This window comes from Humulus lupulus, chromosome 9 (genome assembly GCF_963169125.1).
Source record: "Humulus lupulus chromosome 9, drHumLupu1.1, whole genome shotgun sequence".
In the NCBI taxonomy this organism is placed as follows: Eukaryota; Viridiplantae; Streptophyta; class Magnoliopsida; order Rosales; family Cannabaceae; genus Humulus; species Humulus lupulus.
In genome coordinates this window covers 19,961,650-20,105,828 of record NC_084801.1, presented here as the reverse complement: position 1 = coordinate 20,105,828, position 144,179 = coordinate 19,961,650, and the positions used below count along the sequence as shown (strand labels likewise).

The 144,179-nt window shown below is 40.3% G+C and overlaps 2 protein-coding genes and 1 pseudogene across 7 annotated transcripts; 1 reads left to right on the top strand and 2 right to left on the bottom strand.

Annotated features, from left to right (window-relative positions):
- Window positions 1–36,204: 36,204 nt before the first annotated feature.
- On the bottom strand, window positions 36,205–39,602 carry LOC133800531 (uncharacterized). The gene is made up of 4 exons (XM_062238525.1): window positions 39,447–39,602; window positions 37,538–37,671; window positions 36,880–37,034; window positions 36,205–36,522 (listed from the first exon to the last, which is right to left on the bottom strand). The coding sequence occupies exons 1-4, from the start codon at window positions 39,493–39,495 to the stop codon at window positions 36,435–36,437; spliced, it is 426 nt and encodes a 141-aa protein (XP_062094509.1). The 5' UTR covers window positions 39,496–39,602; the 3' UTR covers window positions 36,205–36,434.
- A 4,496-nt stretch (window positions 39,603–44,098) lies between these two features.
- On the top strand, window positions 44,099–64,759 carry LOC133801186 (protein ENDOPLASMIC RETICULUM-ARRESTED PEN3). Of its 6 annotated transcripts, none has more exons than XM_062239354.1 (3): window positions 44,099–45,571; window positions 46,027–46,085; window positions 64,488–64,759. In XM_062239354.1, the coding sequence occupies exon 1, from the start codon at window positions 44,146–44,148 to the stop codon at window positions 45,556–45,558; it is 1,413 nt and encodes a 470-aa protein (XP_062095338.1). In that variant the 5' UTR covers window positions 44,099–44,145; the 3' UTR covers window positions 45,559–45,571; window positions 46,027–46,085; window positions 64,488–64,759. The 6 variants fall into 6 exon arrangements, with proteins under 6 accessions (XP_062095338.1, XP_062095337.1, XP_062095333.1 ...); XM_062239353.1 differs by lacking the exon at window positions 64,488–64,759 and adding an exon at window positions 46,681–47,663; XM_062239349.1 differs by lacking the exon at window positions 64,488–64,759 and adding an exon at window positions 46,586–47,663.
- Window positions 47,748–123,934, bottom strand: LOC133801185 (cationic amino acid transporter 1-like; annotated as a pseudogene).
- Between the last annotated feature and the right edge of the window lie 20,245 nt (window positions 123,935–144,179).

Sequence of the window (144,179 nt, the reverse complement as noted above, 5' to 3'; positions counted from 1 at the left end):
CCGCCTCCAAACAGAGGCCAAACCCATCTCTGCCTGTGCTTAGCGCCGCGGCCCTAACTGCCCATCAGCAACCTTCACCTTCTTCTTCAAGCATGGGTCGCGGCACCCAAGAACAAGGCCGCGGCCCAACCACGAACCCAGTTGAAAATCTCATTTTCTTCCACGAACCCAGTTGAAAACCTCATTTTCTTCCACTTAAAACCTTCTAAAAACCTACCCAAACATCTCCAAATCCAAAAATCAAAGTTCCCAAACATCCCAATTATCCAAAACCATTAAAACCCAAGTCTCAAATCATCCAAAAACTCATCAAAACATAAAATCCAATTCAAGCTTAAAAACTTTAAAAACTTAGAACTTAAAACTTGGATTACCTTCGATTATGTCGTTTCCCAACTAAATCCTCCGGCTAATAAGCTTCTAATCTTCCCTAGAATCACTATACCTCAATCCTCGCTTGAATCCGAGTCCTAGAACTCAAGTTTCCATCGAAAATGTGATTGGAAGACGAAAATGGAACTTTGAAGGAGAGAGAACGTACTGAATGTTCTTTTTATTTCTTGACAGGTCACTTCAAGCTTATGTAACCTCAAACAAATCCTATTGCTCGGGGTCCCGAAAACGCCCCCGGGGGTAAAATAGTCAAAACTTCCAGAATTTCCCCCTGATCTCACTAACTCCTAATTTATCATCAAATATTTATTCCCATTACCCAATATCCCGGTAATGTGCTAAATACCCCTTGTCTCACTTCGAGTCAAGTAAAAATCACCTTGTGACTTTCCCACTAGCTTACCTCCTAGGATCGTCTCGTGCTGAGTAACCCTAGCATAGCCAAATAATAATGAAGCACCACACATATGCCACATATATGCCAAATATGCCCAAAATGGCCAAAATATGAAAATCACCCAATTAATCAAAAATGGGTTCACATGCATATTTAATACACCTAAACATGCATATAATCATTTAATAACATAATAAATCAATTATGGCCCTCCCAGCCTCCTAATCAAGGCCCTAAACCTTATTAGGGATTTTGGGGCATTACACGTAAAGCAGTCTGCAATCTCAGATTCCACCATGGAGGCTGGGTACATAGCTGTGTCAGAAGCAGCTAAGGAAATAGTATGGCTAAAGAAGTTCTATTCGGATCTTGGTGTTATTCCAGAAATGGATAAATCGCTTGTGTTGTTTTGTGACAATACATGAGCGATAGCCAACTCGAAAGAACCTCGAAGTCACAAGAGAAGTAAGCATATAGAAAGAAAGTATCACATTATTCGAGAATATGTGGCTAGGGGAGTTGTGAAGGTTATGAAGATTGCAACTGAAGACAATCTTGCGGATCCGTTTACAAAGACACTACCATAAGCTACATTTGATAAGCATATCAAGGAAATGAGATTAGTAGAATTAAGGCATTAGTTTCAATTAGTGCAAGTGGGAGTTTGTTGGGGTTTTATGCCCTAATTAAAACTCAAATTCATTGTAATCTCATTTATAATCAATAAAAGAATAGAAATCATTTTTTTGACTTGGTCAACCACTTTGCTCACATGTTTTATTTTCATGATTATTTGTTTAATATAAACTTCTATTAAATCCCGAGCATATAGCTAATCGTATTTATAGTGACGTAATCACAGTGGAATATAAATATGATTATATGTTCAAAATAAATTAGTCCTAAGATTAGTTAGGGCACATGATTTACACTAACTTGCCAATCTACGATATGATCTACTTACACATTGTCGTGTTATGTTCTTTCCAGAACATTAGCAAAGTAGATAAAATCGGATGTATTTGTTACATCGGACTGGACCGATATTGACAGTTGATAAGATAAGTAAACATACCATTATTATCTATTCTAGTCATATCATATAGTTGACCATAGGTCAATTCAATCTCAATTCTGAGTGGTTAGTATTCTAATTGATTGTATTCTTTGAGTTCTTTGACTTGTTCATTACCAGCTTACCCTACTGACTAGCCCACACTTACATCTTGGGAACTCGGTAGTATAATTGAGTGGGAGTGTTAATCATAGATATGAACATCTATAACTTCCGATGAAGAAGTGAAACGATGGTTTCCTTTTAGTTTGGTTCAAGGTGTTAAATGATAGAGATCTCATTTCAATAATTAAATTAGTTTACTGAAATATCATTTACAAGGAACTAAGTGTTTTAAGAATAAAATACAATGAGGGGTAAAGCGGTATTTTAGTCTTATCTCATTGTAGACCATCTATAGAGGATTGAGTGACAATTATGGTTGTAACAATGGGTAATTAATAGCGTATCTATATTTGTTATGGAACGTTCTATGAATTCAAGAGTGCAATTCCGAGTCTATAGTGGAGTCAAGAGGAATTAATAAGTTAGTAAATTTATTTGTTATATTTATGATAACTTATTGGAGCTTGATTTCATAGGCCCATGTGTTGACCCAAACTCTTAAGTCTCTTTGTTTTGATGATTAACAAATATTTGATTATTATTTGTTACTAATGATTTGTTGATTTTGTAGCAAAAACCAAAGTGAATTAGCACTTCAAAGTCAAACTTATGACCAAGGGCAAAATGGTCATTTTACCAAATTTTCCGGAAATGACCCGAAATGGACTTCAAGACTCAAGAAACTCAAGATAAAAGTTTAATTTCATTTCTTAGTCTTGTAAAGTGATTGCAAGTATACTTTAAGTCATAAGTATAAAATTTGGCTCACTCACGTACTAAAAAATGGTGATTTTTTAAAATGAGAAATAAATATCCTAAATTCACTTTTAAGAAAATACATCCCGATACGGTCGCAACGCAATTGGAATTTTTGAAATCGGATAAACGAGCTAAAAGTTATAAAGAATTGAAAAACGGGAAAATAGGCATAATTTGGGTTTTGCTCTCTGTTTGCCATCCGGAATTCCGGATTGGCAACCGGAATTCCGGTTGCTTCCAGACCGGAATTCCGGTTCCCCATCCGGACTTCCGGTTCGCGGCAGACATCTTCGAAAATTAACCCCTAACGGCTATAAACGGCTAGTTTTTTCCCAAACTCTATATAAACTCGTTTTTCACTCAAAGTTAGAGGTTGGCTGAGCATTTATTACATATACCAAACCAAATCCATTGATTTCAAAGCGCTTTCAAAGTTTAACTCATCCAAACACATTTTCACACACTTGAGCCAAAATTTGTATTTATTTCTTCTAAGTGTGCTTGCTAATCACTCTAGGTTTCTCATTGTATTATCATACTTCTAGAGTGATTTTTGCTTGTAATATCAAACACATTCCCATATTGAGATTGAGGTGAGGTTGGCACCGGTTTTGAAAACAACCCGGTTAGAGTGAGATTGGCACTTCAACAATCTGAAAAAGAGGTTGATAGTCCTTGGTGGTGGAAAACTATTGTAAGAGGTTTGGAAATACCTTGGTGAAAAATTCCCGGCTGTAAGGGTTAGTCAAGCCCGCTAACTTGGCTCGATAGTTGAACTCAAAGCTAGGTCCATAGCTTTGAAGACCAAGGATGTAGGTGGCTTAGTTCTACCGAACCTTGTAAAATTTGAGAGTTTGCAATTTCTTAACCTTCAACTCTTTACATTACAAGTTTGATTATTTGCTATATCTATTTGATTGCCATATTATTTGCTTTTACTTGATAAATTTGATTTATTGCATAATTTGGCATATTAAGTTTTAAATTTCCGAAATTAGTTTAAATTTCCAATTCACCCCCCCTCTTGGAAACATATCTTGGGTTAACAATTGGTATCAGAGCCATGTTTCATTTATTTGATTAGATTTCACAATCTAGAGCATGGCGTTTCCAAGTAATTCACAAAATAACATGTTAGAAGGTTTAAGCACAACTAGAACACCATTCTTCAATGGAGTAGACTTTCCCTATTGGAAAATTAGGATGGAAACTTATCTTCAATCTATTGATTATGATTTGTGGCATATAGTGTCTAATGGTCCTTACATTCCTAAACATGTCATTAATGATAAAGAAGTTATTAAGACATATGAGGCATATGACGAAGAAGATAAGAAAATGCTTTCTAAGAATGCTAAAGCTAAATATGCACTTATATGTGGATTGGATAGAGATGTGTTCAAAAATATTGAACAATCCTCTACCGCTCATGATATGTGGAAAATGCTTGAAGTCACTCATCAAGGAACAAATGCTATGAAGGAAACTAAAATTCAAATTTATTCTACTCAATATGAGAACTTTAAGATGAAAGCGGATGAAACTATTGCTAACATGTATACTCGTTTCACTACTATCACTAATGGTTTGAATTCTCTTGGCAAGGTACTTTCACAAAAGGAGATGGTGACCAAGATTTTGAGAAGTCTCACCAAAGCCTATCAAGGCAAAGTGATTGTCATTCAAGAAGCCAAGGATCCCTCAACACTTCCCTTGGAAGAACTAATTGGTTCACTCATGAACCATGAAATTTTCATGAGTGCACAAGATGAAGAGGAAGTTGAGAAGAAAAAGAAGACTATTGCATTCAAGTCTTCCTCCTCCCATGCCATTAGTGAAGATGATGAGGATAGCCTATGTAGTGACATGGAGGACTTGGCACTCTTCTCAAAGAAATACAAAAAGTTCATGAAATTCAAGAAGAACTTTGGGAAGAAGCCACAAAGAGGAAGTGATTCAAAAGAAAAAGAAAGAAAGAGCAAAGATGATCCACCAATTTGCTTCGAATGCAAGAAGCCCGGTCACATGAAAATGGATTGCCCAATGAGGAAGAAGAATAAATACAAAGGAAGGGCAATGTTGGCGGATTGGCTCAATAGTGATGAGGAGGACTCTGACAATGAGGAGAAGAATGAAGTAGCAAACATGTGCATGATGGCACTTGATGATGGGGTAAGCATTTCTAACCAAAGTGATTGTGATAGTGAAAATGATGATGATAACTTAGAAATGTCATATGATGAGTTGTCAAATTCATTTAAGGAACTATTTGATGATTTTGGAAAATTGCTTGCTAAAAACCAAACCCTTAGAGAAAAGACCAACATGCTATTAAAGAAAATTGAGATTTTGAAATTAAATGAAAAGAAACTTTTGGCTAAATCTCAATGTGCTACTTGTTCCTCATATAAGAAAGAAATTGTTGAGTTGCATGCTAATGTAAAAAGCCTTAAGAATGACATATATACTTTTACAAAAGGTAAAGAAGGCTATGAACTTATGCTAGGGAGCCAATCTTGTGGTTTTGGAAAAAGCGGTATTGGATATGATCCTAGTAGGAAACAAAATTTTTTGAGAAATTTCTTTGTAAAACCAACTAGCCTACCACACTTTACATGCACATATTGTAACCAAGATGGTCATACTATTTCATATTGTCATGTAAAGAGATATGCATATCTAGGCAAGACCAAATGGGTACCAAAGGGTTCCAAAACTAACAAGAAAGGACCCAAAGTTGTTTGGGTACCAAAGGCCAACAAATGATTTTATTTTTGTAGGAATCAACAAGGAAGAGCAAAAGCTTGTGGTTCTTGGATAGTGGTTGTTCCAAGCATATGACCGGTGACCCATCAATATTTTCGAGTTTTAAGAGCAAGGAAAGTGGCTTTGTCACTTTTGGAGACAATTCAAAAGGAAAAATCTTGGGCATTGGTGATATCGGTAACACATATTCTCCATGTATTAAAAATGTGCTTCTTGTTGATAACCTTAAACATAATTTACTTAGTATTAGTCAACTATGTGATAAAGATTTTCGTGTTGTTTTTGAATCCTCAAAATGCTCCATTGAAAATGCTTCAATCAATGAAGTTATTTTTGTTGGAGAAAGGAAGGATAATGTTTATGCTATTGATGTTGATTCCTTTGATAGCAAAAATAAATTTTAACCGTTATGAATGATAATTCTTGGTTGTGGCATAGAAGATTAGGACATGCTAGTATGGATTCTATTTCAAAGTTGGTTAGAAAAGATCTTGTTGTTGGTTTGCCATCTGTTCCTTTTGTTAAAGATTTACTTTGTGATGCATGCCAATTTGGAAAACAAATTAAAACATCTTTTCATTCCAAGAAAGAGATTTCAACCTCTAGACCTTTGCAATTACTTCATATTGATTTATTTGGTCCTTCAAGAATTGCTAGTCTAGGTGGTAAATACTATGCATTTGTGATTGTTGATGATTTTTCTAGATTTACATGGGTTATATTTTTGAAACTCAAAAATGATGTTTTGGAAAATCTAGTTAAATTTTGTAAGAGTGTGCAAAATGAAAAAGGGTATTCAATCACCTCCATTAGGAGTGATCATGGTGGAGAGTTTGACAATGATGCCTTAGAATTGTTTTGTGATGAACATGGTTTTAACCATAACTTTTCGGCTCCAAGAACTCCACAACAAAATGGAGTTGTTGAAAGGAAGAATAGAACAATTCAAGAAATGGCTAGGTCAATGCTCAATGAAATCTCATTACCTAAATATTTTTGGGTCGAGGCCGTTAATACTTCTTGTTATATTTTGAACCGTGTTTTCATTAGGCCTAACATGAATAAAACCCCTTATGAGCTTTGGAAAGGGAGAAAACCCAACATTGGATATTTTAGAGTTTTTGGATGTAAATGCTATATTTTGAACACCAAGGACAACCTTGGAAAATTTGATGCAAAATCCGATGTTGGAATTTTTATAGGTTATTCAACACATAGTAAAGCTTATAGAATTTATAACAAAAGAACTAATGTTGTTGAAGAATCTATTCATGTTGCATTTGATGAGTCTAACCCTCCTACAAGCAAAAGTGTAGATGATGATGTTGTAGGTTTGGGAGAAGAGGTTCAAAAGCTTGACATTGGAGAATCATCTAACGCTCCATCACAAACTCCCAAAGAGGAACTACCCGAGGAAAAGGTAAATGAAATCAAAGGTATGGATTCTAACCTCCCTCATGAGTGGAAGTTCAAAAGTGCTCATCCTATAGACCAAATTCTAGGTGATCCTTCACAAGGAGTCACAACTAGAAGCTCCCTTAGAAACTTGTGTAATTTCATTGCTTTTATTTCTCAAATTGAACCAAAGAATTTTAAAGAGGCCGAGTTCGATGAATCTTGGCTTCTAGCTATGCAAGAAGAAATAAATCAATTTATTAGAAATGATGTTTGGGAGTTAGTTCCAAGACCGTCACACCAATCGGTGATTGGAACAAAATGGGTCTATAGAAATAAGGTAGATGAGCATGGGGTCATTGTGCGTAACAAGGCTAGATTAGTGGCCCAAGGTTACAATCAAGAAGAAGGAATTGATTATGAGGAGACCTTTGCCCCGGTAGCAAGACTTGAGTCCATAAGAATGTTATTAGCTTTTGCATGCCACAAGAATTTTGTCATGTATCAAATGGATGTTAAAAGCGCTTTCTTAAATGGATATATTATGGAAGAGGTTTATGTCTCTCAACCCCCCGGTTTTCAAGATCACAAACACCCTAACCATGTTTATAAATTAAAGAAAGCATTATATGGTTTAAAGCAAGCTCCTAGAGCTTGGTATGATCGTTTAAGCACTTTTCTTATCTCAAATGGTTTTTCAATGGGAAAAGCGGATAATACACTTTTTATTAAAAGAAAATCAAAAGACATTATTATAGTACAAATCTATGTTGATGATATTATTTTTGGTGCTACTAATGATGCTCTTTGTGAAGAATTTTCAAAGTGTATGCATAGTGAATTTGAGATGAGCATGATGGGAGAGCTCAACTTTTTCCTTGGACTTCAAATAAAGCAACAAAAGAATGGAATATTCATAAGTCAATCCAAGTACATCAAGGATCTACTTCAAAAGTTTGACTTGGCCAATGCAAAGTCCATGAAAACCCCTATGAGCACCTCCATAAAGATGGACAAGGATGAAAGTGGTAAGGATGTTGACATCACCAAGTATCGAAGTATGATTGGTTCATTATTATATTTAACCGCTAGTAGACCCGATATTTTGTTTAGTGTTGGTCTATGTGCTAGGTACCACTCATGTCCCAAGGAATCCCACTTAAGTGCCGTTAAGAGAATCTTTAGATACTTGATAGGCACAATGAATCTAGGACTTTGGTATCCCAAGAACTCAAACTTTGAAATCATTAGTTACTTGGATGCAGACTTTGCCGGTTGTAAGTCGGATAGGAAAAGTACTAGTGGAACATGTCACTTTCTAGGAAACTCTTTAGTGTCATGGTTTAGCAAGAAACAAAACTCGGTAGCCCTATCCACAACCAAAGCCGAATACATTGCCGCCGGTAGTTTTTGTGCTCAAATACTTTGGATGAAACAAACTCTTAAGGATTTTGATGTTGATTTTGAATGTACACCCATAAAGTGTGACAATACTAGTGCCATTAACCTCTCTAAGAATCCAATCTTGCATTCTAGAGCCAAACATATTGATATAAGGCACCACTTCCTTAGAGACCATATCCAAAGAGGTGACATTATGCTAGACTTTGTGAGCACCAATTTCCAACTAGCGGATATTTTCACCAAGCCTCTTAGTGATGAGAGATTTAGTTTTATTAGAAGAGAGCTAGGAATGACCAACATAAATGAAATTTAAGGTTTACTAGCTACTTGAATATCATATCTCTCCTTACTTACTTATGCATGTATACTTTCACTATAATATGATTCTAATGCATAAATAAGCAAAGTCTTTTAATACTTGACCTATTAGATATATATCTTTGAGAATAACGAATTATAGGTCATGGTATGAATTTTTGGTGAACTTTGAACTCATTTTTGATTGTGTGAATATATGAATTTTTGCATACGTGTTTATTCTATGTGTTTATGTGTTTGAACATGTCTAAATAAGTCTATCTAGTATGCCTATAGGGTTTCTATGCTTGAATTACTCTTTGAACAATTTTTAGGTATGCTAAGTATTGAAAATTTGTTAGTTTTTGCCTAAATGAGTGTTTTTCGCCAAACTTACTCAATTTTCAACATTTTTCGAATCCGTCAGTTTGAGCACCTCAAATTTAACACATTTGAACTATAGAAAAAAGAATTTTTCGATTTGGTTGCATAAAACTCATTTTTGGTAGATTTCCACTTTTCAAGGCCTTTTAAGGCATTTTTCGAAAAATCTACCCAAAATTCTCAATTTTCAATATTTTTCGATTCCGTCACTTCACACACCTCATATTTAATATTCTTGAACTGCTGGAAAAAGAATTTTTCAATTTGGTTGAACAGATTTCATTTTTGGTAAGTTTTTGGCTTTCTTGAACTTTTTTTTAAAACTTACCGTAAATCGTCATTTTTCAACATTTTTCAGATTTTCTTGTTTGAGCATATTCATTTTCTCATATTTTAGGTGTTAGAAAAAGTTTGGGGTCAATTGGGTTAAAAACGAATATTTTTGGCACATTTTCGAAAAGGGGGCTGGGCTGGTGCACCAACCGGAATTCCGGTTGGCTGTGCACAGACCAACCGGAATTCCGGTTGGCGCCTGACAGCTCCACTTAAGTTTTTTTTTTTTTTGGCCTTTTAAAATGCATTTTTTTCCCATAAAAACCCTACCCACGAGTTTCATTCCCCCATTCTGACTCTACACCCTAAAATACAAGCCTCCACTCTCTTCACTCTCAAAAATCAATCTCTCAAACCCTCACTTCATCCTCCATTTTTCTACAAAACTCTCCTTCTCTTCTTGTTTCCACTTCAATGGCTTCATCATCCAACCCAAGGAAGAGCAAGAGGGTTCTCAATGCTGAACAAATCAGGGAGAAAAGGGCTAAAGGCAAAAATGAACCTACTCTTTTCTACAACCAAGAGGACTTCAATCGTTTCCATGATGCTTTCTCCTCTAGGCCTATTATCAAAGGTAAATTTTGTGCCCTTCCAAGCCTAGCTTGTGTCAAATTCAGCTATCATTTTGAAATGTTAGGGTGGAAATCCTTTATCAATATTAAGACACCCATGTACCCTAGGTTGGTTAGAGCTTTCTATGCTTGCATCAAACCTAGCCATGCACCCCTAGGAGTTAGAGGCACTCTTAGAGATGTCCCCTTTGAACTTGATGTAGAATCTCTAAATAACTTGCTAGGAGCACCCAATGAGGGACTTTTGCTAGAACCAAAAACCACTCTTAAGAATGATGAACTTTTTGCTATGAATGAGTGTTCTAGAGTCCTTTGTGGAGAAGGCCCAATTTTCATAAAACCAAAGTTTCACAATCTTACTTTAGAAGCCAAAATTCTCCAACTATTTATCATCAATAACCTTGCTCCTAGAAGTGGTCATAAGGATGAGGTGAACAACATAGATATACTCATTTTATACCTTATCCTAACCAAAAAGGCAAGAATCAACCTAGGCCATCTTATTCTTCGTTTTATTGTTGATGTGTATAAACCGAACATGGTTAAGTCCCTCCCATTTGGCTTTCTCCTTAGCTACATCCTACCTCTCTTAGGAGTTCCCATCTCGGATGAGAAGAAGGTTGAACCTACCGAAGGAGATAAGCTAGGTTCTAAAACCTTCACAAGCTTGGGGCATGCCCTTATCAACAATATGTGGGTTTTCACTCCCAAGAGAGGCCAAAGAAAGCAAGCGGACCTTGAAGTAGGAGAAGACGAAGAGGAAGAGGAGAGCTTTGGGTTACCCGCTAGTGAAAGTGAAGAAGAGGAGCAAGCCAATGAAGAAGAAGAAGCTCAAATGCCTCAAGCATCTCAATTCAACCTTGAGGAGGCCTTTGCTCGTCTTCACACCGACATGAACACTCAATTTACCAACTTGCGGAGTGACATGGAACAAGGCTTCCAAAATGTTCGTAACGAAATGGAGGAGATGAAGGCCTACATGAGGCGTTTTGGGGGGTCACCATCTTAGGCATTTGCATTTTTTTTTGTTGTTTTGCACTATTTCATGTTTTACTTTTTCTTGTGTACTTGTGTGTTTGCATAGATTTATGCCTTATGTATGAATGCTTAACATGTTTAATCTATGTTTGATTGTGTTTTATTTTGTGAATTCCTTTGCCACCCTTTTTGATGAATCAAAAGGGGGAGAACTAATTGAGATTATTTTAACCTTGGCAAAAACCTCAATTTTTGGACTAATGTTTATTTCACTATGAGCAATAAATTGAGGGGGAGTTTACAAAATCATGCAAGGTAAAAATCAAAGGTAAAGTTTCAATTAATTTAAACCCTTGCACACATTAAGGGGGAGCTAATCTAATATTCATATTTAAAAATATCTTCTTTCCCTTTTAAAATAATCAAATATTTGATATCATCAAAAAGGGGGAGATTGTTGACCCAAACTCTTAAGTCTCCTTGTTTTGATGATTAACAAATATTTGATTATTATTTGTTACTAATGATTTGTTGATTTTGTAGCAAAAACCAAAGTGAATTAGCACTTCAAAGTCAAACTTATGACCAAGGGCAAAATGGTCATTTTACCAAATTTTCAGAAAATGACCCGAAATGGACTTCAAGACTCAAGAAACTCAAGATAAAAGTTTAATTTCATTTCTTAGTCTTGTAAAGTGATTGCAAGTATACTTTAAGTCATAAGTATAAAATTTGGCTCACTCACGTACTAAAAAATGGTGATTTTTTAAAATGAGAAATAAATATCCTAAATTCACTTTTAAGAAAATACATCCCGATACGGTCGCAACGCAATTGGAATTTTTGAAATCGGATAAACGAGCTAAAAGTTATAAAGAATTGAAAAACGGGAAAATAGGCATAATTTGGGTTTTGCTCTCTGTTTGCCATCCGGAATTCCGGATTGGCAACCGGAATTCCGGTTGCTTCCAGACCGGAATTCCGGTTCCCCATCCGGACTTCCGGTTCGCGGCAGACATCTTCGAAAATTAACCCCTAACGGCTATAAACGGCTAGTTTTTTCCCAAACTCTATATAAACTCGTTTTTCACTCAAAGTTAGAGGTTGGCTGAGCATTTATTACATATACCAAACCAAATCCATTGATTTCAAAGCGCTTTCAAAGTTTAACTCATCCAAACACATTTTCACACACTTGAGCCAAAATTTGTATTTATTTCTTCTAAGTGTGCTTGCTAATCACTCTAGGTTTCTCATTGTATTATCATACTTCTAGAGTGATTTTTGCTTGTAATATCAAACACATTCCCATATTGAGATTGAGGTGAGGTTGGCACCGGTTTTTTAAACAACCCGGTTAGAGTGAGATTGGCACTTCAACAATCCGAAAAAGAGGTTGATAGTCCTTGGTGGTGGAAAACTATTGTAAGAGGTTTGGAAATACCTTGGTGAAAAATTCCCGGCTGTAAGGGTTAGTCAAGCCCACTAACTTGGCTCGATAGTTGAACTCAAAGCTAGGTCCATAGCTTTGAAGACCAAGGACGTAGGTGGCTTAGTTCTACCGAACCTTGTAAAATTCGAGAGTTTGCAATTTCTTAACCTTCAACTCTTTACATTACAAGTTTGATTATTTGCTATATCTATTTGATTGCCATATTATTTGCTTTTACTTGATAAATTTGATTTATTGCATAATTTGGCATATTAAGTTTTAAATTTCCGAAATTAGTTTAAATTTCCAATTCACCCCCCCCCCCCCCCTCTTGGAAACATATCTTGGGTTAACACCATGGTCCCCATTGTACCTCGGATAAAGTCATCTAGATAGTCTCAATTAATTGAATTAATTATCAATTAGAATTATCAAAGTTGACCAGGTCAATTTTGGATAGTTTCACAGAGTTATGTAATCACAGAGTTATGTAATCTTGAGAAGAAAATAGAAATTATGACAGATTTATTAATTAAGATAAATTGGTATCTAAATTAATAAATAAGTTTAAATCAAGGTTCAAATTATAAATAATTAATTTGATAAAGGATTTAAATGATTACTTAATTAATTAAATCAATAGAAAATAATACATGCCTTGATTTTAAGTCCAATGGGCTTATAATCAAATGAGAAATTTTACAGGCCTAAAGCCCATGATAATTTTGACCTAGGGCTTCAAATTGGCTATTATTTTATTGATTTTTCAATTAAATTAAATGGCCTAATTGAGTCTATAAAAGGAGTGCTTAGTAATAAGTTCTAATAAGTTTGACAAGTCATAAATAAGATTTTCTGATAGGTTTTAGATTCTCTCTAAACACAAGTCCTTTTCTAAGCCTCTTTGTTATTTTCTCTTCTTCTCTCTGTATCTATCTCATGTGTTGAGAATTGCCCACACTAGTCTAGGTGATTCTAAGGATACATTGGAAGACTGTGAAGAAATTAGAAGAACGGTTCAGTTTCTTGATAATACTTTGCGACAGAAAGGATACAAGAGTTAAAGAAACTGAAGGAGGACTCTTTCATTCTGTTGCGTATACTGTAAGTATTCTTATCTTTGTTTCTCTTTGAATTCAATTTTAGAAACATGTTCTAGGTTATCTCATATTAATTTGTTTAATATTAGATCTACATGAAAATAAATAAAGATCCTGTATAAAGTTTTTCCCAAGAGTGACCCCATGGTCACTCATTCGCTAAGGGTGCGGAACCCACATTAGTGACTTACACATTAGTCACTCATATGTTTAGGGCTATATGCTCTGGATGATTATCATAATCATCATCTGAAATTATATACATGCATCAATGAGTTTTCTTGCTGAGCCTTGGCTCACGGGTGCTATGTGGTACAGGTAAAGGGAAAGAAAAGCTCACCTAGCCTTGAGTGGAGAGCTTAGGTGGCGATGTGTACATATGCGGCTGCTTGACCACCCCCGCCAAGGAGTTTCTCGGAGGAACTAGGGGTTAACCCTATTTTTGCCGCTTAGGTCGTCATGTTGAAATTTTTACACTGTAATGACCATTTTGAGTTGTAAATAACTTGTAGACGTTTTTATGGGCCCATGAACAGTTTTATGTTTTAAATAAAATATATCATTTCCTTTTGATCGAGTTTTTTCACCTTAGCTTATTAATAACACCTAGATGCACGTTTATAACCAAATGGCTCGATTAGCAAGTTAAGCACGGTTCAAAGCTCACAGTAATAGTCTTTGAGTAACTAGGGCATTACAACTTGGTATCAGAGCGTGCCAAGGTTTAGGGTTCCTGTAGACTGGCTAGGCATGTACACTAACCACTGAAGACAAGCTCGACTCATGGATTGGTAACTATTTATGTAGTTATATATTTAACTGCTTAAATAAAGTATAAATGCTTTACCCGTCTACATGAGATACCTTGATAAGGCTGGGTCTTGACTACTGCATCATCAGCAAGAACATGCTTATTAGTATTGATATTGCCAGAACATGCTTACTAGTATTGTTCATTGTGGATTATCAATTGATACATGTTAAATGATATATGCTATGATCATGTATCCATCTGTATATTTGTATAACTGTGGAATATGGGTGATTATCTGCTTGTTCTTGGACCGCGAGGCGGCAAGAGGTTTAGTTATCACTGCCTAACTGGTCGTATTGACTATTGCAACAAGGTTTAAGTTGTAAGAATGATTCCAAGACAAACAGATTCATCAGCTGGCCAGGAAGATCAAGGCCAGAATAACAGGTAGGGTCAAGAGAATGACCAGGGTTAGATTCCACAGCTAGCTCCTGATAACTGGCAACAGTTGTTTAATGACCTGCAGGCCAGAGTTTTGAGGCAGGAAGAAGAAATCTGCCTCCTGAGACAACAGCAGGTCCCTACAGGAACCAGTGTACCTAAGGCACCACCTGTAGTGGTGCCAACAGTTGAGCAGTTGCCTAAGACTTGAAGCAAATGGGAGCCTCTTTATGAAAGGTTCAAGAAACAGCAACCTCCAGTATTTGAGGGCAGTGCAGATCCTGCTAAAGCTGAGCAGTGGATGAGCATGATTACCACCATCCTTGATTTCATGAAGGGGTCTGGTAATGAGAGGGTGGCCTGTGCCACGTACATGTTTCGGGAGGATGCCCGAATTTGGTGGGAGGTTATATCCCAGACTAGAAACATCAATGCCCTGAGTTGGGAAGAGTTTAAGACTCTGTTTAATGAGAAGTACTATAATGATGCCATCGGGGCTGCAAAAGCTGAGGACTTTATCAGATTACTTCAGGGGAGTTTATCAGTGAAAAAGTTTGCCATAGAGCTAGTGCCCACTGATGGGACTAGAAGGGAGAGGTTTCTCTAGGGGCTACAACCTAGATTAACTCGGGATGTTCATATCACCACTGTTGCAGGAGTTACTACTGATGCACAGGTGGTTGAGAAGGCACTCACAACTGAGAGCGTAGAGAACAAGATCTGGCGGGACAGTGCAACCAAAAGAGAGTTTAGGAGGATAGGTCCTCTATTTGTGGGTTCTGGCAGGGGTGGAGGCCCCAATGATTAGAAGAGGAAGGTTCCTGACACCTTCCCAGTTCCAGGTCCTGATAGGCGACCCCGTGGTATTGCAATGGGTCGTCAGGGTGGTAGTGAGACCTAGAAGACTTATCCTAAGTGCCCTAGGTGCAAGAGGCACCATTTGGGAGAGTGTAGGGCAAAGACCTGCTTCTTATGTGGAGCAGTGGGTCATCTCAAGAAAGATTTCCCTAAAGCAAGAAAGGAAGAACCCAGAAAATAGGACAACTCGGCCCCAACTCGAGTGTTCGCATTGACACAAGCAGAAGCTGAGGCTTCACCCTCAGTAGTTACAGGTCAGCTTCTTAGTGCTAGAACCCCTTATACTATTTTGATTGATTCTGGTGCTACACATTCTTTTGTTGCTAGTAGAATTATTGATAGACTGTGTAGACCATGTGATTATTATGTTGTGGGGTTCGGAACCTTACTACACACTGGGGAGTTGGTAGTATCCAGGAGATGGGTCAGATCTTTGCCAGTGACAGTGGAGGGCAGAGAATTGTCAGTGTATTTGATAGAGTTAGTTATGAGTGACTTTGACATGATTCTGGGTATTGATTGGTTAGTGAAGTATGGGGCAACCATAGATTACAGAAGGAATATGGTCACCTTTGAGCCTGAAGATGAGGATCCTTTTGTGTTTGTTGGTACTGTGCATGGACCCCGCATACCTATGATTTCTATTTTGAGAGCTAGAGATCTATTGCAAGGAGGTTGCATAGGATTCTTAGCCAGTGTGGTGGATACCACTCAGCTCATGCTAGTGAGACCATACTAGTCTATGAGTTTCTGGATGTGTTTCCAGAATATTTACCAGGGTTGCCACCACACAGAGAGATTGAGTTCGTGATAGAACTGACACCAGGGATGGAGCCAGTGTCTAGAGCACCTTACAGAATGGCCCCATGTAATGACCTCCTTTCTTAACATATATATATATATATTGTAAAAAAAACAATTTTAACCTGAATACGACAATACTGAAATTCTGAATTTACAAAAAAGTTATTAAACAATACATAAATTAATGTTCATAACTTCAAACCATACAATACCCACAAACTAAATAAAAACTTTATCTTGCATACAAATCTTAATACTTTTATAAATAATTTTTCGTGGCGTTACTACACCTTAACGTAGAATTAGAGATCTATCCAACCGATAAATTTAAAAGCTTTATGTAAATTACAACGTTTATGAAATACTTTTAAAGCTTTATGTAAATTATAAAGTTCACAAAGTACTTTTTATGAAATATAAATATAAAATCAAGTTTCTTGTTTATTTATAAAATAGCATAGCAGAACTCCACTTCCTTCAAGTCAGCCCCATATGTACAGTCATGTTGGCTCCACGTATACTCATCAACAATTTATATTTGGGGCATCTTACCTACAATACAAAACATTATCTGATGAGCTAAGGCTCAGTAAGTAGAATAACTACCTCATATGCATTAAAATAAACGTGCAACATGTTATGTGTTGACTGTGTTTTTAGCCAACGACGTGAGAACGTCAAAAATGATAAACCTTCAAGAGAATTTAAACGACACAGACAGTTTTATCAAGAAAAGTAAATAGCACACAATATTTTTATAGTGGTTCAGCCCCGATCAGTTGGTAATAGCCTAATCCACTTAGAGTTGTGATTATAGATCTGTACTCAAGATCAGATGGACTGAGCCAACTGAGTTTCTTCAGTACAGATTGCAAAAATACAAGAATTCTTTCAAATACCAGCACTTTCTCTCTCTAGAATACTCAGACCCAAATTTTCCCAAAAAGTCTAAAAAGAAGAAGACCCTCTCTAATCCCATAAGCCCTCTATTTATAGGCTTAGGGTCATACATCTGATATCCCCTAGAATCGGGATATTTTATTATATTTATTACATTTAAATTACAAAAAACATTCAAAATGTAACAAAACCCCCCATTTGTGGGAAGAATGAGAGATTCCCGCGTATCTTGTTGAAGCTGTTTCTGGGAATCTTGACTTAGTCCTCCTCTAGCTAGTTGATCCACCTCACCTCCACTCTGATCGATCATACACATGCTGGTTGGACATACACTTGCTGGTAGGACATGCAAGTGCTGGACATGCACTTCTCTCCTCTAACATGACACTCTCCTCTAGCATGCCATTTCTTTATTTGGACAACCATGCACTGGTTGGACATATGCATAAAGACCAAATTCTTGGGCTCTCCTCGTACCACATCCTTGGGGTCTCCTAGGACCACTCTCTTGGGGTCTCCTAGGACCACTCTCTTGGGTTCTCCTCGGACCAAAGTCCCTTGGGCTCTCCTTGGACCACATCCTTGGGGTCTCCTAGGACCACTCTCTTGGGGTCTCCTAGGACCACTCTCTTGGGTTCTCCTCCTCGAACCAAGGTCCGACCTCACCTTGGCCTTTCATCGGACCAAGGTCCGACCGGGCACTTGGACTGCTCCTCGGATGTACTTGGCTTGGACGTGACACTCTCAAGCAGTCAAAACTCTTCATCAGTCTACCGGGTCACTTTATCACAACTCTCAGGAGTCAATGTATTTATTGACTATTTAATGTGTCTTTTACGGACCATGTACTGCCATTTGTCACCTCTATTGCCACGTCATCAATCTCCATTTTTGGGGATAACATTATGTATTTTCTTTCTTTCACTTTCCTTTCTTTTGGGCCCTAGAGGATACTGCTGCCGGCATTACATAGGGAATCTTATTCCCACCTGAACATAAACATAATAATAGGGAATTTCTTCCTCTTAAACATTCATTATATAGGGAAGTACATCTCCCTCCTTACATTTTTGGGACTTAGGTCTCCCAAGCAGCACCTCTACTTTAACGCTTCCAATAACTTGTTTGTGAACATTAAGCGTGCTTATGCATAATAAATATAACATTCTTGAAAATAACTTATGCATAAGAACAATATGGCAGATTAACATATAAAGCATATAAATGCACATAAGACACATAAAAGACTTGTATTGTAGATGAGGATTCTACTTACCTTGCGTCTTGATAAAACAACTGAAATTGTTAGCTTCCTGATAAAAACACAAACTATTAACTTACATAAAATCTACATGATGTAATTTTAGTTTATAATTGTTGTTATTCTATTTTTCTTTTCTTCTTATTTTATTGTTTATTTTATGTCCAGGCATATGGTCATACTATAATTGTCCATGGCAAGATCCCGGTCTAAAAGTCGTGGTCGTGGTCATGGTCATACGGAAATGTCCAGGTCATAGTATTAGTCCATGATAATAGGGAATAAGGTCATATAATATAAGTCCAAATAGTCCAAAGTGTGACCATAGCCTATATAAGTTTAGTATTATAACGATACATAAAAAATAGTTTATATTTCAATTTTTGGCATTGTAAATTATGATGACATGGTAAAATAATCTATATATAAATTTTAGCATTTTAATGGCATAGTAAAGTAATCTATATAACTTTTGGCATTATAATGGCATGGTAACATAATCCATATATAAATTTTGGCATTATAGTAAAATAATCCATATATAAATTTTGGCATTATAGTAAAATAATCTATATATAACTTTTGGCATTATAACGACATAGTAAATTAATCTATATATAAATTTTGGCATTATAACGGCATAGTAAAATAATCTATATATAACTTTTGGCATTATAACGGCATAGTAAAATAATCTATATATATGTTTTGGCATTATAACGACATAGTAAAATAATCTGTGTATATATAATAACTAAATAATTGAAATGAAAGGCTCGGGAAAGAGCTTACCTAAAAGGTTTTCGTAGGCTAGCGTTACGGACAGAACTTCGCCTAGATCTTCAAGGTTTAGAACTTTAGAAGGGTGTTAAGAAGATTTTTGGGTAGAGTAAGAGAAAGAAAATGAGGTTTTGTGATTCAAGATGAGTTTTGGAAGGGCTATTTATAGGAAAATTTTGGGTTACTATGCTAATAAAATATTTAAAATATCAAGCATAGTGGAATAATAAAATATTCAAAATATAAGCATGGTGGTTTGCTAAAGTTATCATTGTATCACTACTGCATCATCATGTGGGAACCATGGGGTGGACCCCGCTGTGGGACCCATGCGGACCCCATTGTGGGACCCACTATGAATAGTACCCGGTGAAAAGTAAAAAATGAAAATTTCTCAATCTTCTTATATTACTTAGTCTAGCATTTTTGACTCACAAACTTTTCTGAAAAAGTTTCTCTAACATCCATAAATTAATTATTCTCATGTGTTAGTTACTTCAACAACTTAGAATTGTTAAAATCCCACAATAGAAATACAATTATATCCCCAACGGTCAAGTTATTGTTTCCAACGGTCGGATCACTATTCACCAACGGTCATAACGGCTAGTTTTTGTCCTATAAATACTTGTTCTTTCAACCATTTAGTTGCAAACTTCTTCATCTCTTAACCTTCTAGATAACATTCATCATCAAATCATGAATTTCTCTTTATTTTTCATAACTTTAGTGATTGTTTGCTTGCATTTAGCATCATTCTATGGGTATTATACTAATGAAATGCCCATGAATATTATAGTTGCGTATTCATTAGTTATTCTTCCACTTTACTTAATAGCTCTAGCCTTCGATTAACATTGTAATGCACTCAAAAGTATGAATAAAAATATATTCTCTTATTTTTCATAATTTTTATAATGCATTTGTAGAAAGAAGTGGGAGTTACACCCCAGTTGAGTTAAAAGAATTGAAAGTAGAGTTGCAAGAGCTGTTGGATTTGGGTTTTATCAGACCTAGTTTCTCACCTTGGGGTGCGCCAATTTTGTTGTGAAGAAGAAGGATGGTTCTCTGAGGATGTGTATTGATTACAGAGAACTGAATAAGTTAACAATTAAGAATAAGTATCCTTTGCCAAGGATAGATGATAAGTTGGATCAGTTGTAAGGTAAAATGGTATTCTCAAAGATAAACCTTCGTTCTTGTTATCATCAGTTGAGGGTCAAGGAGGGAGGCATACCAAAGACTGCTTTTTGCACTAGGTATGGGCATTATGAGTTCTTAGTCATGTCTTTTGGATTGACTAATGCCCCAGCTACTTTTATGGATTTAATGAACAGAGTGTTCAAGGATTATCTAGACCAGTTTGCGATCGTCTTCATCGATGATATTCTGGTTTATTCTCAGTCAGAGTCAGAACATGAAAATCATTTGAGAATGGTTCTACAGAAACTGAGGGAACATAAATTGTTTGCAAAGTTCAAGAAGTGTGAGTTCTGGTTATCTCAGGTATCTTTCCTTGGGCACATTGTCAGTAAGGAGGGAATTAAGGTAGATCCAGCCAAGATTGAGGCAGTCAGAGATTGGCCAAGGCCAAATAATGCTTCAGAGGTGAGGAGTTTCCTTGGATTGGCAGGTTATTACAGACGTTTCGTGGAAGGTTTCTCTAAGATTGCCACTTCATTGACTGAGCTGACACGCAAGAATCAGAAGTTTGTGTGGTCAGACAGGTGTGAGAACAACTTCCAGGAACTAAAGCAGAGGTTGATTACAGCTCCAGTTTTGAGTCTTCCAACAAATCAAAAGAAGTTTGTGATTTACTGTGATGCCTCACATAAAGGTTTGGGTTGTGTCCTGATGCAGTCAGGGAAGGTGATCGCTTATGCCTCACGTCAGCTGAAGGAGTATGAACAGAGATATCCAACTCATGATTTAGAGTTGGCGGCTGTGGTCTTTGCTTTAAAGGTATGGAGGCATTACCTTTATGGGGAGAAGTGTGAGATCTACACTGACCACAAGAGCCTGAAGTACTTCTTCACACAAAAAGACTTGAATATGAGACAAAGGCGTTGGCTGGAGTTAGTAAAAGATTATGACTGTGAGATTTTGTATCATCCAGGAAAGGCCAACGTGGTAGTTGATGCTTTAAGCCAGAAGGGTCCGGGACAGATTTATAGTGCAAGGCTGATAGCCAGAGAATTAGCAGATGATATGACCAGAGATGGTATAGAGTTGCTGATGGGCCAGTTGGCCAACATTACGCTACATTCTACACTGTTGGAAAGAATCAAGGAGGGTCAGTTGGGTGATCCACAGCTGATTAAGATCAGAGAGGATGTTTTGGCTGGAGTATCCAGAGATTATACAGTGTCTGATTTGGGCTTGTTGAAGTACAAGGGTCAGATATGTGTTCCGTTAAACACTGCTATGAGATGAGAGATTCTGGATGAATCTCATACTACTCCTTACTCTTTGCATCTAGGCACCACGAAGATGTATCAGGATGTGAGATCGTTGTATTGGTGGCTGTGAATGAAGAAGGATGTAGTGGAATATGTGGCTAAGTGCTTGACATGTCAACAGGTCAAGGCTGAGCATCAGAGGCTGGCAGGGCTATTGCAGCCTCTGGATATCCTAGAGTGGAAATGGGAGGACATCACGATGGATTTCATGGTGGGGTTACCCAGGAATGTTGGTCAACATGATTCTATTTGGGTTATTGTCGATCACTACACCAAGTCAGCTCACTTCTTACCAGTGAGGACTACATATACCATTGACCAGTACGCATATCTCTATGAGAGAGAGATCATGCGCCTCCATGGAGCATCAAGGTCAATCATGTTAGATCGGGACCCCACTTTTACTTCCAAGTTCTAGGGGAGTTTATAGAAGGCCATGGGAACACAGTTGAAGTTTAGTACTGCTTATCATCCTCAGACAGATGGACAATCTGAGAGGACGATTCAAATATTATAAGACATGCTGCGAGCATGTGTGCTAGACTTTGTTGGATCCTGGAGTAAAGTATCTACCTTTGATAGAGTTTTCCTACAACAATAGTTATCAATCGACCATTGGGGTTGCACCTTATGAAATGTTGTATGGTAGGAAGTGCAGATCTCCCATTCATTGGGATAAAACATGAGAAAGGAGATACTTGGGTCCTGAAGCAGTTCAGAGGACCGGTGAGGCCATTGAGAAGATTAGAGCTCGGATGCTCGCTTCTCAGAGTAGGCAGAAAAGTTATGCAGATCCCAAACGCAGGAATGTGGAGTTCCAAGTGGGAGACTATGTTTTCCTTAGGGTCTCGCCATGGAAAAGGGGTGAGAAGATTTGGGAAGAAGGGCAAGCTGAGCCCTAGATTTGTAGGTCCATTTGAAATCCTGGAGAGGATTGGTCAGGTGGCTTACAGGTTGGCCTTACCACCGCCATTGTCAGCCGTGCATAATGTGTTTCATGTTTCTGCTCTTCGGAGGTATGTATCTGATGTGACTCATGTCTTGAGTTCTGAAGATCTGGAGCTTGAGGCAGATCTCTCCTATGAGGAACAGCCTGTCCAGATACTTATCAGAAAGGACAAGGTCCTCAGGAATAAGACGATACCTTTGGTTAAGGTATTGTGGAGGAACATCAAGGTCGAGGAAGCGACCTCGGAGCTGGAGTCAGATATGCAAAATCAGTGTCCCGAGCTGTTCAGGTAAATTTCGAGGACGAAATTTCTGTAAGGAGGGATAGTTGTAATGCCCCAAAATCCCTAATGAGGTTTAATGGTCAGATTGGTAGGTCAGGAAGGCCATAATTGATTTATTATGCCATTAAATGATTATGTGCATGTTTATGTGAATTATATTATAATATGATGTTAAATGCATGCATGTGGGTCCACATTTCATGATAGGGGCATTTTGGTAATTTGGCCCGTTGAGGCATAATTGTATATTTTCATGCATGTTGGTGAATTATTGATGAGGCCACATTATAATGTGGATTTGTTCGAGTCATTCGGCATGAGATGATCTTTGAGTGCAAGTTAGCAGTTTGGTCGTAACGGGGTTGATTTCGGGGCTCGGGGTGAGTCTCGAGGTAATTTGGTGATTAGAACATTGCGGGAAATAAAGGGTAATGGGATATGATATATTGGTATTTGAGAATATTGGGAATAACGGGAATTGGAGAGTGTTAATTATGATTAACGAAATAGGCAAGAAATGATGGTTTTACCCTTGGAAACCTTTAAAAGACTTTAAATAACCTAGGGGCAATATAGTCTTTTCACCCTAAGGATTATATCAACCATTGAAGGCTGTAGAAACCTTCCAAAACAGAGCATTCAACTTTCTCTCTCATACACCATTTTCTCCTCATTTTCTCTTTGGATTTTTGAGCTTCTTTTGATGATTCAAGCTAGGGAAGTGGACCTTGAGGGCTTAGGGTTGTGTTCCACCATTGAATAGGGTTCTAAACTGAGGTTGAGGTAAGGTTCTAGCCATTAAAACTCTGGTTCTTGCCCTTTTTTCATTTTTCTTTTCAGCTGGATTTTTGAGTTGGATAATGGGAATTGATGGGAGTTTTTGGCAAGGGTTGCTTGGGTTATGATTCCTAGGACTTGTGTATATGGTTTTTGAGTTCAATTGGGAGTTTTAATGAGGTTTGGAAGCTTGTTTTTCAAGTTGGAAATGGAAGAATCGAAGGAGGGAAAAACCAGGGCAGTTCTGCCTGGTCCTAGCGCTACAGCGCCCAAAGGAATGCGCTACAGCGCTAACCAAGGCAAAACTCCCCTGCTTGTAGCGCTAGGGCGCTAGGGGGGCAGCGTTGTAGCGCTACCTTGCTTTTCCAGATCCTGTTTTGGGCACTTTTGAGGGTTTTTGGCTCGGGGTTTCAATTCCTAAGGCTCAGGATCGAATCTACTCACTGTTTAGGTACAATTTCGGGTCCCGGGAGTGAGGTTTAGGTCAAGAACCTTTTATGGTTGATTTTCATTAATGGATGTTATATTTGGTTATGACTAGGTGACTACTAAGGAATCAAAGGACCGATCGTTCTCAAGGGTCGTTGTTGTATTATTTCTCGCTCGAACCAGAGGTAAGAAAACTGCTCCCCATATGTGACATGCATGGTTATTCATGAGGCATGTTGAGTGTTTAAATGTGGACATTGATTGCATTTCGAATGCTTAGTAAAACTTGCTTACTTGTGAATGGCACTGACTCATTAGTCAGAATTGGCAATGGTGTCGGTATTAACTGTGAAGTTGTGACTCATTAGTCAAGTTCGGCAGTAGTACTGAGCACTGGTCGTATGGTATTGACTTATGAGTCAAGAATGGTATAGTGTGTTTAGCACAAGCCAAAAAGATTAGATCTAATCGACATAAGCATTGAATGACTCATCATGAGCATTAATGCTTGACCGACCTCAAGTTCGATGAAAACTAAAAGTGCTTGTCTGGTCTAATGGCTAGTCATTCATAGCCAGGGGCCAGAAGGCCTAGGTGACTGCATCGTCACATGGCTAAGGGTGCGGAACCCACATTAGTGACTTACACATCAGTCACTCATCTGTTTAGGGCTATAATCTCTGGTTGATTATCATAATCATCATCTGAAATTATATACATGCAGTAATGAGTTTTCTTGTTGAGCATTGGCTCACGGGTGTTATGTGGTGCAGGTAAAGGGAAAGAAAAGATCACCCAGCTTTGAGTGGAGAGCTTAGGTGACGATGTGTACATATGTGGCCGCTTGACCACCACGGCCAAGGAGTTTATCGGAGGAACTAGAGGTTAACCCTATTTTTGCCGCTTAGATCGGTAAGTTGAAATTTTTACACTGTAATGACCATTTTGAGTTGTTAATAACTTGTAAACATTTTTATGGGCCCATGAATAGTTTTATGTTTTAAATAAAATATATCCTTTCCTTTTGATCGAGTTTTTCACCTTAGCCTATTAATAAAACCTAGATGCACGTTTATAACCAAATGACTCAATTAGCGCGTTAAGCACGGTTCAAAGCTCACAGTAACGGTCTTGGAGTAACTAGGGCGTTACAAGGATGGTAGGGGATATCCTCTAATAACTGTCTCTTATTTAGGTAGCTCAACAGATAGTAAAACGCATCTCCACCATGAGCCCGGGAGGGGTTGCTCTTGAGGCAGAAGAGGTATAGAATCTCCCATGCCGAAGGCCCGTCCCACTTCATCTCGTGGTACAAGAATCTAGTAGTATCCAAGACCCTATACGAGTTAGTTTGGAGTTGGAACAGGGCGATGCTAGCATAGTTTGTGAAGCTCCATAAATAATCCCTAAGGGGAAGTAAGGCCCCAACTCTCATATGCTCACAACTCCAGGCCGCGAGCTTAACTTTCCTCTGAGGGTCGTCTTCGCAAAGGGCGAAGCAGCTTCTCTCGTCGGAGTTGGCAGGCCGACACACCAGCTTTTCGATTAGCTTTAACCCATGGCAAGGTAATAACTCTGAAATCTACCGTGTCGAGGTGATGGAACTTTGGTAATATTCGGCCTCAAAGAAGTAGCTCTCTGAATCTGGAATGGAGAGAGATTTGGGGGCTGTGGACGGTAGATTTGATGAACCCTCCATGAGGCTGAATGTGAGTGCGTCGGGGAAGTAGGCTATGGTGACTTTAAGCTCAGGATCTAGTAGAATTGGCCAGATTTTGGGATCCGGATCAGGATACACTGCAACTTGAAGCTTCCTTCTTTTCCTCTCTTCGACCTGTCGATCTGACGTCGAAAATGGGCTCGGATGTCCTCTCGTTCAAGTTGTTCCTTGTGCTTGCGGATTAGCCGTTGGTTTCGCGTGAATGACAATTTAGGTCGAGGAGATAGTGGGTGGTAAGGAATGGCAAGCTCAGGCTCCCACCGATTCTTTGAAGACTGCGACATCTAACAAGAAAGAAAAAGGTGAGGGCCCATTATTAAAAAAAAAAAAAAGTGGAAAAGATTAAGATCTTAATAGCTCGAGTTTGCAAGCTTGAGATAACGAGATCGCCTTAATCGAGCCTGAAGGCTCAAAATGGCGAGATTAACTCAAATTCCAACATCGAACTATTATAAAGTTTGGGGCATCGAGAGTGTACCCACGCAAGAGCGGGGCAGTTACTGTCAGTTTAAGAGTATCCCGAATTTCTAGGAAAAAGTAGGCAGTTACCCCAAAAAGGAGATATTATCGGAATACATGTGTTAAAACCCTAATTCATAACCTTTTTTTTCTTAAGCTACATGAAACATATATCCTAATACCCCATAACCTAAAAGGTTCCATTTTTATCCGTTTTACTGAAAGTTTCTGCCTAAAACATGTTTATGATCCATACCAGCCTATACAGACTAGAAGTTATATTTTGCAAAGAAGGTTTCAAAAGTGAGGCAATAACTAGAAAGGTTTTATCACGTATAGAGGAAACGTAAACAAAAAAAATACATAATGATCGGAAAGGTTAGACAAACTTGTTCACGGGAACGAGGAGATTGTCGATTGGAGAAGGGGAAACAGGAATGATCCCATGGAGCCGAAGGTAGTGGTATTGCTTTGCTTCTTCGGTTTGGAGAACATGCAAATAGAAAAGCTCTAGTTTATGTTTCTTTTTTTGAACGTTGAAATGCAAAAGTGAATAATGTGGGGAAGAAGAAAAGGTATATATAGGAGAGGAGAATTGTAAACGGCAAATGATTATGAGCCCTTGATCTGAGCTAAAAGGTGTTCTAAGGAACCACGCTTGACTCCACAAAGTTGGCTGCAAAAAGGTAATAGGAAAGGACGTACGATGGTAAAAGGGCACTCAACTACTCTCAGTAAGAAATCTCTTAGTGACATGTGTCCACACTCGAGTGTGGTAGGTGGGCACGTTTTCTGAAAGTGAAGTTCAAAAGTTTCTTTATCAGAGGATTTGAACCAACACTTTTGAGGGGAAAAAATGTTACACCCAAATTTCGAGAATAAATAAATAGCCTCGAAATGTAGGCTCGAAAAGAGTGAGCTCGAAAATAACAAATGTTAGCAGTACCCTTATACGAATTTTCAAGCGATTCCAGATTTGTTATTAGCACTCGAGTACGAGTGGCATTGTTCGAGCTTGAGTTGCAGGCTCAAAGACACCAACCTTCTCCGAGGGACGAGTTTGAAAAAATCATTGGATGAGGAGGAGGCTATAACTGGAACGATGAGCTCGATGCCAAGCTGATCTCGAAAGCGCGTCAGTGCAACGATCAAGCTCGGTGACTCATTTGGCATGCAGAAAGACTGTTAGGAAATTCCTGTTTCATTGGGATTTGTTTTTATCATATATTAAATCCCTATTATCATGAGATATTTTGTAATTAACCCATTTATTGTATTTATTTGATTGATTGTATCTTCCCTGAATTAGAGGAAGATATTCTCATGACCAGGTCTATAAATAGCCTAGAGTAATTCATTTGTGGAGATGAAAATTGTACTAGAGAATACTTTGCCAAATTTCTTTCCTTCAAAGCTTTCAGAGAGTAGTGAGAATAATAGTAACTCGTGGATTAGGCAGATTTTAACTACTGAACCACGTAAAAAACCTTTGAATCCTTCTACTTTTTCTGTATTTTTGTTTAGTGCTCTTCATATTTAAGTTGACAAAAAATGACGTCAACAAAGACCTATAGAGATCGTGTTATCTTAATTGAAAATCGATTAAGTTCCAAGATGTGTTTTTTTTAAGGAATTATGCCAATAATTCGTATTTAATAAATATGAAAATAATTATAATTATATTAATAATTATAAATAGCATGAAAATGGTTAATGAACTTTTAAGTCTCTTTTTAAAGGCTAAATGATTGTTTATGAGCGATCTATGGTTATGAAATAATTGATGTGATTTCATAGAAGGTCATTATTTAATAAAAATGAACTTTTATTATGATTTGTTATGGATTTTTGAAAGAATAAGCAAATGGTTTCTAAACGAATTAATTAAAGTTTTATGAGCATTATACTGTTTTATTTATAATTGCTTAAAGTTAGGAAGCACGGTATAGGTGCTATTATGGAATAATAATTAAAAGTACAACTTAATATTTTTATTAACAAATTAATTTTGGGAATTGGAGGTTTTATTCCTATTTAAATATTTCACCAAGGATAATGATTTTATTAATATAATATGCATAACAATGTGAGAATTCTTATAGAGAAGAAATTGTATTATAATTACTATGACTCAACTTATGGTAATTGTTTATGGATTATGAGGAACTATTTACGAATAAGTATTTCGTTTATGGTTGTTTATGTAACGACCCAAAATCACTAATAAATCTTAAGGACATTGATTAGCGTGCCGGGAGGGAATATTTATAATTTTGGTCCGTTGAGGGCATAAATGTGATTATATGTGATAAATTGTTGAGACCACATTATTATGTGGATATATTTGCAGCATATGACTCGAGACGGTCCTAGTGAGCGGATTGGAAAAATAGTCATAGTGAGGTTCAATACCCGGCTCGGGAAGGGCCTAGGGGTATTTTTGAGGATTTAGAGAATAATTTGGGAATTATTGGACATTGAATAAATAATTGGTAATTAATTGGATGACGAGATTAGTAGGTAAATAATAGGAACATTTGAGAATTAGCGGGAACCGGGGGAAATTACCATTTTACTCCTAGGGAAAACTTGAGGATTAGTTAATTTAGAAGGGCAATAGGGTCTTTTGCCTAGAAACTAAGGGATATACTCAGTAAACACTTAGAACTAAAATAGAAAGAAGTAGAAACATCTCAAAACTCTCCTCTTTCTCTCTCACGATTTTACTCTTTCTCTCATTCTCTTAATGTGCTTTGAAGCTAAGGGAAAAATAGAAGGAAAGCTAGGGGGTTCAAGCTGGGAATTTAAACTGGAAAACAGAGGAGAAATCAAGGATTAGGTTGGGTTTGGATTGGTTCAAGCTGAGGGGAAGCTAAGTTAAATACAATCAAGGTTACTAAGGAGTTGGGATCATCAATTCAGGTAAAACTCATGTTCCTCACCTTTGAATTCTAGTTATTTGGATGATGAATTGCTACTGAGTTGGGGTATAGACCTTAGTATGAATTGTTGTGATTTTGTGTTTGAATTGGGTGATTAGAAGCCTTAATTTCTTAGCTAACTTGATTGTGGATGAGTAGGTTTGTTAGGTGAAATTATGGGGAAAGTTGGTTGGGAGAAGCATAAGAAAAACCCAGAATTTCTGGGCTCGAAGGGGCGCGCCGCAGCGCGTGTGCCCTATAGGCCCTGAGATGCTCTCTGAGATGGGGGCACACCGCGACCAGGAGAGGCAAGTCGCGGGCCGCCTCCCCTTTGGCTTGGGTACTTGCTCTCTGACTTGGGGGGCAAGTCGTGACCCACTAAGACAAGTCGCGACCCGCTTGGGGATTTTAGCCTTAGAATTATTTCTAGTATTGGTAAGGCTCACGACTGAGGATCGTGCTCGGGACCATTCCATTATATTTGTTCGGAATTAAAGGTAAGAAAAATGCACCCTTGTGTGGCTATGTTGGGACTGAGATTCCCTGTATTTGAGTACATATGCTGTATAACTCTGATAATGCCATGTGAGCATGAAATGAACGACCTAAGAGTGCCGGGGGCTGATAATTTGTGCACAGGACGCGGCTCGGCCACTATGAGCTGGGGTTGGCTAGATAAACATTGGAGTCGACCTAAGCGAGCCAGAGTCAGTGGGTTAAACATAGGGTGCGGCCTAAGGGCATCGACCCTGAGTATTGTGTATTGATTGAGATAAACTGTTGAATATAAATGTTTATTGTTGTTAGCTTGAGGCTATGGCTTGTTAAATATCTGGTTAACTGTTTTGTGAATTAATTTATTATCATCATTGATTATGTTATGTTGTTATGGTTTTCTTGCTGGGCCTTAGCTCACGGGTGCTACGTGGTGCATGTAAATGCAAGGGTAAGCTGGATCAACCATGAGTTGGAGAGCTCTGGGGGCGAGGTGTACATTGTCAGCTGCTCGTCCACCACTGCCGAGGGAAATTACAAGAACAGAAGCCTAAAACTTGTATTTTTCCATTAGAGTTGCCACTGATTATATATAACTTTTGGGAGTTTGTAAACTGTCTTTTAAACCCTGTTTTTGGGACCCCATGTACCAAACATCTATTTTAATGAAAATTAACCATTTATGATCAAAATCTTTTAACCCTAACCTGACTATGACTTTAGGATCACATTTTTATTCAAAAGACTTGATTAGCAAGTCTTGCACTATTTAAAATACACAGTGTAATGGTCTTAGTTATCCATTGCGTTACAGTTTATATTATATTATCGCTAGGGAAGATATGCATGTTTGATTTTCTTTTATTATCATTATTATTATTATGAATAATAATATTAATAATAATGAATTATTTAGTAATAATAATGAGAATGATTAAGTAATAATAATTTAATTATTATTAAGTGGTTATGATTTTTTTTAAGAGGGGAATTAATGGAACAATATTTAATATCATTGTTTTTATACGATTATTATTATGAGTTTTATGGAATAACAAATTTGTTATTAAGTTCCGACCTTCAGGTTTCAGTAATTATTAAGATGATAATTGTTAGGATTAGTTAAAATACAAAGTCCAAGGGTTCTTACACAAGCTATGTGTAAATCATTAAAAGGTTTCACATAGTGAAGATGTGAAATTTGAGTTTCTATAGTAGGCATTTAAAAATTGTGTTTTTGGGTCCAAAGTGATACAGAGATATCTAAGGATACCCAAAAAGTTTGGGATCATTTGGAGGTGTTTAAGGTCAATTTTGAGAGTTTTGACCTGCCTAGCTGGCGTTGCGTCTCCACCTTGAAGGTGTTGCATCGCTTGTTGGTAGGCGACACATCGTTTGACATGTTCGTACAAACACATGTTTTAAACTCCAAATGATATGTTTAAAAGTTCTAATCCTGTTGGTTGGACTTAATGACAGTGCCTACACTATAAAAGGGTTCTATTAAAGTTTTGATAGTCTTGATCACTCTTGGGTGGAGTGCTTGCTCTAAAGAAGAGTGAGCTCTCACTCCTGGGTGGAATGTCTGCTCTTAGCAAAGGTGGAGCTCTCACTCCTAAGTGGAGTGTCTGCTCTTAGCAAAGGTCGAGCTCTAACTCATAGGTAAAGTGTATGGTCTTGTTGAGGAAGTAGAGCTTTCACTCCTAGGTGGAGTGTCAGCTCTGTCTATAGCACATGAATAGGTGTAGTGCTTTAAAAAAACTAAAATTTTGTACACAAACTAAGTAAAATTATAGAGGTGATATGCCCCCAAGTTTTTGGTGTTAGATGAACAACATAAAACTTATAATTTTTTAATAATATGTGTGTGCAAGTGCTTTATTATGCTGAATGATAACAAACTAAGCCTTCTAACGACTTTATTCAAAAGAACTGAAAGCTAATAACTAAATACAAATTAAAAATACTAGCAACACAGAGATTTACATTTATGTTCATGGCTTGTTGACAAACTCATTTAAGTATCCTTGATGGAAGAGGCCTTCAACTACATCCTTCAAATCATGACACTTGCTCATTTTGTGGTCGATGTCTTTGTGAAACTCACAATAGTTTTGAGGGTCACGTCTCATTTGATTACTCTTCGTGGGGTTTGGCTTACCGAACAAGTTTAAGTCTTCAGAGGCTACATAAATGTAGTCGATGGGAGCATTCAATTCAGTGTAGTTACTATAACAAGCTAAGGGGACATGATTCTTCTTTGGTTCTTTAGCATGCTGCTATTTTGGACACTTTGATGAATCTCCTCATTATTTCTCTTATTGTCTCTCTTAGCTTCAGTGTTGTTTGTTCGACGAATAGTTTCACATCTATGGTCCCAATTGCAGTTACTGAGCTTTTGATTTGCTAGTATTTCTCTGCCATCTTGTAGAGTGACCAAGGGTTCTACATTCTTCACCTTGTAGCTCTTTCCAAAAATCTGATTGAAAAAGGACATCTTCGATAATTAAAACACATAGTGATTCCTTTGAAGCATATGTGACTTTTGCACGTTCTTGGGAGAATTGGTCTAGGTAAGATGTCAGTGTTTCTCCTGGTCTATGTCTTATGTTACCCAAGTGGTTGATCAAAACAGGGAATTCCCTTGTGGATTGCTATTGTCAGAGAAACATGGATGTGAATTGCTCAATGACATTATAGACTTAGGAGGAAGATGTATAAACCACATTTTTCAGCTCCAGCGAGAATAACTACTAAACAACGATACTTGGCAAGATTATTAACTTTTTGCAAGTCCATTAAGTCATTAAACATGCCTAAATGCTTTTTAGGGTTAGAATTCCCTTCATATGAGTCCACACATGGCATCTTGAAGTGTGAAGGGAGGTATGCTTCCCTTATTGTATGATCAAAGGCCGAGTCCTTATAGCCCACGATGAGTTCATCTTCTCTTGCTGCGAGTTTATACTAAAAGTTATTCTCAGGTCATCTAGTGGAATGTCTTTCTGATAGTCTTTCAAGGTGTGCTCAGTGGAACATCTTTTCTCATTTAAATGATTTCTCAGGCCACCTCCTTGTGTAGCAGATGGGGCATTATGCTTAGGCCGAAAAGTATCCTGGGACCTCTCATGTTGGTGAGTGTCATGAGACTTCTCAGGTCAAAGTTTGTCACAGGATCTCTGTGACAGTCAGAATCCTGTGATCCGTAAGGGGAAAGACCGTGTAAGCTGTGCAATCCCACACCGCCTGGGGAAGGTCAAGTGTGATGATTCTAAGACTGTGTAGGTATGGGACTACACAGTTGAAGAGGGCTTAAATGGATTGATGGGTACTACCTATATCAGGAAGGTGCATCTTCTTTTCAGTAGCCCATCTCTTGAGAACTCCAAAGTTAAGCATGCTTGGCCTGGAGTAATCTAGGGATGGGTAACCTCCTGGGAAGTTTTCCCAGGAAGTGTGCGAGTGAGGACAAAACACGCTGGAAAGACTTGTGTTGGTTTGTAGGGCCAGTCGTCATTCCAGAAAGCAACCATAGTGATGTGGGGCGTCATAATCTCCCTATTGTGATTATGGCTTATGAACACAGCAATAATATTGTAATTCAAGAGAATTAATCATAATATACCAATATACACAATGGACAAATAACACAACTTAAGTAAGGGAAGATATGACCTTTATTGAGAGAAACCCTGCTGGTTACATAAAATCATAAAGTTATGATTTATGTGATCAAATAATGGAGATAAACATAAAGGCTTGACACAATAGAATTGTTGTCCAAAAATCTCTATTCCTAGCCTCCCATAAAAGATTATTTGAAGCTACTACAATGGTGGAATGAGTCTTGGAATAATAAAAATGTTGTTCCTGTATAGATAAATAAAAATGATGTTGTAAAATTATACAATCTCAAGATAAAAACAAGACAATTAGCAGATTTCAAACATTCAAGTAACTCAATATACACAACAAAGTAATCGGTTATAGGCACAAATTATCAAACACTTGAAAAACTAGAATAGAAAAGAAACGAAAAGAGAAGAAAAACAAACATAAGAGATTATCCTGGTTCAGAACAAAGATCAATGTGATATTTGTTCCTAATCCAGCTAGGAAACTTTATCACGATTTTTTTATTTATTTGAGAGAAAACTAGTACACTCTAACAATTGAATGAAGATCACACTTGGTTAGTGCTAAAAAATATCATTTATTAGTTTTAAAGTTTAAAATAAATTAAGTTTTAATTAATATTTTCATGGATTTATTGCAATATATTTTATATTTGAAAATATTAATTTTAATTTAATATGTGTTTAATTTTTAAGAAATAAAATGTATTTTGACACAAAGAAAAAGAAAGAAGAACAAAAGAATATATAATTGAAGACAGATTGAAAAAATGGCATTTTTGACAAGATCAAGCCCAAAATCAGGCCCAAATCAAAGCCAAGCCATGCTGAAGCATCTGCAGCCGACACGTGTCTCCAACTGTCTTTTCCTTTTGCAGCTGATGCGTGGAGCCAAGCCGAACAGCCCCCTGCCAAGCCGACACGCGTCCCCACTAGCAGCCTCTGCTTGACACACACCTGTCGCCTGCCATGCGGGGCCCACGATCCCTGCAGCCACTTGATGCGCCTGCCATGCCTGACGCACACGGGTCCCACGTCTGCAGCATCTGCTAGCCACTTCCCAAGCTCCTCTCACAGGCCGACACGTGGCCTCCTTGTCCCCCACTCTACCGGCAGCCATTTTTCTAAAGCCAATTAACGCATGCCACGTGTCCCACTTGTCCCATTTTGCAGAAGCCACTTTCTCCACTTACTAATGTACGAAAAATACCAACTTTTGAAAAAAAATTCTCTTTAAATAGATAATCAAAACCAGTGTAAATGCACCAAATTTTGGAGAGAAAAAAATACATTTTGTTTTGTTGCTTTTCTTATTTCTAGTTTAGTTTTACTTGTTTTAGGTGACAAAATTGAGTAACTTATTTTATAAATATTGGTGAGGTTAGAGTGTAGTTTTTGTACTTCTCATTCCTAATATTAATATTGATTCTTCTTATTCTTCATCTCCGTATTTCATTAATTATTTTGTTTCTCATCTTCTAATTTCTTTTCTAAAATTATTTAGAATATTTTACATAAGTTCAGCCATGCTTTTCTTATGTATCTTAGATTGTTAATTTATTTTAGTATATTTATTATATTGTATGTCTTTTACTACATTCTGCTAGTGGTATTTTGTCGTTCTTAGATATATAATATGATATGCTATGCAATTAGGAGTTAGATTCAATTTAATTTAGATTAATTAATTTGTGTTTTTAACACATACATTTTCTAGTTGCAATTAATGGTATAGAATTGCAACTGTATTTTGAATTAATATCAATGTTAGAATATGATTTACAACACTGCATCTCTACCTTGTCATACTCTTTATCTGATCAATTTCTTTAATCTATCATTTTAATTTCACAAAATCCATCTCTTCAATTCTACTTTATTTTTATCTTTAACTTTACTAATCTCCTTTTTAGTTGTGTTTGCCTGTCTCTATGGATATAACATAACTCGTTTACTACTGCGACCGCAAGGTGAATTATTTGGCGATATCAACACTCTTAGAAATTACAAGAGTTTTCCTTAGCGAAAACTCACTCTCACCCGAGCAGTACACTTTCATACATAGGTGTAGCTCAATACAACATCCCAAATCCCATTCTTTCTAGGTACTTTACTCTCAAGAATATAAGATCTTTCTCACTCACTCTCTCTTTCTCAAACTTGCTCTCATCTAAACTTCGTGTTCCTGAATGAGCTTGACTGAAGCTATATATATGTGTAGGCTTGATCAGAAGAGCTCACTTAATGATGTGGAGACTTGGTCTATATTTGGTCATAACAGAATTAACCACCTTCCAACAACCAGACAAGTTGGTTAAGTTAGTTGGGATTTTCAGAAATCAAACCAACAATTCCATCTTATTTCTTCAAATCACAACTAAGGATTACCAAGCTCCTTTTAATCGAGATAGAGTTCCCTTTGTTAGCATCAATTACTAATGTTGAATTAGTTTAAATAGTCTAAACTTACTTACTGATAAAACCTGGGTACCAACATCTGCAGGATTGTCTTCAGTCCTTATTTTATTCAGCTTAACCACTTCTTCTTCTTCAATTTTCTCTCTAATCTAGTATAGTTTAATGTATATGTTTTCTCTTTTCATGATACGCTGGGTTTTTGCACAAATAAATAGAAGATTGGTTGTCTGAATATATTTTAGCTTTTCCTCTCAACAGTTTCAACTCTTGTAGGATACCTTGTAACCAAATGGCTTCTTTGAACGCTTCAGCAATGGCGATGAACTCTGCCTCAGTGGTTGATAAAGCTACTACAGATTGCACCTTCCAACAGTCAGACAAGTTGGTTAAGTTAGTTGAGATTTGTAGAAATCAAACCAACAATTGCATTGAGAAAAGTACAATTGCAACACATAATATATACATCCCTCGTTAAATGAAGCAATAAGAACAAAATTGATTTTATGATAAATTGTAACATGTACAATAGAGAGAGAAAAAAAGATGTATACATTCTATCTGTCTAATATATTATATAGAGTTGATCAGGAAACTAAAATGCATGAAATCATAAACTCAGTTGCAATCTCGTCTTCATGACTCATATCAAAGGCTTTGTCTCCTCTGTTGAAATCTTTGCACAAAGACGACCACAAGCAAAACTAGTAGCTTATCTTCCCACGACCACCACACGTACTACACGACCGAGCAGAGGAGCATTTTGTACAGTAGCTCCATTTCTTTGGAAGCCTGAAGGAAAGTGAGAGTTACAATCTCAGTGAGAGTAGTTTATCAAGAAGGAAATAGTAAGTTAAGAGTTTGAAAAGAAAAGGAGAGCGACTCAAGGCCCCGTTTGGTTGGGGAGAAGCAATAAATATATTTTTTTTTTTCATTCCTCTATTTAGTTGCAAATACTATCATTGTTATTTCAATTGAATGACCTTTTTATTATTTTGGTGGAATGACTATTCCAATGTATAATATAAAATACTTTTTTTTATCAATTTGTTTTACATATATTTAATCTTCTTCCATTCTCATTCTCATTTTTCTATTTTTATTACTCCCGACCAAGTGTACCAAAAGGAAAAGAGCAGAAAAACCTACGCTGCAGTATATCGAGTGGCTGCATTTTTAGCTGTCAGTCTTGCCTTCTCTGCACTCTTGTCTGATAGTTTCTTAAGCACAAATCCTTCACCTTTGCATTCAGAACATATACCAGAACCATCACAATCTTCACAGGTTTTCAGAGGCACTTGAACCTTATCAAGAAAAAAAAAATTAGAATTGGGAATTGTATTGGTAGCTCCAACAGTGAAAGAGTCATAGAACACCAGACAGATACATCTTATTGATATTGTTTCCCTTAGAAATGAAAGAGAAATACTTGACAAAAGGGAAGGGAATAGGTTTTCTAAAGTTCCTACAGTAAATAAAATAAGCATAACCAAAACTCTAACAAAATGTTTATTAATATTCTATGATTAGAAGAGGCGAAAAGGAATAAAAAATTGAGCAATCTCTTCCTAGTATATAAGTAAACACGTGAATTTCAAGCATAAAAATGAATGTATGGTAAAGAGAAACACTACTATTGTTTTCATACCCTTTAAAACTCATCAAAATTATCATCCTCTATCAATAAAATAGGGGTGTTAACCATGTCATCTTGCATGTATTTAACATTACTATTTCTATTTTCTCTGCAATCTAGGGATTAGTTGACAAGAAATTTAACTTTTATTTTTAAAATTGAATTACAAACCTCAGCTGTCTTGGCTGCTTTGTTTCTCTGAACAAGAAGGGTAGCTGCTGCACCGAAGACCGTTGCAGCAATTGCCACAGAAGCCGCTGTTTCAGGGAGAGCTGACGTTTTGATGGATACTATTTTCCATTGTTCTTGTGATTTTGTATCAACGGAAGAGAAAAATCAGATTCAATCAATTCAAGGTGACAAACTCATAAATAATATCAACTTGTCTAGATAAGCACTCACCAAGCAAATGACGTAGCTCATATATATATATAATGATATGCATGTAAATAATATGAATATAAGAAATTTAATCGATTAAGTAAGCTCTCTTTGTTTGTAGGTATCTGACAAGGTTGATTCCCTGATCTACTAAGACTATAGTTGCTATATCACTTAAAAAACAGACTCATTCTGCAGTCTGGGTATGCTAGTACATTGCAAAATGTTATTTGTATTCCACTAAAACAAAAACGAAGAATAGCAATAATGATACCATAGCTGAAAATATAACCGGTGCATTAATAGTTCATTTTGATGAGTAAAACTATTTGGTAGGAAAACTAACATGAAAGAAAATGACAACAAAATAATCAAAGTTTAAAGATGAATTGAAATGCAGAACTCCCTATTCGAGTAAATTTGTCAGACATGTCAAGTAAATAATTTATCAACAAAACCACGAAGCAAACATTGATAAGTAATACAGAGATCTATATGGTTACTCTCTACTTGTGAGCCTACAAGCTTTATCATCAGTATATTCTGGCTTTATTGATTTGACTGTGATCTTCATCCATACAAAACAACATCAATATTTCCAAGACTAAGAACAGGTTGGAGTTCAATTACTCATACATGATAAGGTGAAAGAGAATGTACTTATAATGTGAAATTGGGTTCTTCCAAAAAAATTTCTAATGAAGACCAGACAATCTGATAAGAAATTCAGCCTATAATATCTTTTTCATGTAATAATATATCTGAACAATTTTGGAAGAACCATTTCTCAGCCAATTATAAGAAAACTTAAAAACCTTGGTTCAATCTTGTACTATATTTGTACATCAATAATTCAGTGACCACATTGAGACTTTCCATTAGAAAATTGCGGTAATTATGCTCAGCGACATTTTGTGACAATTCTTAACTAGCCTTGACAAAAAATCCCCAAAGATCACTGTATACTTATGTCCAGAAAACAAGTTAAAAGAATTCCCAACTTTCTATCTTTACAGTTGCCCAAACATTGGAATCCTAGTTTTCACAATCACATGTTCCTTGGTATTCTTAAACCACAAAACTCTAGTTGAGCCAGAAACATAAGCTAAATAGTAAATTATAACAATAATAATAAACCAAACTCGAAATATTTGGGGTACAGCCACATACAAGGCAAACATTTATGCCAAGTTCCACCTAAAACACAGTTGCTCCACTCCTCATCGTTACTATTCTTCACCTCCTTTAATGATATTACCTCTTAACAAAAACCTTGTAGCCACAATAGCAATGTCACTCATGTAAGAGAATTACTCTCTCCCCTCCAACTTAAGTTTACTATCCATTTATGAGTTTCTCCATGTAAGGCAACCAATCCTTTTTTGGCCTTAAATATGAGAACCCATTACAACAGAACCCTTCCTCCCCATAAAAGACTACCATGAATAGCCATTGTGAAATCACTCTATCACAAGAACCCACCTACTAAATTCCCCTCAAATGGTCAAATATAAAACCCAAATAACAGTTCAACCTTTAATGGACACTATGTAGTCATGGCTGCCTCGTTTTATGTCTTTCATATTCTTAACTATAAGAAATTCCTATCAAGTATCTGCCAGAATATAACTACATGCATATTTCAGAGTCTGAATATAAAGATAATAATTTAAAAAAAAGAAAGAAAGATATAACTTACTCTTAGAAAAGGCAGAAAATGAAGATGGATAGTGGAGAGCGAGCTTCATTATTTACAATGTATTTGTCTAAATAACAAAGGAGGACAGTTTCTCGGTATTGTTCACACTATTCAGTAGTTATCGCAATTGTCTTATCCTATAGCTACGAAACTTGCGGTTTGATTGGTTGGTAAATTTAACGGTATCTCAAATAAAATTTGCCCTTCAGTTTCTTCGAATTCGTATTTACACAAAACTAATTTAATCTATTCTCGAATATTGAACTGACAAAAAATAAAAACAAAATAATGAAATTATTTATTAAAAAAATACTCTTACATATAACCAACGACGTCGCTTTGACCGTACCTGCTCAATCAAACACCTTGTTCTTCCACACCAGCTCCCTCTCACATTGCAACTCAACCCTCTTAGCATTTTACATATATGTAAATGGAGAGCTCCATCTACGTCTCAAGAAAGAACCATTACACTTATACCTGAATACCTGAATCACACACTATATATATACATAGTAAAAGTAACTTAATTTTAAATTTTAAAGTTATAAATATTATTATAATTTTAATAAAAATTAGTTAGATTTTTTTTTAATATATATATATATTTATATATGGGCAATTCTTTAGTCCCTCGTTTGTTTTGGAGGGACTAAATAGATTTTTATCCATTAGATTTAACTATAAAGATTGTCGGCCATCAGATTAATTTATTTTGTAAAAATTTGTTAAAATACTATACTACCCTTAAAAATTTGTAACTGGTTAGAATTTTTTTTCGCTGGAGTCTATTACTCTTTACCAATCAATTGCTTAAAAAAAAAAGCAATCATTCGTCTCTCTTCTTCCCTCACGTCCATCATCTGTGCATGCATTTCCTTCTCACTTCAAAAGACCATATTTGTCTTCCCATCTCAATCTTTGTCGGCATGACTGCTGTAACCTCAAGAATGCAACTCTAACTCAGTAGACCCAGTCGATTTTCTACTCCACCCAACTGCCAAGTCGACTCTAACTCTGAATCTCCCTTTCCTATTATATCTATTATTTGTTTGTGTATTTTTGGTTGGGCATTAGATATATGTTGATTCTTCTTTTTGATATACTCTATGAATCAGTCATTTCTACTGATTGTAAAATATCTCCATCTCTTTCATTCTCCTGGGTTGGCGGCGACAAGACATAGAGCACAGACACGAGGCTAGAAATGGTGGCTCAACTTCTCCATTACGGTGGGTCGAGTTCTTCGCTACCGGTGGCTAACAGAACTCTTTGCACGTGATGGTGGCCTTGGGCTAGTTCAAAATAAGGTTTTGTGTGCATTTTTATAATTTGTTTTTATGAATGATGTTTAAATTTTTTGGGAATAAATGAAACATCTCCAGGAAAAAACTTAAAATCTTATAAAACAACTACAAAATATATATCAGTTTTGCTTACGTGGTTATTGTTGCGTCTCACTCAACATAACATATAAATCACTTGGCGGAAGCACAATGCTTACGTTACCAAAATCGTAAATATCTCTCAAATTCATATTAAGTTTACGATCAAGTCCTCAACTGTACATATTTTTGGACAAGGAATTACTTTTTTACCCCTACTTTTCATACCCACATCACTAGCAACTGTCCAACCGGTTCACACAACCGGTCATTGCAAGTCAAAAGCAAATGTGAAAAAGAGACAAACTCCTATAAAAATTTGACACTCGGCAAAAAAAATGGGCCCCAAACTGAAGGACTCAGTCCTGTGAGGGACTAAAGAATTCGCCTATATATATATAATAGAATGAATTATAATTCTAAAGTATATATAAATATTTATATCAATAATTTTTACATATATGAATTTTAAACGCAATGTTGACAATAGATACATATTTACATGACTATATAATATATATATATAAAATACAATAATATTTTAAAAGAAATTAATAATAGAAATAAAATAAGAATAAAAAAAGACATAGTGTACGTAGAGAGTAATATACATGCATAAACTATTTTTAGTTTCTAATGTACCTCACAATGTCTTTTGGTGAATTTGATGAAGAAAAAAAACTCTAATCACTTAATAAAAAATAAACTTTCATACCAATTTATAAGATAAAAAAATGATGTATGTCTTTATTATTTTTAAATAAATATGATTTAACTATTTAAATTATCATATAATATCTTAAAAATATCAATTTTCAATTAATTAATTAATTAATTTTTGTTTAAGTTTATATTTGTTCTAATTTTTTAATTTACAAGTGACAACAAAAAGTTATATATCATATGTTTAATATAATATTAAGTTTAAGTTTAATTAAATTTTATTTAAGTTATAAAATATATGGTTTTATTATTTTTAAATAATCATTATCATAAAATATCTCAAAAATATCTTATTTTAATTTGTTTAATTATTTATTTATTTAATTTTAAGTCATGTTTACAATATACTGTTAAATATAATAATATTTCGTTAATGTTAACTGAAAAAAAAAACTGTTAAAACAAAAAATTTCCGTTATCTACACACTTATTATATAGAAGATATATATACTAGGTAAAAATAAGCCTCCTTAGTTTTATTTATAAAATTTATTAATTATTTTTATTAAATTTGTATCATTGTTATATAAATTTCAAATAAATAATCAATATTATATATAAAAGAATAACATAAATATATTAAATAAAAAATTAAACCAAAATATTATTTATAATTTTTAAAATGTATATAACATGATAATTTTTTTAAACGATTATTTTTTTAATAAAAATAAAAATTATGCATTATATATTATTATTATAATAATATTTTATAATATTTAAATTTATATTAATATTAGTATTAAATATCTAATATGAAATATCATTATTATAATAATATTTTATAATATTTGAATTCATATTAATATAATTAATAAAAGAATTAGGATTATATATTATTATCATAATAATATTTTATAACATTTAACTTTATATTAATATAATTATTAAATATCTAGTTTTGTATTATATATTATTATAATAATGATATTTTATAACATTTGAATTTGAATTTTTATTAATATAATTATTATATATGCAGTCTTGTGATATTTTATAATATTTGTATTTATATTAATATAATTAATAAATATTTATTTTTAGTTAGTTTTAAATATATATTCCATTAAATATTTAGAATATTTCGTTAAAGTTAACAAAACAAACCATCAAAACCAATAATTTCCTTTATCTACATACTTTTTATATAGAATATATATACCTGATAGAAGCAACGTGCAATGTACGTTTATTTAATTTTAAAATTGTAAACATGCTTATGCAAATATGAATGTATTTTTATTATATTTTTTAATTACCATATAAATTTTAAATAAATAAAAAATAACATAAAAATAAATAAAATATGTTTAATATAATGTATGACATAAATATATTGAAAAAATTAAGGCAAAATATTATCTATAATTCTAATAAAAATCCGTTCATTTAACAAAAAAAAGAATGAATTATAGTTCTATAATATATGTTGATATTTATATTAATAATTTTTATATATATGACATTTAAATACAACATTGACATAAATATATATTTACATGATTACATGACATATGTATATAAATTACAATAATATTTAAAAATAAATTAATAATAGAAATAAAATAAGAATAGAAAAAGTCATAATGTAGAGTAATATGCATGCATCAACTATTTTGATTAATTAATTAATTTTTATTTAAGTTTATGTTTATTATAGTTTTTGAATTTGACAGTAACAATAATATATTATATATTATATGTTTAATATAATATTAATATTATACATGGATTTTAAAATTAAGTTTGTTGCTAGTTGGTAATAGATTATATTATATTATATGTTTAATATGATATTATTCTAATACGTGAAGTTTAAATTTAAATTTAATTAAGTTTTATTTAAGTTATAAAGCGTATGACTTTATTATTTTTAAATAATTATCATTGTAAAATATCTCAAAAATATCATATTTTTATTTGTTTATTTATTTAATTATATTTAAGTTGAAGCCAATGTTTAAAAAGTATTCTATTTTAATTTATTTATTTATTAAATTTTATTTAAGTTTAATTCATGTTTACAATTTACTTTAAATATACAAAATATTCTATTAAAATTAAAAAAAAACTATTAAAATTAAAAATTTCTGTTATTTTTTAATTTTTTACATAGAAAAGAATTTTGCCATGAATGCTAAGTTCAGTGAATATTAAAGTAAATTATTACCCTTTTCTTACATTTCAATAATACTAAAAATAACAAGATAAGACAATAAGACAAAATTTCAAGAAACGACATTAATTTATAAAACGACATCACTATAAAAAACGACACCCAATGAGAAATCATCTTTTTGAGAAAACGACACTATTCGGAAAACGACGTAATTTATTAAAAACGACATCAACAGTCAAAAACGACAAATTCACAATAAAACAACATAATTTTAGAGAAAACGACATTCTTTGTAATATACAGTAAACGGTGCATGTTAAGAAAATTATAAAAAAAAGCAAGGGTCAAGATTAAGTCAAAGAGAACACGTGTAAGACAGAGATTGAGCAGCACTGAAAGCATATAAACTATTAAACAGTGTTTTGAATTTTAGACTGACTGGTCACTCTCTTTCCGCCATCAATAGAACTTAATGGACGACCCAACTTTCCACTCTCCCAACGACCGTATCAAGCTCAACGTCGGCGGCAAGCTCTTCGAGACCACCGTTTCTACGCTCCGCTCCGGCGAACCCGACTCTCTCTTATCTGTCCTTTCCAGCCGTCCAACTCCTGACCCCAATCCACTTTTCATCGACCGCGATCCGGAGATCTTCTCCGTCCTACTCTCCCTTCTCCGATCGAATCGTCTCCCTTCTACGGCTCGCCGCTTCTCCAAGCAGGAACTCGCCGATGAAGCTCTCTATTACGGAATCGAGTCGCAGCTCAAGTCTGCCATGTCTCCCCGTCCCTTTGACGGAATCGATGCTTCCATCGTTGCCACCGTGCGTCCCGCCTCCGAGGGCTTCGCATCAGCCTTCACCACCGGAGCCGGCGACGGATCGGTTTGGATTGCTCATGGCGGCCAAATTTCGAGCTACGATTGGAATCTGATCCATACGGCAACGATTCGAACACATTTGGAACACGTGACCTCGATTGCCCGAGTTTACTCGGAACTCGCCGCTTTAGGGTCCGAGACCGCCGCGGGACTCCATTTCTACAATTTTTCCGGGGGCCGAAATGTCGGTTCCGTCCACTGGAGGGACCCGTCCGATCCGCGTATCTTCAAAGCGCGCGTGAGTGCAATCACCAACTCGCCAAGCTCAGTTTTCGCTTCGTTCCATTGTCCACATAAAGAGAATTCAATCCTCGTGATCGATAAGTCAACGCTTCAAATACAGTCCGAGCTTGGCCGGCAGTCCGGTAGCTCCGCAAAAAATTTGGTTCCCGGAAAGCTGACGTGGCTTCCGGAAACTGGTGTGGTCTTTGCAAGCTCTGTAACTTGTGGAGCGTTTGGGTTTTCTGGATACATTAGATTGTGGGACCCGAGGTCGGGGGACGTGGTTTGGGAGACGAATGAGCCAGGCTCGGGGCGAAGCGGGAGGTTCGGTGACCCATTTGCCGATGTGGGGGTCGACGTGGAGGATTCAAAATTGTTCAAGGTTTGCTCCAAATCGGGAGATTTGGCTATGGCGGACTTGCGTAGCTTAAAAGAGGATCCATGGATATACTTGCAAGACAACAACCCAAGCTTGAGGACTACTAGCGCACGTGGTAACATTGTGCTACACTGTTATAATAAACAAGTATTTGTTGGAAGAGATGGTGGTTTGGAGGTTTGGTCCAAAGTTCCCAATAGTAAAAATGCAGCCCTGGAAAAAGAAAGTGGGGTTTGTGAAGGATTGTATAGAAGGAACTATGTGGATAAAGAGGAGGATTCTGAGAGAGGGGTCATTGAGAAAATTGAAGGTGGAGGTCAAAGATTGTTTGTTTGCAGACAAGATGCTGAAGGCATTGAAGTGTGGGAAAGCTCAGATTCTTCCACTGTTGTGTCACTTCTTTGAGCTTTTTTATTTGGTACGATTCCTGAAAATACCTTTTTTTTGCTTCAAGTTGTTGTAGCTGTTTACTTTGACACCTTTTGGTATCAAGTGTATTAATGGATACGCTCAAAACTAAATATAAGCAAAAGGAGCACACCTTTTTCTACACGTTTCCTTCATTTATGATTTTATCTTACTGCAGAATAATGAAGTCACTTTGATGCATATTTGAACTTTTGCTTAAATGGGCAAGACCGTAAATGGAGAAGAGATTGGAAATCAAATGTTAAAATCGAGACTAGAAATGCATTATTTTTATTAGAAAAATTTAGAGTTGCTGTCCTAGTTTTCTGTTATACATGATTTGTTTTCTTTATAATTTGTTACTTTTTAGGAAAATTGATGTTTTGTTTTCCTTTTTTCAGTTTGCATGGATTTCATATCTAATTTTCTTCCTTTTAATTGAATTTGGTATTCATTTTGTTGCAGGTTATAATTATTCTTTGGAAGTGGAAGACAGGCTTGAGCTTGGATCCTTGAAGTTTGAGGTATTGCTATTGTACATTTACTTTGTTGGTTATGCTATTTCTTCAATTCATGCAGTGTGTTTGGCGATCATGATAAAGTACATTGCATTAAAAGCCAATATAGTCAATATAATCAGACCTTTACAACTTTGACCTTCGTATACCATTTGCTGCATATTATGCTAGTCAGAAATGAATGCACTTATAAAAAATTTAATTTTTTGAAGTCCTTTCCCTGCCATGAAAAAAATAATGTACACTCTGAGAAGTAAAAGCAATATCTGCTATAGTGATCAATATTATTGTTCATCCCACTAGGCTGCATTTGTGCCTGGCTTTCACTCACTGGAGAAATGTTTTGTAGATGCTAAATGGAAGCAGTATTTGAACACAAGTTGACCATATTTACTAATAAAGTTGTATGCTGATCTTAGGTAGTAATTGTAACTAAATTTTTAGGAAAGAATTGAATGAACGGTGATTAAAATTCTGAATGGAACTGGTGTTGGCTCTCACTGCAGCATTTTCAGAATGTTTTTGAGTTAAGCTCTAGCTTGAATTTTGGTCAGCCAGTGGCCCAGCTTCCATTGCACAATCTGACCCAGATTTTCTTCAGCCTCCTTGTCTACATCATATAAAGCCTGTAGTGCCACAAAGAAATAGTAAACAAGCAAAAAGAACTCTCCAAGCTGATTCTCAAGAATGAATCTCCTTCGTGGGAACTCATTGTGAACATATTGATAGCTGTGGAAGCCAATGGCAACCAAGGAAGCCATAAAAGGCAATCAAGAAAGTAAAGGCACACCCCAGATCTTTGGCTTCCTTAACAGTTAATTTCCAGCCTTACCTAGACCGTCAACATATCTGATCCAACTGTCGTTGGTTACTGTTAAGGAGATTGGTGATCCTAGACTGTCAGCAGAACCAATTGATGATCATATGATGAGTACCACAAATGCTGTCAGTTTGTTCCTATCAGAATCTGATATCTCGCCATGGCGTAATCACCTCACTATCAGTGCAATTGCCATGAGGGAAAATTATATACTGAGGTGTCATGTGTGAGTTCATGCAATGTGGATGAAGTAAGAAGCTTGTCTGATGAGACTAGCCAACAGATCAGTAATAACAATGTACTTAGCCAATTCAATCCATCCCCATTGCTACAGTGAATGGAGCATAGCAGGAAAATGTGGCTGCTAGTAGGCAGTACGCAACTATAGTGATCTTCATGGGCGCCAATCCAATTGGAATATCCTACCCTGTGCGGTGTTCTTCACCTCCTCTCCATCATGGCAGCCTATCAAATTGGGACAATGTAGGAGAAGAAGAGCAGAAGAAGTGAAGCTTCAAGATGCCTGCAACCGTGAATGGTGTAAAGGATGTCATATTTGCAAGATTAGCCTTGGTTAGTCTTGCTACTATTGCTGCATGACGAGTTTGACTTGTAATGTAAATATCTTCAATTATTTTAAGTTTTATAAATATATATTGGCAAGCAAGTTGATAGCTAACTAACTATTTACACACGTACAAGTTAGAGCTATCCCAACACATTTAACTGTTTATACATTAATTTATTACAGATCTTTCACCATATATATTTTTTTCTATATATATTTATTAGTTTTTATTTAAGATATTTTAAAAGAACAAAAAAAATATTTTAAGAAAATATTAGTCAAACACTTCTTGTGTTGTTTTTCAACACAAAGAATAATAACAAACATGCCCTAAACTTGTGTTGTATGATATTCACAGAGGAATCACAACTTGAGAAATAAACTCCACAATCTTAAAATACATAAATAACAGCTTTAGAAAAAAAAAAGTATATACATAAAAACAGACTTAAACTAATTTCTAGCAACAACACCTCCATTACTTAAATCACCACCGTAGCCCCCAAATTCAGCACTCATTCCATTCTTCCAATTTGATCAACTGGGTCCCATCCTCTCTCCCATATTCTCATATTCCTTAGCACTATCATAAGATGCATGTAATCCAAACACGAAATAGTACACCAGAGTAGCCCCAGTCCAAATGGCAAACCTCACAAACGAGGATCTATCTATAGATCCAAGAAGGAAGATATTGATGGCTATTGCAGCAGAAGGTAACCAAGGCACCAATGGGACACCCCATAATTTTGGGGTACGGGCTTCAGGAACAAAAACCCAAAGTACCCAAGTACCCAGAAACCATAAGGGTACAAAAATCACATACCCAACCCAACCCTCGCTGTTGGCCCAGTAAACAGAGGTAGCTGTTGAAGAGCCTAGAATAACCACCAAGCAGAGGACAACGGTGCTTCGGTTGACTTTACTCGTCACCCCACTAACATAGTACCGCCTTATGATGAGGGCCACAGATACAAGTATGAAAATGAAGAGTGTTGAGATTGAGAGGAGTTCGGTGAGAATATTTAAGTTGGTGAATAAGGCTACTACGGCAGTGGCAACTAGCATGACTATAGTGGCATTGATAGGAGTCCCAGTCCTCTTGTTGACTCGAGCTAGCCATGGAGGAATCATATGGGTCCGAGCTATGTGTGTCACATAACGAGCCTGGCTCACTCCCCCGACCAACAATACACTCGTCATACCCTTCAAGGCCCCAGCGGCTACTAGGTACTTTGCCCAACCCATTCCAACATCCTCAAACACAACATAAAAGGATGCATCCTTGTCTATTTGGTTGTATGGCTGCATGAGGCAAATAGTTACGGCTAACAAACAGTACAACATAGTCGCGACCATCATTGACCCGATTAGCCCGATTGGGATGTCACGGCCGGGGTGGTGGGTCTCCTCAGCTATGGTTGCGATGGAATCGAACCCGAAGTAGGCGAAGAAGACCACCGCTGAGGCTTTGAAGATACCGCGGGCGCCAAAGGGCGCAAATGGCGTATAGTTTGCAGTGTTGGACTTGGTGAGGCCAGCGATGATGATGAATACAATGACCACAATGTGAATGATCGAAGCGACGTAGTTTAGTCGAGATGAGCCCTTGATGCTAAGCACCGCCATGACACATATGATAGCGACGACGAAAACGGCAATGGGGTCGAGGTGGCTGTAGTCCTCGGAGAGGCCGTGGACTTTGATGCGGAAGTCATTGGCATTGTGGTTGCATAGACTGGCAAAGTAGGAGGTCCATGATCGAGCGACTGCGGCTGCACCGATAATATTTTCGAGAATGATGTTGCTTGCTGCTATGAAGGCTACGAAGTCCCCGAGTTCCACTCTTAGATAGGCAAATGAACCACCTGTTAAAATTTAAATAGTAATATATATTTATATCATTAAGTTGGTGTGTGGTAGCTTTTGATACCAACTTAGCTGGTATTTAATATCAAAAAGTACCTTGTTGTAACAAAAATAATAACCGAAGGTACTATTATCAATTTAAATTAGCCTGGAAGAAATATATATGCAACATTGAGATTTGATTTGTAATTTGAACTGTACAATTTGATTGATAAATTAGAATAGCTAGATAACTATTAGTAGCTTTAATTTTTATAGTATAGTATATCTAGAGCTAGCTGATATAACATTTATTGGTATGGTTTAGACTTTACATATAAAACTAGGCAGGCAACTTAAATATTTTATAATAATATATCTTGAGTCTCCTAGATTATTAATACTGATTTTAATGTTTAATAATAAAGATACTTAGAAATATGAAATTTTTATACTTTGCATAGGTGTATATATATATATATATATAGATTAAGCCGAACTTTTTATTAAGGTGGGGCAAGGATATTATATTTCAAATTTTCACATAAAGGACAAATGTGTATTCTATTTTTTTTTTCTTTTTTCTTTTTTCTTTTTTGAGCTGGGGTAGCTGCCCTTGCTTGCCTTCAAGTGGGTTCACCCTTGCCTGCAAAATTTAGATAATGGTTTGGTTGACATGTTTGATGGATTAGCCTTTTTTCTTGATAGCTTCTTTTAGCTGCATTACTGTAAAAATAAAAGAAGGAAAAAATGTCTATTTCTCTTATTACTTGAGCCATAAATATATGAACATATATAGATGAATACAACCTTAACTTTCCGTAATAATCTCCCTTCATCAAGGAGAACCATCATCATTAAGGAAAGTATGACATTGTTAGGGGAGAGTAAACTTACACCACCTCTTATTCAGATATATTCACGGTGAAACTTACAATGTAGAGATCCAAAAAATTAAGGGCAAAAACAAGTGCAAACTAGAAAAAGAAATCCAATCTATGAAGAGAAGAAGAACACCACTTTGGAACTTTAACGTTGAGGGAGAAAATATCGTAAGACTCATACACGAGGAGTGTCGCTGTCCAAATTCTCTATTTCCTAGCCCACCATTGATGATTGAGGTTTTTCCTAAGAAGAAAGATAATTGAGATTAAATAAGCCTTTGAAATTCTCAAGACAAGTACTTTCTTGAAGGATTTGTTTGGAGAAAACTTACGCTCTTTGAGAGCGAGAGAGAGAGAGAGAGAGAGTTGAAAAATGTGAATAAGGCTTAACAACTTTAAATGAGATCTGTTTTATTGTAGACATTGTCATTAGGACTAACCAATAGGATAACACAATTTAAATACACATTTTTGGAGCCAAAACACATTAATTTCTCAGTGGCAGGTGACCTATTGCCACCTAGTAGGCGACATTTCGCTTGTAGCCATTAATTGTTTAACGACTATAGGTGACATGTTGCCATATCTCTGCCTAAGGTTTCCAAAATTGCCCTTAAACACCTCCAAATGATTCCAAATTTTCAGGGGATGCTTACATACCTCTGTTGACCCAGATTTTGGCCAACTGATACGGAGTCAGAATATGCTTGATGTGAATGAATGTGTTGAAAAGAATCGAATGACAAAAAGTAATAAGAACACGATATTTTATAGTGGTTCGGCCCTAGGATCTTGTAATGACCTACGTCCACTTAGATTATTATTGATACGAGAATCAAATGAGTGATCAAAGAACTAGGGTTCAATGAGTTTCACTAACATCTGAAGAGCAATACAATATTTCAAGTAGAATTACTCTATCATCCAATAATTCGAAAGCCAAAAGTCCCCTTCCTTGAGCTATCTTTCTCTATTTATAGGCTCAAGGGGGATTACACAAGATTGTTACAGATATTCTCTCATGAATAATCGGATACTCAGGAGATTGTGTGAGTTAAATTCGGGATTTACAAAGATCTTTATAGTAATATTACATTGTATGCGGAACCATCAACCAGACTGGTCGCAGGTAAGACTGGGCTGCTTATTGCTTCTAATACGTCTCCTGGTCGATACACTAGCAGAGCTCTTCTAGGTGTCAGCCACGTGTCCAGGGATTACTTGCTACGTCATCAATTCCAATTTTTTGGATAACATTTTCCCCCCAAGTTTATTTATTATGAGCAATAAATAAACTTTTGAGTGAACGACCCTTCGGTAACCCCGCCATACTTGTCAGAACTCTTCGTGTGTTTTTGGAAAAAGCAACCTACTCCTGTCTAATCATGAATTTTCGGTTCCCCAGTAATAATTCGACGGCTATTCTGCTTCCCCATACTTCGAAAAAGGGAAACTGATGATTACACCTTTTTTATGCCTCAGACAAACTTATATAACATCTCCAAACTTCCCTTTTTCTTTTTATGCACGCCATTGCCTTCTCAAGAAACCCTAAAAACCAGAGCTTCAATCTTCTCCCGGAGACTGTTCTTCTGCATTTTCAAGACTCAGTCCGAGAGTTTCTTGATTTCCGAAGACTCTTTTCCAATCTCCACGAACATTTTCTTGGTAAGTTTTTGAATCCTTATGCTTCAAATTTCCATAATGCATGCTTCTGTATGTTACCTGTTTGAGTTCATCTGCTTCTGGTTTGAGATGCTTGTGAGTAGAATGTCTTGTAGGCGAAAAAGGTTACGAGTTAGTTTAATAGTCGGGATCATGCTTTTAGGACGTAAAGTCGAAGTAAAAATTCGATCTTTAGGCTAGTTGGAAAATAGGTTTTTCCCGCCCTAAGGGGAGTTGAAAAAAATTTTTTGAAATTTTTTTTACTTTCACTCTTTGATCCATTTCTCAAACTGTTCGTGTAGAAAGATTTAGCTTTTCGTTAGAATGCTGTTGTATAAAAGCTTGACTTTTATACTCGACCAACGCTATTCTAAAGAGCCTTCAAAAATTCTCTATCCTCACCTCCCCATTCTTCTGTTTGCAGACCTTGATGCCAGATTTGTGGGGAGGTGAACGACCCATCGACGACGACCTCCTCGCCGAGCTGCTCGAAGGCGAAGAACAACCGACTGACCGAATCCACAAGATTCCTTTTTCTCGATCCTCGTCCAGACCTCATCCTTCTCCTCCTCAAATGGCTCGTTCCAAATCTGTGGGCAAGAAAAGACCTGAATCCGACGATAGTCCAAACCATCCTGCCCAGCCTGATTCACAGGCTAGGGTTCCTTCGACCAGTGGCCGAAACAATCCTGCTCCTGACCCTAACATCCAAACTAGAGCCCGCCCTTGCCATTAGAATCTGCCTGATGTCGAGTGGTATATCTCCCCGACCAGCCTTGTGACTCCCAGGATGCTTGCCAACTATCTCAGGAAGTATCCCCTCACAGGGGTCAACCTCAAAATTCCTTCTGCAGACCAAAGGGCTAACCTCCCCGGAGGTGTATACGGTGCTTGGTCTCGGTATCACATAGAGGCGGGGGCTAGCCTCCCTCTACATCCTTTTTATCAGGGGGTGGCCAATTATTTTGATGTCGCCCCCTTCCAGATTACTCCAAATGGATATAGAATGCTGGCCGCACTCTATATTCTGTACAAACTTAAAAATTGGCCAGAGCCTACCCCCCATGAGGTCAATTATCTCTTTGACCTTAAGTCCAACCCGCAACAGTATGGGACGGGCTTCTTCCATCTTTGTCACCAGGAGATAAACCGAACGTTCCTGAGTGCCACCACGCACATATCCAACGTGGGGCAGTATAGCAAGGAGTACTTCCTTACGCCGGACCTGACCAGCAACAACCTGGCCTTCGCTCGAGGAGGTAAGTGCTATTTTACTGGTCGATACTTTTCAATCATCGAAATTTCCTTCATCTTTCTTAAAGTATACTTTGTTTTTCAGGCCCATGGTTACGTCCGACCCCAATACCAGACGTGGTGTTGAGGTCCAATGCATTGGCCAGGATGACAGACGCAGAAAAAAGCGTAAAGTCCCTGGTTACTGATAAAAACTTGAGGCTGTTTGGCCTCCTGGCTCCTCGCCATGAAACAAGAGGATCCGTGGTAGCCGATGCCACTGCCGAGGGGGTTCCTGAGCAGAAACCTCCTGCGTCTCCTCCACGAAGGAGGCCGATGGGGGTTACAATCAGGGAGCCCACGAGCAATCCTTCCACAGAAAGGCCTTCTGCTCCCCAAGGCAAGGGGAAGCAAAAGGCCAAAGAGCCGGTTGTGGACTTGGGGGAATCCTCTGATGAGAACGGTAAAGTTTTTTTGCTTTTAAATAGCTTGCCAATTCCCTGTCACTTGTTTGACGGGGAGGGCAACTTTACATATACTCCAAATCTAGGGCCAGACTTCTTCATGCCAGATAATGAGTGTATGACTAATAGAGTCAATAGTATAGCGACCAGTAGTTGTAGCTCGGGTATTAACTTTGTGACCTTCTTTTCTGTTTGATAAAGAGTCTTCATCTGCCTTTATCTTTACCCTTTGCATGTTTTTACTTGTGTGCAGATATGGACACTCCCAACGTCTTCGACTTATACCAGGCTAAGGAGGAAGAGGAGGTTCCTCAGCTCAGGCGAAAGTCATCGAGGAGACACAACGGCGAAACAAGCCAGGGACCTGCCAAAAAGAGTCGAACAGAAGCTTCCAAGGACGTGCCAACTAGGCAAACTTCTGCTCATCCTCCAGCTCCTGCTGAGAAGGAGACTCCTCCTGCCCCGACTCCTCCTGCTCCGACAAACCCTCCGGCTGCGCCCAGCAGGGAACAAAACAAGCGGGAAGAAACTCTTGGGGCCAAACTCTCGAGCCGCGCCTTACGAGCAGCCAAAGACCGCCTTGCGCACATTGTGAAGAACGACCGCATCAAAGATGAAATGGTTGAGGCAGAGAGTATGGGGGTCGACCAAATTCTGAACAGGACCCTAAATGAAATAGCCAGCGTAAGTGTCTCTTATCTCTTTGGCCTTAGACTTTTTTATTCTTTGCAACATGTTCTAACTTTATCTTCTGTCCTCATGCTTTGTTGTCTGCAACTGCTGCTCGTACCCGCACCCAAGCCACCATCGAACAGGCTCGGGCAAAGGCTATCGAGAGGTACCAGGTGAAAGCAGCCGAAGAACTTTCGGCTGCAGAGGCCAGACACGCAAAGGAGTTGGAGGCGATCGTTTAGCAGAGGGATGCCGTGGTGACGAAGCTATCGGAGGCTGAAGCTTCGAAGGCAGCTATAAGGAAACAGAGGGAGGAGTACCAGGAGTCCAGCCGAGTCCAATTTCGAGAATGCAAGAGACTGGGCGAGGAGCTCAAGTCCAAGAACGAGGCCATCGCCACTCTTGAGAGCCAAGTGGAGCAGCTGAAACTTGACAACTCCAAGTATATGGAAAGGTATAAGAAGACGACGCTGCGGTGTTTTTACAACTTTTGGAAACACAATCAGGGCGCCGACTTCAGCTATCTTTCAGAAGATGTTAGGACTGCTGAGCTGGCTCGCTGCACTGCTCAACTGGCTGAAGAGGAGGCCAGAGCAAGGATCCCTGCTTCCCCAAGCATTTCTGGTGCAGAGGAAGAAGGAGTCGTTGAGGACGTGACCAATCAGAATGCTAATAAAGACCCTCCTGCTCCCAATGCCTCTTGAGCTTTATTATTTTTTCTTTCTTTTGATTACATGACCCACGGGTCGTGATGTAAAGACAATACCTTTTTTGAATTTGTTGCATGGGCAGCAAACTTTTCCTTTTATTTGAACAGTTACATCCAAGCAGTGATGCTTGCGGTGTAAAAGATTGCATCATGATGCTATAATATTTTCATTTATTATAACATTTGTCCGTATGACCGAACTTAGCATAGTACTTTGGCTTGATTTAACAAAATATAAATTTTGAAAAATACTCTAAGTACCTTAGCATGCTTTCACTCATTTTGTTCATGTGTTTACATACCTCATGGTACGCTTTGCTATCGATGTGCCTTATATGCCCCCCAAGTGATCGAGGAGCTTTAGGTCCTTGGTCACTTGCCTTGACCATGACCTGTTCGAACATTTCTGCTCGGGTGAAAAAGTAATACTTGTAATACAACAAAACAACACACGTAATGAACAAATACTTGTAAATATAAATTTACAAAGGTTGGCAAGAATGACTGGCTGCGCACAGTCCCTTATAATCTCGTATTAAATATGGACTAAACATGTCTTTACGAGTGATTCTAAAATAGAATCTTACATATACGAGCGATTAGCCATACAACGTGGCTAACCCTCTTTGCAAAACTTGTAAAGAGTAAAATTTTATACAAGCCAGTCCTTTAAAAAGGACTGTTCATTGATAATACTTGCGCAGGTGTTCTCCATTCCAATAACGTGGAACAAGAACTCCGTTTAGGCGTGCAAGTTTGTAGGTGCCCGGATGAAGGACTTCTTCGATCTGGTAAGGTCCTTCCCAATTAGGTCCGAGTACTCCAGCAGTGGGGTCGCGGGTATTTAAGAAAACTCGTCGTAACACCAAGTCACCGACGTTGAATTTTCTTTCTTTAACTTTGGAGTTAAAGTACCGGGCGACTTTTTGCTGGTACGCAGCAACTCGGAACTGGGCCTTCTCCCATACCTCGTCAATTGAGTCTAGGGACTCCATCATTAGTTGGCCGTTCTGGTCCTGGTCGTACATTATACGTCGATGTGAGGGGGGATCTAACTCGACAGGTAACATGGCCTCATATCCGTAAGCTAGGGAAAATAAGGTATGTCCGGTCGCTGTTCGGTGAGATGTTCTATACGACCACAAGACTTCAGGCAGCTGCTCCGGCCATGCTCCTTTAGCATCTTCAAGCCTCTTCTTCAGGGTATCTTTAAGAGTTTTATTCACGGCTTCGACTTGTCCGTTTGCTTGGGGATGCGCAACTGAAGAAAAGCTTTTAATAACTCCATGCCTTTCGCAGAAGTCGGTGAATAAGTCGCTGTCAAATTGGGTTCCGTTGTCTGAAACGATCTTCCTGGGCAAGCCATAGCGGCAAACAATGTTCTTGATGACAAAGTCAAGAACTTTCTTGGTCGTTATGGTGGCGAGGGGTTCAGCTTCGGCCCATTTAGTGAAGTAATCAACTGCTACGACTGCGTACTTTACTCCGCCTTTTCCTGTTGGTAGAGATCCAATTAAATCTATGCCCCAAACAGCAAAAGGCCACGGACTCTGCATTTGTTTCAATTCGGTTGAAGCTGCTCGTGGAATTTTGGAGAACCTTTGACACTTATCTCATCTTCGTACAAACTCCATCGAATCCTCGTTCATAGTTGGCCAGAAGTAGCCTTGCCTCAGAATCTTCTTTGCCAAACTCTGCCCCCCAGCGTGATCCCCGCAGAAGCCTTCATGCACCTCTTTCAGGAGTTCCTTAGCTTTTTCTGGTGTAACGCATCTGAGTAATGGCATTGAATATCCTCTTCGGTACATAATACCATCGACCAGTATGTATCTAGCGGCTCGCCTTTGTAGAGTTCTGGCTTTGTTTCTATCGGCTGGTAGCACACCGTTCGTCAGATACTCCAAGTAAAGTGCCATCCACGTATCCTCCATTCGAATCTCCATATTGGTCTCAACAGCTTGTATGCTTGGTTCACTCAGTCTTTCTACTGGCACAATGTTCAAGGTGTCAGCATCTTTTGCGCTCGCGAGTTTTGCTAAGGCGTCTGCGTTTGAATTTTGATCCCGCGGAATTTGCTGAAGGGTGTATTCCGTGAACTGGGCTAGCAGGTCTTTTGTTTTATTCAAGTAGGCCACCATGTTTAAGCCTCGCGCTTGATATTCTCCTAGAACTTGATTCACCACCAGCTGTGAATCACTGTAAATATCAAGCGTCTTTATGCTCATGTCTTTCGCCATTCTCAATCCAGCGAGGAGTGCTTCGTATTCGGCTTCATTATTTGATGCGGTGAAGTCAAACCTAATGGCGCAGTGAAATCGATGCCCTTCCAAGGTTATTAATATCACTCCCGCTCCTGCGTGGGATTCGTTGGATGACCCATCCGTGAATAACTTCCACGAAGGAGCTTTCTCTTGAGGCTCAGGCGCACTAGGCTGTTTGCACTGCTCGCTGTCTGGGAGTTCGGTGAACTCTGCAATAAGATCGGCCAAGACTTGTCCCTTGACTGCTGCTCGCGGTGAATAGGTTATATCGAACTGCCCTAGTTCGACTGCCCATTTTAATAATCGTCCAGCCGCTTCTGGGTTTTGGAGGACTTGCCGAAGGGGCTGGTCAGTTAAAACTGTGATAGGATGGGCTTGAAAGTAGGGGCGTAACTTTCTAGAGGCCAGGATTAAGCAATATGCTAACCTTTCAATTGGTGGATATCTCAGTTCTGCTCCGATCAGCCTTTTGCTTACATAGTAGACCGCTTTCTGTACGCCTTCTTCTTCTCGTACTAGCACCGCGCTCGCAGCAACTTCTGTAATTGCCAGGTAAATAAACAAAGTTTCTCCTTCTATTGGTTTTGATAAGATGGGAGGCTGTGCCATATGAGCTTTCAAGGCATGGAATGCTTGCTCGCAGTCTCCTGTCCATTCAAACTTCTTATTTCCCCTAAGTAGATTGAAACAAGGGATGCACTTGTCTGTTGACTTCGAAATAAATCTACTTAGGGCTGCGATCCTCCCGGTTAAACTTTGTACATCTTTGATCCTTTCTGGCGACTTCATGTTGACCAGGGCATTTATCTTGTCGGGGTTGGCCTCGATTCCTCTTGAATTTACAATGAACCCCAAGAATTTCCCCGATCCGACTCTGAAGGAACATTTGAGGGGATTTAACTTCATCTGGTAATTATTCAATACATCGAAGCACTCTTGTAAATCCTTCACATGTCCTTCTTCTTTCTTAGACTTTACCAGCATGTTGTCTAAGTATACCTCCATGTTTACTCCGATAAGCTCCTTAAACATTTGGTTGACTAGCCGTTGGTAAGTCGCACCTGCGTTTTTCAGTCCGAAGGGCATTACTTTGTAACAGTATAAGCCCGTATCGGTCCGAAAGCTAGTGTGATCCTCGTCGGGGGGATGCATGCTAATCTGGTTGTATCCCGAATATGCATCCATGAACGAGAGGATCTCGTGCCCTGCAGTTGCATCGACCAGCTGGTCGATTCTTGGGAGTGGGAAGCAGTCTTTTGGGCAGGCTTTATTGAGGTCTGTAAAATCCACGCAGGTTCGCCATTTGCTGTTAGGCTTGGGAACCAGCACTGGATTGGAGACCCACGATGGATAAAATGCCACCCTGATGAACCCATTCTCCTTTAATCTTTCAACTTCTTCTTTTAAGGCTCGCGATCTATCCTTATCGAGCAGCCTTCTCTTTTGTTGCACGGGTGGAAAAGTCTTATCTATATTCAGGACATGGCTGATAACTGCAGGATCTATCCCAGCCATGTCTTTGTGTGACCAGGCAAAAACCTCCTGGTTCTTCCGCAAAAATTCCACCAGTGCGTGCTTCGTGGTGGGCTCTAGGTTCTTCCTGACCTTTACGACTCTGGTCAGGTCTTTTTCGTCGAGTTGGACCTCTTCCAGGTCCTCGACGGGTCCAACGTTTTCTTCAAAATCCCCAAAGCGAGGATCTAAGTCTCTATCCTCACTTTGGGCAACACCCTATTTGGTGACTTCGTCACCGGATTGGGTTTGTGTATCAACCGCCATCTGCAACCTATCTGAGGTAGTGCTCTTTGGCGTTCCTTTTGTCGCCTTCATTACTGAGGTGTTATAGCACTCTCTGGCTTCCCTCTGGTTTCCCAACACGCGTCCTACTCCTGCGTCCGTTGGGAACTTCATGGCTAAGTGCCACATAGAGATGACGACCCGTAGATCAACTAGTATAGGCCTTCCAATGACGGCATTGTACACCGAAGGACAATCGACCACTACGAAAGTGGCGAGTAATGTCCTTGTAGCAGGCATTGTACTTGTCGTCACTGGTAGTCTGATCAATCCGGAGAGGGCGAGTCCTTCTCCAGAGAAGCTGTATATCGTTTGGTTGCAGGGCTCCAGGTCCTTAACGGATAGCTTCATGCGTTCCAGCGAAGACTTATACAGGATATTCACCGAACTTCCTGTATCGACTAGCACTCTTTTCACCATCATGTTGGCCATTTGGATGTCCACGACCAGCGGATCGGAATGTGGGAACCGGACGTGTTGGGCATCGCCATCAGAGAAGGTTATTTCACCTTTGTCTGACCGAGCCTTTTTTGGTGCATGGTCCTCAACAGTCATAATCTCGATGTCCTGGTCGTGGCGCAAGATCCGAGCATATCGTTCCTTGGCCTTTCCGCTATTTATCGTGAGGTGCGGGCCTCCACAGATGGTTAAGAGTGTGCCAGTCACGGGGACAGGCTGTAAGGGTGGCGAGCGTTGGCGCGTGGGGGCCTGCTCGTTGCTACCCGGAGCTTCTCGTTGTGAATTTCCCGAGGCCCGTACGTATCTCCTCAAGTGTCCTTGTCTAATAAGGAACTCGATTTCGTCTTTCAGCTGGTTGCATTCATTGGTGTCATGTCCGTAGTTGTTATGGTAACGACAGAACTTGGTAGTGTCCCTCTTCGAAATATCCTTTCGAATGGGGCCAGGTTTTTTATAAGGCACACTAGAGCTTGTGGCCTGATAAACCTCTCCCTGAGACTCAACGAGGGCAGTGTAGTTAGTGAACTGAGGTTCATAACGGTTACCCTTCACTCGTTTATTGTCGGAGGTGGAAGGCTCGTTATACGGCCGTTTTCCACCATTCTTGCCATTGTCGTTGCCGTTCCCGTTGCCTTTGCCGTTGCTGTTAGGTTTAGACCCATTGGCGGATTTGGCGGGCTCGGCTGCTTTCTTATCCTTTCCAGAAGGCTTTCCATCGTCGGCAATGGCATCTTCGAGCTTGATGTAACGATCAGCCCGGTCCAAGAATTCCTGGGTTATTTTCACTCCTTCCTTTCGGAGGCTTTTCCAGAGGGGGGATCAACGCCTAACTCCTGCGGTTATGGCCATCATTTTGCCTTCGTCCCCAACTATTTTTGCTCCAGCTGCTGCTCGCATAAAGCGCTGGATGTAGTCCTTCACTGATTCTCCATCCTGCTGGCGAATTTCCACCAGCTGGTTTGCTTCGGTCGGATGCACACGACCTGCATAGAACTGTCTGTAGAACTCCCTTACGAACATCTCCCAAGAAACTATGCTTGCGGGAGGGAACTTAAAAAACCACTCCTGCGCGGCTTCAGAAAGTGTTGCAGGGAAGATCCTGCACCGAGCGTCTTCAGACACTTTCTGAATGTCCATTTGTATTTCAAACTTATTGACATGAGACACTGGGTCTCCGTACCCGTCAAAGTTTGGAAGTGTAGGCATTTTGAACTTGCTTGGAGTTTCTGCATTAACAATCCTTTGCACGAAAGGAGTGCCTTTCCTCCTATCGTGGTCGATATAAGATGTCCTTCCCCCGACCAGCTGTTGCACTGCCTGGTTGAGGGCATCTATCTGGGCCTGTACAGCGGCAGGAATCACTGTAGCCCCTGTTGTTGGGGGGACGTTCTCGCCATGTCGCTCGCGGCAATCGTTGAGCACGTCTCACAAATCCTCGTCTCTTCTCCACTGCTCGCTACCCCCGAGCCGGTTGAAGACATTATTTTGCCTGGGCTGCCCCCCAACATCCCGTCTATTGGGTTGGTCATCTTGAGGTACCTGGCTCCCGCCTCTACCTCTTTCTTCATTCCTTCGGCCAGCGTTTCCCTTGCCTGAGTCGGCCTCATTATATCCATGGCCATCTCTGAACCTCGATTGGCTATGGTGGGATTGACTGTTCCCTCGATTTCCATCCTTGGCTGAAGCGTCCCGAGCGTTAGAGGGCGGCCTGCGCTGGTCGTTGTGTCCCCGTGCATTATCATGCCGTGGGGGACCCCGGACCGCAGAGCCTGACTCTGAGTTCCTCCTGTTGCCAGGAGGATACTGACCCCTGTTCGGTAGGTTTGGCCCATCGCCCCTGCGGCGTCTAGGACTGCGAGGCTGATGCTCGGTCCTATTCTACCTATGCTGAGGGGGATTGCCACGACCAGCTTGGGAAGGAGGCTATGCCTCAGGGTCCAGCGGGACATCGTCATGAGGTACCTGAGGCTGCTCGGGTCTTTGCGGACTCGAGGGCTGGATTGGCGGGCTAGGATTAGGACCCCTCTGGGGTGGCCCTTCGACAGGTTGGTTAGGCTGCGAGACAGGCGCGGCCTGATTCCTAGCCAGTTGCAAGGCTGCCTCGAGGGCTGCCATGGCTTCACTCTGGCGGCGGTCCATCTCCGCCTGCCTTTCGCTTAACTCCGTGCGCTGCCGTTCAATCTCCTGCTGCTGCTGTGCCATAACCTCGGCAGCTGTCTCTTGACTGGCTCTCAGATTAGCCAGCTCTTCTTGCAGCGCTCCCAGAGTACTCTTCAGCGTCGCATCATCCATTTCTTCCTCCTCAAAATCTAAATGTGGCTCATCCTCAGCCACGCTTGCAGGAGGAGGAGGAGGTGGCGGGTTTGACAGTGCAGCGGCAGCCGCCTGTACAGTTTTCCTTGCAGTTTTCACCATTGAATTTCTCAACAATGATAAATCAAGCTCTCAATGAAAGCACCAGAATGTTGACCCAAATTTTGGCCAACTGACACGGATTCAGAATATGCTTGATGTGAATGAATGTGTTGAAAAGAATCGAATGACAAAAAGTAAAAAGAACACGATATTTTATAGTGGTTCGGCCCCAGGATCTGGTAATGACCTACGTCCACTTAGATTATTATTGATATGAGAATCAAAGGAGTGATCAAAGAACTAGGGTTCAATGAGTTTCACTAACCTCTGAAGAGCAATACAATATTTCAAGTAGAATTACTCTATCATCCAATAATTTGAAAGCCAAAAGTCCCCTTCCTTGAGCTATCTTTCTCTATTTATAGGCTCAAGGGGGATTACACAAGATTGTTACAGATATTCTCTCCTGAATAATCGGATACTCAGGAGATTGTGTGAGTTAAATTCGGGATTTACAAAGATCTTTATAGTAATATTACATTGTATGCGGAACCATCAACCAGACTGGTCGCAGGTAAGACTGGGCTGCTTACTGCTTCTAATACGTCTCCTGGTCGATACACTAGCAGAGCTCTTCCAGGTGTCAGCCACGTGTCCAGGGATTACTTGCTACGTCATCAATTCCAATTTTTTGGATAACAACCTCATTGTATCACTTTAGACAAAAAAATGTTAATTATAAATTCCTACAACAAAAACTTATATTTTCATTTCAACTTAAGTGAAACCATTAAGTGTTTTATACCACCTTATGTAAGATTACTAAATCATTATATTTAACCAATCTCAATAGGCAAGTTGATGCATAAATATTAATCATGCCCAACTTGCTTACAAAGAAATCAAAGTTTTGCCTAAGTACCCCTTTGGTGAAGATATCTGTAACTTATTGAGTAGATGGAACAAATGGTACACAAATAACTCAACTTCTAAGCTTCTCTTTTATGAAGTGTCTACCAACTTCCACGTGCTTTGTTAGATCTTGTTGGAAAGGGAGGCCTAGATCCATTAGAGCTGAGCAATGGACGGGCGTGATTAGTTCCATCCTCGACAGTATGAGGGTGGTGGGTCACGAAAGGGTGATAAGTGCTACGTATGTGTTACGGGAAAATGTCCGAACTTGGTGGGAAGTGGTATCCCAGACATGAGATACAACTGTAATGAATTGGGAGAAATTCAGGCAGTTGTTTAAAGAAAGATATTATTGTGACGCAGTTAAGATTTCTAAGACAAATGAATTTCTGAACCTGGTTCAGGGAAATACAACAGTAACAGAATATGCTAACAAATTTGATGGGTTGGCCAAGTTTGCTTTTGATATAGTACCCACGGATAAGGCTTGGAATGAGCGATTTATCCAGAGATTGAATCCGAGATAACTCAGGGCGTTAGAATCGCCCCAGTACATGAGATCTCTACCTACGCTTAGGTGGTAGGGAGGGTCCTTGTTGTTGAGGGCACAAGAAATGTGATTTGGAGGGAGAGTACCGGACAGCGCGGAGCTCAGGCAGTGATACCTCCGTTTATTGGATTAGGCAATGGCAGAGGCCCTAGTGATAGCAGAAAGGAAAAATTATCAATATATTCGATACCTCTAGATGAGAAAGGGGTTTCGAAGTGCTTAGATAGGCCATTAGGGCGAGGATGAGGGTTGGAAACTCTACCCGAAATGCACTTGGTTTAGGAGGCTCCATTTGGGAGAATGTCGAGCAAAGACATGTTTCTTATGTGGGGCTCGGGGGACGATTTCAGCACCCGGTGTGGGGGAATTGGAGGTCCCGAGAGCACGGGGTTGGTCCCAGGGTTCTATTATGGAATCAAATATTAATGAGAATGTTATTTTTGGGTTATGACTAGGTTATCGCTAGGGCTCGGGAGAGGATCGTTCTCAGGGGTCATGCTTGCTTGCTTATTTGCTTGTGCTTGGACCAAAGGTACAAAAACTGCACCCGATGCGTGAGATGCATGATTGGGGCTTGGCCCAACTATTAATGTAATATGATTGGGGCTTGGCCCAACTGTTGATGTAATATGATTGGGGCTTGGCCCATTTGTTAAATGTAAATGTGATTAGGGCTCGGGCTCAACTAATGAGAATGATTATAATTATGCCTGTGTATATCTGTTTTAGTTTAATGTAATGCATTGTATCTGTGTGTATGATGAATGTATTGTGTGGATGTTTGTTCTGACTAGGAAGCTCGGTTTATAAGCCAAGAAACTGTCTGTTGCATCTGATTAAAGCTCGACCTGCTAGTCGAGGGTATATTTGGTTAAAAAGGGGCTCGACTTATAAGTCGAGGGTTTCCAAGGCTCGACTTATAAGTCGAGGATCTGTAAGGCTTGTCTTATAAGCCGTGGTCTGCATTATGCATGTTGAGCGCAGGCCGTTATGGCTAGGCCACCCTGGGAGTGCATTATGCACTTGACTGGCTCGGAATGAACGAGAGTGCAAAATGCACTTGTGTGACCCTATGGTCACTTACTTGTAGATTGTGTATGATTGGTTCTAGTTATTACTGTTGAGCATGGTGTTATGTTATGTGGACTACCTGAATTTGTTAATATGCTTTCTTGCTGAGTCTTTTGGCTCACGTGTGCTTTGTGATGCAGGTAAGGGTAAGGAGAAGCTTGGCCAGCCATGAGTTGGAGAGCCTTAGAGGTAAGGCGTACATATGCAGTTCGCTCAACCGCCACGACCGAGATATTGCAGGGGAACTAGGGTTGGACCCTGTTTTGCCGCTTAGGCCGACTTATTTTGTAATCCCTGAGTTGTAACAAACTTTAAACTTGTATTTTAGGATTGTTTACCGAGATTTTCGGAAACTACACTAATAGATATTAACTATGAACAAAGATATAGAATATTGGAGATTAACACAGGATTTTTACGTGGTTGGGGCGTTAACGAGCCTTAGTCCACGAGTCAGTCGTATTAGAGCTTGGAAAGTCCTTTACAATGAAGTTTTTCTCTATATTTTGACAGAGTCACTGTTTGTCAGTTGAACAGAGATCCTTTTTTCCAGTGTTCCACTGCCAGTATTTATAGGCTCATGGGAACACTGGGTTTGGGCTGGGTATGACCCGGGCCCATCAGAGGTATGGATACTCTTGACCTCTCTGGTGGAAACCCAATACACGAGATAAAATATACATAAATTCAAGACCCATTAAGGCCAAATGAGGTGGCCCAAGAACTATATTTCGCCCGACAAAACGGTGCTTTTGGACTGGACATTTCGAGTTACGAGGCAGATTCAGGGGACAAGACCAGTTAGAGTACTTGGCAGTGCAAGTCTGAAACAGCGGCGTGCAATCCCGAGGTGGCCTTTTCTGCAGGTGAAAAGTAAGGACAACCTCCACGCGGAGTAGGGCGGCTTCAGGGTCCTGGACTCTTTTCCCACTAATCGGGGACGTCACAATCTGGGTTCGTTTATCCTTGTCCCTCTTCATTTACCACAGGCCCGGACCGCACTAGGCTCCGGGACAAGCTATGTATACTCCAACGGGAGGGAATCCGAGCTCTGTTCGTCTCCCGGACTATCGTCCCGGATACCATACCGGACCCCCATCTGGGCCCAGCCTTGCAATGGGCCGCGCTTCCTTGGATACTCCTGTATCAAGAGGCCCTGGCTCGGGCCCACGTCTGAATGCCCGGACCAGGGGCCTGGACGTCGTCCCGGGCCCACGCAGAAAAAGGGGATAACATTTACCCCCCAAGCCTTCGCCTAGGCCCGCCAGGAGGAGGCTTGCCTTGCTCCCGGACGCTCCCACGGGCTGCCTTCCCAGTTCCTACTTAGAGTCGTGGGTCTGTGACGCTGGCCGTATGCTGAGCCCGGACCGTTTACCAGTGTCCGGGCACGTTTACCTTAGTCTCGCTTCGTGGCAAGGGTACACGTGTCACCAGGTGATTGCTGCACGGATCTTGAAGGGACGCCTAGCCATCTCAAGGGTCGCTAGGCCTAGGCTAGTGTGTCAGCACAGGTCACGAAGCGTCCCATCCGCACGGGGGTCCATCATTAACACCTTTGGGCTGAGGTGGACCGTAGGATGGGGTGACCTTTGGCATCCGCCCCTCCTGGGCCGTTAGATTTGGGATGGCGAGGATTGTCTTGAGAGGGCTCATAAATACCCCTGCACGATTCTGGACTGTCCGATGGGGAGACACCTGTCCGTTGGATCAGGGGCTAGGATTTGGGGCCTTTATAAATACTTCGCAGACGCTCACTTGACACCTTTACACTCTCGAGCCATCTTAAGAATTGATCAGTTTCGCCTGAGCTTTGCCCGAGCATCGCATGTCCGATATTGCCGACGACATCCACTATCGTCTGCTAGCTCTACGCCTTCGCCTATTTCCAATGCCCCCAGCATCAGTCCATCCACCTGAGAGCATGCCCGGGGAGTTCCCTATCGATGAGCTGTTGAACCGGCTTCACCACTTCAAAAATGAAGTTCTGCCGTCCTTATCGTCAGACAACCACCATCCTCTCAGGCCAACAACTCACCGTAAGTCCTTCTGACCTTCTTGATGAATATATGGGCTTGGGCTGTTCTTTTAATTCGCTTTATTAGGCTGCTAGAATATGAATACATTTTGGAGTCATTAGGAAGGCCGCCTAGTTCGGGCAGCTCCGTATCCGGAGGCTTCCTGGACAGATGGCGGGGCCTTAGTTCTTCAGTTCCTGATCGGGGTCCCGAGGTTCCTTGGTGATCCCGGACCCGATCCGCAGGGGCTCCAAGCAGTCCTTAGGAGACCCCCCGTACCTCAACCAACTTTCTTGGGTTTAGGTACTGACTGCTTGGCTTTCTTTCTGTGTTCCCAGATCAACTATGACAACGGGCGTCACGCTCCACTCCGAGGAAGAAGTCAACAGGGCTCGTGTCGTCATAGCTAGGTCCCGGACACCCAAGGTTAACAGGTGGGAAATGGACGTGGCGCCCAACCTGTTCCGGAACTACCGGATGATGTACCTCCTGGAGCAGCGTCTGGGCATAGAATCCACTCCCGGACTCTTCTACAACCGCATGGCCAGGATCGAGGAACGGGCGCACACGTTCGTAGAGGGGTTCGGGGCCTGGAGCGCTGGCCACATCAGTGCGGGAGCCACGCTCCCGCTTCATGAGTATTTTGTGTATTTCCTGACGTTCGTGGGGATCGCGTCATTCCAGCTCCTGCCGCAAGCGTACCGACTACTCGCAGGATGGCGGGTGTTTTGTATCGCGAAGGAGATCGCAGAGCCAACTCCCGTGGAGGTCTTGTATTTCTACAAGCTGGAGCCGCAAGTCAACGTTAAGGACAAAACCCAGGACGACTTCTACAGACTAAAACCGCGGAGTAGCTACCCCACCCCTACTAGCTCCTGGAAGCATCCCCCGGACGTCCATCACTACTGGTTCATGACGTCCGGGTTCCTCGTGGAGAAGAACCCCACACTGCTGCTGGACTTCCAGTGAGTGGGTAAGTACCTTCCTAGTCCTCTTCCTTTTTCTTGGTTTCACTCTTTTTCGTCGTTTCTCATCGTGTCTTCCGGGTGGCAGGGCCTTTCTCTCAAACTCCCCTCACCAAGTTCATTATGGAGAGGAGGAAGCTTTACTCCGAGCTGAGCGCGGACGAATTGGACGTAGGTGGCTACGTCAACACGGACAACCTCCGATTGGTCGGGATGCTCACGGCCACCCAAACCATCGTCATCCCAAACCTTCGGGGCATCGCCTGCGAGAAGAACGTCGTCATTCGGGAACAATTTTCTCTGGAACACATCGCAGAGGTGGAGAAGAAGGCGCGGGCCGACGCGGCCAGGCGAAGAAAGGACCAGGCCCAGGCGGAGGCGGCCACCTCGGAGGAGCTGGAGGAGCTCTTTAAGGACGCCCTACCGAACACGGGGACTCTCGGGGCTAGTGTATCGGGGCGAGGTAACTCCCCTCTAATCTTAAGTTATGCTCCCCACATCGAGGACTTAGCTAGGGATAGGCTAGTACTCCGAGGCCCCGCGTTCGGGGCTGACGGGGAGACGAGACCCTCGTCTCCCGTCCCCATAGGCTCGGAGGCCCTCATGTTCCTATCCGGGTTCCTTTAGTACGGGAATTTCTTGAACTCGGACGATATGGGGGATCAGATCCATTCCTTCGCTTTAGAGGAGTTGAGTCGCGCCCAGGGAATAGATGAGGGTTCGTCCTGGGCCATTATTAGTCTTGAAGTAGTTTCTTTTGGTTTGCCGTACTAATTCCCTTTTTTGTGCTTTTGCAGGAGACTCCGGCATGTCTACTCCCGCCAGTGAGATGAGGCAGCGCCTCAAGGATAGGGCGGCTAGGAAGGCAAAAGAGGCGATGGGCCCAGAGCCCAGCCTCAACAAGGAGGTGTCCGGGATGGAGCTTCGTCCTGGTGGGGGAGCCCTTGCCGCAGTCCCCGTTCAAGCGGCGGAGCAGGCTGTAGTCTCCGCCCCCGCCCAACACCCGGTAATTGACTTGGAGGTGGGTGCAGCGGCCAGCCGAAGCTCTGGGAAAAGGGGCCTGGACGCTGGTACCGAAGAAGCCGACACTGGGAAGAGGCCTCGGACGAGGCGGGGTGGTTTGGCTGACGAGTCGCACGGTGAGAGTCGGCTCGCCGCGAAGGAGGTCCTCGCCCTGCCCATTCTCCCCATTCGTCCGACTCTTCTCGATGAGGGGGAGTTGGCTTTGCGGGACGAGCAGTCCCGGCTGATCAACCGGACCTGGGAAAATGGCCGAGGCTGGAGGGACGAAACATACAGGGCCCTGACGATCCCCGGTCAAGCAGAGTTTTCGGATCACCCGGCCGCGTTCAGCGCTCCTCAGCCGATCGTGGATCGGCCAGTCGCAGAAACGGGTTTCCGCCCTAAACTCGGACAGGACACGGCCCCCCTGGCGGCTGACCTGCTGGAGCAGGTGGGGAACACCATGGCCAACCTCCAGCTCAAGAGGTACGCCACGATAGCCAACTCGGACGTGCTGTTCATCTCCCAGGCACTCCCTTATCAGGCCACTGCGGTAAGTTCTATATTTTATTTTCCCCTTCTTACTTGATGAGGATTTTTACTAACTTTTCTTTTCTCCAGGTTGATCTGCTGTCCCACCGGAGTGCGGACCTGGTGGCCGAATTGGCCATGAAGATGGAGACGGCCGAGCTGGAGCTAGAGGCGGCCGTGAATCAGAGGGAGGACGCCAAGGTGGCCCTTGGCCGGGAGATGGCCCGTGCCCAGGCGGAGCGTGAGGAGTTCGACCGCACCAAGGCCGGACTGGAGGAGGCTCTGTCCCGGAAAACGAAGGAGGCCGACGAGCGGGCAACACTTTTGGAAGCGGCCGCAGCTCAGTCCGTCATGGACAAGGAGGAGATTTAGACCCTGAAGGACCGGGTCCGCGAACTGGGCGATTCTCTTCTTGAGGAGAAGGCGGCGCACGAAGCATCCTGCCACGACAAGGAGGAGGCAGAGGGCATGCTGGAGGTCACCTTCGAGGAGGCCATCTACATGGCCTGGTGCAAGGACAAGAGTATGAACCTCCTTGTCTTCCCCGATCCAGAGTCAAAGCGGGCCGAGTTTGAGGCCAAGGAGAAGGAGGACGCAGATCTCCGGGCGGATGGAGTCTAGGCCCGAATCCTGACCCTTTGTTCGGACGCGTACGCGTTCAAAACACTTGTTTTCTCTGATTTTTTTATATAAGTTCCTTGTCGTTATTCCGAGTAGAAATTTCACCTTATTGCCGCGCCTAACTGATTCTGAGGGTTTGGTCCAGGTTCCAACGGCCAGGGCTAGACCCACTGACTTAACTTGCAGAGTTTTCAGATCTAACTGCCAAGTTTTTAATCCTGGCCCCCAAGGCCAGGGGCAACGGGGCTAAGTTTAACTTGGAACCTTGTTCTCCTTTTATCAACTTTAGGCCATGGCTTTGCCCTGGGGCAAAACGGATGCTTCTTTTGCCCGGACTTCACTCGTCCGGAGCGAGACGAGCCTTGGGCTCGGTCCTCTTTATTTTTATATCCCCGGGCGTCGTTCGTCCGGGGTGGGACCGGCCTTGGGTTAGGTCCTCTTTATATTTTTATCCCTGGACATCGCTTGTTCGGGGCAGGACCGGCCTTGAGCTCGGTCCTCTTTATTTTATACCCCCCGAACATTACTCGTCCGGGGTGGGACCGGCCTTGGGCTCGGTCCTCTTTATTTTTATACCCCCGGACATCGTTCATCCGGGGTGGGACCGGCCTTGGACTCGGTCCTCTTTATATTTATACCCCCGGACATCGTTCGTCCGGGGTGGGACCGGCCTTGGGCTCGATCTTCTTTATTTTATACCCCCGGACATCGCTCGTCCGAGGTGGGACCGGCCTTGGGCTCGGTCCTCTTTATTTTATACCCCCGGACATCACTCGTCCGGGGTGGGACCGGCCTTGGACTCGGTCCTCTTTATATTTTATCCCCCCAGACATCGTTCGTTCGGGGTGGGACCGGCCTTGGGCTCGGTCCTCTTTATATTTTATCCCCGGACATCGCTCGTCCGGGGCGGGACCGACCTTGAGCTCGATCCTCTTTATTTTTATATCCCCAGGTGTCGTTCGTCCAAGGTGGGACCGGCCTTGGGCTCGGTCCTCTTTATATTTTATCCCCGAACATCGCTCGTCCGGGGCGGGACCGGCCTTGAGCTCGGTCCTCTTTATATTTTATCCCCGGACATCGCTCGTCCGGGGCGGGACCGGCCTTGGGCTCGGTTTTCTTTATATTTTATCCCTGGACATCGCTTGTCCGGGGCAGGACCGGCCTTGAGCTCGGTCCTCTTTATTTTATACCCCCGGAGATCGCTCGTCCGGGGTGGGACCGGCCTTGGGCTCGGTCCTCTTTATATTTATACCCCCGGACATCGTTCGTCCGGGGTGGGACCGGCCTTGGGCTCGGTCCTCTTTATATTTTATCCCCGGACATCGCTCGTCCGGGGTGGGACCGGCCTTGAGCTCGATCCTCTTACGAACCGGGGCTAGCCTGAGCTTGCGCCCCGCCGGGTAATCGCTTATACCCGGGATACCCCCCGCAAGTGAGCGGAGACTGGTCTGGGGTCACTTGAGAAAGATTAATCATTGTTTTACAATATTCCTTTATGACGTTTTGTACACGCCATTTTCATTGTTTCAAAACGGGTCGCCCTGAGGCGTACATTGTTTACAACGAAAATATTAAACTGGGAACCGCTCTCCTGACTACTGATAGTATTTACGGAGATGTTCTGCATTCCAGGCTCGCGAGACTTCTGAGCCATCGAGCCGCCTTAAGCGGTATGTCCCGGGGCACACTTCGTGCTGGACCTCATACGACCCCTCCCAATTCGGGCCCAAAACTCCCACTCCCGGATCTTGAGTAGCCGGGAAGACTCTTCGCAAGACTAAATCGCCGGCTCCAAATTTTTGGCTCTTGACTTTCGAGTTGAAGTGTCGCGCGACCTTGCCTTGGTACATCTTCAGCTGTACCTGCGATTCCTCTTGGATCTCCTTGATGAGGTCTAGTGATTCTTGGAGTAAGGCATGGTTCTGGGCGGGGTCATACGTGTCTCGCCGGTGAGACGGGATGGTCGTTTCGATGGGGATGACAGCTTCACATCCATAGACCATGGAGTAGGGGGTGTGGCCGGTTGATGTCCTCTCGGTCGTCCGGTAAGCCCATAGTACGCGGGGCAGTTCCTCGAGCCATTTTCTCTTACAGGCTTGGAGTTTTTTCTTCAGCGTCCCCTTTAGGATTTTGTTCACGGCTTCTGCCTGCCCATTTGCTTGGGGCCTGGCGACTGCGGAGAAGCTCTTGAAGATACCGTGTCTTTTGCAAAAATCCGTGAAGTGGGCGCTGTCGAATTGCTTCCCGTTGTCAGACACAATTTTGTGGGGGAGGCCGTATCGACGCACTATGTTATTGACGACGAAATCTAAGGCCTTCTTGGAGGTGATTGTGTTCATGGGTTCCGCCTCAACCCACTTTGTATGGTAGTCCACGGCCACGATGGCATATTTGACCCCTCCCTTCCCGGTCGGGAGGGCTCCGACGAGATCGATCCCCCACATCGCGAAGGGCCAGGGGCTAGTCATCAAGGTTATTTCTGTTGGAGGGGCCCGTGGGACTTTCGCGTACCTCTGGCACTGTTCGCACTTGCGGACGTAATCGATGCAATCTTTCTTCATGGTCGGCCAGAAGTACCCTTGGCGGAGGATCTTCTTGGATAAACTGGGCCCGGCCGTGTGATCTCCGCAAAAGCCTTCGTGCACTTCATATATGATGGTGCTCAGCTCAGTTCCGGACACACACCTGAGATAAGGCATGGACAGGCCCCGGTGATAGAGTCTTCCGTCCATCATGACATATCGGTGGACTTGGTACTGGAGCTTCCTAGCTGCGGCCCTGTCGGCTGGAACCTCCCTGGCTGTCAGGTAACAGATAAGTGGTCCCATACAAGACATGGAGTGATCGACTGTGTGGACCGTGGGGGCACTGATGCTCGGGACGGGGAGACGGTTGACGGGGACTAGCCCGGCCAGCTCCGCCTTGGCATCGGTGGCCAGCTTCGCTAGTGTGTCCGCGAAGACGTTTTGCTCTTGGGGGATCTGGCGGATGGAGTGCTTTGTGAACGCCTGTAGCATCTCTCTCGTTTGGGTCACATAGGCCGCCATCCTCTCTCCTTTAGTTTGATATTCCCCCGAGATTTTCCTGACAACTAGCTGGGAATCACTGTAGATTTCCAGGTTCGCTGCCCCTACCTCCCGGGCCAAATGCAGCCCGGCTAGGACAACTTCATGCTTCGCTTCGTTGTTCGACGCCTTAAACTTGAAACGAAGAGCATTTTGTAACTGGTGCCCCTGCGGTGATACCAAGATGATCCTGGCCCCGGCCCCGTTCTCATTCGAGGCTCTGTCCACGAAGACCTTCCATACGGGTGCCGCGGGGGCCTCGGGAACATCGTCTTCTTGCGACACCCCGGAACACTCAACGATGAAATCGGCTCGGGCTTGCCCCTTGATAGACACTCTAGGGACGTAGGATATATCGAACTGACTTAGCTCCATGGCCCACTTCAGGAGTCTTCCAGATGATTCGGGCTTCTGTAACACTTGCCGCAGGGGATGGTTGGTCAGGACCTTTATGGCGTGGGCCTGAAAGTAAGGCCGAAGTTTTCGGGACGCCATTAGCAGACAGAATGTCAGATTTTCGATTAATGGATACCGAGACTCAGCGTCGAGCAATCGCTTGCTTACGTAGTATGCCGGGAGCTGTGCCCTTTCCTCTTCTCGTACTAACGCGGCACTGATCGCGTGCTCGGTCATGACCAGGTATATATACAGAGGCTCCCCGTCTACTGATTTTTCCAGGATCGAAGCTTGGGCCAAGTGTTCTTTTAGCTTACGAAAGGCCTCTTTGCATTCCACTGACCATTCGAAATGCTGGCTTCCCTGAAGGACGTTGAAGAACGGGATGCACTTGTCCGTGGCTTTGGAAACGAAGCGGCTTAAGGCGGCTATTCGCCCCGTCAGGCTTTGTACGTCCTTATGCTTCCGGGGGGAGGCCATATCAATTAGTGCCTTGGTCTTATCTGGATTGGCCTCTATTCCCCAGAAACTTACTATGAAGCCCAGGAACTTCCCGGAGGCCACGCCAAAAGTGCATTTTTTAGGATTCAGCTTCATCCCGTACTTCCGGATGACTGCGAAGGCCTCCGCCAGGTCATTCGAATGGTTCCGGGATGTCTTGGACTTGACCAGCATGTCATCGATGTATACTTCCATGTTTCTCCCTAACTGGGCCTGGAACATTCGATTGACGAGCCTTTGGTAAGTTGCTCCGACATTCTTCAGTCCGAAGGGCATGACTATGTAGCAGTAAATTCCCTTGTCGGTTTGGAAACTGGTGTGCTCCTGATCTGCCACATGCATTGAGATCTGATTGTAGCCAGAATAAACGTCCATGAAGCTCAAGATCTCGTATCCGGACGTAGCATCCACCATTTGGTCGATCCGGGGCAGCGGGAAACAGTCCTTTGGACAGGCTTTGTTGAGGTTCATGAAGTCGATGCACATTCTCCATGTCCCGTTCGGTTTTGGCACCAAGATGGGATTGGCCAGCCACATGGGGTACACAGCCTCGCGTATGAAGTTGATGGAAGACAGCTTCTCAACCTCCAGCTTAAGGGCCTCGGCCCTCTCCGTCCTCAAAGGCCTGCGTTTCTGGTGGACCGAGGTCGCGTTCGGGTCAATACTTAACGCGTGGCAGATGATGTTGCGGTTGATTCCGGTCATGTCTGAGTGAGACCAGGCCAGGATATCCTGGTTTCCCTTAACTTGGGCGTTGATGGCAGCCCAAACGTCTGCCGGTAGACTTTTCCCGATTTGGATGATCCGGGTTGGATCGGTGTCGTTGATGCACACTTCTTCTATTTCGTCCATTGGTTCTAGGGCGCGATCGTCCCCTATCCTCGGGTCCAGGTCATCTTCTTCTCGGACCATCCTCTCAGCAGATGGAAACGGCTCGACGAGGCCCCCAACGGGTTCCTCACATACCATATATATGGGCCGAGCCGACACGTGGTAGCACTTCCGGGCGCTCTTCTGGTCTCCCCGGACGGTCCCTACCCCACCGTTGTCGGATGGGAACTTCATGCAAAGATGGCGGATGGAGGTGATGGCCCTGAACTCGACTAATGCGGGCCGGCCAAAGATGATGTTGTAAGTGGTGGGGCAGTCCACCACTACAAAGGTGCAGAACTTGAATGAGTGCTGCAATTCACTCCCCAGCATAACGGGTAGCTGGATCTTTCCCACGGGGAGAAGCGCGTCTCCGTTGAAGCCATAAATTTGGGTCGGGCATGATGCCAGGTCCGCTTCTGTCAAACCAATGGCGGTGAAAGCGGGTTTGAACAACAGGTTGACGGAGCTCCCGTCATCCACCAACACGCGGGACACCAACTTGTTGACGATTTGAGCATCTTTAACTAGCGGGTCATGGTGCGGAAAATGGACATTGCGGGCGTCGTCGTCCGTGAAGGTGATGGGGAGGTTCATTAACTTAGGGCACTGAGCAGGGGCCTGGATGAGGGCGCATACCTCCTGATCGTGGTCTAGCTCACTTAGGTAGCGCTTTTGGTCGTTTCTAGACGGTCCTCCCAGGTGAGGTCCTCCCGAGATGGTGGCCACGTGTCCGTCAACTCGAGGGGGTGCCGCCCCAGAGGGGTAAGGCATTCCAGGGCCGGGAACCTGTGTGACGGGGGCCCCCTGAGGGGTCTGCGCCGTGGGTCCCTGTGCATACCCTCCCTGAGGCGGGAAATCCTGGGGCGGGCGTTCCCGGGACCGTGGGTTGTCCGGGGCCTGCTGACAGGCCCGGGACTCCCACAGGCATCCTAACTCACTGGTGGAGGTGCCCCAGCTTGATGAGATTTTCGATCTCATCCTTGAGTTGTCGGCATTCTTCGGTGGTGTGGCCCACATCCTTATGATAAGCGCACCTTTTGCTGGTGTCCCTCGGATTCCTTCCCCCTTTGAACATGGGGCCAGGCTTCCGGTAGTGAACTGCCCTCTCTGTGGCTAGGTAGATGTTCTCCCTGGTATCCACCAGGTTGGTGTATTCCAAATATTGGGGCTCGTAGCCCCTCTTTCCCTTCTTGATCGGTTCGGGTCGGTTCTGACCTTTGCCAGATCGCTTACCCTGGGAGGGGTTCACGCTCGCCTCAGTCACTCCTGTCTGTGACTGCTGGGCCCCGACAGGGGCGACGTTGTGACCTGCCGGCGCGAATCCATACCCGGAGAAGTGGGTGGATTGGGCCGGGACATACCCTGAAGTGGCAGGGCCATACACTGTAGGAGTGTAGCTGATCCCAAGCGCAACAGCCGATCCCGGGGCAATAGGGGGCACGGTGTAGGACTGCGACGGGAACTGCCCTCCATATCCCGGGAACGCCTGAGGGATGGGCTGCGAAGCCGGAGGCCACCCGAAAGCTTGGATCTGAGCTTCTTCCCAGTTGATGAATCCTTGGGCCCTCCTGATGAACTCTTCCAGGGTAGCGGCCTTGCTACGCTACATGTCATCCCAGAGGGGGGACCCAGCCCGGATCCCGGACTGGAGTGCCACCAGGCGCTGTCTGTCGTCCACTTTTGTCTTCGAGGCTTCCTTAGTGAATTGCTGGATATAGGCCCTTAGTGTCTCCGTGGGGAGTTGTTTGACATTGGCGAGGGCGTTGATCTGCATGTTCATCCTCATGGAGGCCACGAATTGTTTGCGGAACGCTGACTGTAGCCCGGACCAGGATTGGATGGATCCTGGCTTAAGTCTCTTCCACCACTCTTCAGCGGGACCGCCCAAAGTGATCGAGAAGCAGAGACACTTGTCGTTATCACTGACATGGGCCACTGTCATGAGCCGGTTGTATCGAGACAGATGGTCCCTGGGGTCGGTGTTCCCAGTATAGGCGGTGAGGCTCGGCATCTTGAACCCCTTGGGGAGTACAGCGTCCAGGATGTGCCTCGCGCAGGGCTCTTTATCCTCCTCATTGGAGTCAGTGTCCGCACCTTCCTGCTTGTGGGCTAAGCGATCCGTGACCTTTTTCAAAGCGGCCAGCTGCTCCATGAGCTGCCTAGCCGTGCCGTCTTCCAGGGGGACTCTTTCGTTCCTTCTGTCGTTGATGTTGTTTTTGAGGTCGCCATCTCGGGGGAGAATCTTTTCCTTACGGGCCCGCTCTTTCCGAGTGTTTAGTCTGTCGTGTAAGTCTATCCGGGACGTATCGTCCCCTGAACTGAGAGCGTGATGCTCCTCGCTGCGAGGCCGCTCCCGACGATTCTTGTTAACTGAGGCACTTGGGTGCAAAGATCTTTCCTGCCCGTCTCGCCCTGGGGCGTGCCGGGGCTGTGCGTGTCGCAGCCGCGTCCCCTGCGGATCGATCGGGGTGGCCTCATCCTGGGATGGGGCGCACCCTTTCTTTCCTAGGGAGCGGCCGGGAACGGGTCCCAGCCTTTGTGATGGGGGTGGTCTTTTCTCGGGTCTTTCCACCGGCCTTCTTTTTCTCCCTGTCCGGGTTTCCTGGAGCTGGCTCAGGAAACGTCTCCGGGGGAGGGGCCGGGCTTGCTCCTTCGGGGACCCCGGCTCACGCTTGTGGAGCGGGCTGCGGCGCTCCTGGAAGTGGGCCAGTCGCGGGATTGGCTGTCGGACCCTGCGCGGCTATGAATGCCTGTAGGGCTTGGAGGGACTCGTGCATCCGTCGATGCGCCTCCGCTTGCTCAGCAATCCTGGCCTCCTGGTCTAGGACTTGCTGCCTCAGTCTAGTCACTTCCAGATCCTGTTGGTTGGGCTCTCCTTCGGGGACCTCGGGATCTGCAGATTCGTCGTGGTACTCCCCCTCATTTTCCTCTTCGTAATACTCCTCATTCTCTTCTTCGTACTCTGTCCCACCTTCTTAGTCTTGTGATTCCTCATGGTGAGATGTTTGAGGAGGCGCGTTCTCGGGCGGATCCTGAGGGAGATGCTATGAAGGTCGCGAGTCTCCGTTGCCCTGCTCTAAATTGCTAGGGTCGAAGGTGGTGTGTCGTGTGTTCACCATTGTAGTAAAGGCTTGACGTTAGCACTAGCTTTCTTCAGCTCTCAAGGAAAGCACCAAATTGTTTACCGAGATTTTCGGAAACTACACTAATAGATATTAACTATGAACAAAGATATAGAATATTGGAGATTAACACAGGATTTTTACGTGGTTGGGGCGTTAACGAGCCTTAGTCCACGAGTCAGTCGTATTAGAGCTTGGAAAGTCCTTTACAATGGAGTTTTTCTCTATATTTTGACAGAGTCACTATTTGTCAGTTGAACAGAGATCCTTTTTTCCAGTGTTCCACCGCCAATATTTATAGGCTCATGGGAACACTGGGTTCAGGCCGGGTATGACCCGAGCCCATCAGAGGTATGGATACTCTTGACCTCTCTGGTGGAAGCCCAATACACAACATAAAATATACATAAATTCAAGACCCATTAAGGCCCAATGAGGTGGCCCAAGAACTATATTTCGCCCGAAAAAACGGTGCTTTTGGACTTGACATTTCGATTTACGAGGAAGATTCAGGGGACAAGACCAGTTAGAGTACTATGCAGTGCAGGTCTGAAACAGCGGCGTGCAATCCTGAGGTGGCCTTTTCCGCAGGTGAAAAGTAGGGACAACCTCCACGCGGAGTAGGGCGGCTTCAGGGTCCTGGAATCTTTTCCCACTAATCAGGGACGTCACAATCCGGGTTCGTTTACCCTTGTCCCTCTTCATTTACCACAGGCCCGGACCGCACTAGGCTCTGGGACCAGCTACGTATACTCCAACGGGAGGGAATCTAAGCTCTGTTCGTCTCCCGGACTATCGTCCCGGATACCATACCGGACCCCCATCTGGGCCCAGCCTTGCAATGGGCCGCGCCTCCTTGGATACTCCCGTATCAAGAGGCCCTGGCCCGGGCCCACGTCTGAATGCCCGGTCCAGGGGTCTGGACGTCGTCCCGGGCCCACGTAGGAAAAGGGGATAACAAGGATCCCATGTAAAGACTAAAGTTTTCTTTTAATGAAAATGTTTACTTCTTGACCAAAATTTTCTAATACCTAAACCCTTAGTGGCTTAATCACATGTTTTAGTATAAATGACTCGCTTAGCGAGTCCAGTACTAGTTTTAACCACACGTGGTAACAGACCCTAATTAGCAGGGCGTTACAGACTGGTCATCTATTACATGATTTATATGATTTTGATTCGAATTCTGAGAAGGGAGAATTGATTATGCTGTAATTGAATAGACATAGATTTCATTATAGGACGAGAGTACCTATTTGGTCTGTGTAGCTTTAGGGTTGTCTTAATGCCTGTCTTATGTTCATTTATCACAGAGATGTAGAAAATTTACATAAGGTTGAGACTTGTATATCCTAATACGAATATAAGTTACTTTTGTTGACCTGCTATCACGAGAGAGAATTTAATAGTATAATTTGTGTTACTGAAATATAAAGTGGATGGTAGATGAAGTTAATTGCCCTAGTTCATTTAATTATTGAATTCTATTTCCTTTGCTATCTTTTATTCATGCAATTACGTTCTTATTTCAATATTTTTACTTAATTCTTATAATCAAATTATCATTAAATAAATAGAATATGAGGATTAATGATTGATACTTGGTAACAATCCTTGTGGGTTCGACCTTTCTTACATTATATTACTTGTTAAGCGAACATGTATACTTGCGTGTAGAAAATCTGTAACAGTGGCACCACCTCTAAGTTCACATAGGTGAAGTTTTTACAACATCTTTGCTACCTTTATAGATTCTTGTTCAACTGAAATTCATTAAAAGCCCTAGATTTAACCCTTAATCGGTAGCAACAAACACTTACCATCTTGGATGGAACTCACAAAAAGTTTTAGTGTTGAAACCATTCACTTATCAATGACTTGTTCTTACCTATTGAACTCTTTTCCTTGATGTTAACAAGGTTGGAGTTGGGTTTTGATCATTGGTGAATCTCTTATTCTAGGAGTTTCAGCCTCATCCCTTTTGAAGTGTAACTTACTAACCTTCTCACAAGAGGTTTTGCAAATGGACCGCTTAAGTTTTCACTTGTCTTAACATATGAGATTGATATGATTCCATCTTGAATCAATTCTCTCACATATTCATGTCTTAGACTAATATGCCTAGACTTCCCGTTGTACACATTATTATATGCTCTACAAAGAATGGATTGACTATCACAATGTATCAAAATTGTTGATACCATATCCGCGGTAAAAGGGATATCCAACATGAGATCCCTAAGCCACTCGACCTCTTTGCCAATGCCCGCTAGAGCTATAAATTTTGCTTCCATGGTTGAATGCGATATACAAGTTTGCTTCTTGGAACCCCAAGAGATAGTACCTTCTCTAAAAGTAAACACCCAACCGGTGGTGGAGAGATTATCTACCACTCCTGATTTCCAACTAGCGTCAGAATATCCTTCAAGTATCCTAGGAAAATTTGAATAGTTAAGGGCTATATTCTTTCGCACTCTTAAGGTATCCTAGAATCCTTTCAATTGTCTTCCAATGCTTGATACATGTATTGCTAGTAAACTTACTAAGTTTACTAACCGCATATGAAATGTCTGCTCTTGTGCAATGAGCAGCGTATATTAGGCTCTCTATTGCACTTGCATGTTCCAGTTGAGTCACCGCTCTTCCTTCATTAAATTCAAAATTCATGTTTGAATCGAATGGTGTATTTTCTCTTTGATTTTGAGATGACTATATTTGTCAAGAACTTTCTCAACATAATGGGTTTGACTCATTCCAAAACCCCCACTATTTCTTCTAACTTTGATACCTAGAATGGTATCGACCTCTCTAAGGTCCTTCATCTTGAAGTTAGAAGATAGAAACCTCTCTGTTTCTATTATACCTCTCATGTCATTACTCAAAATCAACATATCATTTACATAAAGACACACTAATATGACATAGTCATGAAATCTTAGAGTATAAGCACTTTTCCGCATTGTTGTGTCTAAATCCATTTGAAACAATGACTTTATCAAACTTCTCATGCCATTGTTTTGGAGCTTGTTTCAAACTGTATAATGATTTGACAAGTCTATACACGTTATGTTCATTTCCTTGAAGAACAAAACCCTCATGTTGTTTTATATGGACTTCCTCCTCAAGATCTCCATTTAGGGACGTTGTTTTGACATCCATTTGGTGAACATAAATGTTGTATATAGATGAAAAGAAAAATAACAATCTAATAGAAGTAGTTATTGCTACCGGTGCATAAGTCTCAAAGTAATATATTCACTCATTTTTCTTGAATCTCTTCGCTACTATTCTAGCCTTAAAGTATGGTACCATCGGTATGATATTTTCTTCTAAATGCCCATTTGAACCCAATTGATTTAGACCCCTTTGGAAGATCAACCAACTCCCAAGTGTGGTTAGACATAATTGAATCCATTTCATCATTTATTGCCTCTTTCCAAAAAATAGAGTCTCTTGAGGACATAGCTTCTTTGAAAGTTCTGGGATGATCCTCTAATTGAAGTAACATTGGATATTGCCAAGTGACTTCCTCATTATTTTCTTCTATAAGGTATAGTGTCATCATTTGAGAACACTTACCACTTCATCCAAAATCTTCGAGCCTTTGGCTCCTTCTAGGCAATAGAGGTTGCTCACCAACCCTTTTAGGAGTCTCCTCTAGAGGCTCTCTAATATGAGTTGGTTCTTGTTGACCCAAGATTTGGCCAACTGACACGGAGTCAAAACGTAATTGATATGAACGAATGTATAGAGAAGAACGTAATGACAAAAGTAAAGAAAACACAGTAATTTATAGTGGTTCGGCCCCAGGATCTGGTAATGACCTACGTCCACTTAGAATGATATTGATATAAGAATTAGAAGGGTGATCAAAGAACCAGGGTTCGATGAGTTTCACTAACCTCCCAAGAACAATACAAGTTTTCTTGGAGAATTACTATAGTTTCGAATGATTCAAAAGCCAAAAGTCCCTTCCTTTGAGCTATCTCCTGCTATTTATAGGCTCAAGGAGGGTTACAAAAGATTGTTACAGATATTCTTTCCTGAATAATCGGATATCTAGAAGATTGTATGAGATAAATTCGGGACTCATAAAGATCTTCCCATAAATGTTGCCTTGTTCACGGAACCCGCGATCAGACTGGTCGCGGGTAAGACAGGCTTACCCTGCTTCTACGGTGTCTTCTGGTCGATGCTCTAGCAGACGCTTCCAGGTGTCAGCCACGTGTCCAGAGATTACTTGCCATGTCACCAACGCTAATTTATTTGATAAAATTTGCCCCCCAAAGTTTATTTACTACGAACAGTAAATAAACTTTTGGACGACCGACTCTTCGGTAACCCCACCTGACGTGTCAGAATCCTTCGTGTGTTCTTGAAAAAAGCAACCCACTTCTGTCTAATCATGTCTTTTCAGTTCCCCAGAGACGATTTCGACGGCCATCCTGTTTCCCCATACTTTGAAAAAGGAAAACAAATGATTACACTTTTTTAATATCAGAGACAAACTTATATAAGACCGTCGAAGCCTCTTCTTTCTTTTTACGCACGCCATTGTTTTCGCAGAAAACCCTAAAAACCAGAGCTTTAAACTTCTCCGAAGACCGTTTTCTTGCGCTTCCAAGACTCAGACCGTGGGTTCCTTAATCTCCGAAGACCTTTCTTCCACCTCTACGATCACTCTTCTCGGTAAGTTTTCGAAATCCCATGCTTCTAATTTCTCGTGGTGCATGCTTCTGATGGTGTACTGTTTAAATTTTTCTGTTTCTGGTTTAAGGTGCTGGTAGACAGAATGTTTTGTAGGCACAGTAGAGTTACGAGTTAGTTTAAAATCCAGGATCATGCTTTTTAGGACGAAAAACTGAAGTAAAATTTCGATCTTTAAGCCAGTTGAAAAATAAATTTTTCCCGCCCTAAGGAGAGTTGAAAAAACTTTTCCAGAAAAACTTTTTACTTTCACCCTTTGATCCATTTTTCAAACTGTTCGTGTAGAAAGATTTAGCTTCTTGTTAGAATGCTGTTGTATAAAAGCCTAACTTTTATACTCGACCAGCGTTATTCTAAAAAGCCTTTTAAAAGTTCCACATCCTCACCTCCCCATTCTTCTGTTTGTAGATTTTAATGCCAGATTTGTGGGGAGGTGAAAGACCCATCGACGACGACCTTCTCGCCCAGCTGCTCGAGGGAGAAGAACAACCAGCTGACCGTGTCCACGAGATTCCTTTCTCGCGATCCTCTTTCAGACCCCAAACTTCCTCTCCAATGGCTCGCTCCAAGTCTTCTGGCAAGAAAAGACCTGAGTCCGGAAGCAACCCAAATTCTCCTGCCCAGCCTGATTCGCAGGCTAGGGTTCCCTCAACCAGTGGTCGAGAAAATCTCGTTCCTGACCCTAATATCCAAATTAGGGCTCGCCCTCCTCATCGGAATCCGCCTGATGTCGTGTGGTATACTTCCCCAGCAAGTTTAGTGACCCCTCGAATGGTCACTAACTGCTTCAGAAAATTCCCCCTTACGGGGGTAACCATTATACGTCCTACCGCAGACCAGAGGGCTAACCTCCCAGGAGGTGCAAACAGCGCCTGGTCCCGGTATCACCTTGAGGCGGGAGCTTACCTCCCTCTTCATCCCTTTTTTGTGGGGGTGGCCAACTATTTTGGTGTCACCCCCTTCCAAATAACTCCAAATGGATATAGGATGCTGGCCGCACTCCATATCCTGTACAAACTTAACAAATGGCCAGAACCTTCGCCCCACGAGGTCAACTATCTGTTTGACCTTAAGTCTAACCCACAGCACAATGGAACGGGCTTCTTCCACTTTTGCCACCAGGAGACCGGCAGGACGTTCTTGAGTGGAACTACCCATATATCAAACGTGGGGCACTACAATAAGGAGTATTTCCTTACTCCAGACATAACCAGCAACAAATTGGCCTTTGCCCGAGGAGGTAGGACCTTGTCCTTGACTGGTCGATACTTTAACCTAAAGTGTTTCCTTTTATTTTTCTCCAACTTTAATCTATTTTTCAGGCCCTTGGTTACGTCCGACCCCAACACCAGACATGGTGTTGAGGTCCAACACTCTGGCCAGGATGTCTGATGCAGCAAAAAGTGTCAAGACCCTGATAATTGAGAAAAAATTGAGGTTGTGTGGCCTCCTGGATCCTCGCCATGAAACTAGAGGGTCCGTGGTGGACGAAGCCACTGCCGAGGGGGTTCCCAAGCAGCAACCTCCTCTGCCCCCTCCTCAAAGGAGGCCTACGGGGGTTACAATTAGGGAACCCACGGGCAGCCCTTCCGCAGAAAGGCCTTCTGCTCCCCAAGGCAAGGGGAAACAAAAGGCCAAAGAGCCTATTGTTGACTTGGGAGAATCCTCCGAGGATAATGGTAAAGTTATTTCGCTTTTAAATGGTTTGCCAATTCGCTGTCACTTGTTTGACGGGGATGGTAACTTTACATATGCTCCAAATCTAGGGCCAGACTTCTTCATGCCAGATAATGAGTATATGACTAATAGAGTCAATAGTGTAGTGACCAGTAGTTGTAGCTCGGGTATTTACTTTGTTACCTCCTTTCACTTGTCTAACATACTTTCACCTGCCTCCTTTTTTATTAACTTGCTATGTTTATCTGCATGCAGATATATCAACTCCCAACATCTTTGACATGTACCAGGCCGAGGATGAAGAGGAGGTTCCTCAACTCCAACGGAAGCCTAAGAAGAGAACTGGTGAATCCAGCCGCGACCCTCCAGCCAAGAAGGGTCGAACAGAAGACCTTCCCTAGGACGTGCCAACTGGGCAAAGTCCTGCGCCAACAGGGCGAACTTATACCCCTCCTCCGGTTCCTTCCGAGCAGCAAAACGCTCCTGCCCCGCCGAATCCTCCAGCCGCACCTGCCAGAGAGCAGCTTTCTCGTGAAGAAGCTCATGGGGCCAGACTCATGAGCCGTGCCATTCGATCTGCCAGGGACCGCCTCGATCGCATCGGCAAAAGCGGCCGTGTTAGGGCCGCAATGGTCCAAGCTGAAGAGCTGCCAGTCGACCAGATCCTGAACAGGGCTCTGAACGAAATCTCCAGCGTAAGTACTTCTTTATTCTTCAAGCTTTAGTTTTTTAGTCCTCATGATAAGTTCTAACTCCTTTCTTTTCTTTTTTTATTTACAGGCCTTGCTGTCTGCCACTACTGCTCGTACCCGAGCCCAAGCTTACCTCGAGCAGGCCGAGGCAAAAGCCATCGAGAGGTATCAGGTGAAGGCGGCCGAGGAGCTTTCGGCTGCTAAGGCTAGGCATGCCAAGGAGTTGGAGGCAGTGGTCCGAGAGAGGGATGCGGTGGTGACTAAGCTATCAGAGGCTGAAGCTGCGAAGGATGTAGCGGTCAAGTTGAGGCAGGATTACCGAGATTTCAACAAAGCCCATCTTCGCGAAATCAATCATCTGGGAGAGGTACTCAAGACTAAGGATGAGGCCATTCTCACTCTCGGGGGCAAGGTGAAGTAGTTGGAGCTTGACAACTCCAAGAATCTGGAAAAGTACAAAAGGACGACACTCCGGTGTTTCTACAATTTCTGGAAACACAATCAGAGTGCTGACTTTAGTTACCTTTCAGAGGAAGTCAGAACTGCGGAGTTGGCTCGATGTGTTGCCCAACTGGCCGAAGAGGAGGCAAGAGCTGCAACCCCTGCCACTCCAAGCGTCGCTGGTGTAGAAGAAGAAGTTGTCGAGGACGCGACCAACCAGGATGCTGCCCAGGACCCTCCGGCCCCGAATGCCTCTTGAATTCTTCTTATTTATTTTTCCTTCTTTCCTTTACACGACCCACGGGTCGTGATGTAAAAACAATATTTTTGTTTTAAACTTTGCTGCACGGGCAGTAAATCTTTTTTCTTTTACTTGAACAGTTACATCCAAGCAGCGATGCTTGCGGTGTAAAAGCTTTAATCTTGATGCTATAACATTTTTACTCATTATAACATTTGTCCGAATGACCGAACTTAGCATAGTACTTTGGCATGATTTAACAAAATCTAAATTTTGAAAAATACTCTAAGTACTGTAGCATGCTTTCACTCATTTTGTTCATGTGTTTACATACCTTGAGAGTATGCTTTGCTATCGATGTGCCTTATATGCCCCCCAAGTGATCGAGGAGCTTTTAGGTCCTTGGTCACTTGCCCTGACCATGGCCTGTTCGAACATTCCTGTTCGTGTTAAAAAATAATATTTGTAATACAGCAAAACAACACACGTAATGAAAAAATACTTGCAAATGTAAATTCACAAAGGTTGGCAAGAATGACTGGCTGCGCACAGTCCCTTATAATCTCGTATTAAAAATGGACTAAACATGTCTTTACGAGTGATTCTATAATAGAACCTTACATATACGAGCAGTTAGCCATACAGCGTGGCTAACCCTCTTTGCAAAACTTGTAAAAAAATTGAAATTTTTTTACACAAGCCAGTCCTTTAAAAAGGACTGTTTATTGATAATACTTGCGCAGGTGTTCTCCATTCCAATAGCGTGGAACGAGATCTCCGTTTAAGCGTGCAAGTTTGTATGTGCCTGGGTGAAGGACTTCTTCAATCTGGTAAGGTCCTTCCCAATTAGGTCCGAGCACTCCAGCAGTGGGGTTGCGGGTATTTAAGAAAACTCGTCGTAGGACTAAGTCTCCGACGTTGAATTTTCTTTCTTTAACTTTGGAGTTAAAGTACCGGGCGACTTTTTGCTGGTAAGCAGCAACTCGGAGTTGAGATTTCTCTCGTATTTCGTCGATCGTGTCTAGTGATTCCATCATTAACTGGCTGTTCTGATCTTGGTCGTAAGTTAAGCGCCGATGTGAGGGGGATCTAACTCGACAGGTAACATGGCCTCATATCCATAGGCCAAGGAAAATGGAGTATGGCCTGTTGCTATTCGGTGGGACGTTCTATACGACCATAGGACTTCAGGCAGCTGCTCTGGCCACGCTCCTTTAGCTTCTTCAAGTCTTTTCTTTAGGGTGTCTTTGAGAGTTTTGTTCATGGCTTCGACTTTCCCATTCGCTTGGGGGTGTGCGACTGAAGAAAAGCTTTTAATAACTCCATGCCTTTCGCAGAAATCGGTGAATAAGTCGCTGTCGAACTGGGTCCCGTTGTCTGAAACTATCTTTCTGGGCAGACCATACCGGCATACAATGTTCTTGATGACGAAGTCAAGAACCTTCTTGGTCGTGATGGTTGCAAGTGGTTCAGCTTCGACCTATTTAGTGAAGTAATCAACTGCCACAACTGCGTACTTTACTTCGCCTTTCCCTGTGGGCAGGGATCCAATCAAATCTATCCCCCACACTGCGAAAGGCCACGGGCTCTGCATCTGTTTTAGTTCATTTGGAGCTGTTCGAGGAATCTTGGAGAACCTTTGACATTTGTCGCATCTTCGTAGATACTCCATCGAATCCTCGTTCATTGTTGGCCAGAAGTAGCCTTGCCTTAGAATCTTTTTTGCCAAACTTTGCCCCCCAGCGTGATCTCCACAGACGCCTTCGTGCACCTCCTTCCTCAGTTCCTTAGCTTTTTCTGGTGTAATGCACCTTAGCAGTGGCATCGAATATCCTCTTCGATACATAACACCATCGACCAGTATGTACCTAGCGGCTCGCCTCTGCAGAGTTCTTGTTTCTATCTGCTGGCAGTGTACCATTCGTCAGATACTCCAAGTAAGGCGCCATCCATGTATCTCCTAGGCGAATCTCCATATTGGATTTGGCTGTTTCTATGCTCGGCTTATTCAATCTTTCTACTGGAACTATGTTCAAGGTGTCTGCATCCTTCGCGCTCGCGAGTTTAGCTAAGGCGTCTGCATTTGAATTTTGGTCTCGCGGAATTTGCTGGAGGGTGTATTTTGTAAACTGAGCCAGCAAATCTTTCGTTTTATTTAGGTAGGCCATCATCTTTAAGCCTCTCGCTTGATATTCTCCCAGGACTTGATTCACGACTAGCTGTGAATCATAGATATCAAGCTTCTTTATGCTCATATCTTTGGCCATTCTTAATCTAGCGAGGAGTGCTTCGTATTCTGCTTCATTATTTGACGCGGTGAAGTCGAACCTGATTGCGCAGTGAAATCGATGCCCTTCCGGCGTTATCAATATCACTCCCGCTCCTGCGTGGGATTTGTTGGATGAACCATCCGTGAATAGCTTCCACGAAGGAGTTTTGTCTTGAGGCATGGGCGCTTCAGGCTGTTCACACTGTTCACTGTCTGGGAGTTCGGTGAATTCCGCAACAAGATCGGCCAGGACTTGTCCCTTTATTGCTGCTCGCGGTGCATAAGTTATATCAAACTGCCCTAGTTCGACTGCCCATTTTAACAATCGCCCAGCTGCCTCAGGTTTTTGAAGGACTTGCCGAAGGGGCTGGTCGGTTAGAACTGTGATAAGATGGGCTTGGAAGTATGGACACAACTTCCTGGAGGCTAGTATTAAGCAATATGCTAACCTTTCGATTGGCGGATATCTCAATTCTGCACCGATTAGCCTCTTGCTGATATAATAGACTGCTTTCTGTACGCCTTCTTCCACTCGTACTAGTACCGCACTAGCAACAACCTCAGTAATTGCCAGATAAATAAACAAAGTTTCTCCTTCAATCGGTTTTGACAGAATGGGAGGTTGCGCCATATGAGCTTTCAAAGCCTGGAATGCTTGCACGCAGTCTCCCGTCCATTCAAATTTCTTATTGCCCCTGAGTAGATTGAAGAAAGGGACACATTTGTCAGTTGATTTGGAGATGAATCTACTCAGGGAAGCGATCCTTCCGGTCAAACTTTGTACATCTTTGATTTTCTCCGGCGACTTCATGTCGATCAGGGCTTTTATCTTGTCAGGGTTGGCTTCGATTCCTCTTGAATTTACTATAAACCCCAAAAACTTCCCTGATCCGACTCCAAAGGAACATTTGAGGGGATTCAACTTCATCTAGTACTTATTTAACACATTAAAGCACTCTTGTAGATCCCTCACATGTCCTTCTGCCTTCTTAGACTTTACCAGCATGTCATCCACATATACCTCCATGTTTGCACCGATCTGCTCTTTAAACATGTGGTTGACTAGCCATTGGTAAGTCGCACCTGCGTTTTTCAGTCCGAAGGGCATGACTTTGTAACAGTATAAGCCCGTATCGGTCCGAAAGCTGGTGTGATCCTCATCAGGGGGATGCATGCTAATTTGGTTGTAGCCTGAATATGCATCCATGAACGAAAGGATCTCATGTCCTGCAGTCGCATCGACCAGCTGGTCGATCCTTGGGAGTGGGAAGTAGTCTTTTGGGCAGGCTTTATTGAGGTCGGTGAAATCCACGCAGGTCCACCACTTGCCGTTGGGCTTGGGGACCAGCACCGGATTCGAGACCCACGATGGATAGAATGCCACCCTGATAAACCCATTCTCCTTAAGTCTTTCGACTTCTTCCTTTAAGGCTCTTGATCTATCTTTATCGAGCAGCCTTCTTTTTTGTTGCACGGGTGGAAAAGTTTTGTCTATGTTCAAGACATGGCTGATTACCGCAGGATCTATTCCCACCATGTCTTTGTGTGACCAGGCGAAAACTTCTTGGTTCCTTCGCAAGAATTCCACCAACGCATGCTTCGTGGTAGGCTCTAAATTTTTCCCAACCTTCACGACTCTGGTCGGGTCTTTTTTGTCGAGTTGGACCTCCTCCAGGTCCTCGACGGGTCCAACATTCTCTTCAAAATCCCCAAAGCGAGGATCCAAATCTCCATCCTCACTTTGGGCAACGCCCTATTTGGTGACTTCACCACCTGATTGGGCTTGCGTATCTATTGCCATCTGCAATCGGTCTGGGGCAGTGCTCCTTGACGTTCCACTTTTTACCTTTGTGATTGAGGCGTTGTAGCACTCCCTGGCTTCCCTTTGGTTTCCTAAAACGCGTCCTACCCCCGCGTCTGTTGGGAACTTCATGGCTAGGTGCCACATAGAGATGACGGCCCGTATATCAACCAGTATGGGCCTCCCGATAACGGCGTTGTACGCCGAAGGACAATCGACCACTACAAAGGTGGCGAGTAATGTCCTTGTTGCAGGCGCTGTACCCGTCGTTACTGGAAGTTTGATCATTCCGGCTGGGGCAAGTCCTTCTCCAGAGAAGCCATATATCGTCTGATTGCAGGGCTCCAAGTTCTTTACGGAAAATTTCATGCGTTCCAGTGTTGATTTATACGGGATGTTCACCGAACTCCCTGTATCGACTAGTACTCTCTTTACCATCATGTTGGCCATCTGGATGTCCACGACCAGCGGATCGGAATGTGGGAACCGGACGTGCTGGGCATCACCATCAGAGAAGGTTATCTCTCCTTCCTCTGACCGAGCCTTTTTTGGTGCACGGTCCTCCACAGTCATCATCTCGATGTCCTGGTCGTGGCGCAGAGTCCGAGCATATCGTTCTTTGGCCTTTCCGCTATTTCCCGCAAGGTGCGGGCCTCCACAGATGGTTAAGAGTGTTCCAGCCACGGGGGCAGGCTGTAATGGTGGCGAGCGTTGGCGTGCGGACGCCTGCTCGTTGCCACCTGGAGCTTCTCGTTGGGAACTTCCCGAGGCCCGTACGTACCTTCTCAAGTGTCCTTGTCTAATAAGGAACTTGATTTCGTCCTTTAACTGGTTGCATTCGTTAGTGTCATGTTCGTAGTCGTTATGGTAACGACAGAACTTGGTTGTGTCTCTTTTCGAAATGTCCTTTCGAATGGGTCTAGGTTTCTTGTAAGGCACACTAGAGCTTGTGGCCTGGTAAACCTCTCCCCGAGACTCAACGAGGGCAGTGTAGTTAGTGAACCTAGGTTCATAACGATTACCCTTGGCTCGTTTGTTGTCGGAGGTGGAAGGCTCGTTATACGGCCGTTTCCCACCATTCTTGCCATTAGCGTTGCCATTTCCGTTGCTTTTGTCGTTGCCATTAGGTTTGGAACCATTGGCGGCTTTGGCGGGTTCGGCGGCTTTCTTACCCTTGTTCGAGGGTTTTCCATCATCAGCAATGGCCTCTTCGAGCTTAATGTAACGATCAACTCGGTCCAAGAACTCCTGGGTTGTTTTAACTCCTTCCTTTCAAAGACTTTTCCAGAGGGGAGAGCAACGTTTTACCCTTGCGGTAATGGCCATCATCTTACCTTCATCTCCTACTGTTTTTGCTCTAGTTGCCGCTCGCATAAAGTGCTGGACGTAATCCTTCACTGTTTCTTCGTCCTGCTGGCGAATCTCGACTAGCTGGTTTGCTTCGGTTGGGTGCACACGACCCGCATAGAACTGTCCGTATAACTCCCTTACGAACATTTCCCTTCCTATGCTTGCAGGCGGGAACTTAAAGAACCACTCCTGCGTTGCTTCAGAAAGTGTTGCAGGGAAAATCCTGCACCGAGCGTCTTCAGACACTTTCTGAATGTCCATCTGAATCTCAAACTTATTCACATGCAAGACTGGGTCCCCATATCCATCAAAGTTTGGGAGCGTAGGCATCTTGAATTTGCTGGGAGTTTCAGCATTAGCTATCCTTTGGACGAGAGGAGTACCTTTCCTCCTATCGTGGTTGATGTAAGAAGTCCTTCCTCCGACCAGCTGTTGCACCGCCTGGTTGAGTGCGTCTATCTGGGCTTGCACTGCGGTAGGAATCGCGGTGGCCTCTGTTGCTGGGGGGATGTTCTCGCCGTGCCTCTCACAACGATCATTGAGTACATCTCTCAGGTCCTCTTCTCTTCTTCGCTGCTCGCTACCACCGAGCCGGTTGAAGACATTGTTTTGTCTGGGCTGCCCCCCAGCATCCTGTCTATTTGGTTGGTCATCTTGAGGTACTTGGCTCCTGCTTTTACCTCTTTCTCCATTCCTCCCACTGGAATTTCCCTTGCATGAGTCAGCCTCATTGTATCCGTGGCCATCTCTGAACCTTGACTAGCTATGGTGAGATCGACTGTTCCCCCGATGCCCGTTCCTGGCTGAACCATCCCGAGCGTTAGAGGGTGGTCTGCGCTGGTCGTGGTGTCCCCGTGCACCATCGTGCCGTGGGGGGCCCCGGACCGCAGAACCTAACTCTGAGTCTCTCCTGTTGCCAGGAGAGTACCGGCCTCTGTTCGGTAGGTTCGGCCTATCATCCCCATGGCGTCTAGGGCTGCGAGGCTGATGCTCGGCCCTATTCTGCCTCTGTTGCGGGGGATTACCCCGAGCAACTTGGGATGGTGGCTGTGCCTCAGGATCCTGTGGGACATCGCCATGGGGCATCTGAGGCTGCTCGGGCCTTTGCGGACTTGAAGGCTAAATCGATGGGCTCGGATTAGGACCTCTCTGGGCTGGCCCATTCACTGGTTGATCAGGCTGCGAGGCAGGTGCAGCCTGATTTCTTGCCAACAGCAAGGCCGCCTCCAGGGCTGCCATGGCTTCGCTCTGGTGGCGATCCACCTCCGCCTGTCTTTCGCTCAATTCCGCGCGCTGCCTTTCTCATCTCCTGCTGCTGCCGTGCCATAACCTCAGCGGCAGTCTCCTGACTGGCTCTCAGATTAGCCAGCTCTTCTTGCAACGCTCCCAGAGTACTCTTCAGCGTCGCATCGTCCATTTCCTCCTCTTCAAAGTCCAGTTGTGGCTCATCCTCCGCCATGCTCGCAGGGGGAGGAGGAGGTGGCGGGTTAGATGGTGCAGCGGCGACCGCCTGCCCAGTTTTCTTTCCTGCTTTCGCCATTGGTTTTCTTAACAGCAATAAATCAATCTCTCAATGAAAGCACCAGAATGTTGACCCAAGATTTGGCCAACTGACACGGAGTCAAAACGTAATTGATATGAATGAATGTATAGAGAAGAGCGTAATGACAAAAGTAAAGAAAACACAGTAATTTATAGTGGTTCGGCCCTAGGATCTGGTAATGACCTACGTCCACTTAGACTGATATTGATATAAGAATTAGAAGGGTAATCAAAGAACCAGGGTTCGATGAGTTTCACTAACCTCCCAAGAATAATACAAGTTTTCTTGGAGAATTACTATAGTTTCGAATGATTCAAAAGCCAAAAGTCCCTTCCTTTGAGCTATCTCCTGCTATTTATAGGCTCAAGGAGGGTTACAAAAGATTGTTACAGATATTCTTTCCTGAATAATCGGATATCCAGAAGATTGTATGAGATAAATTCGGGACTCATAAAGATCTTCCCATAAATGTTGCCTTGTTCACGGAACCCGCGACCAGACTGGTCGCGGGTAAGACGGGCTTACCCTGCTTCTACGGTGTCTTCTGGTCGATGCTCTAGCAGACGCTTCCAGGTGTCAGCCACGTGTCCAGAGATTACTTGCCACATCACCAACGCTAATTTATTGGATAACAGTTCTATTAACTTATTGTCATCGCATGACATGTTATCAAAGAACTCAACCTATATTGATTCAATATCACATTAGACTCCAAGTCTAATAATCTATAAGCATTGCTCTTTGAGGCATAGTCCACAAATGCACAACTTGTAGCCCTTGGACCTAACTTGGTCATTTTAGGATCTGTGTTCTTGCAATAGGCAAGACACCCCCATACTTTAAGATAACCAATGTTTGGGTTCTTTCATTTCCATAACTCATATGGAGATATATTATTTTTCTTCATGGGAATACGATTCAAAATATGACAAGCGGATAGCAAGGATTCACCCCACAAATTAAAACTCAATTTTGAATGTAATAGCATAGCATGAATCATCTCAAGAAATGTTCTATTTTTCATTTCCACTATACCATGTTGTTGTGGAGTATAAGGGGTGGTACATTCATGTATTATTCCATGATATTCACAAAACAAGTTGAAATCATTTGAAAAATATTTACCACCCCTATCATTTCTAAACACTTTTATTTTTCTTTCTAATTGATTTTTCAGCTTTCGCTTTTTATGATTTAAACACATTAAATGCTTCATCTTTGTTCTTAAGCAAATATATATATGTGAACCTAGAGAAATCATTTATGAAAGTAATAAAATATCTACATCCTTCGCTAGTCAACATTTTATTTATTTTACATAAATCACCATGTATCAAATCTAACAATTTAGAATTTCTTTCAACACTAGGAAAATATTTCTTTACCATTTTAGATTTAACACATAGTTCACATTTATCATGCTTAATATTATCAAAATAAATCAATCCACATTTGATTGCTCTTTTAATTGTTCTAAATCCTATATGTACAACGTCTAAAATGCCACAAAGTAATAAAATTTGAGTCAAGCTTATAACAAGAAGAACTAGAATCTTTACTATTCATATTATCGATGGAGGTACAAAGTTTGAACATACCATCACAAGCATATCCCTTCCCCGCAAATACATTCCCCTTTGACAATGTAAGCTTGCCAGAATATATCACAACCTTGATTCCCAGTTTACCAAGCAAATTTCCACTCATAAGGTTTCCACTCATTTCTGGTACATACAAAACATTGGTGAGTGGAACCTTCTTGTCAGATGTGAAGAATAAGTCAATTGTTCCCTTTCCTTAAACATTGGACATTTTCCTTCAAAGGTCTTGAATTAAGATCTATCATAGGTAACATGGATGGTAGCACAAGCATCATACCACCACCCATTTACCTTTCAATGTATGGAAATTATTTCGCTTAGTGTTGCTACTAGCTCTTCTTCGGTTGAATTGACTCTTGCTTCATTATTTTGGTTCCTCCTGAACCTACAATCTCTTGCAAAGTGACCATTTTTTCCACATACAAATCAAGGTCCTTTGGAACTTTTGAATTGACCTTTATTCTTCTTAGGCCCCAAGAGTTTTTGACGCTTGCCTTTATCCTCTTCAATCCTCAAAGGTTTGAGAATTTCCTCCAATGAATTCTCCTCATTCTTGTAGAGGATTTTCTTCCTATAGCCCCTCCAAGATGGAGGCACTTGACTATTATGACACCAACAAGAAATTTCTTCGACCATATAATATTAAGTGTAGATAGCTTATTTACAATAGCTTGTAACTCATGGATTTTGGGAAGAAAGAGTTTCATATCATAAAACTTAAATTCCATGTATTGAGTAATAATGAATTTCTTTGTACCTTCTTCTTCCGCTTTGTACCTTTTATCTAAAGCTTGCCATATCTCCTTGGCGGTCTTTGTGTTGGTGTAGAGATCATAGAACTGGTCCAATAACGCATTAAGAATATGACCCCCTTCATATCAACTCATCTTCTTTGCGTTTCTTCATTTGTTTGATGACTTCTTGAGTGTCATCATCCTTTGCAGGTTCTATAGCTGTTAGATTCTTATCCATGTAACGTCGTGCGTTTTGAGTACCTTTAAACAATTCGGGTAGAGATTGTTTTACCCAAGTTAAGAATATTATTTTAAATAATATTATAGTTGTTGGAGTTTATTTCCATGAGATATTTCTAGCCAAATTATGAATTGTGTGATTAAAATTCAAGATAAGACTTTCGGTCTTGGGCCAACACAAAAACCCTAATCGGGAAAAAATATTAGAAAATAAAATGAAAAACTATGGCAAAAATATTTTGGGCATAAAATATATTCATAAAAATTTAAGTTTGGTCAAAAATAATAAACCCAAGAGGAAATGGAAATTTAGGGCATTTTGTGTTAAATGCTTAATTTTTGCAGAATTGTGGAATTTTATTCCATAAATGGACCTTAGATTAAATTGTATTGTGTGGTTAATGAAATTAAATGTGAGAGATATTTAGTTTAATTATTATGTGTTACGTTTTATTTTTAAAAAAAAAAAACTTTATAAGAGTGAAAAATGTTATAGAAAATCAAATTTTTTTTTTTTGGATTTTTGGAAAAATCAATTTCTTAGAAAATGTTTATTAACCTTTATTTAAAACAAAAGTAATAATAAAATAAATAATAAAGAGGTGGTTGGACATGTGATGGTTTTAAATTGTGTAGTCTAAATTGATTTAAGTTTAATCACATCTAATTAATGTTAATGACACCAATGTGACATAAAGTAAAAACACTCAAGTGTTTATATTTTTCTAGTTGTTATACTCTTCCATTTACCTCTCCCAAACCCATTACTCTCTACTCTCACTATCATCTTCTTCAAAAATTTCCTCTTAAGTTTCTCACCATTTTCAACTACCAAGAACACTAAGAAAACTTGGAATCATAAGCTTTGGTCTTGGAAGAGTTTTTCCCTAAGGTAAAAGTTTTAAAAACTTAACTTTTGTGAAGTGTTTAATCATAGATCCTTCAATAACTAACTATCCGTGTTCTTGGGGGAGTTGGTTTAAGGTTTTGAAAGAGTTTTTGAAGGTGATAAAGCTAGTAGAAACATTAAAAACCCAAGCAAGAACAACAAGAGGTAAACAATTTACTTTTTATGGTTGTTTTTGTATAATTTTAAGCATTATTTTGTGTATTTAAATCTTAAGGTTTCTTATTGGTGATTTAATAAGGCTATGGTAGTTTCTTGATAATTTTTATGATGCTTGTATGTTGATTTTAGAAAATAGGGACCCAAAATCCCTAAGGGTTTTGTTGAAAACCCTAAAACAAAAATACAAGTTTTGAGCCGTGACTTCCAAAGGGTCAAGCTTCCACTATATACTGATTTTGTAAAAATAAATTGTATTGTGATATTTTTGAGATGGATTACATGAATTTGAGCTTTTGAAACACTAAAAAACGTTTAGAAATGAGTGAGTTATGCTATTTCAAAGTTTAGGTAAAAAAATTTGTTTTTTTCGTATTCTTAATTTCGGGACCAAGTTTGGGCAGCCACTGTATAAGGAAAATGAACCCAGTTTTTTCTAAACTTTGGTAGAGATATTTTTGGCATACCCTAGTATGTCTCTGTAAAATTTGGTAACAAAATACTCTACAGTATGAGAGTTATTAAGTGCCAAATTTTGAAAAAAAAATAAGGACTTGAAAATAAGGTCATTTTTACCTCAATGTTTGAAAAATGTTTTAACCAATACAAAATGCTCCTGTTGACATAAGATATTACAGAGACCTAAATGTCATACCAAAGATTGAATATGGAAATTTTAATAACAATTGAGTAAGTAAATTTCAAGTTATGACCTAACAAAATATGTAGTTAAAAATATGAAAAATGAGGTTTTACACTTAGTGCAAAAATGATATTTTGAAACTTAAGATAAAAGTACATTTGTGCATATTGCAAGATAGAAACTTTGTAAGTCTTAAAAACATCTTGACCTAAAATACCACTTTGAGATTAATGAGAATTATTTTTATTAAATAATTTTTATTCTTTCTAAAAATAAAAGATTTGATTTATTAATAAGTTCATAAATTAAAAGAGATTTTAAAACCCTATATTTTGATAAAATAATTAAGTAAATTATTTTTCTACTAAGTAAATTTGATTAATTGAATTCAGAGAATTAACTAGTCAATATAAGAAATTATTAACAGTTTTTCCTAATTAAGTTAAGATTAGGCTATTTTCTTAAAACATATTTTAGAGATTAAAACTTTAAGAAAAATAAAAGGAAAACTAAGAGATTATTTTTCTTGAAAAATATAAGTGAGGAATTTAATTAGTATTTTCTGGATAATACTGGCTAAAATCTTTTATATATTTAACCGACTTGTTGAAAGTACGGGTTAATAGCACAACTTTAAAAGAATAAGATGTTTAACGGATTATGGGAAATACTATTGCGATACCCGAGCCTAGGTATCGAGACCATAGGATGGGTCTCCTCGAGACTTAGGGTTTAGTCTCAAATTTTTGCGTATGAATTTCTTGAATGAGTTTAAAACCAAATAAGGATATTTAATCCTTACAAATGATTTTGAAAATGACCAAACTGCCCAAAATAATAATAATGAATTATGAGTGCCATAATTATTCTGAGTATACTGTACGGACAATTACAGTATTGGCTAAGCATAACTGGACTTTACGTTGAAGGGTGAAATCCTGCTAAGAGCTAAGGACTCCAAGTAAGTCAACTTCTATTGTTTGGCTACAACATGAAAGGACTAGTGTAATGTATGTTAGTATAGTTACACATGCACATGTATACACTGTCTTAGAAATTTTACATAGAGACGTTAGTCTAGTAGGTGCTGATTAGAAAATATGAATGGTAGATATCCGTCATATTCTAGATGGTTGATCCCCGTCACACTGCTTGTTTGCTTTTATTATGTTTGGTTCACTACCGCGATGAGTGGCCAAGAGTTGAGGATTACTGATTTAAACCTAGGGGCACCAAAAAGAATGGGACCTAGGGTCCCTCATTCTTACTTAATCATTGAACAGTTAGAACTCGAGCAAGCGCTCTGATAACTTTTTCCCAGATAGCAGTCGTGAATATTGGCCATTCAGTGAGAGTGCCTAGAGATACTAGGGGATCCAAGTTTGAGTGATATTGAACACCCTAGAAGCAACTGCTCGCCAACACCACTGATTAACATATAAGTCTCTGTAAACCCGTGTAACTTCAATCACTCTTGGATAAGTAGCGATGCCCTAGGTAATTGGATGGTTACCCTTGTGAGGGATTTAATTTTGGATAAGTAGCGATGCCCTAGGTAACTCGATGGTTACCCTTGTGAGGGATTTACTTTTGGATAAGTAGCGATGCCCTAGGTAACTTGATGGTTACCCTTGTGAGTGGTTTACTTTTGGATAAGTAGCGATGCCCTAGGTAACTCGATAGTTACCCTTGATGGAGATATTTATTGGCTAGATCTTAGTGCTGAGACTTGATTCTCCCTTATTGATTAACAAATATGTTGGAGGGTGTGGTGTGACCGAATTGTTGGAAATTGTCTGGCGTTGGTCACAAATTATTTTGATATACATTATATCTGTTTGCTCTAGGATTTTCTGAGTGCAAGGATTTATCTGAAATAGTTTGCCATTAGTTATCTGACATAACCATAAGTTTGCTAGGACGTTTTGTGTTCTTGAAATAGATTGCTTAGGATCCGGATGGATCTGAAACCCTAATTTTGTTAAGCTATTGTTATCAGTGGTCAGTGACTTGGTCAGTGACCACCTGTCTTCTCTACATGTTATTTTAAAGTTGAACTTACTAAGCGTTTTTGCTTACCTAGTTATTTCCTGTTATAGGTAAGAACAAGGGCAAAGTAGAGTAGTGAGTGCTGGAGTCTACTTTGTTGATGTACATGTGGATCAACCTTTTGGGAAGTTGTTTTTTTTTCATAAACAAGGCTCAGTTTACTTTTCATAAACTATGTTTGTATTAAATATTAAGTATGGCCATATGATTTGAAAAAGTTTTTTTTTATACGAATTTTTGAGACATTTCGTTAAATGAAAACGTTTATATTTTTGCATTATCGATTCTTAAATATCCAGGATGTTACAGTTGGTATCAGAGCTCGAGTTGAGCCGATTCTGTAGACAACCCACATGTACATTTCACAAAGATAGATCGACACTCACTGTAAGTACTGTCTTTTCATATTCTTTCTTTAACATTCCTTTATTTAAGTCGATTCTATAAATTGTAGGTTATGGCTGATATACCTGAGAGAGGTGACCCTGTGATAGAGAAACTACCTATGCTCCCTACGCCTAGGATCGATTACTATAGACTCTTTAACGATGAGAATCCTCGACGCTTCGAGTACGATCAATGACATAGGCATGTAATTTGGCAATGGACTCATTACATAACAGAAGTCCTTGATAGGGCCAACACACCCGAGCAATGGAGAGTACGATATGCCAACACTTGTCTAAGAGGCTCGTCACAAATATGGTTTCATCACACACGTTGGCGGCTGGTTCGCGACACATGGGATGACTTCTGTATGCCGATCGAGTTAGCATTTCGGCCATGGATTGGCCTATCTCCATGGTTGATAGCAAACCTCAAGGCAAGGTGGTAGAGCCAGAGGAGGATCCCGAGCAGTCAGATGAGCATACCGACATAAAACTGGATATCCTGATGGATAACCTAGATTAGGTTATGGTGTGAAAGTCTTGTTGATAATTTTTGTAAAGACTTTGCAAACCTACTAGGTTCTATGACTTTTATATAGTTGTAGCAGGCGGACGTGGAAACCCGACGTGTAGCTAGGGTTCTCTTTTCTATTTATCGCTCTGCTAACTAAAACCTTATGGCATAATCTGTCATGATCATTTTCTCTTGCTAGGTTATATTCCTGAATGTTATGTACCTACCTTGTATATATTTAAAAAAAATAAGTAACTAGTCTAGTAGGGATATAAGTTCGCCTTTTAGGACTAATTTTGTGAATCCCTTAGAATGGCCAACTCGAACTTAAAACTTTGTTGTATATAGTATAACTTATGAAGTAAAGTTGCTAACTTTTGTTAAAAAGTGTTGATTGCTTGATGTGCTTGATATGTTTGGCATGCTTAAATATGATATTAAAAAACTATCTGTATTGGTATTAACTTCTCGCCTCTATGCGCTTAGGAGATTTTTGATTTTAAATCAAACAAAAGGCAAGGACAATAGCTCAGAGAGGACGGGGTGTTGCTGGCCAGGGCCAGGCCGCACCTGCTGTTAGAGCTCAGAACGCGCCTGCTGCTAGAGCTCTAACCTAAGCTACTAGAGTTTACGAGATAGATGAGCAGATGAATACTCTACAAAGGCTAGTGGAAACGAAGGGAGCCCAAATTGAAAGAGGGCAAAAGAGACAGGAGGACTCTGATGCCCTCCAAGCTGAAAGGTTTAATAACCTTTTAGGACGACTCCCGATGCCACCCAATAAAGCTCAATACAATGAAGTACCCTCTACAAAAAACTAAATACCACCTAAAAAAATGAAGAACATAACCTTGGCCCACAAGTTGTCGTTGAGAAACCTGTACCGCCAGTAGAAGCACCAAGAGTTGCCCGAGCGAAACCTATCACAGAAAGGTTCGACAACTAGAATCTAGGGCTGATCATTGGGTGGGTTGGTCGGGTTACAAGGCATTTTTACCCGTCCAATATCATAATCGGGTTAGCAAAAGTGACCCGTAACTTACCCAATTAAGAATTTTTTTTTACCCGTCCAATAGTTTGGGCAGGTTGGTCGGGTTAACCCACCCAAACCGAAATGGTATTTTTTTTGGGCGGGTTGGGTCAACCCGCCCAAACAAAAGTGGTATTTTTTTTTTTTTTTACATTTTTTTCTTTTAAATACTAGTACTAATAGTGTGAAGTTTATCTTTTTAAGCTTAAAATAATATTTTAAATTTATAGTAAAAAAATTAAAACAAAAATTAATTAATTTATATATTTATTTGAATATATATTAAAAATAATAAGTTCTTAATTAGGCGGGTTGATAATTATTTTCAACCCGCCCAATGTAACAATTGGGAGGTTTAAATTTTGGTCGGTTTATTCGGGTTGCATTTTTTGGCGGTTTTTTCGGGTTGGTTTGGGCGGATTATTCGGGTTGGGTGGGTTGTAAAAATTTCTGTACAGCCTTACTAGAATCCACCTACGTTCGAGGGGACCTATATGTTGAGAGAGAAGGTAGTTTGTGAGACCTATATGTTGAGAAAAGATGCCTGCATCTGGTGGGACGCAGCCAAGAAAGGGAATAATGCTGCCAAGAAGGAATGGTTAGAGTTCTTGACCTTATTCAATGCCAAGTAATTCAGTAAGGTAGTGATCGAGCACAAAGTGAATGAGTTCAAAAATTTGAAGCAGGGAATGTCGAGCGTGCAAGACTACGTTCGAAAATTCGACCAGTTGTCTAAGTTCGCAAAGAACCAGGTGAACACCGAAGATAACAAGATTTGGAGTTTCATGAAGGGCATGCACAAAGACATTGCCAATTGTGTAGACACTGGTAGGACTGGCTCAAAAATGTATTCCTAAACTGTGGAACAGGCTCTTCGCCAAGAGTCTTGGGTCGTGTTAGACAAGCCATAATCACAAAAGAACGAAGACATGAGGTACACTCCCAACAACCCCAAACAATTTGAGGCCAATTAGAATGGTCCAAGAGGAAAGTTTAACCCGAGGTTCGGCCAAAACTCAGTGAGGACAAACAATCCAGGAGGCTCAAGGCCGAATGCAAGGGGAAATAACAAAAGAAAATGGGGACCTCCCAATCAGGAAATGGCTAGTTCCAACAAACAGTCGAGACATGAGTTTGAACAATGGCCACTGTGCAAGAAGTGTAAACGACGCCATCGAGGTGAGTGTGGGGTATGTTATAACAGTGGAAAGTCGGGGCAGTTTGCTAAAGAGTGTCGAATGCCAGCCAAGGGCAACAGAAATGACCAGCAGAATAAATTGGAGCTCTGCCTCGATTTTATGCGCTTACGCAAAGCGAATAAGGAACTGGACCATCTGATATGGTGTCAAGTTAGATTTCTATCGCCCAAATTAATGGATACTGGTGCATCACATTCTTTTGTATCTGCATCCTTTGTGGAAAAATTAAATAGAATGCCTGAGCCTATGCCTGCTATTTGTGGGGTATCCTTGCCTTCAAGAGAGGATATGCTGGTGCGAACATGGGTTAGAGCCGTACCAGTTTAGGTAGAAGGTCGTGAGTTGACAGTGGATCTGTTAGTCTTGGAACTACATGAATACGACGTCATATTTGGGATGGATTAGTTAACCAAATATCGAGCCATTGTTAATTGCAAGCGCAGAAAAGTGGTCTTCACCACAGAGGGAGAAGAACCATTCGAGTTCAAGGGTACATCAAGAAAAAAGAAGTGCCCCATGATTTATGCGATGAAGGCGAGAAAAATGTTGAGTGACAGATGCTTCGATTTTCTGGAAAGCATAGTGGATAAGGATAAAGAGACAGGTCAACAATCTTCTGATGTACCGCTCGTGTACAAATTTCCTGACGTATTTCCCAAAGATCTCCTAGGGATTCCACCAGACCAAGAGATCATGTTTGAGATAGAGAAAATTTCGAGAACTGCGCCGATCTCAAAGACTCCTTACAGGATGGCGCCATCTGAACTTAAGGAGTTGCAATCGCAACTGCAAGAGGTACTAGACAAGAAGGTCATAAGGCCTAGCCATTCTTCGTGGGGAGCCCCGATCTTATTCGTGAAGAAGAAAGATGACTCGATGAGAATGTAAATTGACTATTGGGAGTTGAACAGAGCGATGATCAAGAAGCGATATCCATTGCCCAGGATCGATGATCTTTTCGATCAACTACAAGGAGCATCGATATTCTCCAAAATAGACATGCGATTGGGCTACCATCAGCTCAAGGTTAATGTAATGCCCCGAAATCCCTAATGCAGTTTAATGGCTGGATTAGTAGGCTGGGAGGGCCATAGCTGTTTAATTATGCCATTAAATGATAATGTGCATGTTTATGTGAATTATATTATAATATGATGTTATATGCATGCATGTGGTTCCACATTTGATCATTAGGGTGTTTTGGTAATTTGGCCCGTTTAGGGCATTTTTGTGTATTTTGGTGCATATTGTGAATTATGGATGATATCCCATTATTATGGAGATATATTCGAGCTATTCGGCATGAGACGGTCTTATATTGTGAATTAGTGGTTTTTTCATAACGGGGTCATTTATTGGGATATTGAGTAATGAGAATGTTATTTGATGATAATTGGGAGTTATTGAGATCATGAGGAAATTCTGGAAGTTTTGACTATAATATCCCCAGGGGTGTTTTCGGGACCCCGAGCATTAGGTTTTATTTTAGGTTACTTAAGCTTGAAGTAGCTTGTCAGATAGAACCGTACGTTAGAAAACACTTTTTCTCTTCCCGTTAGTTCATTTTACCGTTCGAGGCATTTTTGAAGAAATCTTGAGTTCTAGGAGTCGGAATCAAGCGAGGATCGAGGCATAGCGATCCTAGGAAAGATTATAAGCTTCTTGACTGAAGGATTTGATGGAAAATAACCCAATCAAAGTTAATCTAAGTCTTAAGTTTTGAGTTTTTAGAGTTTCTAAGCGTTAAATTGGATTTTGTGAATCGTTGAGTTTTTGGTTTGTTTGAGCCTCGAGATTTGATGGTTTTGGATCATTGGGGAGTTTGGAAACTTTGATTTTTGGATTTGGAAGTGTTTAGGTATGTTTTTGGAGGGTTTGGGATGAAGAAGATCGAGTTCTTGGCTGGTTCTGGGTGGGGGGGTCGCGGCCCTGTTCTTGGGCGCCGTGGCCCAAGCTCAAAGAAGCAGCTGGAGGCTTTTGGCCTGTGCTGGACGCCATGGCCCTAAGAAAGGGGCACTGCGACCCTTTCTCCTGATGTGGCTGGGGGTCGCGGCTCAAGCTTCTAGGGCCGCAGCTCTTGGGTGTTTTTGAGGCCGTTTGAGTGTTTTGACCTCGGGAACTTGGTTTTAGGCTTCACGATTGTTCCTACTATCCAGATTAGTGGGGATTGATGTCCCGGAGGCTAGATCTTGGTTTGGGAACCTTTGTTACTCATTTTATTGATGGTGTCCCATATTTGGTTATGACTAGGTGACCGCTAAAGGGCTAAAAGTTAGATCGTTCTCAAGGGTCGTTCTTTTATTCATTCTCGCTCGAATCAGAGGTAAGAAAACTGCACCCTGTGTATATGACATGCATGATTGTTGTTGAGGCATGTTCGTGGATAAATGTGGACATTGACTGCATATTAAATGCTTAGCAGAGCTTGCTTACTTGTGCATGGCACTAATTAGTCAGGGACGACACTGGTCGCATATTACTGACCTGAGAGTTAGAAACGACATAAGTGTCCTAAACGCAGGGACGATAAAAGATTAGATCTAATCGATATCAGCGTTGAATGACTCTAGGAGCATTAATGCTGGACCGACCCTAAGGTCGATGAAACTTATAAGCACTTGTCTAGTCTATGACTAGTTACTCAGAGCCAGGGCCTAGGTGACAGCTTGTCACGTGGCTAGGGAGCGGAATCCCATGGTTGTGACTCTATGGTCACGAGGTAGGTTATGTTGATGACTAGTCATCAAGCACCTATCCTGTTTAAGCTAGTGAAATGATCACTTATTTGTAAAGCCCCGGTGACCCTATCATCACATGGTTAGAGGGAACGGAACCCACCTTAGTGATTTTTGTGACTGTCACTCATCTGTTTTGGACTGAAAGTCCTGAATGATTATTATGATCATTGTTGATATTATATTCATGTTATATTGTGTTTTCTTGCTGGGCTTTGGCTCATGGGTGCTATGTGGTGCAGGTAAAGGGAAAGAAAATCTCACCCAACCTTGAGTGGAGAGCTTAGGTGGTGCTGTGTACATATGCGGCCGCTTGACCACCATGGCCAAGGAGTTCTCAGAGGAACTAGGGGTTTACCCTATTTTTGCCGCTTAGGTCAACGGGTTTGTAAACTTGAAACTGTAATGACCATTTTGAGTTGTAAATAACTTGTAAATGTTTTTTATGGGCCCATGAACAGTTTTGTGTTCTAAATAAAATATATCCTTTCTTTTTTATTGGTTTTCCACCTTAGCCTGTTAATAATACCTAGAAGCACGTTTTTAACCAAAGAACTCGAGTAGCGAGTTAAATTTCCAGTTCACCGTTCATCGTAACGGTTCTAGGGTAACCAGGGCGTTACAATTAAGGAGACGGATATACCAAAGATGACCTTCAGAATGCGCTACGATCACTACGAGTTCTTAGTGATGTCCTTTGGGCTAACCAACGCACTTGCAGCATTCATGGATCTCATGAATCATGTGTTTCACGTGTATTTGGAAAAGTTCATTGTCATGTTCATTGACAATATTCTAATATACTCGAAAAGCCAAGAAGAGCATGTAACACATCTAGAAATAGTCCTCCAGCGTCTGCAAGCTAAAAAGCTTTACGCAAAATTTTCGAAGTGCGAATTTTGGCTAGAGAAAGTTAGTTTTCTTGGGCATACGGTGTCGGGAGACGGAATTTTGGTAGATCCTGCCAAGACAGAAGCTGTTATGCAGTGGAAATCTCCAAAAAATACTCATGAGGTTAGAAGTTTTCTTGGGAAAGCGAGATATTACCGGCGATTTGTGGAAGGATTTTCCAAAATAGTCGCACCGATGACTGCCCTCACCCACAAAAACATCAAGTATGAATGGTATGAAAAATGCGAGAAGAGTTTTCAGGAGCTGAAAATGAGACTGATAATTGCTCCAGTGCTGACAATCCCTAATGGCCCAGAGGGATATACGATTTATAGCGACGCCTTAGGCCAAGGGCTAGGAGCAGTGCTGATGCAGCATAGAAAAGTGATTACTTATGCTTCTCAACAGCTAAAGAATTATGCTCCTTATGCCATGCATCCAGGCACCACGAAAATGTACCAAGACTTGAAGAAGTATTTTTGGTGGCCTGGGATGAAAAAGGAGACCGTAGAATATGTGGCACATTGCTTGATTTGTCAGCAGACAAAGGCCGAGCATCAATGACCAGCCAGATTGTTGCAGCCCTTAGAAATTCCAGAGTGGAAGTGGGAGATAGTTACTATGGAATTTGTCACAGGTCTACCAACCACTCCCAAGGGGCATGATGCCATTTGGGTTATCGTAGATAGGCTGACTAAGTCTGCCAATTTCTTGCCTATCAAGGTAACTTATGGGGCACATAAGTTGGCAGATATCTACATTGCAGAAATTGTGAGACTGCATGGTGTACCCAAATCCATCGTATCTGACACGACTGATGTTTCATCTCGACATTATCGGAGAGAATCCAAACGAGGTTGGGTACTAAACTGAAATTCAACACCTCTTTCCACCAACAAACAGATGGTCAAAGCGAACGAACAATTCAAACCCTGGAAGATATGATGAGGCCCTGCATGCTCGATTTTCGAGGGTCATGAAATGAGAAGCTTCCACTGGTAGAGTTCGCTTACGATAACATCTATCATGATTCGATCAAGATGGCTCCGTATGAGGCTTTATACGGAAGGAAATTTCGATCACCGATTCATTGGCACAAGGCCAGTGAAAGAAAGTTTCTCGAATTGGGTGAGGTTGATCAGGTTACCGAGGACATTCGGTAGATAAGGCAACGCTTGCAAACTCAGTCGATCGACAGTGAAAATACACCGACCGACACAGGAGACCCCTAGCATTTGAGGTTGGTGATAATGTGCTGCTAAAGGTAGCTCCACTATGAGGGGCTATGCGGTTTAGGAAGAAAGGAAAGCTCAGCCCAAGGTTCGTTGGACATTTTGAAATCATAGAGAGGATCAAGGAAGTAGCTTATCGTTTAGCTCTTCCACCCGCCTTGTCTAAGGTGCATGACATGTTTCATGTACCCATGTTGAGAAAATATGTGCATGATCCCTTTCATGTACTCAACTATGAGCAGCTGAGCGTTGATCCTCAATTCGTCTATGAGGAGAAGCTGGTGACGATTCTAGACCGGAAGGAAAAAGTGTTGAGGAACAAGACTGTTCCGCTGGTAAAGGAGCAGTGGTGTAACAACGACATAAAAGAGGCGACCTGGGAAACAGAAGGCAAGATGAGGGAGTTGTATCCTCATTTGATTTAAGTTTTGAGGACGACTAATTAATGTTAATGACACCAATGTGACATAAAGTAAAAAGACTCAAGTGTTTAGATTTTTTTTTAGTTGTTATACTCTTCCATTTACCTCTCCCAAACTGACCACTCTCTCTACTCTCACTCTCATCTTCTTCAAAAATTTCCTCTCAAGTTTCTCACCATTTTCAACTACCGAGAACACGAATAAAACTTGGAATCATAAGCTTTGGTTTTGGAGGAGTTTTTCCTTAAGGTAAAAGTTTCAAAAACTTGACTTTTGTGAAGTTTTTAATCATAGATTCTTCAATAAATAACTATATGTGTTCTTGGGGGAGTTTGTTTAAGGTTTTGAAAGTGATAAAGCTAGTAGAAACATCAAAAACCCAAGCAAGAACAAAGGTAAAAAGTTTAGTTTTTCTATAGTTTTATAATTTTAAGAATTATTTTGTGTATTTAATGCTTAAAGTTTCTTATTGGTGATGTAATAAGGCTATGGTAGTTTCTTGATAATTTTTATGATGCTTGTATGTTGATTTTTGAAAATAGGGACCCAAAATCCCCAAGGGTTTTGTTGAAAACCCTAAAACAAAAATACAAGTTTTGAGCCGTGACTTCCAAAGGGTCAAGCTTCCACTGTATACTGATTTTGTAAAAATAAATTATACTGTGATGTTTTTGAGATGGATTACATGAATTTGAGCTTTTGAAACACTAAAAAACGTTTAGAAATGAGTGAGTTACACTATTTCAAAGTTTAGGTAAAAAAACTGTTTTTTTTTCGTATTCTTAATTTCGGGACCAAGTTTGGACAGCCACTGTATAGGGAAAATGAACCAAATTTTTTCTAAGCTTTGGTAGAGATGTGTTTGGCATACTCTAGTATGCCTCTGTAAAATTTGGTAACAAAATACTTAACGGTTTGAGTGTTATTAAGTGCCAAAGTTTGGAAAAAATAAGGACTTGAAAATAAGGTCATTTTTACCTCAATGTTTGAAAAGTGTTTTCACCAATCAAAAATGCTAATTTGTACATAAGATATTACAGATACCTAAATTGCATACCAAATATTGAATTGGAAAATTTTGGTAAGTAAATTTCAAGTTATAACCTAACAAAGTATGTAGTTAAAAATATAAAAAATGAGGTTTTCACACTTAGTCCAAAATAGGATTTTTGAACTTAAGATAAAAGTACATTTGTGCATATTGCAAGATAAAAACTTTGTAATTCTTAATTTTTTTTTTACATAAAATACCACTCTGAGATTAGTGAGAATTATTTTTATTAAAGAAATTTTATTCTTTCTAAAAATAAAATATTTATTTTATTAATAAGTTAAAAAATTAAAAGAGGGTTTAAAACCCTATATTTTGAGAAAAAATTAAGTAAATTATTTTTCTAGTAAGTAAATTTGATTAATTGACTTCGGAGAATCTACTAGTCAAGATAAGAAATTATTAATGGTTTTTCCTAATTAAGTTAAGATTAAGCTATTTTCTTAAAACAATTTTTAGAGATTAAAACCTTAAGAAAAATAAAAGGAAAACTAAGAGATTATTTTTCTTGAAAAATATAAGTGAGGAATTTAATTAGTATTTTCTGGACAATACCGGCTAAAATCTTTTATATATTTAACTGACTCGTTGAAAGTACGAATTAATAGCAGAACTTTTAAAGAATAAGATGTTTAGCGGATTATGGGAAATACTATAATTCCCGAGCCTAGGTATCGAGACCATAGGATAGGTCTCCTCGAGACTTAGGGTTTAGTCTCAAATTTTTGCGTATGAATTTCTTGAATGAGTTTAAAACCAAATAAGTATGTTTAATCCTTACAAATGATTTTGAAAATGACCAAATTGCCCAAAATAATAATAATAATGAATTATGAGTGCGATAATTAATCAGTATAATGTATGGATAATTACAGTATTGGCTAAGCATAACTGGACTGGACATTGAAGGGTGAAATCCTGCTAAGAGCTAAGGACTCCAAGTAAGTCAACTTCTATTGTTTAGCTACAACATGAAATGACTGGTGTAATGCATGTTAGTATAGAAACACATGCACATGAATACACTGTCGTAGAAAGTTTACATAGTGACATTAGTCTAGTTGGTGCAGATCAGAAAATATGAACGGTAGATATCTGTCATATTGTAGACGGCTGATCCCCGTCAAATTGCTTGTTTGATTTTATTATTTTAGGTTCACTACCGCAAAGAATGGCCAAGAGGTGAGGATTGCTGATTTAAACCTAGGGGTGCCAAAAAGAATGGGACCTAGGGGCCCTCATGATTACTTAATCATTGAACGGTTAGAACCCGAGCAAGTGCTCTGATAAGTTATTCCTGGATAGCAGCCGTGAATATTGGCCATTTAGTGAGAGTGCCTAGAGATACTAGGGGATCCAAGTTTGAGTGAGGTTGAACACCCTTGATGCAACTGCTCGCTAGCACCACTGATTAACATATAAGTCTCTATAAATCCGTGTAACTTCAATTACACTCTTGGATAAGTAGAGATTCCCTAGGTAACTTGGTGGTTACCCTTGTGAGGGATTTATTTTTGGATAAGTAGCGATACCCTAGGTAACTTGATGGTTACCCTTGTGAGGGATTTACTTTTGGATAAGTAGCGATGCCCTAGGTAACTAGATAGTTACCCTTGATGGGGATATTCATTGGCTAGATCTTAGTGCTGAGACTCTGTTCTCCTCTATTAATTAGCCAAAAATGTTGGAGGGCGTGGTACGCCCGAATTGTTGGAAATTGTCTAGCATTGGTCACGCATTATCTTGATATATATTATATATGTTTGCTCTGGGATTTTGTGAGTGCAGGGATTTTTCTGTTTATCTAAAATAGTTTGTCATTTGTTATCTAGCATAAATATAAGTTTTCAAGGAAGCTTTTGTGTTCTTAAAATAGATTGCTTAGGGTCTGGATAGATCCGAAATCCTAATTTCTTTGAGCTATTGTTATCAGTGGTCAGTGACTCGGTCAGTGACCACCTGTCTTCTCTACATGTTGTTGTTTTAAAGTTGAACTTACTAAGCATTTTCGCTTACCTAATTGTTTCCTGTTGTAGGTAAGAACAAGGGCAAAGTAGAGCAGTGAGCGCTAGAGTCTACTTTGTGGATGCACATGTGGACTGAACTTTTGGAAAGTTGTTTTTTTTTTGGAAATGTTATTTTATTTTCATAAATAAGGCTCATTTTACTTTTCATAAGTTTGACCATATGACTTTAAAATGTTTTTCTTATTCGGGTTTTTGAAACATTTCATTAAATAAAAACATTTATATTTCCGCATTGTCGATTCTTAAAAATCCAGGACATTACAATCCAAGTAATAGAACCCTTTGAGAGTGGTTAGGAAAAATCTAACCTTGTCTTGCCAACGAACAATGCTAGTCTCATCGAATCTATCCAATCTAACGAAATCTTGAATCATGAATTTCAAGGCTGAAAATGAAGAAGGTTCTTCCATGATGATGTTTCTCAGAAAATAGAGAATTAGAATGTTGGGGGAGAGTAAGATTACACGACCATAATATTATGAATCTACACACAAATATCATTGACAGAGGCCAACAAAAGATTGAGTTAGAGGATGCAAACCCTAGCTTGTAGATCAAATTTCTTAGATCTTCTTGAAGCTTCAAAAACCTTGCTAGAATACCACCTTGAATGTCCTCTTCAACAAAACACAACCAAGGCTTATGCACGAGGAATATCACTGTCCAAATTCATTATTCCCTAGCCCTTGATAGATGCTTGAGGCCTTTCTAAAAATAAATGAAAATTGAGATTAAACAAGCTTTTAAATTCACAAAGACAAACACTTTCTTTATAAATTTCTTGGAAAAACTTGAGATCTTGAAAGCTAGAGGAAGAGAGAGAGTGAGTTAGAGAGAGATTTGAGAGAGTGATCAAGTCTATCAAAGCTCCATAAGAACCTTTTTATAGTGTAGGCATCGCCATTAGGTCTAACCAATATGATTAGAGCCTTAAAGCACATCATTTGGAGCTTTACACACGTGTCTGTATGGAAATGCAGGCGACTCATTGTTTGCAGGCATCGCTGAAACCCTAGGGTTTCAGGCAATGCAACGCCACAAGGGTGGTTGCGACACAACGCCACCCCAACAGGTCAAAACTTCCGAAATTGACCTTAAACACCTCCAAATGCTGCCAATTTTTATTTTTGGGGGCTTCTTTAGATACTTCATTGTATCACTTTGGACCTGAAAATATAGTTTTTTTAAGTGCCTACAATTGAAACCCAAATTTCACATCTACACTATGTGAAATTATTAAGTATTTTACATCTAGCTTGTGTAACAATACTCAGTCTTTATATTTCAATAGATCATAACAATGGCCTTATCAAACTTCTCATGTCATTGTTTAGGTGCTTGTTTGAAACCATATAATCATTTAACAAGTCTACATATCTTATGTTCATTTCCTTTGATTGTTAGGTATTAATTTTCTTTCTAGAATTATAACTCAAAGAAGAGTAATGGCTTAAGTTTGAGGTGTGATAGCTCTATCATATAAAGTTATTTATTATACTTTAAAAGAGTGATGATTTGTATTTTTAGTCTTTAAATTTTAGTTTATTTCCTTCTTTGTTATATGTGAAATCTATTTGTGGAACCATGATAACTAGAATGGAAATTGTGGAAAAAGAATTAATATGAATCAATTTTGTGTTGAAAGTTTCGTTAGCTAATTTTAAATGCTTTAAAGTAGGAATGCAAGTTGAGATTAAAATGCAGAATTTGCAAGATTTTTACATCAATGTTACGATGTCACTAGCAGAAGCAACTGAGAAACCAACGAGTGCAATTATGCAAACTAGACACTTAAATTAGTTTTTGTTGATATATTTGTTGACTTTTGGAAAAGAAGGCTAGGTGGAAATAATTAGAGGTGGACTCTATTATATCCATTGCTCACCTACGACAAGTTAGGGAGAGAAAAAAATCCACGTGAATAAACCTAGCTCAGATAGAAGAGTACTTGGGTCATAAGAATTGGCAATGCTCAAAATGTACTTCAATTGATCTCAAGAAGGTGTTCATGCATAAGAAAGACTTTATGTCTGAGCTCATCAATGAAGGTTGATCCCAAGCAACAGAGGTGATTAGTTCTTAGATAATGCTCAATAAACGTTAAAGAAGAAGGGAAAACTCAAGAAATAAGAGATTAACTAGCAGAAAGAAAAATGTAATATACATTTATAAACATCTTCAGTGATGATTAGTCAATCCTATATTAACAATAAAATAAATATTATATTTGATGAATCTATTAATAAAATTCATAATCATCTGGTTAGGATCGATCTAAACCAACCCATTATGTATATGATTCAACATGCCAACTATTCAATAACTTATTAGAAAGACAAGACCGCCAATAAAAAATGTCACAAAATCCCCCACTCTTCGGGGGTGTCCTCAGCGATGAGGAACATGTACTAGGGTGTATGTGCCACTTGTTCAAATCATGGATTAGGCAAAAAAATAAAAAAAATTGATTCCGTATCAGTGATCAATAAGAGTGAATATGATAGAATGGAAAAACACCATTCACTATCGAATCGAAAAATGAAACTATCTAAAAATCTAAAAAAGCTCTATCATATTCTTTTATTGTGGTATCAAATTAATTTATGGTTTCTATTGGTACAAATCCAATCACTTCCATTTTTCATTTAAGATGAGAAAGAATTCCCCATTGGTAGCAAGTGATATTCATTAAGCAGGAAAATCCTATTTAAAAAGCAGAAATATTTTGCCTTTACTCCTGAATCTTGCAAGAACGGACTAATAGGGTCAGCTACTCAGCTAATCTTCATAATATAATTACATACCGTTACTATATGAATGAGTCTCGTTGTGAAAGACCTATTACTGGATAATTATGGGTAGAGCCAAAGAGTGTGAACTGTACAAGTTATCAATAACATTGATTAAATGCGGGAAGAGACTCCGATGTACATAGAAGACCTTACCGTTTAAGAGGTAACCATAGAAACGATGGAACCCACTGTTCCTATTTATTATATTTACTGCTTTTTTATTTACTATGTTTTATAGTATCAATACAATTTCTTATTTCTAAGTGAGAAGTCTAGAAAAAAAAAATTGTGGTTGGGAAGGTTATAGTAGCAAAAGCCATTGGAATTTTTATTTTATGCATTGGAAGAATCCGTTTTCTTATTAATAGACTAGAAAAAGGAATGACAAAACTGAAAGAAAAGAAATCAATTAGTTATTCATCAAAGTTTCATTAAGTCAATGACTAGAATTAAATGAGGATATATAACTCGAAGACGTAGAACAAAAATTCTTTTATTTGCATCAAGCTTTCGAGGGGCTCATTCATATGTAATTTTTGTTAAGAATATTTAATTGTATATGATTTAGTTACCTTAACTTGAATATTTGATTTGTAGCAAATCGGGTAACAACTTCCCTTGATTGTAAATATATCTAATGCATCAACCACTCTATAAATAAGATGGTCACCATAAAAACAATTTGAGTATGCAAAGACACAGCCAAAATTGCACTAGAAAAAAGTCACGAGAAACGTTAGTAGACATAGAATAGCTTTTCTAGGTTGAACCACCATAGCCATTTCTTTCCATCACATTCTTTAAATTATTACTAATCTTTTTCTTCCATTATTTAGCAGTTGACAAAATTCTGAATCAGCCGTCTCAAAAGAAAAGAGTGAGATTACACATAATATTTTCCTAATTGGTACCCTAGCTTCTGAAAGGACAAAAAGAATAGATACCATCCATTCACAGCCTTTAGAAACCATTGAAGAAATAGGAAGCAACCATTAGAGAAACAAAAAAGGGAAAATAACAAGGCGACCACTACTCAATTGTAGTTTTTCTTTCTATACCCTTTAGTCTTTTTGTATTTTCATTTTCCATTTTAGATTTTGTAAAGCAATGGATGGATTGATTTTGAGTATTTTTTTTTAGAATGAACTAATTTTTTTTTTGTACCTAGAAGTTGTATTAATGAACCCTAGTTCATGAATTTTGATTGATGTTGTAGGGATATTTTTGGCTATTAATGATTTATTCATTTAACGGTATTTAATGTTAATTATTTATTTTTGCTTGATCACCAATTATAGATTACTAAGCTAATCTTGATTATGAAAAGGTTAGGATCAATAGAATAATATATGATGCATGAATGTAATTTTAGTTAAATGTGATTTGTAGATGGTCTAGAGATACACTTTACTTTGTATAATCCATAGCGTTCATGATTCTAGATCTGCATAAGAATATACTTTTTAGTGAGGGAGTCCATCACATGATGGTTTGGAAGAATATCATGTGCAATTATATGATTTCCAATTGATTGTGTACACTTTGCACATCAAGAAAATATCACAACGAAGAGCACACTAAACTTTAAAGAACATTTTAAGAATTCTTTCAAGAGAATATATGATTTTGACTTTGGAGACATGGCCTAATAAATACAAATTATCTGAATCTCCTAGTATTTGATCATAACACTGTACACATGTCAGCTAACAAAACCCTATGTTTGACCAAGAGGTTATAATAGGAAAAAAAATCTACTGTCCTTAATTTACTGTTCCCTCCTTGTCTCACCAATTATTTTGAGACACATCATCTATTAACTTAATAGCTGATTAAATTTATTGATAACGTTAAAATGAATTAACAGAGCTTCTTAATTCTCTCTCCTCAATTAATGTTAAATTATCTCTCCATGAAAAATAATAATTATAATTTAATGTTGTATTTTTTTTTACTGTATAATAGCAAAAAAATTAGTTTTTCTTTAAATATTAGATTAATTATAGCATATCTTCTATTTAGAACATATATAAATTAACATACTTTTTGTTTTGGTTAAGATAATGAATATTGATATAGATGATATGAAAGGACAATCTAACAATCAAAGTATTAAAGATCAAGAAGTTACAATTAATGGTGTAGTAAAATGAAAACATTCATTCCAACATTCCTGATAAAGACATACCAAAGGTTAGTATGGAATTTGAAACCGAAGAACATGCTTACAATTTTTATAATGTTTATGCTTATAAAGTTGGCTTTAGGATACGAAGAAGCAAAGGGAATAAGGATAATAAAGATGGAAAAATAAAAGATAGAAATTTTTGTTGCTCATGTGAAGGCTTTCCCAAAAAAGATAAACGATATGATAATGTGAAATGTCATTGTGCTGAAACAAGGTTTGGTTGTTTAGCGAGGATGAAGATAAAACTTCATCAATTTGGAAACTATCAAGTTGTTGAATTTTATGCAGAGCATACACATATGACTTCAAGCCATAGTAAGAGCAACTTACATAGGTCAGAAAGAAGAATAACCCCTGCTTAAGCATCTAAAATTGAATTGGCTAAGAATTTAGGGATTTCTCCTAAAGCTAGTATGGAACTAATGATTAGGTGAGCTGGTGGAATCTTGGATTTATTTTAGATGATTGTAGGAATTATATACGCACCAAAAGAACAATTCAAATGCCTGCAGGAGATACAAGTGTTGTTCTTGAATATCTTCAACAAATGAAATCAAAAGATTCTAATTTTTTTATGCTTTGCATGTAGTGGACAAAGATGATCTATTAACCAATATTTTTTTGGGCAGATGCACACATGATGGCATCATACCATAACTTTGGTGATGTTGCTTGCTTTGACACAATCTACCAAAAAAATCATGATTGTTGGGCTTTTGCTATGTTTGTTGGGGGTAAATCATCATAAACAAACCACCATATGCGGGGCTGCATTGTTATATAGTGAAATTACTGCAACATTTATGTGGTTATTTGATATTTTTGTTGAAGCAATGTCAAGGAGAAAACCAAAAACTATTCTTACTGATCAAGATGCAACAATGACAAAGGCATTAAGATCCCAATGGCCAAAAATATCATCGCTTATGCATTTGGCATATGTATCAAAATGCAGCAAAACACCTAAGTAATGTTTTTGAAAGATTTTCGTGAGTTTGTACTGATTTTGGAAATTGCATATATGAAGATGGTGAAGAATGTGAATTCATTGAGGGTTGGGGAAACATGCTTGGGATATATATTCTTGAAAATAATGATTGGTTGGCAAAACAGTTCGAGTTGAAGAAGAAGTGGGCACTAGTATATCTAAGAGAGACCTTTTGTGCAAATAGGACTACTACTCAACGAAGTGAAAGCATGAATAATGTACTTAAAATGTATGTTAGCTATCAACACACTATGTTGCATTTTTTTGAACATATTGAGAGGTTGATTGGTGATTGTCTTTATGAAGAGTTAAAAGCAGACTTTAGAGTAAGTCAACGAAATTTAGCACCATCTTTCCCAATTGAAATTTTGAGTCATGCAACAGCTGTGTATCCCACTGCAGTGTTGAGAATGTTTGAGGTTGAGTTTTCAAAGGCTTATAATTGTGCTATGGAACTTCGTACTGAGCTAGGAATAGTGGCAGAGTATAAGCTTACTAGTGGTAAGTATTTTCACCATATAGTTAAATATGACTCATAAGTTAATGTAGTGATATGTAGTTGCAAGAAATTTGAGTTTGCACGAATATTGTGCTCACATATTCTTAAAGCCTTTTCCTTTCGTAATGTTGCAAAAATACCATCTCAATAAATTTTAAAGAGGTGGACAAAGCATGCGAAGATGATAGTTACAGGTAGTACATCTGAGATTAAACATGGAGATGATCCTAAAGCATGTTTGACAATACGTTATCAAGATTTGTCCAGATCTTACACTCATATTGTAACAAGAGCATCAGAAACTGAAAAAGCCTATAAAGTTCCTAGAGATGACTTTAAAAGACTTTGTGATGATGTTGATACATGTTTGAGAGAAGAAAGAGTTGAAAGTAAAGATGAAAGTCATACTACTAGTGGAATTGATACAACAATAAAAGGTATAAAAGCAAATAATAAGAGAATTTGTGGTAGCTCTTCACGTCCAAAGAATTTTATTAAGAAGATGCGTAAGAAAACCAAAGTTTCCAAAAAAAAAATTCTATGAAATGGGTACATATTCTTGATTTTTTTTACTTTATGTTTTCAATTATATAATTTTACAACATTAAAATTTACATATTTTATCCTAAAGGTTTCACTAGACTTTATCAGCAATGATCAAGTCAATAACTTTATGTCACCTTCTCAACCAGAATTGTCATTCTCCACAACTTTATTTAATTTTAACCATGTAATATATTATATTTTTTATTAACTTATTTTATAAAGAGTTATGCTTATACATAGATAAGATTATATTTTATTTTCTACAGATAGGTAGGAAACCTGAAAATTCAAGTATAAGAACATGCATGACTGAATTACTCTTATAGGTATATTTCTTTTTTGAAAGGTAAGGAAATTTACATTAATAGGTAAACCAGACATAATTTATTATATGAAGATATTGCTCATACATCATGATCAACAATAATAGGCTTATCAAGCCGTATACAATAAAAAGGAAGAAAACCCTAACAACTACCCCAACTAGAGGTCTAATAAGCCGCCAACTATCGAGCATCAAAAGAGTGTGAGATAAACTAGGCTTCCAAACCAAATGAGTATATGATAGATTTATTCCACTAATGAAAATCAGCAAAAAGTCTTCCAATAAAAATTGGGAAAAAACAAACCCATTATTCAAATAAGAAATAAGGGCAACATAGCAATGAACAACTATGCTCATGAAACTCGACTCAAGAGAATGATAATTCACAAAGCACAGGGTCAATAAAAGATAGAGATCGAGGACTCCCCCGACTCTGAAGGCGAAGGGAAGCATGATCGAGATCCCTGCATAAGCAAGCTGAGCAACTTGATGAAACACCAACCACCCAAAAGGACATACAACCCAAACACCGAAAATAAACATGTACCAAAAAAATAAGCTTCACCAAAAGAACCATGGATCCCCGCAAAGGAACAATGGACCGATGAAGGGTGAACAACACCATTATTAATTAAAAGTAACACATACAAAATAAAAGTAAATAAACAACAAGGCATATTAAATAAAAAGACAATAACCTCTTCACACCATACCATCCCATCCCATCACCACCCGCCCCCAATTCAACCCAAAACGTTAAACCCCATCGGCAGCACAACCCACCAGCGCGCGGAGCAGAACCCGACCACCCTCGCGAGATAGCCACGGATGAAGACGACTGGAGAAGGAGAAGACTAGGCAAGAACCAATAACGGTGGATCAATGTAGGAGAAAGATAGGCGAAGAGGTTGCTTGCAGGATCACTAATAGCCTCTCGGTCGAAGCCTTTCCAAAGCTCACAGGCAGACCAGTGAAGCCCCGTCTGAAAGGAGACTATGTGGCGACAACTAGGGTTTTGGAAGACCCTATGCGAGAGAGAATACAAATAAAGAGAGTTATCTCTTACAAGTATATTGACTTTCATTAATAATCATAAATGATATATTTTTTAATAATTACTTATAAAATTAGAATTATGCATATATAGGCTAGGTCTACATCTATTGAATTTAAAGGTAGCTAATATAAGTTGACATATTTGAAATTTAATTTATAATTGTGATTATGTCATATACTTATTAAATTTGGAGTGCTAAATTTTAATTTATAAAGTTTATTCGGTAATGTCTTATGATTAGATTATAATTTTTATAAAGAACATATATATATATATATTATAATTTGCAACCAACCCAGTATTGTTTTTTATTATGTTATTGGACATGTATTTTTGTTTTCTTTGACAGGTCATTTAACATGTCAAATCAACTCAATTTTTTTTCCTTTTTATATATTAACCAGTTATTTATTATTATGAATAATTAACAAAATATTTGGTGTATGGTATCACTATGCATTATATATGATCTGGAGGGATACTGTATTAAAGATGACATGTGTTTGGTGAAGTTATTGTTGAAAACACATTCCAGAAATTAGGGGCTCACCCAGTTGAGGACAAGGTAAAAAAAAAGTATTTGAATTTTTTATATAAAAAAAGTAATTTGTAGACCATTAGGCATAGTTAATACTCGAACTTATGTCTATTGGGGGAAAAAGATCATACTTAACTATTCATCCAATGACTTTGTTTATTATGATTGGTTATAATTAATATTTAATTTTATGTAAAAACATTCCCATCACTAAAAAAGAGAAATACAGAGTCGTATATTGTTTTTAGAATTAAATTTGTTCTAATTCTCTTCTATATAATCATCTCATTCAGTTTTATCTAAATAAAAATATTTTTTTGATACTTTTATAGTTTCATAAGTATAGATTTAATTTTTTTTAGTTAATTATAAATTGATATAATAATAAAAAAGTTAATAATAGAAGAACTGTTGACAATAACACTCGAAAAATTTGTTGTAATTTATGAATACAAATTATATAAGAAAATTTGTTCTATATTTATTGGATAATTTTATTGATATATATGTGTAATTATAATTTATATATATATATATATATATATATGCATATAAACACAAATTATATATAAAAATTTGTGTTATATTTATTTAATATTTGTAATTATATGTATGGAATGCATATGAATACAAATTATATAAATGTAGGAGCTGAAAAATTGATTTATTATACTAAAATTTTATGACATTGTGTACTTTTTTAAGTAATAATTATGATTTATTCATAATTAAGGCCTGTTCTGTAATTTTTTTTAAATAATTTTCTAATTAAATCATTAAAAAAATGATATCTTGGAAGGAAGTTTCTGCTTGCACTTAGAGACCTCTTGTGGATTTGAACATTAGAATGTTAGGGGGATTTAATTAATCAATTTATGTATTGATTTTGTGGTTTCTAATCCATTTATAGTATTAATTTGATTTCAAATTTGATTGTTTCAGATTGATTGGCTTGGTGGATTGGTGGCTTTGAGTGTTTCAGAAAGTTTAGCTTGGTGACTTTGAGGTATATTATTATAAATTATGTTGATTAAATTCCCACTAATCTGAAGGATTAATTATGGTACATTGTTTTGATGCCTTTTGTTTGGTTAATTTTGTTGTATATTTAGTATATGATTCATACGGTTGACTTTGATGAATATCTGGTTTGGAAATTTGTGTGTTTCATTTCTTAGGCTTTGAGTTGTATGTATCAATGTTATGGAGTTGTGTTTTTTATCAGAGGCTTTGAGTTGTTTTTCCTTGTTCTAATTGTTGAAATTACTAACAAGTAATATTAATAAAGTGTCACCAACTTTAGTTCCATATAGCATAAAACTAACAAGTACTCATCTAAACTATCAAGTTTAGTAACATAAAATTTGGTTTGTTCTGATAGATAAGATATATAGGCCAATAATAACATAATATTATTAACTACATCATATCTAAATTTGGTTTGTTATGATATAGATAGGATAGCCATGAATGACATGTAAGAATCTTCTTTATCTTTTTTCCCTTGAACACCCCATCAGCACAGCAACTGCTCGAACTTTGAGTTTAAGATTTTCCACTAGATTCTCTTGTCTTCCAATTGTAGCCTTAAAAACCTTTAGATCCTGTGCCAGAGTTATACTCTTATTTAGGTTCTTCTATCTTGCTTCTTCCTCATTTAGTCCTTATCAATCATCCCTATTAGCTTTTTGTGAGGTAAAGTTATGTTTTTTATTAGAATACAGATGATTAATCCATAGGGGAGTGTTAGATCTTGAACTGTTTCTTGCTGTTACTGAGTACACAGTAACTACCCTTTTTGACCCTTAAGATCATGGTGTTAGTAAATGTCAATAGGTCACATCACAAGTCCAGGCAGATTAATTAGGTTGGTAACGGTACTATTCTTGCAAACTCTGGATAAGATTTCCTGTGGAACACTTGGTTCAACTTTGCAATGGTAAAGAAAGAACACTCAAAAATCCATATATGCAAGGAAGAGCAACTACCCTCTTACCCTCTTATGACCTATATATACACTATTGTTATAAGATCTTCAAAACAATAGTGTATATATAGGTCATAAGTCTAGGGAGAGACATATTTGGTTCAAAAGAACACTAAAAAATCCATACTTCCAAGGAAGAGCAACTGCCCTCTTAACAATAAGTTTTTCAAAACAATAGTTTAAATTGTAAATATATATGGTCATAACTCAAGTCTAGGCAAATTTTATAGGTTGGACACCCTCGATAATCTGAGTTCTTGCAAATTCTAGATCAGATTTCTTGTGGAATCAATGGTCCAATATCTTGAACAGCTTTTGCATAATAACACATATGCCTCTTAAAACACTTTTTTGTAATGGAAATGTGGACAAAACTGATCTTATTACAAAAATCACAGATGAGGAACACATGCATTACTCTTACAAAGGGATACAAAAAAACAAGACCCACGTTTTTTTACAAATCCTGGCCAACGAAGACTTGAAAATGCAATCTCAATACATAATAATACCTAATCCAGAGAGTATATCCCTTCCAGCTGTTACTTAAGGATAACAACTTAAAAAGAGACATATAACAACTATTATTCCTAGTTTGCCTTGGCTGTGTTTTGCTAAGCAACAACATAAATGCAAATAACTCATTCACCAGTTTATCTATGGCTTCGTATGTCTCCTTGTCTGATAAAAATTTATGCCTCGACTTTAGTATATAAGCAATTGTGACAGATAAAAATTTGATATGAAAGTTTAGTTGATTCACGAGAAAGTGATATATTCCTTAAGTTTAGTTGTTTTTAGATAGCAAATATATGACATAAATCTAATTTCTTTTTGTTGTTTTGGAAATGGTTGTTTCTTTTGGAATAGTCTTGTATTTGCATTTAGAATTCTTATTGAATCCTTAGGTCTCACTTAGATGGCTAGTGTTGGCAAGTGTTGATAATGAAGTTTTTATTATTGAGAATAATAATGAGGCTTTTGTTTGGACTCAAAGGCATGAAGAAATGATTCATGTTTGTGATGGAATTGCTGATCATATATGGAGAACTAGTCGACGATAGTGAGATTTAGTAAATACATTAGTTGATTGTTATGACTCGTTTAATACTTTAATTTAAGTTTAGACAATTATCAGTTCATACGTTTTTATTTTACTATGTAGACTTTATTGATTTTGTGTTATCTCATTGATATATATTAAGTTTTGAAATTTGAGATTAATTGGATATTATTAATATGATTTTTTTTTCTATAATTTTTTTATTTTTTATTTTAAAATAATAAATAGTGGTCACAAAAAATATTTTTATTTTTTAGTTTAGAAAATGAAAATAAAAAATAAAATTTCAAAAAAAAAAATGCTTACCAAACATGTTTTTGATTTTTAAACAAAAAATAAAAATAAAAGTTACCAAACACATTTTTATTTTTATTTATATTTAAAAAAAACGTAAAACAAAAATGGTTACCAAACGCATTTTTATTTTATAAAAATAAAAAAATATAAAACAAAAATATATTTTTATTTTTGAGTTAAAAAAATTTAAAATTAAAAATTTGACCAAAAGCAACCTAATATTTACAAAAAGTAGTCTTCATAATTTTTTTAAAAAAAATTTAGTATATTATATTATTTTTTCCAAAAATAAATTTTGCGGCCACTTAGAGCAACTCCAATGCATGGTAGCTTAAGTTGTCAAATCACAATTATTTTATTAAGCTTAACCAATCAAAAAACAGATAAAAAAAAAATATTGAAGGCAACGTTGCCCATCAGTGACAGCGTTCCCAATTTTCTTTTAAAACCATCTATCCACCTCATTTAATATACCCCATCTAACAAACTTTTTCCTAAAGCAACTCCGTGCAATAAATGCTATCTATCTTCTATCCTTGAACTAAAACGATCTTGAGAGCAATAATATTCATGTCATTTTCTATTTTGTTTTTATTTCCAAAAACATTAATAATTTTTTGTCGTTTAACGTGACTAATTACTAAAACAATTAGGACTTTTAATGAATTTTAACTAACTTTTCATACCCCCATATTATTGTCAAAGTTAAATTGAGACTATTTTTCTTTTAAAAATAAATTTATATTATTATTATTATTTAGGGAGAGAATTTAACAATAATTGGGGAGAGAGAATTAGGGACTCATTTAATTTAACTTTATCAAACAAGAGGTATCTCAAAATAAGTATCTCATTTTCCTAAAGGGGGCAGGTTGCATGGTGCGTGCAGTATAAATAAATTTTGATATAATAATAATAATAATAATAATAATAAATTGATTGGGTTACGATAGCGATAATGAATAATTACGTTCGTACCTGCAGATGGGATCTCAACGGCAAACTCAGTGTAACAAAAAACGGAAAGCAAAGCGGAAAAACCGGCAACGAGGTAGGATAGGACGATGGCGGGGCCAGCAGATTCCTTGGCTTCCACTCCGGTCAGAACGAATACTCCGGCGCCGATCACCCCTCCCATCCCTAACCATAACATGTCCCACCAATTCAGTATCTTCTTCATCTCGTTCTCGCTCCGACTCTTCATCTCCACCAGCTCCGTTTGTCCATGGATCGGCTCACCATCCGATCCCTTAACCGCTTCGGAGTCTCTTTCAGGGCTTTTACATAATGGCCCCAGCTCTTGAACGACTCCTCGGGGAAGAAATCGTCTTTCGCAAATCAACATCCTCTTCTCCTCTTCACGCCTCCACCTTCTACGGCTTCAACTTCCATCCTCTGAGTATTTTGAATTGCTCAGCCTCTGTTTGTTTTCCGAGAAAATTTGAGAAAGGAAGGAGGATCTCTACATGCGTATTCATATATATATATAACACTAATCACAAGTGTGGAGGCTTGATCGATACTGGTTTTTAAAGCAACACGACTATCACAATCGATTCTACCTTATCGGAAAGTAAGCAATAGATGGAAGACAATAATTGACTATAAATAGTAGCATAGCAGGGGACTAAGGAGTAAGGAAAAGTTTAATGAGAAAATTAAGTGAAGATAATCTTACCCTTTAGTGATATTCTTTCTACCTATGTGTTTGAAGGATCTTGATTCGTCAGTTGTGAAAATTAGATTGCTCGGACACACTATTTTGATAGGGGAATAGGGGATCTTGTTTCGTGACGTGAATCGCTTGATATAGTTTTACTTTGTTGAATTTTCAAATTGACTCCCAAGCCTTGGTCAGGTCGTCAATTCAGTAATAAGTATCATTCATGTAGTTGTGACAGTAGTTATTGTCATATAATTCTACCAAATTATTTATATTTATCAGGAAATACACATATAATAATATGTGTATATATAAAGATATATATTTTTTTTTTTTAAAAATGCTATACTTAAGGCGTGGAAACATTTGTGATTTGTCTGGTAAATTAAGTCGTAAATTGTATGAACTTTGACATAAAAATAGTTATGAATACAAATTTCTATGTGAAGAGAGAGGATAGGAATTTGGGAGAGAATATTCAAAATGATATATTTGTGTATTCTGTTATTTACAAATGAAGATAAGTACAAGAATATATATGTACATCCAAGCCAATGAAAACTATACATGTGGCTGGTATAACAAAGATATAATGGTATACAAAATATACACAAAATAACTATGGTTTATCATCCCCTCAAGCTCAAGGGGCTGGTGAGAACGTTGAGCTTGGTGCGTAGAGAGGAAAAAGAGCTCGCAGGCAGAGGCTTCGTGAGGCCGTCAGCGAGTTGCTCGTCAAAGGAAACAAATTGAACAATCAGCAAGTTAGCAGCTACATGTTCACGGACGAAGTGAAAATCAATTTCCACATGCTTGGTGCGAGCATGGAGAATCAGGTTGGCGGTGAGATAGGTAGCACTTAAGTTATCACAAAACAATGTCGGAGTAGATGAGGAGACGACTCCTAAATCAGCAAGGACTGTTTCTAGCCAAGTGAGTTCAGCAGTACCATTGGCAATGCTACAATATTCAGCCTCAGTGCTGGAGCGAGAAATGACCTTTTGCTTCGATGAAGACCAAGAAATAAGATTACCCCGAAGAAAGATGCAATACCCACTTGTGCTACGATGATCGTTCGGGCAAGAAGCCCAATCGACATCTGTATAACATTGCAGTGAATAATCAGAAGTGCGATGAAAGTGAAGACCAAAGTGAGGAGTGCCTTTGAGATACTGTAAAAGACGTTTCACATCCAACCAATGAACATCAGTAGGAGTATGCATGAATTGACAAAGCTTGTTCACGGCATAAGCAATATCCGGGCGAGTTAAAGTACAATATTGCAAAGCCCCAACGACACTGCGATATTCTGAGCCATCAGATAATGGAGAACCATCATGAATAGACAAAGTGGAGCCCGAAACCATAGGAGTGGCTACTGGTTTGGTATCCAAGAGAGCTGTACGGTAGAGGAGATCATAAATATACTTAGTCTGGCACAAATGAAGACTCGTGGAAGACCTGGTAACTTCAAGCCCAAGAAAATAATGCAAGTCCCCAAGGTCTTTGATGGCAAAGTGAGACTGAAGCCGAGAGAGCAAAGTTTCAAGATGACTGAATTTGTTGCTAGTAACCAATATATCATCTACATAAATCAGTAGCACAATGATACAATCATGAGAGCGATAAATGAACATGCTAGAGTCACTCTTGGAAGCCGCATACCCCAAAGAAAGAAAAGTTGAAGTCAATTTGGAGAACCAAGCACGAGGAGATTGTTTTAGGCCATAGATTGACTTAAGCAACTTACAGACATGATGAGGTTTGGTGGGGTCAATGAAGCCAGGGGGTTGTTGCATGTACACATCCTCAATGAGATCGCCATGAAGAAAGGCATTAGAGACATCAAGTTGACGAATGGGCCAATCCATGTTGAGGGCAAAGTGAAGCACAACCCGAATAGTAGCTGCCTTTACAACCGGGCTAAAGGTATCAAAGTAGTCCAAACCCTCCGTTTGATGATAACCCTTGGCCACAAGGCGGGCCTTATAACTGTCAATGGAACCATCAGCTTTTAACTTTAGTCAATAAACCCATTTACAGCTCACAATCTTAGCGGATGGCGGAGGAGGTACTAAAATCCAAGTAGAGTTGTGCTGAAGGGAAGAAAATTCTTGTGCCATAGCATCCTGCCAATCTTTGGATTTAGAAGTTTGCACATAAGTGGAGGGTTCAACAACAACACTTGTGTACACACTCAAATACAACTTAGGTTTGTGAATGCCCACCTCAGAGAGAGTAATCATAGGATGGTGGTTAGTAGTAGAAGAAGATAAGACAATATCAGGGCCATTTAAATCTACCACTAATGGAGGAGAAGGAGGAGAAGATGACAGAGTGAGAGGGGCAGAAGCAGCGGAAGAAGGAGAAGAAGATGGAGGAATAGGGTCAGGGGAATCAGAAGCGGGAGAAGGAGGAGGAGAAGAAGACAGAAGAGAAGGAGAGGAAGGGGAAGGAGCATAAGTAGGAGAGGGAAAAGAAGAGCTAGAAGGTAGGAAGGAGGATATGAGAGGGACAACGGAAGTAGAGGCGGAAGAGGGAGGAGAGGAGGAAGGAGAGTAAAATGGATAGGCATGTTCATTAAAGACTACATGGTGGGAAACATAAACACGACTAGTGTCTTTATCAAGACAAAGGTAGCCCTTATGGTGAGTGCTATACCCAAGAAACACGCACGGTTTGGACCGTAATTGCAATTTATGATCTGTGTAAGGGCGCAAAAAAGGGAAACACAAACATCCAAACACCCGAAGGTGCGAATATGAAGGTGTTTATCATAGAGGACATGGTAAGGAGAGAAGGCAGTAAGGACATGCGTAGGCATACGGTTTATCAAGTAAATGGTTGTTTGAAAAGCATAGGACCAATAGGAAAGGAGCATATGATAGTGAGCAAGTAAGGTAAGCCCCGTTTCCACAACATGGCGATTTTTGCGTTCCGCACGCCCATTTTGAGCAGCGGTATGTGGGCAAGAAAACCGGTGATGAACACCAAGGTTGGTGAGATAAAGGAGTAAGGGGCGGAATTCACCACCACCATCTGTTTGTACTGTTTTTATTTTTGTATTAAATTGATGTTCAACCATGGTTTGAAATTGAATAAAAGTAGAATAAGTTTGATCTTTAGAAGAGAGAAAATAAATCCAAGAGAAACGAGAATAATCATCAATGAGAAGGAAAAAATAACAAAAGCCATTCACTGATGTAATAGGGGTAGCACCCCAAAGGTCCATATGTATTAAGTCAAAAGGTTTTACAACTCTTGAGTTTGACAACGAAAAAGGAAGACGATGGCTCTTGGCCAAATGACAAGAATTACAAAAGGAAAAACTATTGTCTGAAGAGATATGGCAAGAACGAAGAACTTGGCGAACAATGGGAGGAGCAGGATGACCAAGGTGATGGTGCCAAACAGTGGTGTTTGTGGTGCGAGCCAAGAAAAGCTGAGGAGGTGTGTTACTGGAAGGTGGCTGAGAGGCTGGAAGTGTGACACGATAGAGGCCATTTTCAAGAAGACCTTAAATGAGAGTATGCTTTGAGACCTGGTGTATAACAAGAAAATGAGAAGGGTAAAATTCAACAAAGGCGTGTTATCTCGACAAAGCTTAGTGACATTGATAAGATTATGAGTAATTGCAGGAGAATGCATAACATGTTTAAGAGAAACAGTAGAAGGTAGGGAAGAGTTAGAAAATAGATTTAAATGACCAACATGAGATATTGGAAGAGTCTTACCATCCCCTACCATAACCTGATTCGAGCCAGTATATGGTGAGGCAACCTCCAATTGGCCAACATCGGGAGTGAAATGATGGGTGGCCCCTGAGTCCATAAACCAAGATGGATCGCCCACAGTAGATGCAGTAGCATGAAGACCAACCGTAGTAGAAGAGGTGGGAAAGTCTGGAGTAAAAGTAAGGGACATGTTGAAATTACGAGGCTGTGTTTGGGGTTGATATTGAAGGTTCAAGTGATGGTAACAAAGAGTAGCAGTATGTTCGTGTTTATTACATATCTGGCACTGAGGTTTGGACCCCGAGGGAACTGAGGAGAGAGGTGGTAGCCACTATGAGGCATTAGGTCGAGCAGGGTCTACCAAGAATGCCAGAATGGTGGGAGAAGGGTCGTGGTTGAGAGGAGAACGTAAAAGCAGAGTATGGAGAAGGATGAGAAGGCTGGGGAATGGGTTTATGATATCGGGGATGGGAGTGAATTGAGTGTGGTGTATTTGTGTGGACTCTAGCAAAATTGGCTTGGAGATTGGCTAGTTGGGAGGCAGAGTTTTGACGTTCAAGACGAGAATCGAACTGAAGAAGAAGGCTATGGAGTTCTTCAATGCTGGGTTTCTGTGGACGCATAAGACAGATGAAATAAAGGAATCATAGGCTTGGTCCAAACCATTGAGTAGATAAATTTGATGATCGACTCGAGAGACTGGTTCACCTAGTGCAGCAAGTGTATTACAAAGAGATTTGAGTTTGAGAAGAAACTCACGGACGGAGAGGCCTCCCTTTTTGAGTGTTTACAAAGAAGTACGAAGCTCTGAGATTTGAGACATGGACCCTGAAATATAGATCTCCTCCAGTGCTTTCCAGATCTGTTGTGCCGTAGTATAGGTGACGATTTGAACAAGCATATTCTCACTCAAGGAGGCATATAACCAACTCATAAGAAGACGATTGTATCTCTGCCACTGGGTGTATTCCGGATTACGCTGAGAAGGGTCATCGGTGGAGTACTTTGCTGGGCAACGTCGAGAGCCATCCAAGAACTCCTCGAGACCATTAGCAACCACAATGTTCAGAAGCTGATTTTTCTAAACAAGAAAATTGGTATCATCTAATTTCACAGTAAGATCTTGAGTGAAAGAGGGGAAGGAAGAGTGAGTAGAGGAAGAAGAAGTGGGGAAGGTATTTGGAGTGAAGGGAGCTGGAGCCGTGTTGGTCACTGCCGGTGAGGAGGAAGAAGAAAGAACAGGGGAAGAGGCCATCGGTGGCTCTGATGCCATGAAGAGAGAGGAGAGGAATTTGGGAGAGAATATTCAAAATGATATATTCGTGTATTCTGTTATTTACAAATGAAGATAAGTACAAGAATATATATGTACATCCAAGCCAATGAAAACTATACATGTGGTTGGTATAACAAAGATATAACAGTATACAAAATATACACAAAATAACTATGGTTTATCACTATGTAGTCAAATATATTAAGCTATTAATCTTGTCATTTGTAGTAAAATGAAATTTATTTTTTTTGTTACAAAAGTACTTTTATTTCAGCCATTATAAATTAGGATTCTCTATTTCTCAAATTTCTTTGCAAATGGAGCTGAGAAGATAACAGAAATCAAGTGTTAAAAATGGGACTAGAAATGCATCTTAATTTTAGTACAAAATTTGGAGTTTGCTTTCTGGGTTTTCTGTTATACATGCTTTGTTTGTTGTCGTTATAATTAATTTGTAAATTTTTAGGAAAATTGACGTTTTGGTCTCTTTTTCAAGTTAGCATGGATTTTAATTTTGAGAAATTTGGTTGGACGAGTTCTTCTTTCTTTTTATTGAATTCGGCATTCATTTTGTTCCAGGGCCTAATTTTCTTTATAGAGTGGTTGAGAGGCTTGAGCTTGGATCCGTGAAGTCTAGGATGCCCCCACCAAATTCGGGTATCCTTCTGAAACATATATGTGGCACAAGCCACCTTCTCATTACTAGCCACTCTCATAAAGTCTAGGATGGTGGTAACCTCCACTGCTCGTCTTAGTTGGATCCGCACTACTCTTAAAGACTGGAGGGTGCTATTTCTCGAATCTTTCATAAAGAGGTTCCCATTTATTCCTAGCTTCTGGCAGCTGCTTTACTATTGACACTATCACAGGTGGTGCCTCTGGTAAAATGTTTCCTGCAGGAACCTGTTGCTGTTTTAGGAGGAAAATTTCTTCTTCTTGCCTCCTCTCATGAGTTGGCGGTGGGGTCTAACCCTAGTAATTATCCTGACCATGTCTATCATTCTGGCCCTGATCTTCCTGGCTAGCTGATGATTCAATCTGCATTGGAAGCATACTTCTAAGCTTATATCTTGCTGTAATAATCAATTCGGCCAGTTAGGTAGTAATAACTAAATCTCTTGCCGCCTCACGTCCAAAATCAAGCATATAAAGTGCCTATTTTACAATTACTTTGTTGTTTATACAATCTCTTCAATTTTTGTAGTGTGTTTGGAAATCATGATAAATTGCATATTGCATTAAAAATCAATATAGTCAATATAATCTCACCTTTACAACGTTTGTCTTCGTACCCCAGTTATTGCACCCGTAAATGAATGTACTTATTTAAAATGTATTTTTTCTTAACAGTACATTACGCAATTTGTAATTTTGTTATATATATTTGTGTTTTTACTGGTGTTCACATCCATATATTCCTATTTTAAATAGCAAATATAGAAAAGATTTGGATATTAGGGAGAGAAATGAAAAACTCAGCTAAAAAAATGTTGAGGCTACTAATGCTGTATTTATATTTACTCAATTAATACATGAAGATTCTAAATTACAATTATGTAACAGAATGGATAAGAATGAGAATATTCTAACTAATTTGTGCAACCAAAGGATTTGGTAATAATAGTGAGGACCACAATGCCAACATGACATTTACACTTAATTACAGCAGAGAAAATATAGAGAAGATTTCATTTCTTAACAACCCTTCTCAAACTTTGTGGTGTTTCAACTACACCAAGTTTGTCACTTAGAAGTTGAAATCTATCATTAGCTAGGCTCTTTGTAAGGCAATCTGTAATCTGGTCATGGGATGGCACATATCTCACGTCTAATGATTTCTACAGCACTTTGTCATGCACAAAATGAATGTCTAATTGAATATGTTTGGTCTCAACATAATATACTGGGTTTGCAGCAAGAGCACTAGCACCCTGATTATCGCACCAAGTAACACGAGTGCTTGGCAGAGGAAACCCAAACTCATTTAGTAAAGAAGTAATCCAAGATATCTCAGCTGATACATGAGCAGGTGCCCGATACTCTGACTCGGTGCTTGAGTGTGACAACTTGCTTTTTAGATGACCAAGACACAATGTATCACCTAAGTACACACAATACACTGCCACACTTCTCCTGTCATCGGGACAACAAGCCCAATCAACATCGGAGTACCCTATGAGAGACAATTGATTAGAAAATTTAATGTGCAAGCCATGATTTACTGTCCCTTTGAGATACGGAAGAACTCGTTTAGCTGCACTCCAGTGTACAGAGGTAGGAGATTGTAGGAATTGACTGAGTTTGTTTATAGCAAAGCTCAAGTTGGGTCTCGTATGAGTTAAGTACTGCAGACCACCTATGATGCTCCGATATTCTGTAGGATTTTGAAGGGACTCTTCATCAGACTTAGACAGAGACTTTCCAACTGTCATTGGTGTTAGACAAGGCTTAAGACGCAACATTCCTGTTCTGGAGAGCAACTCCATTACATATTTTCCTTGGTTAAGATAGAGATTTGTTTCATCTCTTTGCACTTCAATGCCCAAAAAGAAATGCAAAGTTCCCAAGTCTTTGAGAGCAAAATTTGCATCGAGCTGTGATATGAATTGCTGAAGAATGGTAGTGTTATTTATTGTCACAATTATATCATCCACGTAAATAAGAACCATGATAATATCAGTAGGTGTTTTGTAGAAGAATAGAGAAGAATCGACCTTAGAATTCTGAAACTTCCAGCTAAGTAGAGTAGTTTTCAACCTGTCAAACCAAGCCCTCGGGGCTTGTTTTAGTCCATACAGAGCCTTAGTGGGCTTGCACACAAAGTTGGACTTGTTCTTGTCTTCAAAACCAGGGGGTTGACACATAAACACTTATTCTTCAAGTTGCCCATTTAGGAATGCATTATTAATATCCAGTTATCAACTGTCCCATGATTTTGCTAATGTAATGGTAAACACAATCCGCATCGTGGAAGCTTTAATGATAGGACTAAATGTCTCACTGAAATCAAGACTTGGTCGTTGAGTGAAACCTTTTGCCACTAAACGAGCCTTGAACCGTTGAAAAGAGCAATCTGAATTCTTTTTTACTTTGAATACTCATTTGTTTCCCACAACATTCATCCACGATTCTCTTAGCACTAGAACCCACGTGCCATTCTTCTGTAGCACTGATTAATGCTAAAAAATATCATTTTATTAGTTTTAAAGTTTAAAATTAATTAAATTTTAATTAATATTTTCATGGATTTATTGTAATATATTTTATATTTGAAAATATTAATTTTAATTTAATTTGTCTTTAATTTTCAGGAAATAAAATATTTTGACACAAAGAACAAGAAAGAAGAACAAACACTACAAGATATTCGACATTTACTTACCAATATTAATCGTATGCAAAGATAGCGTATTGGTAGGTAAATCTCTTTACCTACACATTTTGACCAATTTTGTCTTGGTAGGCTATAGTTAGTCGAGAAAGATACTATTGCATACAATTGGCATATTGGTAGGTAAAACTCTTGTAGACCCCACATAAATGACTTGGAGTTATTTGACGTGACATCTAATGTTTCAACTGACGTGGCAAGCCTTGTGGCAAGGTTTTAATGAAACACGTGGCACACATTTATGGGACCAGTTGGAACTAAGTAATTGGGTTACTTGTCCATTTTTATTGGTTACATGGCACTAAATGATTGGTGCATGTGGCATGTTTTGGTATACCTATTTTTACCTACACTTATTTATTTGTGAGTAAATATAATATTTCTATATATGTAATTTTAATAATATCTTTAAATTTAATTTGATATAAATAATAAATAATAAATAAAAGTAATTAATTATAAAATAACAGAATAAACATTAAGATAAGTGTACGAGAGCCTCATATATTATAAAATAATAAACATTAATAACATAATAAACAAACATATATTATATACATAATTATCTTTTCCAAGTGTTAAACTAATAACATTCCATAAAAAAATATAACCAAGTGTACATAATTCTATTTTCCAAGTCATTACAAATTCAATAATGTTATTTTTATTGACATTCTTCACTTTGGGATCATTGCACCAGAACCTCCTTTTCTCTAACTAAACTTGTGAACGCAGATGATGGCTTTGGGAGGTGGACAACGACGATAGCTAGATGTGAGGTTCGGGTTGGCTGAAGGACTATAATTAACTTCAATACAATAAATATCCCCAATTTAATCATCATAAGGATTTCATAAAATATATGACTTATTATTATGGGCATTTGTGAGACTTGATATACCAGCATATATTAAAAACAAATATATGAGCACATCAAGTTTCATAATCACAAACATAAAATAAGTACACTTATTCTTGAATATCATAGGCAAAAAAAAATAAAAAATCAAAGTAACAATGAAATAAATTGTAAAACACACTCCAATTGGATTAAAAACCAGATTGAAAATTTCATTTATGCTTTAGGAAAACACTTGAGATTAATGCAAAACTTTAGAAACATAGCAGCAAATAAATAAATTGAATCAGTGCTTAACTATTAAAAAAATAATCCTTAGTCAGTTTCTTCAACTATAATATGAAATCAAAACTTCTATACCTTAAAATTAATATAAAATCTGAAACATGAATAAAAAATTGTGTCTTCAATCTGGATAAACATATCAATATCTTAAACAAAGTCCTGAGAAACCAAATATCTAAATATGAAAACAAATTTCAGAAACAAAGTACCCAATCAGCCAAACATCTAAATCTAAGTACAAGAACAAAGAACTAGATTCACCAATGTAGTAAACTTATCAAACTAATCTATTCATATCTTATACTCACATCCAAACCAAACTAAATTCTTATTTAGAGTAAAAGGCAAAGTCTGAATGAACAGATCATGCTTGAATGCACATAGAAAAAATCATACAAATAAATAGCAAGCTGAAAAGCAAGTTGTAAACTAAACTAGACCATACAAGCAAACAAAGAAAAATACACAAAATTCTGAACAATGAATTGCATATGTTTGCAATCCCTACAAAACAAAAATCTCAATACATAACAAATTTAATCACACAATATATAGACATATTAAAACATTTTTCTTGCTCAAAACAGAACCAGACCCTACAACCAAAGAGCAACACTAAATCCGAATACAAATATAAAAAACAATGTACCAAAACACTAAATCTGAATAAAACCATCAAGAAAAAAATGAAAATACATAATAAGAAAAATAAAAAATAATATAAGAGTAAAATTTGTCATGTGACTAATCTAAAAGTTACTAATGAGGAATGGATCCATCTGTTATCCAATAAATTAGCATTTGTGACGTGGCGAATAATCTCTTGACATGTGGTTGACACCTGGAGCGTCTGCTAGAGTATCGACCAGGAGACACACCAGAAGCAGGACAGACCTGTCTTTACCACGACCAGACTGGTCGGTGGTTCCGCTGGCAAAGCAACATTTATGGAAAGATCTTATGAATCCCGAATTTATCTCATGCAATCTTCTGAATATCCCATGATTCAGGGGATAATATCTGTAACAATATTGGGCAACCCTCCATGAGCCTATAAATAGCAGGAGATGGCTCATGGGAAGGGACTTTTGGGGGAAGCCCGGAAATCATAGAGATTATAGAAATTATCTGAGTAAACTTGTATTGTTTATGAGGAGTGTTGAAACTCATTGAACCCAAGTTCTCTGATCACACTTTTGATCCCATATCAATATCATTCTAAGTGGACGTAGGTCATTACCAGATCCTGGGGCCGAACCACTATAAATTACTGTGTTTTCTTTACTTTTTTCATTACGTTATTATCTATATATATTCGTCTATATCATTCATATTTTGACTCCGTGTCAGTTGGCTAAATCGTGGGTCAACATTCTGGTGCTTTCATTGAGAGGACGATTCATCGTTGTTGATAAAACTAATGGCGAAAGCAGGGAAGAAAGCTGCTCAGACCGCCGCCGCTGCACCGTCGAATCCGCCACCTCCTCCTCCCCCTGCAAGCATGGTGGAAGATGAGCCACAACTAGATTTTGAAGAGGAGGAAATGGACGATGCGACTTTGAGGAGCACCTTGGGCACGTTGCAGGAAGAGTTGGCTAGTCTGAGAGCCAATCAAGAGACTGTCGCAGAAGCTATGGCAAGGCAGCAGCAGGAACTTGATCGTCAGCGGGCGGAGTCAAGCGAGAGACAAGCGGAGGTGGATCGCCGCCAGACCAAGGCCATGGCAGCCCTTGGAGCGGCCTTGCTGTTGGCCAGAAATCAGGCCGCGCCTGCCTTGCAGCCTAATCAACCTGAAACTGGGCCACCCCAGGGAGGTCCCAATCCTAGCCCACCGGTCCATCCTTCAAGTCCGCAAAGGCCTGAACAGCCCCAGATGCCCCATGACGACGTCCCACTGGACCCCGAGGCAGATCCACCATCCCACGCTGCTCGAGGTAATCCCCCGCAGCAAAGGCAGAATAGGGCCGAGCGACAGCCTCGTAGTCCTAGACGCCGCGAGAATGATGGGCCACACCAAGCGAACAGGGGTCACTACCCTCCTGGTAACAGGAGAGACTCGGAGTTAGGCTCTGCGGTCCGTGGATCCCAACGGCATGATAATGCACGGGGACATCGCGACCAGCGCAGGCCACCCTCTAACGCTCGGGGTGTTTCTGCCAGAGACGGGAATAGAGGGAACAACCAGTCTTACCACAGCCAGTCAAAGTTCAAAGATGGCCACGGCTACAACGAGGCTGACTCAGGCAAGGACAATGCTGATGGGAGGAACGGAAATAGAGGAAAGAGCAGGAGCCAAATACCTCAAGATGATCAACCAAATAGACAAGATGCTGGGGGGCAACCCAGGCAAAATAATGTCTTCAACCGGCTCGGAGGTAGCGAGCAACGGAGAAGAGAGGAAGATCTAAGAGACATACTCAATGATCGTCGAGAGAAGCATGGTGAGAACATCCCCCCAGCAGCAGAGACCATAGCTATTCCTACTGCGTTGCAAGCCCAGATAGACGCACTAAATCAGGCTGTGCAACAACTGGTCGGAGGAAGAACCTCTTACATCGATCACGATAGGAGAAAAGGCACTCCATTTATCCAAAGAATAGCCAACGCAGAGACTCCCGGCAAGTTCAAGATGCCTACACTCCCAAACTTTGATGGATACGGGGATCCCGTCTCGCATGTGAATAAGTTTGAAATCCAGATGGACATTCAGAAAGTATCCGAAGACGCTCGGTGCAGGATATTTCCTGCAACACTTTCTGAAGCCGCGCAGGAATGGTTCTTTAAGTTCCCACCTGCAAGCATAGTTTCCTGGGAAATGTTCGTAAGGGAGTTCTACGGACAGTTCTACGCAGGCCGTGTCCACCCGACCGAAGCAAACCAACTGGTCGAGATCCGCCAGCAGGATGGAGAATCACTGAAGGATTACATCCAGCGCTTTATGCGAGCGGCAGCCGGAGCAAAGACAGTCGGGGACGAAGGAAAAATGATGGCTATAACCGCGGGAGTGAAGCGCCGTTCGCCCCTATGGAAAAGTCTTCGTAAGGATGGGGTTAGAACCACCCAGGAGTTCTTAGACCGAGCTGATCGGTATATCAAGCTCGAAGAAGCCATTGCCGATGATGGAAAACCCTCGAACAAGGGTAAGAAGGCTGCCGAACCCGCCAAAGCCGCCAATGGCACCAAACCAAATGGCAACGGCAACGGCAACGGAAACAGCAACGGTAATGGCAAGAATGGTGGGAAACGGCCACACAATGAGCCTTCCACCTCCGACAATAAACGAGCCAAGGGTAATCGTTATGAACCTAGGTTCACTAACTACACTGCCCTCGTTGAGTCTCGAGGAGAGGTTTACTAGGCCACAAGCTCTAGTGTGCCCTACAAGAAACCTGGGCCCATTCGAAAAGACATTTCAAAAAGAGACACTACCAAATTCTGTCGTTACCATAACGACTACGGACATGACACTAATGAATGCAACCAGCTAAAAGATGAAATTCAGTTCCTCATTAGACAAGGACACTTGAGAAGGTACGTACGGGCCTCGGGAACTTCCCAACGAGAAGCTCGAGGTGGCAACGAGCAGACGTCCACACGCCAACGCTCGCCACCATTACAGCCTGGCCCCCGTAGCCGGAACACTTTTAACCATCTGTGGAGGCCCGCACCTTGCAGGAAATAGCGGAAAGGCTAGAGAACGATATGCTCGAACTCTACGCCACGACCAGGATATCAAAATGATGACTGTGGAGGACCGAGCGCCGAAAAAGGCCCGCTCAGAGGAGTGCGGGATAACCTTCTCTGAGGGCGATGCCCACCACGTCCGGTTCCCACATTCCGATCCGCTGGTCGTGGATATCCAAATGGCCAATATGATGGTAAAAAGAATACTGGTCGATACAGGAAGTTCAGTGAACATCCTGTATAAATCAATGCTGGAACGCATGAAGCTGTCCGTGAAGGACTTGGAGCCCTGCAATCAAACCATATACGACTTCTCTGGAGAAGGACTCGCACCAGCCGGAATGATCAAACTCCCAGTGACAACGGGTACAGCGCCTGCCTCAAGGACATTACTCGCCACTTTTGTAGTGGTCGATTGTCCTTCAGCGTATAACGCCGTTATTGGAAGACCCATACTGGTTGAACTGAGGGCCATCATCTCCATGTGGCATCTAGCCATGAAATTCCCAACTGACGCAGGGGTAGGATGCGTTTTGGGAAACCAAAGGGAAGCCAGGGAGTGCTATAACGCCTCGATCACAAAGGCAAAAAGTGGAGCATCGAGGAGCGCTACCCCAGAACGATTGCAGATGACGGAAGACAGACAAACCCAATCAGGTGGAAAAGTCACCAAATAGGGTGTTGCCCAAAGTGAGGATATAGATTTGGATCCTCGCTTTGGGGATTTTGAAGAAAATGTTGGACCCGTCGAGGACCTGGAAGAGATCCAGCTCGATGAAAAAGACCCGACCCGAATCGTAAAGGTTGGGAAGAATTTAGAACCTACTGCAAAGCAGGCGCTGGTGGAATTCTTGCAAGAGAACCAGGAAGTTTTCGCCTGGTCGCATAAAGACATGGTCGGAATAGATCCTGCAGTGATCAGCCATGTCCTGAACATAAACAAAATCTTTCCACCGGTGCAACAAAAAAGAAGGCTGCTCGATAAAGACAGATCAAGAGCCTTGAAAGAAGAAGTCGAAAGACTTAAAGAAAATGGGTTCATCAGGGTGGCGTTTTATCCATCATGGGTCTCCAATCCGGTGCTGGTCCCCAAGCCTAACGGCAAATGGCGGACCTGTGTGGATTTTACAGACCTCAATAAAGCCTGCCCAAAAGACTGCTTCCCACTCCCGAGGATCGACCAGCTAGTCGATGCAACTGCTGGGCATGAGACCCTTTCGTTCATGGATGCGTATTCAGGCTACAATCAGATCAGCATGCATCCCCCTGATGAGGATCATACCAGCTTTCGGACCGATACGGGCTTATATTGTTACAAGGTAATGCCTTTTGGACTAAAAAACGCAGGTGCGACTTACCAACGACTGGTCAACCACATGTTCAAGGAGCTGATCGGAGTAAGCATGGAGGTATATGTGGATGACATGCTGGTAAAGTTCAAGAAGGCTGAAGGACATGTGAGGGATTTGCGAAGGTGCTTTGATGTGTTAAACAAATACCATATGAAGTTGAATCCCCTCAAATGTTCCTTTGGAGTCGGGTCAGGAAAGTTTTTGGGGTTTATAGTGAATTCAAGGGGAATCAAGGCCAACCCCGACAAGATAAAAGCCCTGATCGATATGAAGTCACCAGAAAAGATCAAGGATGTCCAAAGCCTGACCGGAAGGATAGCTGCCCTTAGTAGATTCATCTCAAAATCAACTGACAAGTGCGTTCCATTCTTCAATCTACTTAGGGGAAATAAGAAGTTTGAATGGACGGAAGACTGCGAGCAAGCATTCCAGACAATAAAGGCTCATATGTCGCAACCTCCCATCCTATCAAAACCAATCGAAGGAGAGACTTTGTATGTTTATCTGGCGATTATCGAAGTTGCTGCTAGTGCGGTACTGATACGGGAAGAAGAAGGCGTGCAGAAAGCTGTTTACTACGTCAGCAAAAGGCTTATCAGTGCAGAATTAAAATATCCACCGATCGAAAGATTAGCATATTGCCTAATTCTAGCCTCCCGAAAGTTGCGACCGTACTTCCAAGCCCATCCTATCACGGTTCTGACCGACCAGCCCCTTCGGCAAGTCCTCCAAAAACCTGAGGCGGCTGGACGACTGTTAAAATGGGCGGTCGAATTGGGACAGTTCGACGTAACTTATTCACCGCGAGCAGCAATAAAAGGACAAGCCTTAGCCGATTTTATTGCGGAGTTCACCGAACTCCCCAGCAACGAGTTGTGCGAAAAGCCTGAGGCGCCCATGCCTCAAGACAAGACTCCTTCGTGGAAACTATTCACAGATGGATCATCTAATGAATCTCACGCTGGAGCGGGAGTGATATTGATAACGCTCGATGGGCATTGATTTCACTGCGCAATCAGGTTTGACTTCGCAGCATCAAACAATGAAGCGGAATACGAAGCACTCCTCGCTGGACTGAGAATGGCCAGGGAGATGAATGTAAAAGCACTCGATATTTACAGCGACTCCAGCTGGTCGTGAATCAAGTCTTGGGAGAATATCAAGCGCGAGGGTTAAAAATGATGGCCTACCTTAACAAAACAAAAGATTTGCTAGCACAGTTTACAAAATACACCCTCCAACAGATTCCGCGAGACCGAAATTCGAATGCAGACGCCTTGGCCAAACTTGCAAGTGCTAAAGATGCTGACACCTTGAACATAGTCCCAGTAGAGAGATTAAGTGAACCAAGCATTGATGCGACCGAAGTCAGCATGGAAATTCGAATAGAAGATACATGGATGGCGCCTTACCTGGAATATCTGACAAATGGGACATTGCCAGCAGATAGAAACAAGGCCAGAACTCTGCAAAGACAAGCTGCTAGGTACATACTGCTCGACGGTGTTATGTACCGAAGAGGATATTCAATGCCACTGCTCAGGTGCATTACATCAGAAAAAGCTAAGGAACTCATGAAAGAGGTGCATGAAGGCTTCTGCGGAGATCACGCTGGGGGGCAGAGTTTGGCGAAAAAAATTCTTTGACAGGGCTATTTTTGGCCAACGATGAACGAGGATTCAATGGAGTACGTACGAAGGTGTGATAAATGTCAGAGGTTCTCCAAAATCCCACGAGCAGCTCCAAACGAGCTAAAGCAGATGCAGAGCCCGTGGCCTTTCGCAATATGGGGAATAGACTTAATTGGATCCCTGCCAACAGGAAAAGGAGGAGTAAAGTACGCAGTTGTGGCAATTGATTACTTCACAAAATGGGTCGAAGCTGAACCACTCGCAACCATAACGACCAAGAAAGTTCTCGACTTTGTCATCAAGAACATTGTGTGCCGCTATGGTCTGCCCAGAAAGATAGTTTCAGACAACGGGACCCAATTTGACAGCGACCTGTTCACCGATTTCTGCGGAAGGCATGGGATAATTAAGAGCTTTTCTTCAGTCGCACACCCCCAAGCGAATGGGCAAGTCGAAGCTGTAAACAAAACCCTCAAGGACACCCTGAAGAAAAGACTTGAAGAAGCTAAAGGAGCATGGCCAGAACAACTACCTGAAGTCCTCTGGTCGTATAGAACATCTCATCGAACAGCCACAGGACGTACCCCATTTTCCTTAGCTTATGGGTATGAGGCCATGTTACCCGTCGAGATAAATCCCCCCTCACATCGGCGTTTAACGTACGATCAAGAGCAAAACAGCCAGCTAATGCTGGAGTCCTTAGACTCAATTGACGAGATACGAGAAAAATCTCAACTCCGAGTCGCTGCTTATCAGCAAAAATTCGCCCGGTACTTTAACTCCAAAGTTAAAGAAAGAAGATTCAACGTCGGAGACTTGGTGTTACGACGAGTTTTCTTGAATACCCGCGACCCCACTGCTGGCGTGCTCGGACCTAACTGGGAAGGACCTTACCAGATTGAAGAAGTCCTTCACCCAGGCACCTACAAACTTGCACGGTTAAACGGAGATCTCGTTCCACGTTACTGGAATGGAGAACACCTGCGCAAGTATTATCAATAAACAGCCCTTTTTAAAGGACTGGCTTGTTCAAATTTTTCTATTAATTTTTACAAGTTTTGCAAAGAGGGTTAGCCACGGTGTATGGCTAACTGCTCGTATATGTAAGATTCTGTTTCAGAATCATTCGTAAAGACATGATTAGTCTATTTTTAATACGAAATTATAAGGGACTGTGCTCAGCCAGTCGTTCTTGCCAACCTTTGTGAATTTACATTTACAAGTATTTGTTCATTACGTGTGTTGTTTTGCTGTATTACAAGTATCATTTTTCCGCACGAACAGGAATGTTCGGACAGGCCATGGTCAAGGCAAGTGACCAAGGACCTAAAGCTCCTCGATCACTTGGGGGGCATATAAGGCACGTCGATAGAAAAGCATACTCTCAAGGTATGTAAACACATGAACAAAATGAGTGAAAGCATGCTTCAAGTACTTTGAGTATTTTTTCAAAATATATGTTTTGATAAATCATGCCAAAGTACTATGCTAAGTTCGGTCATACGGACAAACGTTATAATAAGTAAAAATATTATAACACCAAGAGTTAAGCTTTTACACCGCAAGCATTGCTGCTTGAATGTAATTGTTCAAACAAAAAGATTTACTGCCCGTGCAGCAAAGTTTAAAAAGAAACTATTGTCTTTACATTGCGACCCGTGGGTCGCATGTTCAAAAAGAAAGAAAAACAGTTAAATAAATTAAGAGGCATCGGGGGCAGGAGGATCCTGGGCAACAACCTGGTCAGTCTCTTCCTCGATGGTTTCTTCATCCAAACCAACGACGCTTGGGGTTGCAGGAGTCGCAGCTCTCGCCTCCTCTTCAGCCAATTGAGCAGCGCACCGAGCCAACTCCGCAACTCTGACTTCCTCTGAAAGGTAGCTAAAGTCAGCACCCTGATTGTGTTTCCAGAAGTTATAGAAACATCGGAGTGTCGTCCTTTTGTACTTTTCCAGATTCTTGGAGTTGTCAAGCTCCGACTGCTGCACCTTGCCCTCGAGAGTGGCAATAGTCTCGTCCTTAGACTTGACCACCCCCTCCAGATGCTTGATTTCGCGGAGATGAGTTTTGTTGTACGACCGGTACTCTTCCCTCAGCTTAACCGCTGCATCTTTTGCAGCTTCAGCCGCAGACAGTTTGGTCACCGCTGCATCCCTCTCACGGACCACCGTCTCCAACTCCTTAGCATGTTTGGCCTCAGCAGCCGAAAGCTCCTCAGCCGCCTTCACTTGATGTTTCTCGAGAACTTTAGCCTCAATCTGCTCAAAGTAGGCCTGGGCTCGGGTACGAGCGGTAATGGCAGAAATTAAGGCCTGTAAACGAAAGAAAAAGAAGTCAAGACTTATCACGAGAACTGAAAAAACAAAGACTCGAGGAACAAAGAAATACTTACGCTGGAGATCTCGTTCAGAGCCCTGTTCAGGATCTGATCGACTGGTAGCTCTTCAGCTTGGATCATGGCGGCCCCAACACGCTCACCTTTGCCTATGCGTTCAATTCGATCCTTAGCGGATCGAATGGTACGGCTCACGAGCCTGGCCTCATGAGCCTCTTCGCGAGAAAGATGCTCCCTAGCAGGCGCAGGTGGAGGGTTGGACCGAGCAGGGGTGTTTTGCTGTTCAGAAGGAGCTGGAGGAGGGGTAGGAGTTCGCCCAGTTGGCGCAGGACTATGCCCGGTTGGTGTGCCCTGAGGAAGGTCTTCTGGTCGACTCTTCTTGGCTGAAGGGCCTTGACTGGTTTCACCAGTTCGTTTCTTTGACCTCCGTTGAAGTTGAGGGACTTCCTCTTCCTCTTCAGCCTGGTACATGTCAAAGATATTGGGAGTCGACATATCTGCATGAAAATAAACACAAGAGGTTAGTAAGGGAAGAAAAAGGTGAAAGTAAGTAATACAACAGAAAGAAGATAATAAAGTGAATACCCGAGCTACAACTACTGGTCGCTATACTATTGACTCTATTAATCATATACTCATTTTCTGGCATGAAGAAGTTTGGCCCTAGATTTGGAGCATATGTAAAGTTACCATCCCCGTCAAACATGTGACAGGGGATTGGCAGACCATTTAAAAGTGAAATAACGTTACCATTGTCATCAGAAGACTCTTCCAAGTCAACAACTGGTTCTGTGGCCTTTTCTTTCCCCTTGCCTTGGGGAGCAGAAGGCCTTTCTGCAGAAGGGCTGCCCGTGGGTTCCCTGATCGTAACTCCTGTTGGCCTCCTCCTTGGAGAGGGCACAGGAAGTTGCTGCTCAGGAACCCCCCCGGCAGTGGGTTCGTCCGTTTCGGACCCTCTATTGTCATGGCGAGGAGCCAGAAGGCCAGACGACCTCAAATTCTTTTCTAGTGTCAAGGTCTTGACACATTTGGTTGCGGCAGACATCTTGGCCAGAGTATCAGATCTCGACACCATGTCTGGTGTTGGGGTCGAGCGCAACCAGGGGCCTGAAAAGCAGATCAAGTTTGAGAAATGACGAAAGGAAATACTCTATGATAAAGTATCGACCAAGGCAAAGACAAATTTGTATCTCCTCTCGCGAAGGCCAAGTTGTTACTGGATATATCCGGAGTAAAGAAGTACTCCTTGTTGTAATGTCCCACGTTTGATATATGGGTAGTGCCACTCAAAAACGTCCGGCCAGTTTCCTGATGGCAGAAGTGAAAAAAGCCCGTCCCGTTGTGTTGAGGATTGGACTTGAGGTCAAAGAGGTAGTTAACCTCATGAGGTGAAGGTTCTGGCCATTTGTTAAGTTTGTACAGGACATAGAGTGCAGCCAACATCCTATATCCGTTAGGGGTTATTTGAAAGGGAGCGACGCCGAAATAATTGGCCACCCCCACAAAGAAAGGATGAAGAGGGAGATAAGCCCCCGCTTCAATGTGATACCGGGACCAGGCGCTGTTTGCTCCTCCTGGACGGTTAGCCCTCTGCTCCGCAGTAGGACGTGTAATGGTCACCCCCGTTAGGGGGTATTTTCTGAAGCAGTTGGCAACCATCCGAAGGGTCATCGAACTGACTGGAGGAGTGTACCACTCGACATCAGG

Bases quoted from the DNA above. Each gene is read 5' to 3' on its own strand.
- LOC133800531 (XM_062238525.1), bottom strand. From the start codon at position 39,495: ATGAAGCTCGCTCTCCACTATCCATCTTCATTTTCTGCCTTTTCTAAG. The intron at 37,672-39,446 runs GTAAGTTATATC...CAAAATCACAAG, and splicing joins ATTTTCTGCCTTTTCTAAGA to AACAATGGAAAATAGTATCC. The intron at 36,523-36,879 runs GTAGGTTTTTCT...ACTTTCCTTCAG, and splicing joins GCCACTCGATATACTGCAGC to GCTTCCAAAGAAATGGAGCT.
- LOC133801186 (XM_062239354.1), top strand. From the start codon at position 44,146: ATGGACGACCCAACTTTCCACTCTCCCAACGACCGTATCAAGCTCAAC.